This window comes from Gracilinanus agilis, chromosome 4 (assembly GCF_016433145.1).
Source record: "Gracilinanus agilis isolate LMUSP501 chromosome 4, AgileGrace, whole genome shotgun sequence".
NCBI classification, from domain to species: domain Eukaryota; kingdom Metazoa; phylum Chordata; class Mammalia; order Didelphimorphia; family Didelphidae; genus Gracilinanus; species Gracilinanus agilis.
The window spans coordinates 237,052,596-237,194,885 of record NC_058133.1 but is presented as its reverse complement, the minus strand read 5'-3'; the positions used below and the strand labels follow the sequence as shown (position 1 = coordinate 237,194,885).

General features: G+C 37.0%; 2 protein-coding genes across 2 annotated transcripts; one reads left to right on the top strand and one right to left on the bottom strand.

The window, feature by feature from the left end:
- Window positions 1–48: 48 nt before the first annotated feature.
- GLP2R (glucagon like peptide 2 receptor) lies at window positions 49–60,517 on the bottom strand. Its single transcript, XM_044673893.1, is given in 13 exon segments — window positions 49–879; window positions 7,002–7,043; window positions 14,876–15,014; window positions 15,952–16,040; window positions 20,663–20,732; window positions 22,665–22,725; window positions 23,415–23,577; window positions 24,519–24,672; window positions 27,506–27,612; window positions 36,746–36,867; window positions 41,032–41,136; window positions 47,246–47,333; window positions 60,329–60,517. Coding segments are annotated over 13 exon segments (1,656 nt in total). The 3' UTR covers window positions 49–552.
- An 18,491-nt stretch (window positions 60,518–79,008) lies between these two features.
- Window positions 79,009–123,871, top strand: DHRS7C (dehydrogenase/reductase 7C). Its single transcript, XM_044672380.1, has 8 exons — window positions 79,009–79,107; window positions 79,376–79,535; window positions 100,702–100,814; window positions 101,688–101,898; window positions 107,305–107,397; window positions 118,287–118,442; window positions 119,955–120,159; window positions 122,249–123,871. Exons 2-8 carry the CDS (start codon window positions 79,382–79,384, stop codon window positions 122,265–122,267), a joined length of 951 nt encoding a protein of 316 aa, XP_044528315.1. The 5' UTR covers window positions 79,009–79,107; window positions 79,376–79,381; the 3' UTR covers window positions 122,268–123,871.
- Window positions 123,872–142,290: the final 18,419 nt, after the last annotated feature.

Here is a 142,290-nt window from a genome sequence, read left to right as displayed (position 1 = left end):
TCTCTCTCTCTCTCTCTCTCTCTCTCTCTCTCTCTCTCTCTCTCTCTCTCTCCTTATAATCTCCTTCCCATCTACACCATCTTTCCCCCCCTCTCTTTTTTCTTCTGCCTCTCCCTCTCCTTCTTCAAGTGAACAGGCTGTTTCTTGAGGGGAAAACAAGGGAATGCAGTTAACAAGAAATGTCTTCATAACAATTTTTCTGTATTCAAAGCTTTCTCTTCATATATCACGTCAATCTTAACTTCCAGGCCATGGCTCATGTGCCATTGTTCGTGTCTGAAGAGTATATACTCAGAATGTAGTCCTATATTAGTTCTGATTGAGAATGCCAGGACTATCTGGAGATGAGCAGAACTGTGTCTGTAAAGTATTTGGAGACTTTTGAAAATAAATGATTATGAGAAACAATAATACTGTACTATACTTGGTAGCCCCAATTTCTTCTTTTCCATCTTCCTTTTCCTTATCTCAGAATTTCAGTCCCAAGCCTTAGGAAAGCAAGAAAGGGAGAAGAGAAGCGCAAAATACTTTAAGCTTATCTTACAAAGGCCTCTAAATTTCACTCTCCTCCAGAATTTCCTCTGTGGTATCAATAATAGTGAAGTCACCCTCACTGCTCTCAGACAGGCTTCCCCTAAGAAGGGCCACTTTATCTCTATGTGGCTGGGAGCTAAAAGTCCTTTGGTCCCCTCCAGCCAAGTGTGGAAGTTGCCCACTGCTGTCAGGCCTGTACTCTCCTGGTCCCCGGATTTTCTGGATTTTCTGATTCTTAGAATGTTTCTGAAAGTACTTGACGTTTTTCTCAAGAACACAACCTACACAACTGATGTGATGGGCAAGCAGGAAACGAATCCAATACTTCCGCAGCTCAGCTTTCACCTGTTAGGGAGATAAAGATGATGAGAGCTCTGTGACGGTTTCAGTTATTGTCCCCATTTAACAACTATAGGTCACAATTATTACATAGCTACTATGTTTCTAGCTTATGACAAGGCTGGTTAGGTAGGCTGCATGATACTGTGGAAACTTGGGGTAAGTACCTAGCTGTCAATTCTGGTCTTGTTACTTAAGAGTCTTGGCCAAAGTATGAATGAAATCTCACTACTGGCAAAAAAGAAACCAGGATGTAGAAGTTGTATAGGAGAAAGGAAGTATTTTTATACTGCTTGTTTGCTTAGAGAAGGTTTACTGAAAGAGTGTCTTGTAAAGAATTCAGAGAAGCTTCCTAGTGAGTGTGTATTGGGAAACAAGAAAATGGAAAGCAATTGTAGAATAATAGAGCAAAAGATTTGGGATTGAAGTAATTGGATTCAGATCCTTCCTTTGCCCTTAATGATATGACCTTGGGCAAATCCATTCACCTATGGGGACTCTTTCCTCCTCTATATAAATGAGTAAGATGGCTTGGGGAACATTTCTCTATTTTAAAGTTTATCAGAAAGAATGAAATTTTTAATTACCTTCAGAAAGGTTTCAAGACCAAAAAAAAAAAGTAAAAAAATATGAAAAGGCCAAGGAGAGTCCTAATTTGTCCCATGAGATTGGAAAGTTGAAGAAGTTAAGTATAAGGTAGATATTAGAAGGCAGAAAAATTTGATGCAAAGAAGAAAAGGAAGAAGTACTACTGGAGAATTAGAAATACATAATGCATATTAGGCTTTTCCCAGGGTTGAGAGGGTGGGAATGAGAGAATTAGACCTCTGAAGAGAAAGCAGTTAATTGTTCATGAAGAACTAATGATATGTTTCCCAGATATGATTCAAGGATTATTTAAGAAGTGTTAGAGAAAGATGTAATGAGTAGTGTAGTTGGTAACTTCCTGATGTGAGCTACTGATGAAGATGTTTGCTGATCTGTTATTAATAATAGAAAGGTCTGTTAATTTTCTGGGGTAATCCAGCACATTGTGGAAAACCTTGAGACTTGACAGATTTAATCATTATTCCCCCCCCCCCCCGCTTTTGTTCATTTGCATGGGACAAATGATACTTCTAAATAAAAGGAATCTGTAAACTATTAAGGATTATGAAGACTTCCAGAAATAACAATACCTTAGCCACACAGAGAATATTCTCATCGCTACTTTGTATTGAAATCTAGGACTTCAGAAGAAAAAGGAAGATTAAGAAGTGAACAGATAAAGCAGTTTGGTGGCTCAGTGGATTGAGAGCCAGGTCCAGAGATCTAGGTTCAAATCTGACCTCTGATACTTCCTAGCTGTGTGATCCTGGTATAAAATATAAAATGAATATATAATGATAGCTTTAAAATATTATGGTTTTTTTTAATAAGATTTATTGCTAGTTTAAGCTGTTTGAAGTAAAGAGGAAGAAGAACACCAGCCCCTCAGTTTTATCCCTCTGTCTACATCATTTCGTAATGAGAGGAAGCCAGTGGGTTCATGAGAAATGTAGTTCAAGGACCCCAAAATTTCCAATAACACACTGGGCAAGTCACTTAATCCACTTTGCCCAGCCCTTACCACTCTTCTGCCTTGAAACCAATACATAGTATTGATTCTAAGACAGAAGGTAAGGGTTTTTTAAAAAAAATGAACAGCTAATTAAGGTGATAGTATTTGAGAATGGAACTTTAATTTCTATGATTTAGGAATAGGACAGGAATGACAAGATCCTGGCCAGAGATGGAGTTCTAGGGTAAAGCATAAGGATGGTAAAGATGTATTTGGTTGGATTTTCACAAATATTTGGGACGGAAAGAAGAGAGAAGTATTAAACTGCCAAGAATATCTATCTAGACAATAGCTTTAATGCAGGAAGGAGAATAGCAGTTAGAATGCCTAGAACTTCATAGGAGACAAAATCTTAGAAAGGAGGGATTAATAAATTCATAGCATTAGTATATACATATATACATAGTATATACGTAAATGTACAAAAGTAAATTAGAGATGCTAACACAAACTTGACTTGATAGGTGTTATTGAGACTTGGCAGATTGATTCACATGGCTAGAATATGGCTCTGGAAAATGTTCAATTGTTTCAGTTAGTCTGACACTTGGTGATACCATTTGGAGTTTTCTTGGCAAAGATATTGGAGTAGTTTGCCATTTCTTTCTCCAGCTGATCTTATAGATGAGGAAATTGAGGCAAACAAGGTTAAGAGACTTGCCCAAGGTCATACAGTATGTTTTTGAAGTCAAATCTGAACTTGAATCTTTCTGACGCCAGGTCTGGTGCTCTATCCATTGTGCCACCAAGGATCCTTATTCAAAAAGAACAGTGTAGAAAAAAGGGGGTGGAGAAGCATTATATATTAATATATTTATGTGAGAAAATTCGGGAACTAGAAGGATAAAATATATCAAAAAACTTTGGAATAAAGGTGATTGGAGGAAGGTAGAGATGAAATATTGTTATTACTGCTTCTTCTCAGTCTTCTTTGCTGTAATGCCCATTAACCATTGATATACCCTAAAAGTTCTATCCTAGTCTCTCTTCTCTTCTTTCAATATTCTGCTACTTTGGGTCTCATCCTTTCCATGCATATCACCTTTATGAAGTTGTTGTCCAGGTCTTTTTATTTTCTAAGCTGTGGCCTCATGTTATCAACTGCCTACTGGATGAACATTTCAAACTGGATGTCCCATGGACAACTCCAACTAATCATATCCAAACAAACTCTACACACACACACACACACACACACACACACACACACTTCTGAGGACATTAACATCCTTCCATTCACCCAGTTATACAACATCAATGTTAGCCTTACCTCCTCCCATCTACTTTTCCCACATTTTCAATCAATTGTCAAATCTTGTGATTTCTATTTCAGCATCTCTCATACATATTCCTTCCTCTCTACTCATGCAAAACCTAATGCCCCTATTACCTCTCACTTAGATTATTATAATAACCTCCTGGTTGTCTCTCTGCCTCAAATCTCTCCCTATGCTACTCCATACAGCTACTAACATGGTTTTCCTACTGTGCTGGTCTGGGCATGTCATCACACTGCTCTACAAATCTGGGATTTCCCTTGAGTCATCAAATTATATCTCTTTGATAAAATATAAACTATTTTGTTTGGAATTTCAAGTTTACAACCCTGGACCCTTCTTATCTTTTCAATCTTCTTACACATTACGTCCCTCTATACAACTCTTTAAACCAGCTATATTGGCCCACTTGCTCACTCACAATGTTTCAGTTTCTGTATCCTTGCATTGGCTGTGCCTGGAAAGCTATCCCTCCTCACCTAGTTTCTCAGAATCCTATTGAGATCACCAAGAAAGATAATATAGATAGAAAAGATCAAGGGGACCAGGACAGAGCCTTAGGATCTACTGGTTTCCTTAGAGACTTTAGTCAAAATGTCACCTTTAGAAGAACTTTTCTGATACATTCAACAGTTAGTGTCTTACCTTTTAAGGTTAATTTGTATCTTATTTAATGTTAATTTTGTACATGCCATTGATGTGAATGCCATCTACCTCTTTAGAATATAAGTTCCTTGAGGGCAAGTACTATTTTTTGCTTTTGCCTTGTTTCCCTGTACTTAGCCCCATGTTTAACACATAATAAGCTTGATGATTGGTTGACTGACTGATGGGAGTATGGTACAAATAGGAGAAAATAATTAATGGTTTAAGGAAATAGAACACAAGATTGGAATGGATGCATGCTATAATATTTATGGGATAATTTAATTGTGTAGAAATCTGCTGACATTCTCTAACTGCTCAAAGAAAAGTAATTCATAAAGTCTTGCCTAACCTTAATAATTTTATCCTTTAAAATTTTGAGGAAAAATGAGGGGAAGTGCTTTTTCTAGATTGTATTTTGATCAGCAAGGAAGATTACAAAAGATCAGAATCAGAAGGAATCTCTAAAGCCATCTAGAATATCCTGTACCTAAACAAGAATCCCTCCTTACAACAAATTTAACTGGGGGAACAAGGAAGCACAATTCTGAGCATGCTCCATTCATCAGCTATTTATATGCTTACTATATGCTAAATGCAGGGGATACAGAAACCAAAATGTAACTGTCTGATACTCTTTTGAGGAAGAAACAATATATACACATATAAGTAAATACAAAATAATGGGAGAGGAGCATTTGCAAATTGGGAAAAAATGACTATATAGTCAGAGAATCTCCAGTCAATTGAATCAATTCCTTCTGACAAATATTTATTAAGCACATATTATGTGCAACACTAAATATCTAGCTAGGAATTCAAAGATACTCCTTCAAATCAGAAGAGAGACAAGACTTGCAAACAAATAATTGTAGAATTAGGTAAAATGTGATCAGAAAGGAGCAAAAAGAGCTGAGAAAACAGAAAGGTCCTTCCTGGCTTGGAAAACTGGGAAGGCTTCTCAGAGGAGGCAGAAGCTGGCTAAGAAGTTTGGCAGGGGGGGGGAGGGGAGACACCAGCATTTCTAAGAAAGAGACATGCCACCTGTCCATTAGTAGGGTCAAACATGAAGAAAAACACCATCTGCCTCTGTAGAGAACTCCAGAACTTCATGGAATGTTGAAAGAAAAGGAACTGCTTTTGGAAGGAAAAGAGACTGCTTTTAGAGAAATTTGAGGGTAAAATTGTATATATGTCATGTTACATTATTATATTAGTTGGTTCTTTGTTTTTAACTTTTTGAGGAATGCTGTCCTTCCATGTTTGAGTTTCCTTGATGGTAAGGGAAGATAAAAGGAGAAAGATAGCTAATTTTTAGGGAGGCATTCATGTTAGGCTTATGGAAATGGCAAGAAAGCTCAATCTCATATACTCCTGTGCTTGGCACAGTCACGGCATATAATGGGTATTTAATAAATGTCCACTGATTTACTGATTAGATGCTAGGACCTGGGTATGAATTCTCTCCCTGCCACTTACTGGATTGGCTGATTAACAAAACTCTTTCCTAAATATACTACTATTAAAAATTAACTATTAAAAAAAAACCTTAACTTCTGTCTTAGAATTCATACTTAGAATTGATTAGTACCAGTTCCAAGACAAAAGAACAGTAAGGGCTAGGTAATTGTGGTTAAATGACTTGCCCAGGGACACCCAGCCTGAAAGTATTTAAATCCAGATTTGAATCCAGGATCTACCATCTCCCCACCTGGCTCTTTATCCATTGAGCTATCTAACTGCTCCAAGCAATAACTATTAATAAAAACAAGTAATAAAAATAATTATTTAAGATAGTATGGTTGGGTATAGAGATTGCTGTAACATTTAGTACTTAGTCTAGTTCTTTTTTCCCTGGCAATTCTAATCCAAGTCCCAGCTGTAGCCCCTTTCTATGAGTAGTATAGTTGTTGGCAGGGCAGCAGAAACAGACCTCAATTACAGTTGGAAGAGACAGTTTCTTTCTTCACAGATCCCCAAGATATAGGATGTGTGGGAAAGAAGAAAAAGACTGAATAGAAACTTTATTTTTCAATAAATCTTTTCTTCTTCTAACAACCTCCATGCTATTTTATTCATCTTCCTAACAATACCCTTTCTCCACCCAAGGAAATTGAGGTGTTAGGCAGCATGGGGTAATTTTGGTCAAGAATGCACATAATACCGGGGGCCGCTGGGTAGTTCAGTGGATTGAGAGCCAGGCCTAGAGACGGAAGGTCCTGGGTTCAAATCTGGCCTCAGACACTTCCCAGCTGTGTGACCCTGGGCAAGTCACTTGCCCCCCATTGCCTACCCTTACCACTCTTCTGCCTTGGAGCCAATACACAGTATTGGCTCCAAGACAGAAGGTAAGGAGTTAAAAAAAAAAAGAATGCACATAATACCAACAGCAAATATCCAGATAAAAACCCAGCATTCTAATTCCCAGCCTGGTACTTTTCTATTCATCTAAATTGTCTACCAATCAAGCCATTTGTTCATCACATACTATGTCCACTGTCCCCTCACTTCAGCCCCTGGGGAAAAAAAAAGCTTAACCTATGCTTCCATGTGAATAATAAGAAATGTGGTACCTTATAGTTTGGGTAATTGTGAGAGAGCCTTACCTCTTCATTAGCAAAGCAGTAGAGGAAGGCCACAAGAAGTCCCTGGGGGGGGGGGGGGGAAGGGAAAAAGAGGAAGAGTTAATTCCAAATCTAGTTTGGCAGCAGAGCCTGAATAAGAATCCAAACTTTCTAAGCCAGCAGGAGGCAGAGAAAAGTTGTCTCTTCCTCCAAAACAAACTTTTAATTTAGCAGAAGTTAGGGTTGTTTTTCAGTTGTTTTTAGTCATGTCTCTTTTGGTGTTTTCTTGGCAAAGATACTAGTTGCTTGCCATTTCCTTCTCCAGCTCATTTTATGGATGAGGAAACAAAGGCAAACAGAATAAAGTGACTCACCCAAGATCACATAGCTAGTAAGTGTCAGAGGCTGGATTTGAACTTAGAAAGAGACTTCATGGTCAGCACTCCATCCACTGTACCACCTAGTTGCTCCAGAAATTAGAGACCAAAGGTTTAAACCAGAACTATAGGATGCTAGAACTGGAATAAACTTTAGAAATAATGGCAAGGTGGAAAGGACACCCAGAAGACCTGGGTTTGACTCTTAGCTTTGCTACCTGTGTGATGTTGAGCAAGTCTCTTAAACTCCTAAGTGTTCCCATCTGCAAAATCAGAGGGTTGGACAAGATGTTTTCTAAGATGTCCCCTAACTCTAAAGCTGTGATCCTAAGATTTCTAATAATAGATGAGGAAATTGAGAATTGACAAAGAGAAATGAAAGGCTTTTCAGAAACCAGTACAATGAATTTTGGATTGAGAATGAAGTACATTTGGTAGTCTAAGCAGGGCACATCTTGAACAGAGGTCTGTCAGATTCACTCTAAGCTGGGCAAAACCAGACACTACTCCAGTCGTTCTCAAAAATTTTTAGGCTCAAGATCTCTTTACATTCTTAAAAAATTACTGAGATTGTACAAGCTATTTCAGTAGAACTGGAATGAGAACCCAGGTCTCCTGCCATTATTTTGTAATTATCATCTTTATGCCGATAACTTCCAGACCTATAGATCTAGCTCGAGTCTCCTAAACTATACCACCATCTTAGGCATTTCAAAATGGACATCATACAAACATCTCAAAATCAACATACTCAAAACAAAATTCATTATTTTTTTCCCCAAAACCACTCTGTTCTGAAAATTTCCCTATTACTTTCTTTTTTTTAAACCTTTATCTTCCTTCTTAGAATCAATACTAAGTATTGGTTCCAAGGCAGAAGAGTGGTAAGGGCTAAGCAATTAGGATTGACTGGCTTGGCCAGGATCATACAGCTAGAAGTGTCTACAGCTAAATTTCACCCAGAATCTCCCATCTCCTGGACTGGCTCTCTTTGCTGTGTACTTTGCTTTTACTTTCAAGGATAGCATCATCTTTCCAATCAGCCATGTTTAAAATTTCACTGCAATCCTCAATTCCACACTCTACAAATCCAATCTTTTCCAAATCTTGTTTTTTCTATCTCCACAGCATTGTCTCTCAAATATCCTCCCTTTACTCTCTCAGTCATCGTTTACATTTTAGGCCCTCCTTCCCTTTTGCCAGGACTATGATAACAATAGTCTCTCTGCTTCAAGCCTCTCCCCACTCCAGTACCTCTGATACTTATTAATAAGCAAGTCACTTGGTGTCTGTGAATCTCAGTTTCCTCTGTAAAATGAGTCGGTTGGATTCAATTACCTCCATTACCTCTAATTCTATGATCTAGCCTCCACAGAGTAATCATGAGATTTTCCCCAGCACCAGTTCTGACACTCCCCCTGCTCTATTAATTCTAGTGACTATTACCTTTAGGATCAATTTCTTCTGTCCAACATTTAAAACTCTTCACAGATTTCTTCCTTCTGACCTTTCCAGACTTCTCACATACTTTTCTCTTCTGTGAAATTTAGCCATACTAGCCTACTTTTTCTCCTCAGTCATAATGCTGACTATCATCTATGCTCATAATGCTCTCCCCTCCTCATTTCCACTAACTCAAATTTAAATTCCACTTATTGAAATTCAAAATTCAGCTCATCCTGCTTTCTACACAATGCCTTTTCAGATCTTTTTAGTTATCTTACCCTCCCCCTTAATTGCCTTCTATTTATTTTGTGTATGTGTATAAATATATAACACAGGCATATATAAAGATATTTATTTACAAGTTTATGTTATCTCCCCCATTGGAATGTAAACAGGAATTGTTTGATTTTATGTCTTTGTTTCTCCAGAAAGTAGTGCAAATTCTAGTATTCTTGAATTTTTTAGCAGGTGCTTAAGAATTATTGATTGATTGACAATAAAAGAAGCTATATGATGTGGAAGCCAAGAAGCAGAGCACATGCCCACAAGCTATGCCCAAGACTAGTTTGAAAGTAAGAAAAAAACAAGATATGTGCTATTTATTAATCTGACTAATACAAGTCCATAATTTAAAAGAAGCCCTGGCCTGATCAATTTAACCAATTTCAGTATGTTCTTATTCAGAATAGAAAATTTTGACCACTTTGTAGCTTGACATTTGTAAATACAGCCTTTAAAAAATAACAATGAAACAAAATTACCTTATCATTTCTCTACCTGATAAGTAGTCAGAACCACAAGATCTGACTTGAACTAGAGAGATGGCTAAATGAGCAGAAGGAGACAGATATGAGAGGTATTGTAAAGACAGAAACAAGATTTGGTAATTGATTGGGTATGTGGGGCGAGGGAGAAATGAGTTATCAGGAAAGGACTTCCTTATTTTTGTCAAGAACATACCACTCTCAATCACTAAGGTTTACAACCTTGGTGTCAACCTTGCCTTCTCACTCTCTCTTATCCCATATAGTCAATCAATCACCAACTCTTTTTGTTTCTATTTCCATAACATCTCTTGACTATTTCCTTATTTTTATTCACTTTTTTTCACCACCTTACTTCAAGGTACGTTTATAATAACTTTCTAATTGGTGTCCCTGCCTCAGATCTTTCTGTAATTCATCCCTGCAAAGTGATTTTACTTATTCAGTAAACTCAGTGGCTCAGATATAATCTCTTTTATACACTTAAAGCTCCCCACAATCTAGCCCCAACCTACCTTTCCAGCCTTATTATACATTACTCTCCTTCATACATGCTGTTCTGGAGCCAATTGGTCCTCTTATAATTTCTTATTCGAGGCACTCAATCTCTCATATTTATGTCTTTGAGCATTCTGTACCCCTTTTTGAAATTCTAGTTTGCTTCAAGAATCAGTAGAAGCATGTTATGTCCACAACCTGGGAAATGATGGATGCTAGCTTGAATGACAGGGAAGGCAGTTGGAGGGCATAGAATGTTCCCAGATGCCGTGAGCCAGGGGCAGTATAAATTCCCCTGACAGCCACTTGAAGGGGTCTTTGGTCTTTGGTCTTTGACCTTTGGTGTTGGGTCTGTGGACTTTTTAGGTCTTTAGGTCTCTGAATCTTTCTAGCTCTTTAGGTCTCTGGGTCTCTGGGTGGTGAAAGGAGGCTGGGAGGTCTATGAAGAAGAGGGTAGAAGAATCTGAATATTTCCTGAAGACTGTGAGAACTAGTGCATCATGAAACACTGATAATGAAAAGCTGAAAGAATAACATCACCAATACAACTGCATCAACAGCAGTCTCCATTCTCTGACTTGGCTGTGGCCAGGCTGGGCCAGAGGGGTAGTGGAGAATACAGCTCTAGCTTTTACTAAATCAATAGCCTCCAGTCCTGATTGTCAACGAGTTATAGATATTAGATTGAAAGGGTCTCCAATCCCCATTCCTTATCCTGTTTATCCTTTCCCTGATTATAGGTTATAGATAAAGAGTGTTTAACAAATACATTCCTAAGTGGTCTTTCTATCACGACCATTGGGGAGGGAGTCAATGCAGTCAGATTTCAAATGTGATTCAAAGCAAATCAAAGCCCTATAATAATTTATCCAACCTCAGGTTGGACCTGAAAGGGTTACCCATCCACTTAACCTTTCAGGGTCCTCCCTGGGCAACTGTTAGAGAAAAGGGGAAATTATAACAACCATCAAGGGTAATCGGGGTTGGTGTTCCTCTATCATCTGCAACTAGGGAGAATACATAGATATATTCACATCACTGTATACCTGTATCTCCCTAGGCACTTTTGTTATAACAAGCACTAACTTCTACACAAAGCCTTTCCTAATTGTCCCAGGTGCTGGTTCCTTTGCCCCTGAATTATATTGTATCTATTTTGTATTTATTTTGCACATACAACATATGTATATATAGTCTCCCTCAAAATAGATTATAAACTCCTCAAGGTCAGAGAATATTTTCATTTTGTATTTCTCTACCTACATCCTAGGACTGTGCCCTTTGTAAATACTTGATAATTGTCTGATTGGTCAATTTTTTTTAAGTTTGCTGGATGTTTTTGATGGTTCCTGAGCTTCCATACTCATTCAATAGAGATAAGAAGACCAAAGAAGAAAAGCTCTGAGGAGAAAGATTATATAACTTCTAGCAAACTTGCATCTTTATAGAATCTTAGAATTGGAAAGGACCTCAAATGCCCTGTAATTTACCTCAACAGTATAATCATTATTTTTATAGAATATCTGGCTAATAGTCATAATGTCTTTCTTTAAAGATCAGTACTGGAGGAAAACCCTTTATTTCCTAAGGCAGACCATTCTACTTTTTCACATCTCTTATTGTTGTCTATTGTGAAGTGCCTATACCAAACTTAAATCAATCATTCTGAAATTTATAGCCATTATTCCTATAATTCTTTCCTGGGTGGCCTTCTTTCACATGATAGCCCTTCAAATAAAGGAAGATACTTATTGTGTTCCCACTACGTCTTCACTTCTCCTGGCTAAACATCTCCACTTTCTTCAACTGGCCTTAATATGGAATGAACTCAAAGTTCTTTACCATTAGCATTCTTGTTAACTCATACCAAACTCAGAAAAGTCAGGTTCCTTAGACTTTTCCTTCCACATTACAGTAGTTAGGGATGCTGCCCAATCAGAAAAATCCACATAAAAATTTTTTGCTTTCCCTTCATTCAGAGAAGAAGTATTAATTTTTTTTTCTTTTTCTTTTATGGAGTACTTACAATATCTTATTGTAAAATTTGGGTTAAAATTTTTGATCAAAGACTATATAGTAGTTGCCTACTGGCCTTTGTGTGCCATTTGCACAAAACTCCACAAAAATTCCCATTTGATTTCATATGCCATTCTGTGATATATCAAGACCATGATGGGGAAAGTGGCAATGTGGAAGGGAAACTTTCAAGTTTCCAGTAGTGTTAAGAGCTCTGAGATCTTAAGAAATACTTTTGGGTCTTGGAGAAAGGAAAACATGGTGAAAAGCTGCCATTCAGAATTCCAGGGGGTCAAATTTATAAGATTCAGAATGTGGAGGTTGCCAAGATAGAAGGTTACAAAGTCCAGATGACTTAGCAAGACACTGAGGAAGGTAAAGAGATGAGTGAACTTGTTTAGAAGAATACTAGGAAGGAAAGCTTCATATGTCCTGTGAGACAGTTGGCATCTGATTCCAGGCATCCTATCAAACCATAAAAGAATTAGGAAAGTGGGTGAGGGCAGCCAAGCAGAGGATCAAGGACCCTACTTAGACAAAGGAAAAACAGATAGAAAGGCCCTAGTGCACCAATAGCAGTCACAACAAAAAGGCAGCTAGCTCAGGTTGCAAGCATCAGTGTCTAAAAAAAGAGAGATGATATTCCAACTAGTGTCTATATTAGCCAGACCATAATAGGAGTGTACTTTTCAGTTCTGCGCACCACATTTAGGAAAGTTGATGACAAATTGGGACACAAATAAAGTCGTATCCAAGAGAAAAAAGGGAAATTTTATGGACCTATTTGCATTCAGAAAGACTTGAGTGCAGATATTGCCTAGTTGCATAAACCTGGGCAAGTCACTTAACCTTTGTTCGCTTATTCTACTAGGAAGGAAAAAAGAGCAAACCACTCCAGTATCTTTGCCAAGAAAACCCCACGTGGGGTCACAAAGAGTTAGACATGACTGAATGATTGAACAATGACAACTACATCTGTTCTGTAGGGCCAAGGAGAACTGAGATTACTCTGAACTCAGTCAAGGTTCTAAAGGTTAATTATTATTCACCTACAAGCTTTTTTTCTAGCCTAGCAATTTATATGTGAACTACATAGTTTACAGGCTCCACAAGTGGTCTCCATTAAAGGATATAACCCAGGAAAGGAGCAGAATGTGTCAGCAAATCAATGTGAGGGTCTAGATTTGTTTGAGGTATATAAAATTCAAATGAACAAATTTAATTTGATACACATTTGTTGTGTACATGATATGTACAAAAAAGAAGAAAAAGATGAATAAGGAGAAGTCTTATTAGACATTAAGTTCCTTAAGGATAAATAATATACTTTATTCTACCTTAGTGCACCCCTTGCCATATTACATGCAGTAAGTGCTCAATAAATTTATCTGTTAAAGTGAATACAAAAATGAATAAGATGTAGCTTTTGCTCTTAAGAAGAGAAACAAGATAATACACAAGACAAACCAAAAGGTAGAAACAAACTGTGAGTATGCATGAGAAAGGTACAAGTAATAGAAATCACTTCTGACAGATAAAGAGTTCAGGGTCAGCTGACCAATCAACAAGCCATGGCATCAGTTTCCTAAATACTTCCAATTAGTTGTGTAACCTTAGGTAAGACACTGTCCCCTTCTAGGGAGACAATCTACTTTGCTCATTCACAAAAGAAGAGTTGGACTAATAAGGACTCTCCCAGGACTGACATTTTGTGACTTTGGGGCATTTTGTAATTTCAAAGGCACTGAGACCCTTTATGCATTGGAATGGACTGAAGGATGAACTGAACACCTTGGAAAGTGGCTATGACAAGGAGAGAATTTGGTGGTAGCAAATGCCTTAGAGAGTTATCAGATTATGACATTGGAAAGAGTTATTCTCATCCCAAGAATCTTCAGATTTTTCTTATTAGATTTGATATTGAAGAAAAAGGGTGGTTAGGGAATGAGCATTTATATAGGGTCTACTATATCAGGCACTGTGCTTAGTGCTTTATAAATTTTATCTAATTTGATTGTCACAACAACCCTGGGAGACAGGTACTGTTGTTATCCCCATTTTCCAGATGAGGAAACTGAAGCATAGATTAAATGACTTGTCCAAGGTCACACAGCTAGCAAGTGTTTGGGACTGTATTTGAACTGGGGTCTTCCTGAACACAGAACCATCATTGTATCTACTGCACCACCTAGATACCTCTGTAAAATGGGTTTTTGCAAATTTCAAGTTTGCCCCTGCCCCCTGAGTACTCACCCTAGGAAAGTCCCAGACTGACCCATTTTGGACTGAACAATAGACCTTGAAGTACTTGGTGACCCCAGTTTGGGTGGGACTAGTGGATATAGTCAAATGTTAAGTACCCTTTTTGTTGTTGTAGTTTCTTCCATTGTATCAAACTCCTCTCCCAGGTAGCTCAGCTCTTGACCTGGACTCTTTCTTTTTGTATTACTTGGATTCCCTGATACCCCAGCCTCTTTCCCAAGCCTGCTTACAACCTGTCAGTGTGTTAAGCTGTACTTAGTCCCCCCAACGGTATTTAAGATCCCCAGGTTCTATTATTCTTTGTAGAATCATCTTGAGCATTGATCCTCCCACAGATACTGTCTCCAGAGCCCCAAGATCCTTACGCTGTGTAGTATTTTGGTGCCTGGCTCTGTGTAGTAGGCCATTATTTTGGACCTCTCTCTTTCCTGATTAAAGACTTGGTTTTGCTGACTACTTTAGTAGTTCTATGTTTTTCCGAGTTTAACACCTCCAGTTAAATAATGATCACTTTTATTTTCTCAAAGTCATTTTGATTCACAACCCTACTCACATGGAAGGAACTCATTGTTAACTGGATGAAGAGTTTTATACGTCTTTGAGAACCTTGAACTTGTTCATCAATGATAAAAGAGAAGACTATTTCATGGACACCCAGCAAAGGAATAAGGAACAATGTTGATCTGGCCAACCTAAAAATTGTAAACAGGGTAACTGTTAAATATAGTAATATTCAGGAAAGGCAATTCAGTAAATTGAAGTTATACTGCACAATCTCCATTTGTGCAGTCCAAACCATTGCTTCTATACTGTACTCCCTCTCAGCTATATCCTTTTCTCCAAATTTATTCTTTACTTCTAGCGGAACGAAGAAAGGGGAGGAACTTACAAAATCTTCAGAGCTTCACTATGCTTAGGGTCTTTACTCTCAGTATGTCCCCCAACTCAGGAACTTCCCCCAAGAAGTTCTTATATGCTATTTAGCTTTTTGAAGTCTTATTAATGCCTTTGGTTTTTATATTATAGTCATTTCCAGATCTATTTGCATCAGTCACACTCTGTCCCAACTTAGTGATCCTTCTCTTATAACAAAGAAAAATAGTTAAGCAAAACCAACTATCAGAGTCTTCACTTCTGCATCTATAATCTTCCATTTCTGCAAGAAAAGGATTTCTTCAATGCTTTTTGGGGTCAAGACTGTTACATTCTGAGTTTACATTATTGTAATCATGTATAGTAGGTGCTATTTTTTTTCATTTTATAATTGAGAAAATGGAGACAGATAAAAGTTTAGTGATTTTTCCCAGTGTTATATAGCTAGTAAATATCTGGGACTGGATTTGAATTCAGATCTTCCTGACTCCAGCTCTGGCATTTTATCCACTATGACACCCATTATGAAGATAATAACACTTTTCATCCTTACCTTACTCAGTAAGGATCAAATGAGATAATATATGTAAAGTACTTTAACATAAATATCAGCTTTTATTATTATTATTCCTTACCCAAGGTATCTTATTCTGGAAAGCTCTGGAAGCAATATCGGTTTAAACTTCAATATATCATGCCTGACAGTCTAGGAATATAGATGCTTATTTATGCCAAAAGTCCCCTTTGTCCACTTACCTGTACTTATAATCACTGAAGCCCAATTGACGAGCTTTGAGTTTAGATATGAGCAAACTGAGAATTTTCAGGAAGATGAAGAAATTGATCTATGAAAAAAAAAAAACAGAAAGGAGTGAGTAAGTAATGTATACAGTGCCCTGGGAGCAATCCTACTCGATCATTCACCTAATCCTCAATTAGCCTGTAATATGACTTTTCATCTTTGTATCTCTTGTGAGTCACATTGTGTCTGGGACATAATAGGTTTTTCAGAAACACATGTCAAGTTGGAAAACTAAAACAGATCTAAGATTAAGTTGACAGGTGATAAATTTCATTTGGATTTTTTTTACCAGACCTGTAATCTCATCTGTGTAAAGAGCTCCAAGTAAGGAAAATCCTCTATCAATGCAAATTGACAGCTGCTTTGCAATTTGAGAGTTGCCTGGTGACCAAGATGGCAGAGTGAGGCAGGAACTCAACTAAGTTCTCCTAAATTCCCCTCTAAAAAACTCTAGAATGATGCTAAAAAATCAGTTTTGGACAAATGAAGCAATTTTACTTCCCAGGGCATTAGGAAAAAATATAAATTGCTTACATGGGATGAGAGTGTGGTTCACTGTGGGTTGCTCCTGAGCAAGCCAGTGGCAGGCTGTACTCTAGTGGGCAAGCAATGAGGCCCCAAGCCACAGGGTAAGCCACTTGTGAGACCCTACCTCCCCCAGTGCAAGCCAATATCTAGGACCTGAGGCCCAGGACAAGTCAACAACAAGGTCGTGAGCCCCAGCAAAAGTGCCCTCTTCAGTACAGAAGAAGAGCCCAACTTTAACATAAAGTGGAAAGTCATGGAATGAGCAAAAATTAATAAGCAAAAAGAACCTAACCAAAGAGAGTTATGGAAGATTGAGGTACAAACTTAGATGACAGCAATGTCAAAATGTCTATATGTGAAGCTTCAAAGTAAAATATGAATTGATGTGAGGCCCAATAAGAATTTCTGGAAGAACACTAAAAGGATTTTTAAAATAAGAAAAGAGAAATAGAAGAAAAATGAGGAAAGAAACATGCAAGAAAATCATGAAGGGGCAGCTGGGTAGCTCAGTGGATTGAGAGCCAGGCCTAGAGACAGGAGGTCCTAGGTTCAAATCTGACCTCAGACACTTCCCAGTCGTGTGACCCTGGGCAAGTCACTTGACCCCATTGCCTACCCTTACCACTCTTCTGCCTTGATGCCAATATACAGTATTGACTCCAAGATGGAAGGTAAGGGTTTAAAAAAAAAATCACGAAAAAAGAGTCAACTGCATGGTAAAGGAGGCACACAAAAATACTGAAGAAAAAAATCTTTAAAAAAACAATAGACCAACTGGTAAAAGAGGCATAAAAATCCACTGAGAAGAAAAAAACTTAATGTGAACTGATATAGAATGAAGTGAACAGAACCAGGAGATCGTGTACACAGTAACAGCAATACTGTATAATGAACAACTGTGGATGACGTAGTTATTTTCAGCAATACTATGATCTAAGACAGTGATGGGCAAACTGTTTAAAAAGGGGGGCCAAAGGAAAGGAAATGTTCATCTGTCAGTCTGTTTCTAAAGCAACTCTTTCAAAGTTTCATTGTATTGTATGTAGTGTAGAGTGGGGGCATAACTGTTTTTGCAGAATTTCTACTGTCAGTTAAGGTTTTAGAATCTTGGGGAAAAGTTTCAGTTGGACTTGGGAACTCATGGAGGGAACCAGGGTCCAGCTGAGCTCCTTCTTCTTGAGATTGAAACCTAGCTTAGTTTTGCAGTTTTTTGAGATTTGTTAATTTAGCTAAATCCTTTGTATCTCCCTATCCTACCTTATTTTTTTACCTTCATTTCCCTTACCTGAATGTCTGAGAAGAGTGAATAGGAGAGTGAATTAGAGAGTTAGTTCAAATCTGTGAGAGTTTAGTCCTACCCTTGCAGCAAATAATTTATTGAGTATTTGTATCCAATTTCCTAACTCCTTTTGATTTCAAAAATCACCTTGAGAGCTGAGTAAAGGCAGGTCCTTTCTCAGTCTCACATTCCTGCTTCCCTTCCCCCACCTGAGGTTTCTCTAAGCAGCTGTTAAGGCTTCCTTGGTCCTCAACCCTGTCAATCTATTCCAAAAGACAATAAACCTCTTTTGTGTTTAAACAAGTCCTTTGGCTTCTTATTAGTTAATTAGTAAGAGAGGAGGAAGGAAAAGAGAAACAACATACTTTCTGGGTTTGAAGGAAGCTAAGGGTGTCCATTTTGAAGGAAGTGTAACTTCAAACAAATCCCTTCCTGTGAAATTGACTAAAGCCTGTAGTCAATTTCAACCTGTCTTGGCTGACTCTAACTTGGCTGTATAGTGTCCTTTACTTGAAGGGATCAGTCTATTTCCCTTCAGTGTTTTGTCTTTAACTTAAGTCCCAGTCTATATTTCCCTGCTGCTGTTCATCTGCTTAGATTAATTCATCCTCTCCCTTGAAACCCTTGTTACTTCAGTGTTATACTCCCTAAACTCAGACATTCCCTTATTTCTCCTACCACCTCAACTACCATCCTTCATCATTGAACCTTCCTCATCCACTATATTGCCTTAACTTCCCTACTACCTAGTCTATTCCCTTGATTACCTCCAGCCTTGGGTCTTATTCCCTGATCCTACCAGTTATTACCCCTAGCTTCAGCCTCATATTATATCCTGCACCTTCCCTATTATATCTTACCAAATTCCCTTATTACATCCTTCCTAATCCCCATATTACATCTTAAAAGTCACCTATAACATGTATCCTACTCATTGTATTCGTCAATTAGGAATAATGTTGCTCAGAGATAACATTTCAGGGGGCCTGCATCTGGCCCATGGGCCATAGTTTGCCCATCACTGATCTAAGAGAATCCCAGAAGATTAATGATAAAAAATGTCATCTGCTTCCAGAGAAAGAACTGATAGAATCTGAATATAGGCCATAGAATACTATTTTTTTCACTTTTTTTATCTTTGCTTTGTTTGGGTTCTTTTCTACAAAATGACTAGTATGGAAATATGTTTGACATGATTTTACATGTATAAACTATATCAGATTGCTTGCCAAGGCAGGAGAGAGGGAGAGAATTTTAAACTCAGTTTTTAAAATGAATGTCAAAAATGGTTTTTACATGTAACTGGGTGGGGGGAATAAAATATTATTTAAAAAATAAATATAAACAAGGAATTTCATCATTATAATAGTACAAAAAATATTCTCCATGAAAATAAAATAAAACATGAGGAGGGAGAAAAAAAAGAAAGTTGCCTGGAAGGCACTGAAAGGTTAGATGACTTGGTAACATCAATCAGTATATGTCAGAGGTAAGCATTGAAACTAGGTCTTCCTGTCTCTAAGAGCATCTTTCTATACATTATACCACATTGCTATTCACTAACCATGTAGCATTAGTTGCACAAAATGTTTGGAAAAAATTCTAGTTTTTATAAGTCTTTTTATATATTTCACCTGTCACTACAGTGCTCAAGATTGTATTGATGGATGTTTTTTCTGCATTATAGAACCCTAAAAAAATCTCACTGAACCACTGCCATGTAACCTGTCTTCCCTTCTTTTGCCTAATATAGCTCAGCTAAGTCCTTCCATAAAGATGCTAATTCATCATCACCACATAACTGTCTTCATAAATAAAGGACTGTAAAGAAAGATGTGTTAAAATGAAACATTGGAACTTACCACCCCCTATGAACTCTTTAAAAATAAAAAAATTAAAAGATAAAAAATAAAAAATAATACCATTAAATTAAAATCCTGGAATAGATCTTGAAAAGTCACTGTGTGTGTGTGTGTGTGTGTGTGTGTGTGTGTGTGTGTGTGTTCTGTTTCAAGGAAGGATTCCATTCAAACTAACTGAAAATAAGAGGAAGATGGCCATCTATTATTTGCCTGAAAATATCTACTATTAATATATTCCAAACCCTATAACTAGTAACGTAGGTGCTAGAGAAATTAGTCTATAGAATATTGTGAGATTCTTGTCCACTCCACTTACTATGGTTGTTGTTTGTACTTCCTTTTTTAAAAGGACCAATAGCATTGGGGGTAATGTTTTTTGTTTTTTGTTTTTTAAACCCTTGTACTTCGGTGTATTGTCTCATAGGTGGAAGATTGGTAAGGGTGGGCAATGGGGGTCAAGTGACTTGCCCAGGGTCACACAGCTGGGAAGTGTCTGAGGCCGGGTTTGAACCTAGGACCTCCTGTCTCTAGGCCTGACTCTCACTCCACTGAGCTACCCAGCTGCCCCATGGGGGTAATGTTTTGACTTAATCATGAACTGGATTTAAGTGAGGTAGAATTGCAGTGTCATCAGCCTCACTCTCTCTTGCAAATACATCCAAGTCCAGTGGCAAGGCAAAAGGCCCAGGATGCAATAAATGACCATGGTGTCAGGGGAGGAAATTATATCTTTGTCAGAAAGTGATTTTTAATCCTCCCTCAAGCTTTAAAGAAATTTAACCCTCTTCCTGTAACTTCTACCTTTCTGGCATTTTCTCTTAGATGGGGGAGGGAAGAGGAAAGAAAAATCATATCCAATCTAATTTCATCATGCCCACCAATACCCAACATTCTGTCCATGCTCAGTTCCTCAAGAGCCTTTGAACATTCTGAGACAGATGATTAAGAGAAGAAAGTTATTGAGCACAGAAAAAAAGAAGAGAATGTGGTCCTTACTATTATTGAAAGTAATATTGGTCCTCTGATTATCCACCAGATTTTCATGTTTCTGTTTGTCCCCCAGCACCTATGAAGAAATAACACACAAAAGGGTATACTTAGAAATGGAGAACATGTTAAAAGGAAAAAAAATGTTCCCTAGATACCTCATTGTAGAGTCTACTATTTCCCAGGACTAATTGTATAAAGCAAGTTTTTCAGGAACCTTGGATATTTAGCTAATACTTGAGAAAGAATAGCCATGAGCAGAGATGGGCCTGGGATGGCAGTCTGGAAGCTATCCAATGTAAAGTACTGACTGTGTGGAGTTGAAACTGATTTCAGAGTCAGGAAAGGTATCCTCACATTCTGGCCAAAGTGGTGATAGAGGTGGGAATACGGAAGGGCATAGAAGTCTTTTAAGATAATCAGGATGTTAATGATAAGAATTATGATGCTCCTTTATATTTTTATGCTATCTTCAATTTAGTAAAGTGATTTTTATTCCATTCTGCAAACATTTATTAGGTACCTATTATTTACAAGGCAGTACTGTACTAGGTTCTGGGGATAGGAAAATTTTAAATGTGACAGTTACTGACCCTAAAGACCTGACAATGGGAGAAAGGGGAGTGATTCAATTCAACAAGCATTCATTAAGAGCCTACTATGTATAGAGAGTCAGGACTAGAGGTGGGAGGTCTTAGGTTCAAATCTGGCCTCAGACACTTCCTAGCTATGTGACATGGATAAGTCACTAAGCCCTAATTGCCTAGCCCTTACTGTTCCTCTGTCTTGAAAACAATACTTAGTATCAATTCTAATACAGAATGTAAGGGTGTTTTTTTAAGAGTCTACTATATGCCAGGCCCTCTACTAGGTACTGGGGACAAAAAGACAAATTTGAAACAGTCTCCCCTCAAGGGGCTTAGTTTCTATTGGGGAGGGGGAATATATACATATAAACAAATACAAAATGCACAGAAAGTAATCTCTGGAAGGAAGGCACAGCTCAAAAATGAAAGGAAGTTTGTGAAATATAGAAAAAAGGATTTAGAGAGTACAATGGAAAGGGAGGGGAGAGTGGAAAAGAGGCCCAGAAAGGGAGAATGGAGGGGTAAGGAGAAGAGGATGATGTGGATAAGTACTAGGGAAGAGGGAAAGGTGCTTCAGCAGAGGCAACCTATAGCTCAGAATCATAGGAGTTCTGAGGGAGCCATAGAAGAGTTAAGCTTGTCATGCCTATCACAGTAGCAAAAGTGGCATTGAATTTATTCTTAGTCTCTGAGAAGGAGATGGAAAAGTGCTAAAAGGAAGGAAGAAATAATAAGGTTGTAAAAGGAGAGATGTTCAGAATCATTACAGATATTATTACAGATGAGAAAACTTAGGCTGAGATGAGAGACTTGCCCACAGTATTACAACTCACGAACATTGTAGAGGGGATTTGTATCCAGGCATTTCTGACCCCAAGTCTAGCACTCCATTCTCTAAGCAGTGATGTTTCTCATGAGGCAAACTATAGTGATTTAAGGGACCTCATTTCTCTAGATATAAGCTAGAACTCTAAATTTTATCTTTATTTTTTTTAACCGTGTGACCTGAGGCAAGTAATTTAGCTTCTCTGAACCTCAGTTTTCTCAATTGTAAAATGTAAAATCATGCCTATGTCCTTTTCCAACTCCAAATCTAGGAACCTATGAAGCTATAAATAAGGGAGGGCACTCCAAGTGAAGGAAAAACTATAATCTGGTGTAGTAAAGAATATGAAACATTCATAGGACAGTAAAGAAACAAGCTGGCAGGAGATAAAGTCTAAAGTATGCTGCAGGTTCAGATTATGAAGGACCTTTAAAGTCAGACAAAAGAGTTTGGAAGCTAGGTTTAGACACAGTAAGCTTGATCATCTAGCATAGTAGGTGAGGGGTAAGCAACTAGGCAGTTTTTGACACATAATGAAGTATGGTACATGATTCATTTACTAGCACGGGATTGTACAATATATCCATTAGCTACATACCCTGTGTTCTCCAATTGTGCTCGGATAATTCCCCAAGGGACCATATACAAAACAGGAAATGCTAGGGAGAAAACACAAGTGGATTGTAGGAGAATTAAGACCAAATCCATTGCCTTCCATTTCAGCCAACTGGTACTAACAACATTAGTTCAACCGTGAGAAATGTCTAGGACTTGCACGACCCTTACCTCATCTTGGTACAATTAGAATTATCCAATAATGGGATAAGATGACTCCTGAGTTAATAAGCTGCCTGTCTCTGGATATCTTTCAGCAGAGACAGAATAACTCACTATCAAGGATGGCATGGGTAAAAGTGCGAGGTTGGACTGGATAACCTCTATGGCCATTTTCTGGCTCTAATATTCTATGATTCTTTGTCGGGTTACACAGAACTTGTTCTTAGTCACATGACAAATATGTTATAGCTCAGCACTTGAGCAAAACAGAGGGAGATAGATGCCTGCTTAACCCTTCAAAATTATAGGGAAATGGGGGTATTGAGGCTAACAGCTCACATCTCTTTGTACAGGCCAATACTGAAGTCATTTTGCAATTACTTTCTGAATTTGTCTTTCATAAACACTTAACATCATAACAACTTACATTAGGTAGTCAAATTTTTTTTCTTTTACCAATTTCATTCTTATCTGTGACGTTTCTCTCACTCTCTTCCAAGTCAGTAGACCTTTTTCTTAACTTGGTCTCCTAGGCTGCAATGGTAAAAATCTAAATACACAGCTTACTTACCCCAGCCTACCAAGATATATCTGGGCAAGAGACGTCTCTGGGAAAGCACCAAAGGTCCCAGGAGTGTGTGAAGATAAATGCCCTCAACTAAAAGCCATGAGTAATTGGCTCCAACAAAATAGTGCAGAAGAGTTTGGGCAGTCCGACAAATGGACAAGTCCAACTGGAAGAGGAAGGGATAGACATGGCAATTTTTATCTCAGTGCCAGAGAGAGCCCTGGAAAAGTGTTCACATGGGTATAAAAATAAACTACCTGAGTTTCAATCCTGTCCCTGTTATTACTGAGAGTTTTACTATTATACACACACACACACACACACACACACACACACACACACACACACACACACTGTCCACCTNACACACACACACACACACACACACACACACACACACACACACACACAATCTGTCCACCTTGCTCCTTTGTTCAAAAGAATCAATGCTTATATGATCAGGACTTTGTTCCTAGGGGATTGTTTCTTTGGAGCTGAATTATTAAATTATTATTTAATAAATAATCACAGATTTTTTTTAAAACTCCTGACATACAAGTACTTTATAATGACCCTAATCTACATCTTTAATCTTAACTCATGTCACCCTGGCCAAATAGTAATTTATAAATGTCATGAACATTCCTTTATCTAGGATCTTGCTAACTATTCCTTCTGTTAAGAAAACTTTTACCCTCCTCCTATATCCTATTATGTCTATATCTAACTCACTACTCAAAATCCAAACAACTGAACTCCAGCTTGAATACTGACTGCAGCTTGTTAATTGTGTAATTTGGAGCAAGTCATTTAATCTAAGATGCTCGATTTCCACTTCTATAAAATCACAGGATTAAGTTGAAAGGGTGACTTTCAACTATGACTTCTATGATTGTTCACTCTTCTGAGGGATCATCCATATTACATGTTTAATCCCTCATAATAAATCTTTCCCCATACATAGACTGTCTATCCAAGGTGGCAAACTTCTTGATATTACATAGAGATACTTTTGTTTTATATTCCTCATAGGGTATAGCTTGAGTGACTTGCATAAAATAGTTACTCAATAAATGTCTTTTTGAGGATGGCATTGACATTAATTACCTCTGACAGGTAGGATGTCCATCCATTTTCATCATCTGGCCTTTTTGAGAAGGAATTGTGTATGATAATGTCCTTCACCAAAACAGCCAGAGCTCGAAGCATGAAGGAACCAAATAAATTCATGTGGATGTAGTTACGAGTGCAGTGAACTCTTCTAATGGAGAAAATAGAAACATGAACAACTCCCAAGGATATAATAATAACTCATTTGCTCCCAAGAGATATTCTTTTATATGACTTCAAACCTTCTAAAAAATCAACCAATAAGTATATATTAAACACTTACAATGTGTTGTATCAGAAATACAAAGACAAAAAGAAAAGGTCCCTGCCCTTAAGAAACTTTTATTGTATTAAGGAGAGAATATGTGTGAATCTATAATATGTGTGTGGATGTAGAGTATTGCAGTTGGGGTGTTTATATATACACATATTCATAATATACACAAATATATGAAAAAAATATTTAAAAGATTTCACTGACTAGAAGTTAGTTTGAGGAAGGGTTGTTTTCCCATGATTTGAGTTTATGAGTTTAATTAAGCCAGTAGGACCAGGGTCAAGGTGGAGGAAGAATTTTCTAAATTCTTATATGGCATCAACATTTCTATTGTTATGAAACAGAACTTGTTCTAGGATGTAGAACAGTTATTTGAACCTAAAACTGATAAAAGGAAATCATTTCAGTAACACAGCTGTAAGGCCCATTATTAGAGCCTGGAGATTCTCCTTAACTCTGAGAAGTCTGTGATAGGAAGAAAAGAGAAGTGCCTGGAATAAGCAAGATTCAGAGTAGGTCCCCCAAAGAGACTTTAGACTCAATTATATCCTAATCAGTATCAGAGATAGCACTAGATTTGGTATTAAAAGGCAGCATGGGAATAGATCTAGAGCTGTGAAAGGCAAAGGAATTGCCCTACATTATTGAAACTACATTAGTAGGTTGCTCACAAATCCTCTACAGAGTCTCTCTTCTGGAGATCTAAATTCATTGCAAGTCAAGTTGACTCGAGAATGCATTGTTTCCAATAATTGTGTGACCTATTTAACTTCATAGATATGTAAAGCTGGATGGGGCATTATATCACAGGATCATAGTATTTAAAGCTAGAAGGAACCTCAGAGATAAACTAGTTTAGTATCTTCAGTAAATGGAGACCCAGAAAGGGGAATAATTTGCCCAAAGTCATACAACCAGTGAGTGAGGAAAGAGATTAAACTTTGCTCTCTAGAATATGCCCTTTAATGTTCTGTCTAATGCTCTTTCTACCATACTATGCTTCATGCCATTACTAGTTGAGACTAAAGAAGGACCCCATTCAGGTAACCTGCTATTTGTTAGTAAGACTACTGAACGGGGGCAACTTGGTGGCTCAGTAGATAAGAGTGCCAGACCTGGAGTCTGGAGGACTTGGGTTCAAATTTGACCTAATACACTTACTTCCTAGCTTAGTGACAACGTGCAAATCATTTAATCCAATTTGCCTAGCCCTTCCTTTTCTGTCTCAGAGTTACTACTGGATAGAAAGTAATGGTTTAAAAAAAAAAAAAAAAGACTTCTAGGGGGCAGCTGGGTGGCTCAGTGGATTGAGAGTCAGGCTCAGAGATGGGAGGTCCTGGGTTCAAATCTGGCCTCAGACACTTCCTAACTGATGGGCCCACTTAAACCCCATTGCCTAGTCCTTACCACTCTTCTACCTTAGAACCAATGCCCAGTATTGATTCTAAGATAGAAGGTAGGGTTTTTTTTTTTAAATAAATCAATAAAAATAGAAAATAGAAAAAAGGCTAATGCACTACTTAAGCAGAATGAGGTAAACCCTGATTCCCATTCTTTCATTTCTTTCTGGCCTCTATCAACTTCTTTCTCCACCATTCCTCAGCAGCATTCTCACTCTGAAAGTTCTCTATTCCTTTGACCTGAAAGTTCTTCTGCTCTTCATCCTCTTTCTCTAATTGGTCAGTTCTTTTCAGAAGCACCATTTTAAAGAAGAACCCAGCAAAATATTGGAAAATAGGGGGTATCCCTTGCTAAACAAGTTGTAGTATCTTATAGTGATGGAATACTATTGTGCTGTAAGAAATGATGATCTGGAAGATTTCTATATGAATCTCAAAGAATTGATGCAGAGTGAAATGAGTAGAACCAAAAGAACAGTACACAGAAAGTGAAACATTGTGGAACTATCCAATGTAATGGATTTTACTACCAGTAGCAAGGACTTATAAGAAAGAATGCTATCTACATTGAGAAAAAGAACTATGGGAGTAGAAACACAAAAGTAAAACATGACATCACTTATTTGTATATGTGGGTATATGATTTGGTGTTTGGTCTTTAATAGGTTGCTCTATAGCAAAAATGAATAATATGGAAATAGGTATCAATATTTGTACAACTCAGTGGAATTGCTTGTTGGCTTTGGGAGTGGGGAGGGAAGAAAGGAGGGAAAGAAAATTAATCATGGAAACATGGAAAATATTTTTTAAAATAAATATAAATTAAAAAAAACAAAAATAAAGAAGGCCAAACATTATTCTCTAGACTCTATTTGTAACTCTCCAGACTTCTTCTTTTAACATGCTCCTCCGTTGGTGCTATCTCTCCACCGCCCTCTTATACATATCTACTTTCATCTCTTCATCATCTCCCCTCCCAACATACTACCTCTGCTGCTTCCAAGCTTCCTTTTTTCCATTGTCTTCTCCCATTAGAATGTAATCTGCTTCCATGAAGGGACGGTCTTTCTTTTTGCTTATATTTACATTCCCAACATTTAGCACAATGCCTAATATAGAATAAGCACTTAGTAAATATTTGTTGACTTGAATCTCAAAGTCTACCATGAATTTTCCAATAGACTTACTCCTTTTTAGAGATTTTCTCTGAGATCAACTAGATAACTCCAAATAATAAGGTAATAAAAAAGACAAATGATTTTATGTAGTTATTCTTCAAAAAATTCAGAGCAGGGTATCTCACTCACCTGAGACAGAGGAGGATTATGAGAGCCAAGAAGAGAGAAATGAATGAGAGGGAATATCCCAAGGTAAACACTATCTGCAAAGTTGATAGCAAAGTGTGGTGCTTATCCTAAATATAATAGAGAAAAAGGCAGTGTTAGGTGATTCATGGAATTCTGCCCCCATTTAAAATCTGTGTGTCATCTTTTCCCACAATGTCTCTTGCCCCATAGATGTGTATTGGAAGAGGAAGAGTCCTAGGGATTTCACTGATACTTGTTCATGGTCAAACTCTTTGGGAGATGGAAACCAAAAGCAACAAATGGAAGAACATAGTGTAAGAGAAAAACATTACATGTTGTTGGAGATACACACTGTTTCCCATGCATTTTGGATATTCTAAAGTAGTATCCCATATTTCCCCAAATTCTAAAGACAACAGGAGGAAGAGATCTGTCATGGTGAATGGTGAGTCCCTTCCAACAACCACAATAATAACTAAGGAATCAAATAAGGTATATCAGGAAGTTTGTTATTTTCCTTGAACTAATCTTAGAAGATGTAACAGCATCCTAAGATTCACCCAACCCATCTGTTGCAACCTGCTTCTGCTGATTTATGTGATATAATTACTGCATTATCACTTTGACATTGAGACGGGACTCTGCCAAAATAGGAAAATAAAATTGTAGACAGTACTATGTTGAAAAAGAAATAACAAAAGTGTAATACATATTAATAAGCTAAGCTTCTACTGAACCAGAAAATGGATGAGAGTATTTGAATAAAAATTAAAGGAGAAAAAAAGGAATATTACTGTGTCAGTACACTTCTGTCTGCTCAGCCAGACAGATGATAGAGATGATGTTTTCCTAATACCAAATCTGATAGAAAGACAAATAGCATTAAGACATTTCAACTCTCCAGGATTTAAGAGAAGAACATCAGATAAATTATTTTTTTAAAAAAAAACCCTTACATTCCATCTTAGAATGAATACTATATATTAGTTCTAAGGCTGAAAAGAAGTAAGGGCTAGGCGATAGGTAGTGTCTGAAGTCACATTTGTACCCAGGACTTCTTGTCTCTGGTCCTGAGTCTCTATCCACTGAGCCATTTGCCTGCCCTTCACTTGATAAATTCTTGATTTGCCTCTGTAATAATTTCATCTCCCCCTTTAATGAAAAAGCAGTCAAGGGAATTGTTACTATAGACTTAATTTGGACCAATGAAGAATGATCTGACTGGTCAGGTGAAGTAACAACAACTTTTGAGTATAAACACATAAATCTTGGAATCCATAACAAAAAAAAGTGCCATATATATCATCAATCATTTATCTATATTTTATGAAAACTAATTTCATTTTTTAAAATTATTGATATCTTTTATTCCATCACTTATGGATGGAATTCTATATTCTCATTCCCTTCCAGAAAGCCATCACTTAAAAGAGTTTAGCAAAACTAATCAATACACTAACCAATTCCAGTATTATATGAAGTATTTATTCCATACTCATAACATTTAGTTTTGGGTTTGTTGTTGTTGTTGCTTTTTTCTCCATTTACATTATTGTGATATATATAAGCATATATACACGTGTGTATATGTATATATTTATGTATTACATATATTCATATGTTCTGCTTACTTTTCTTAGTGCCAGTTTATATGTCTCCTCACATATCATGTCTGTTGTATCTTACAGGACAATAAAATTCTCAATTTGTTTAGCCATCCCCCATTTAATGGGCATCTACCTCCAAATTGTATTGCACAGTTTGTTGTATGGAGAAACACTTTTCATTTTTCATTGGCTTCTTTTGGGTAAATGTTGACCACTGGGATCTCTGGGGCAAAAGATATGAATAATTATTTACTTTCATAGCATAATTCCAGATTGTGGAAAGCTAATTTCAACATATTCAGAAAAGATGCCTATGGTTCCATAGTTAAAGAAAAAAGAGTTTATTGCTCACAATGGAAAAGAAAAGTAGAACCTTTGGGGGAGGGGAATAAGGTGTGGAGGACAGTTAGGTGGCTCAGTGGGTGGAAAGTCAGGAGACCAGAGGTCCTGCCTTCAAATCTGGTCTCAGACTCTTCCTACTTATGTGACCATGACTAGGCAACACCAATTGCCTAGACCTTATTACTCTTCTGCCTTGGAACTGATACTTGATATCAATTCTAAAACAGAAAGTAAGACTTTTCAAAACAGCTATGTTGTTTGATAAACCAAATTCACTATTTAACAAAATCTTCTGGGAAAATTGAAAAACATAAAGGCAGAAGCTAGGTACAGACAAATATTTCACACCCTATACCAAAATAAAGTCAAACTGGATAATGTGATTTAAATATAAAGAGTGATACCATAACTAGATTAGGGGAACACAGAATAACTTACCTATTACAAAAGTCTTTTATACATTTATTTTGTATTTTGTACAAATTACCTATTACAAAAATTGTACAAATTTTGTACAAACTTACTTATTACAAAAGGCTTTTATATAAACAAAACTAATATAACCAAGATTAGAAGGGAAACAACAAACTGGGGAGAAAATTTTATAACAAATTTCTTTGGTCTCAGGTCTAATTTCTCAAATGTATAGAGAACTAAGTTAAATTTATAAAAATGTAAGCCATTCCATTCCCCAGTTGACAAATAGTCAAAGGATATGAACAAGCAATTTATAGATGCAGAAATCAAAACTATCAATAATCATATAAAAATATTCTAATTACTCTTGATTAGAAAAATGCAAATTAAAACAATATTGAGGTAACATTTCACACCTATCAGACTGGCCAATTTGACAGTAAAGGAAAGTGGTAAATGTTGGAAGAAATGTGACAAAATTGGGACACTAATGCATTGTTGGTGGAGTTGTAAACTGATCCAACCATTCTGGAAGGTAATTTGGAACTGTACCCAAAGGGCTATAAAGCTGTACCTACCCTTTTGTCCTATAATAACACTACTGGCTCTGCATCCCAAAGAGATAATTAAAACGATGATAGGACCTACTTGTACAAAAAAATATTTATAGCAATTCTTTTTGTAGTGACAAAGAACTGGAAATAATGGGGATGTCTATCAGTTGGGGAATGGTTGAACAAACTGTGGTACATGTTGGTTGTGGAATACTATTGTTGTATAAAAAATGATAAGCAAGGTGATTTCATAAAAAGCAGAAAAAGAGGGGCAGCTGGGTAGCTCAGTGGAGTGAGAGTCAAGCCTAGAGACAGGAGGTCCTAGGTTCAAACCCGGCCTCAGCCACTTCCCAGCTGTGTGACCCTGGGCAAGTCACTTGACCCCCATTGCCCACCCTTACCAATCTTCCACCTATGAGACAATACACTGAAGTATAAGGGTTTAAAAAAAAAAGAGTAAGAAGAAAAGCAGAAAAAGATCTGCAGGAACTGATGCAGAGCGAAATATGCAGACATGGGGGGAGTAGCTAAATGGCTCAGTGGATTGAGAGTCAGACCCTTAAAGGGGAGGTCCTGGGTTCAAATTTGGCCTCAGATACTTCCTAGCTGTGTGACCCTGGGCAAGTCACTTAACCCCCATTTCCTAGCCCTTACCACCCTTCTGACTTAGAACTAATACACAGTATTGATCCTAAAATGGAATGTAAAGGTTTAAAAAAAAGAAATATGCACAGAACTGGGAAAATATTTTTCACAATAACACCAATATTGTACAATGATTATCTGTGAAAACTTGGCTACTTTCAACAACTGAAAGACTTATGACGGGGAATGCTACTGCCTCCAGAGGAAAAATTGTTGGAATCAGTCTTTCATATCAGTGTACTTATGGTTTTATTTGGAGGTTCTGGTTGTATGAGTGTGCTCTTCCAATAATGACCAATATGATTTTGCATGACAATAAAAATAAAACTTAAATATCTGAAAAAAATACAGACTTGGCCTGTAACCAATGCTAATTTACAACAACATAGAACAGAATAAAAAATAAAGGGATAGATTCCTTGCTTAGGAAAAACACTGACTCCAGCAAAGAAAGGAAGTGAACATATTCATTTGATATTTTAATTAGTCCTCTTTATAGGAAGAACATATGTACAGAAAAAAAGTATAGCTCCAAATAGATGAGGAGCTAGTAAGAAAGCTTTAAAAGAAACCAAGTCTTTGGACCCAAATAATTATATTTCAGGGTTTTCAAGGAATTTGTAGATATAAACTTAGAATCACTGCCTATAATCTTTGATAGAATATTCTTTGAAAAATTTCAGTCCTCTACTTGGCAAATGTCAGACTTTAAAAACTGCTTTAATTCTTATCTAAAGTCAGAAAAATAACATGAGGGGGGAAAAAAAGAGGATGAAAGGGTAGTACTTTTTTTTTACTTCCTAGCTTTAAAAGTGTAATGTCTGGGGGGCAGCTGGGTAGCTCGGTGGATTGAGAGCCAGGCCTAGAGACGGGAGGTCCTAGGTTCAAATCCGGCCTCAGACACTTCCCAGCTGTGTGACCCTGGGCAAGTCACTTGACCCCCATTGCCTATCCTTACCACTCTTCCACCTATAAGTCAATACACAGAAGTTAAGGGTTTAAAACAAAAAAAATAATAATAAAAAATAAAAGTGTAATGTCTGCCAACATGTTTTCCTGGCTTTTATGGAATATTAGAGCCAGAAAGGAACTTTAGAGATTATCTAGTCCAATCTGTTTTTCTTTCATATATAAGAAGATATGGGAGAAGAACGCCACCCCTGTCATGTAGCAGGGTCTATATATGGTCTAGTTTCCCAATCTCACTTATAGTTTACTCTTCAGACTGCTACTTGATTTGTTCCCACATTTAATTTTAGCATCCAGATCTCTAAGGAAATCTATGCTTATTTTTTCCTATTACCTCATCAAGTAACATAATTAAGCTCAGTGTCCCCATCCATGTTCATCAAATATTATTTATTTCGCTTTCTCAATAGAAGTTATTTGTATTTCTTTTTATGTTCAATTCCTTAGTTTCATAGGATTAAGTGTTATTAAATAAATCATTTATTAATAATAAAATCAAATTTAAACATAAACATTTGAATTTTTAGCAGTGAGAAAGATCATTGCCCTGAGTAATTTTGAATCATTTCTAAAGGCAGAGGAGTTTAATTCTGAGACTACACTCCTACACTAGTTCACTCATATTCACAAATAAATCTTATTTACTAGAATCTCTTTCATCCTCTTCATAAGAAGACTATAATAATTTCATAAAGGAAGACAATTCCTCCGTCTTCTTTATCTTTGTCTTTATCTTCTCCAGCTTTTCTCTTTTTCTGTGACAGGAAAACAATTTCTTTGGCTTTGTTAAAACCATAATTCATAATTGTCTCCTCATAAAAAGTGTTTTATGAGGTTTCTTTATAAAATGATATGACAATTAATAAAAAAGAAGTTTTTCTTCATCTTCTTTCTCTGTCTTCTCCATTAACTCCTCCTAGATTTAAGAGAAACTTGAATACTCTAAGTACATAGGGAGAAGAAACTCATAGATTGCTAATGTGTTATTTGGAATTTTGGGGGTCTCATTTAAAAGTATTTTACAAACTTCCTGTGGACATGTGTGGGACTTTGAAACTACATTTTCCTTGATCCAGTGGGTTTCCAGTTTTGGACGTGGTGACATCCCCAATGTATAGAGCAGCTTAAATTCGGAGGTCGACCTTGAGACAACCTCTTTGGCTACTGAAGGAAGATGGGAGGAGATGCAGACAGGCAGCATTTTTTGAAATAGTCAGGTGTGGTCGTATATATTTTTCCCAACATGGCCGTGGTAATTAAAACATTAATTTTCCTCATAATATCAGCCTTTATCATTTTAATCCTTACAATAATTATAATTTTAACTCAGCTTTCCTCCTTAAAAAAGGTGGTAACAATATCTATAGCTTCTACAGAGAGACTTTGAAATCAAAGGCTGATGAGAACAGTAAGTCCAATGTCTTTAAGTGACACAAAGGAACTACTTTTAGACAATAATGAAAATCTTCTGAAATGTCAAGATATTGCTATTTAATATAAACACATTTTTTAAAAGTAATGTTGCAAAAAGCCTTTTTTTTTGTTGCAATTTCCAGCATAGTTAATTGAAAGTTCTGCTAGATTAAATGATAGATAACAGAGAGTTCCCTGTACTATGAAAACTTTAATTTCCTCTTACCATGTTAGAATATATTTAGTGAAATGAATTTGGTTTGGACAATAGAGATCCTCTTCTCTCTCACCTCCAATTTTGCATGTACATATGACTCTGTTTTATGAATTCTTACAACACTGATGCTGGTCTACACTTACTCATAGGCACTCATAGAACCTATGCCTTAATCTCTGGAATAGGCACAACCTAGTTGTATTAATAATTCGAGACAGTAATAAAAGGGGTTAAGATGGCGGCAGAGTAAAAAGCAGCTGCTTGACTTCTCCTAATCCACACATATAGGACTCCTCAAGAAGACATAAAAACAAATCCAGAGGAAAGAAGGGACCCCACAACAGGGCGCAGCATTGGAGGTACGTGGAAACGGGGCATTTCCATGCTATAAAGGGGTGAAACAGCTCCCACAAAAACATGAGCGGAGCAACCCCCTCCCCCACCCCACACCACCTACTGCGCCAAAGCCAGTGCACGGGAGTCGGAGCAGGCTTGGGGCACTCATTGGGTCATTGGCAGCTCACCAGGGATTGTTCCTGGGAGCAGCAAGACTTGGGACACCCCCCCCCCCCCCGGAGGCTAAGGAATTCACGGACTCTGAGCGCAGACCCTGAGTCCAGACCCTGAGCCCAGGTGCAGGCAAAGGGGCTGACACAGGCACGGGCTCAGGCACGGATTAAAGTGCGGACTGGGGTGCAGATGAAGGGGCTGATTCTGAGTGCAGGAGCAGACCTTGTGTGGGGACCCAGTGCGGAGAGGTGCTTGGCTGCGGAAGCAGCTCCCTGAAACTGTTAAAGGAGCTTCAGGCAGAAGAACTACCAAGGAGACCACCAGGAGGCTTGTCCCAAAACAACTAGACCTGAAATCTCAGGAATCTCTAAAGAGCTGCAAACAGATCCTGGGCATGAGCATAAAGCTGAGAGGGAACTCAGCTTACAATGGCAAGCCATCAGGAAAACCAGAAGAGAAAGATGAAGAAGAAAAAACCTTTAACACTTGACAACTTTTACACAGAAAAAATCCAGACAACAGAGGAAACAGTAGAGGAGAACAAACAATGCAAACCGTCCCAAAACAATGAAAATGGGTCACAAGGTCTTGAAGAGTTCAGATCTGAGATCATGAGAAAGATGGAAGAGATCTGGCAAGAAAATAACAATATAAAATACTTGGGAATCTATCTTCTAAAACAAACACAGCAATTATATGAAAACAATTACAAAACACTTTCCAAACAAATAAAACTGGATCTCAACAATTGGAAAGCCATTAATTGTTCATGGGTAGGAGGAGCTAACATAATAAAAATGACCATCCTACCCAAATTAATATACCTAATTAGCGCCATACCTATCAAATTACCAAAAACTTCTTTACTGAATTAGGAAAAACTATAACAAATTTCATTTGGAATAACAAATGGTCAAGAATATCAAGGGAAATAATGAAAAAAAAATGTGAAGGAAGGGGGCCTAGCAGTACCAGATATTAAACTATACTATAAAGCAGCAGTCATTAAAACAATATGGTACTGGCTAAGAGATAGAAGGGAGGATCAGTGGAATAGACTTGGGGTAAATGACATCAGCAAGACAGTGTATGATAAACCCAAAGAGCCCAACTTTTGGGACAAAAATCCACTATTTGACAAAATCTGCTGGGAAATTTGGAAAACAATATGGGAGAGATTAGGTTTAGATCAACATCTTACACCCTACACTAAGATAAATTCAGAATGGGTGAATGACTTGAATATAAAGAGGGAAACTATAAATAAGTTAAGTGAACACAAAATAGTATACCTGTCAGATCTCTGGGAAAGGAAAGATTTTAAAACCAAGCAAGAGTTAGAGAAAATTACAAAATGTAAATTAAATGGGTTTGATTATATTAAGCTAAAAAGCTTTTGTACAAACAAAAACAATGTAGTCAAAATCAGAAGGCAAACAACGAATTGGGGAAAAATCTTTATAACAGAAAACTCTGACAGGGGTCTAATTACTCAAATATACAAGGAGTTAAATCAATTATATAAAAAATCAAGCCATTCCCAATTGATAAATGGGCAAGAGACATGAATAGGCAATTTTCAGGTAAAGAAATCAAAACTATCAATAAGCACATGAGAAAGTGTTCTAAATCTCTAATAATTAGAGAAATGCAAATCAAAACAACTCTGAGGTATCACCTCACACCTAGCAGATTGGCTAAAATGAAAGAAGGGGAGAGTAATGAATGTTGGAGGGGATGTGGCAAAATTGGGACATTAATGCATTGCTGGTGGAGTTGTGAAATGATCCAACCATTCTGGATGGCAATTTGGAAGTATTCTCAAAGGACTATAAAAAAATGCCTACCCTTTGATCCAGCCATACCATTGTTGGGTTTGTACCCCAAAGAGATCATAGATAAACAGACTTGTAAGAAAATATTTATAGCTGTACTTTTTGTGGTGGCAAAAAACTGGAAAAGGAGAGAATGTCCTTCAATTAGGGAATGGCTGAACAAACTGTGGTATATGCTGGTGATGGAATACTATTGTGCTAAAAGGAATAATAAACTGGAGGAGTTCCAGGTGAACTGGAAAGACCTCCAGGAACTGATGCAGAGAGAAAGGAGCAGAGCCAGAAGAACACTGTACACAGAGACTATGATTTTACTATGGTAAAATCAAATGTAATGGACTTCTGTACCAGCAGAAAGCAATGACACAGGACAGCTCTGAGGGATTTATGGTAAAGAACGCTACCCACATTCAGAGGAAAGACTACAGTAGAGGAAACATATAAGAAAAACAAATGCTTGAACACATGGGCTGAGGAGACATGATTGAGGGTGTGGACTCGAAATTACCACACCAATGCAACTAACAACAATTTGGAAATAGGTCTTGAACAAGGACACATGATAAAACCAGTGGAAATGTGCGTTGGCCATGGGTGGGGAAGGGGAAAGTAGGAGCATGAATCATGTAACCATGTTAAAAATGAATATTAATAAATGATTAAAAAAATTTTTTTAAAAAGAGAGTAATAAAAGAGATGGAGCTATTACCACTAAAGTCAACAGAGCTCACATTTTGTTCAAAGATGTGGTTCTCAGAACATTCTGTGTCATTACGCCAAATATCTGTAGAGTTCTCTTTAGTCTGCCAAGTTCCCCCAGCCAAGCAATTTCTGTATACTCTTCCTGGACTTTCTGAAAGTAAACAGAGGTTTAGAAAAAAAACCAATGCATACAACTTCATGCTTGCTTCAAAGCTTTCAATCCCTACCACCCAACAGAGCTAGGGAAAATCTCAAGAAAGAATGGTCCCTTTCAGTGCCTCACTAGAGTATCTGCTATTTATTTTTTATTTTTAAATAGTAATAATATATACATATGTGCATACACATATGTATATTTTCCAAAGCTTCTAAATTCAGTAGCAAAAAACAATTCCCACTAAGCTTTTCTTTGTCTGCCCCTCTGAGTCAGAAAGATACATGGACTCAAATGAAGCCCCTCTTTTCAAAGAGAGATGTAATATAACATTGCATTCAACTCTAGGGTGATTTGTCCAGAGGTTGTCTTTTGTCTCTACTACATGACCCATCTATTTATAGAAAATACTTGCTCAGAATATAATTAAAATGTCTATCTGGAAAGAAAACTCATTATAAAAGCACAAATAACAAATAAATAAATAAATCTAAGAGTAAGCAATGCTAGTTTACTGACTGAGGAGGGGGAGAAAGTAGGTAGGAGATAACTTTACCCAGTCCAAAATTCTGTCCAAACCACAATTTAAGCAGGATATTTTTCCAGACAAGTCTCCAATTGACTGAATTGACCTATTCACTTTAAGGTAGCAGTACTTTTCCTTGTAAACTTTGATGTGTGTCCACCATCACTCCTGTATCTGTGCCTTATTCTCTTTGTGGAACTCAAAAGCTTCCCCATCCTCTACAGCTTCCGTGTCTCCTCGGGTTTCTACTTACCATGATCCTTCAGTCTTTTCTCCCAAATGAGAAAAGTTATTTATCTTTATCAGCTCCCTTACTAACACTACTACTACTACTACTACTACTACTACTATTACTACTACTACTACTACTACTACTACTACTACTACTACTACTCATTTGCATCTATATAGCAATTTTAGGCTTTTGTCTTTTTATGAGCTTTAATACCTTACAGCATAACAATTCTATAGAAAGAACGTTGGGTTCAGAGTCAGGAAGATCTGAATTCAAATTTGGCCTCAGATACTTACTAGTTAGGTGGTTGTGGGTAACTCCTTTGTCCTCTTCCTCAGTTTCTGAAAATAATAGCACCTATCTTCTAGATCAGTGATAGACAAACTTTTTAAAGAGGGGGCCAAAGGAAAGGAAATGCGCATCTGTCAGTCTATTTCTGAGGCAACTCTTTCAAAGTTTCATTGTATTGCATCCTACTCATTGTATTTGTCAGATTAGGAATAATGTCACTAGGTCCAATAGAACATTTCGGGGGAACTGTTCTAGATTATTATGAGATCAAATGAGATATTTGTAAAGTACTTAGCATAGTGCCTGGTATAAAGATGATAATAAATATTTGTTTCCTTTCTTCAGAGATGGAGAAATTGAAACTGAGAAAGGGCAAGTAATATAGGACTATATGCAGGCAGGAAATAAGGGGTCATTAAGTGAGATGGTTGCGGCCCTATGCTCCTAAGGAGTCAATAGGAATTAAAAAAAAAAAAAAAAAACTTGGCAACTATTAGCTATTGGCAAGAACCTAAGTTTTATGATGGCAAGTAATATAGGACTAGAAATCTTGGTTCTAGCTTAACCAGAGTAGCAGCTGTACATAGACTAGGGTCCTCTATCTCCTTATGCATTTGCATAATTCATCTTCATCCTCATCTTTTCCTTTCAGAATCTTTGTCTTTCCTCAAAGCATGGCTCAAGTATCATCTTCTCCATGAAGCCTTATTTGAACCCACAAGTTTAGTATTCTTTTCTTCCTCAACTCATTTCATGCTTTTCTTATTTATGTTAACTTACATTTTACCCCCAGCCCCCATAAAATGTAAACTCTTTTAAGAAAAGAACCATTTAATTATTTATTTTTATGCCTTAGAGCAGTGATTCCCAAAGTGGGTGCTGCAGCGATCTAGGGAGATGGTGATGGCCACAGGTGCATTTATCTTTCCTATTAATTGCCATTACAATTTTTAAAAAATTAATTTCCAGGGGACTAAGTAATATTTTTTCTGGAAAGGGAGCGGTAGGCCAAAAAAGTTTGGGAACCACTGCTTAGAGTATTGTACAAAGTAGATGCTTAATAAATGTTTATTAAATAGATTAGAAAAATTCCTCCTTTCATTTTTTTCATTTATCTATCTTGCCAGTCCGCATCATACATACACAATTATTCAATCAGTTTGCTATATGTCCTAAGGAAGTTGGTGTCTGATGAATAAGAATTTCCTGTTAGTTATAGAAAGCCTGCTAGTTAAGACTCTAGAAAGGAAAAGATAGCCCACTCCTGAAAAGAAAACAGGAACACCTATCTGCCTCTAAGCTGATTTTGCTAGTCTTCTTACCGAGGCAAGGGCTATTCCTTTCCTAAAACTCATTTTTTAAAAGGGGGTAGGGTTTTTAGGGCCCTAAAGAAAGAAATTTCAAAATTCCTCTAATGAGGAAGAAAAAAATGCAGTAACCAATGATATCAGCTATAGCCAGAAGGTGGAAGCATAAAATAATTTTATAGCTATGTTGTACCCAGCAGAGCACAATCCAGTAAAGACAATACTTCTGGTGAAGAAAAGCAGGGAACAGGCTCAACATAAGCAATTTATTGACTTTACCAGAATATATCAATGGCTCTGAAGGGCAAGAAGCATGAGTTGCCCCAGAGATACCCTGACCACACATATTCCTTAAGTGTATGGCCCTCAATGTATGTCCCTTATAAGTGTTTTCCTTTATTTGTGCACCTTGAGAACGTCAGTTCTTACATATGTTCTCCCCACATATGTACCTTGATATGTATGTTCCCTATGCATATTTCCTGAATATGTCCACTCTTTATATATTTATATCATGTGTATTTGTGTACAAGACAGTATGTACCAGATTTTTTGAGCAGATGTTTATTGTTATTTTTCTTATTATGTTATTTCATTACTCAGGAGATCTGAGTTCAAAATTAACTTCAAACACTTAATAGCTGTGTGACTCTGGGCAAGTTGGGGTTGTTGGGGTTTTTCAGTCTCTTGCTCTCTGCCTCATTTTCTCCATCTATAAAATGAAGATAATAATAATACTTACCTCCCAGAATTGTTCTGAGGACCAAACAAGATATTTGCAAAGTACTTAGCATAGTGCCTAGCACATAGTAAGCACTATATAAACATTACCTATGACTAATTGTTATTATCATTATTTTAACTTTTCTCCAGACTAATTGAGTATTCTGGCTATTCAAAGTCAACATACTGTTGGGAATTTATGAACTATGGTTGAGAGTAGATTTGAATCCACAGAATACCTTGAACCTGGGGTAGGCTTCTCTTGAGGAAACAACCTAGGAGTTGAAGGGTTGTCCCCAAGTATTACATATGAAAAAAAAAAATCATTTCTTCATCTAGAAAATTAAAGGATTAGATTAGACTAGACTCTAAAGTCCTCTCAGCTATAAAGTTCTGTCATTCCAATTTACTTGTTTTCTATGTTTGAATTTTTCTATGTCGTTTTTCTTAAAGTAGAATAATCCTATTATCATCTGTATTTTGGATTACTGGATAGCTATATGCAAGTATAATCAAGGGTGGGTGGGCAATATAGAAACTGATCCCAGAACTGGTAGGAGTGTCCTATTTCTGAGATTACATTTTTTCCATTTTTTTTTTTTAGCAAGTTGTGAATATTCAGGACTATGCAGGATCTAGAACCATCAGACTCCCTTAGCCTAGTGAACCTGTGTTGGGGGTGTCCTGGGGCTTCTGTAATTTCTCTTTATCTACCCTACATATCTGGAGCTATGCCAGCAGTTTCTTGGGAGGTAATTCTAAATAACATTCACTTGAGGATGTTTTCAGAAAAGAGATTGCTTAACTCCCTTACACAAATAGACATGTACCCTTTAGAGTCTCCCATTTGTCTGTCTCTAAAATCAGCACTACCATTCTTCTAAATACCACAGTTAAATCAATGTGGTAACACAGTAGTCTAACTTCCTTCCTGAAATTAAATTTGAAATGCCACAAATTTTCAAAATGTTTCAGAATATTTTCAGAAGCTCATTCTAATTTTGTTCTGCCTGAAGCTTGGTATCCACATAAAATGCACCAAAGCCTGAGAAGCATTTTGAAAAAACATAGCACGTTACCTTTTTTCAACCAAGGTAAGTACGAAGGACAGGGAATAGAGACAATTCCTGGAAGTGAATGAGGCCAGCATGCATAATTGTCAAATGTCCCATTACAATACACACCTGTGTGAGAGAGAGAGAGAGAGAGAGAGAGAGAGAGAGAGAGAGAGAGAGAGAGAGAGAAGGCCCAAATAAATTCATTAAACAAACTTTATAAAGCTTTTACTGTGTGGGTAGTCACTGGGGAAAGATTAAAAGATGGATAATAACAACCATGACATGTTATATAGCATTCTGAAGTTTATAAAGATAAATATATATATATATATATATATATGTACATATATATAATATATGTATAGTGGTAATTAACAATATATATGTATAGTGGTAGCAGAGCAAAGTCCTTCCTGTCTGTATATAAGCAGAAATGTTACAACTGTTTGAAAGGCTATTACCATGAAAAAGAGCTCCAAACACTCTGGCTCTGGCACATACCAGAGAATAGGGAAAGAGTGGGGAAGTGTTGTCACCAACTGTTGTGCCATGCTTGTGACAAAAAACCTTTGATGTCCCAATCCTTTACTATCCTCTCTGTAAGTAAGAATCAAACAGGTTATGATACGTCTTTCTAAGAGCAAACATAAAGTTATCTAGGGAAAATCATTTAAAAAAAAAAAAAAAAAAAAAAAGAACATGAAGCAGCTGGGTAGCTCAGTGGATTGAGAGCCAGGCCTAGAGACAGGAGGTCCTAGGTTCAAATCCGGCCTCAGACACTTCCTAGCTGTGTGACCCTGGGCAAGTCACTTGACCCCCATTGCCTACCCTTACCACTCTTCCACCTGTAAGTCAATACACAGAAGTTAAGGGTTTAAAATTTAAAAAAAATTTTAAAAAAAAGAACAACAAGTGTGAAGTCTTGGCTTTCTCAGAATGGGAAAAAGGCTAGTACTTTTATTTGTACTATTGGCAGGAGCTGTGGGTCTCCTGCCCTCCTTTTCACTCGTGCTCAATTGCTTTATCTCCCTAATTATGGTTATATCTGATGATTATTATGATGAACTGGAGTACACACAACAAACAATAAAGTAAAAATTTGGCAATCTCCCCATTTAATTAGATGAAGGTAGATGGCTGGATAAGTTGAGGCACATTTCTGCCTGAGTAAGTTAACCAGAAAGTCATCAACCTTTAATTGCCTTGGGAAATTGTCATGTTGTAAAGCATCATGAAGTCTTGGAGTAGCATCTGGCAAGTTATTTACTTACAAAATGATATGGGGAACTGTGATGATAATACATATATTTCCAAGAAGGGAGTTTGGGATTTCAGTTGATCTGCATAAAACACGAAGTTTCTCCTAGCCTGCTAGATAAGTTCATAGCAGTTGGGGGGGAGGGAGGAGAAAGTTTACAATGTAATGTCTACTAGGATTATAGATATATACATATCTATATATACGTATATATTCCTACATGGATAACCATAATATACAATATTCATGATAAGTATATTAAAGGGGTGTTAAAAGCATACCAAGTAAAATAGAAGGATGTTCCTAATACAATTATCAAAACAGTTTTAATAAAGAAGAGGAGGGAATATTTTCTTTTTTTTTTAACCCTTATCTTCTGTCATTTCCAAGACAGAAGGATGGTAAGGGCTAGGTAATTGGGGTTACACATCTAGGAAGTATCTGAGGCCATTATTGAACCCAAGACCTCCCATCTCTAGGTCTGCCTTTCCACTGCTGAGCCACATAGCTGCCACTCACCTGAGAATATTTTCTTAAGCAAAGGTAGGGAGGCAAAAAAAGAATAGATCATTTTCAGGGAAAAGAGAATAGTCTTATCTGGCAGGAGATAAGCATACTGTTATGAATATTATTGTTGTGAATAATATGAGATAACTCTGAAAAGGTAAGGTTGATGTCAGTTTAACATCCCCAGGAAGGGACATTGAGTTACATAACTGATAAAAGTGTCATGGTGAGAATCTAGATCAGTCAGCCACTGAACTAGCATTTTATGTGTCAGGCACTGTGCTGGATATACGAAGGGGGGAAAATAATACAGTCACTGTTCTCAAGGAGCTCACGGTTTAATTGAGGAGATAGCATTCAAACAATTATATATAAACAAAATATATACAAGATAAGGTGAGTACTATATCCTAGGGAAGGCTCTTAGGAGGCCTGGGAAAGGCTTCTTGCAGAAGATGGGACATTAGTTGAGACTTGAAGTAAGCAAAGAAAGCCATGAGGCAGAGAGGAGGTGGGAAATTATTCCAGGCATTGACTAATTTGGCTAATGGAACTAATATGGCTAATGAAAATTCTCAGAAGTTGGGGGATGAAGATTCGAATTCAAAGAGACACAAAATACATGGAAGGGAGGAAAATTTTAAAAGACTGAAAATGTAGAAAGAGGCCAGGTAATGAAAGTTATGATCATAGGAGATCATTGCATTTATACCCACAAGAGATCCTAAGAAATATCTAATCCAATCCCTCATTTTTACAAATGAAAAAACCCAGACCCAGCTAGGAAAATGACTTGCTCCAGATTGCAAAAGTGGTAAGCAGCAGTTTTAGAATTTGAACCACAGTCTTCTGGCTCTCAATGCTCTGCTCTGCTCTATGTCACACTAACATTAGCTCTGTTACACTGTATGTGTCATGAAAAGTCTCCAGGGAATTGGGCAGAACTGGTCCTTTATTCCCAGAGACTGTATGTTCACATAGTAGACACTAGGCCTCCATGATCAAAACAACTTCTGGGTCAAACACTTTCTCACAGTATTATTGATTCCACGCCTCAGAAGTCAATCTTCTAGTCCATAATCTGGTTGCATGATCAGGAGAATTAAATCAAAACCCCAATTCTAGCCCTTGGCTTTGAATCCTGGTGTGAATAGTATGAGCCTTTGGAGACTGGCCTTGGTTCAATAGTTCATGCCCATATGTTGGCTGCAACAGGGCAGGCTTCAGGACTCATTGGAGAAGAAAATGGCAAACCACTCCAGCATCATTACCAAGACAAACCCATGGACAAATAGAGTCAGACACTAGTGAACAACAACAACAACAACAACAAATAATAATAATAATAATAATAATAATAAGGGAGTCATATTAGATGATCCTTAAGGTCCTTTACAGCTCTAACTCTAATGTAGAGTGAAGTAAATAGGACCAGAAAAATAGTCACAATGATTTTGATTATATTAAATTAAAAAGGGTTTGTACAAACAAAAACAGGGAGGCAGCTGGGTAGCTCAGTGGATTGAGAGTCAGGCCTACAGACGGGAGGTCCTAGGTTCAAATCCAGCCTCAGACGCTTCCCAGCTGTGTGACCCCCATTGCCTACCCTTACCACTCTTCCACCTAGGAGCCAATTCACAGAAGTTAAGGGTTAAAAAAAAAAAAAAAAAACAATGCAGGCAAAATCAGAAGGGAAACGACAAACTGGGAAAAAATCTTTACAACAAAAAATTCTGACAGAGGTCTAATTACTTAAATATACAAGGAGCTAAATCAATTGTATAAAAAAATCAAGCCATTCCCCAATTGATAAATGGGCAAGGGACATGAATAGGCAATTTTCAGATAAAGAAATCAAAAGTATCAAAAAGCACATGAGAAAATGTTTTAAATCTCTAATAATTAGAGAAATGCAAATCAAAACAACTCTGAGGTATCACCTCACACCTAGCAGATTGGTTAAAATGATAGAAGGGGAGAGTAATGAATGCTGGAGGGGATGTGGCAAAATTGGGACATTAATGCATTGCTAGTGGAGTTGTGAACTGATCCAACCATTCTGGATGGTAATTTGGAACTATGCCCTTCAATCCAGCCATAGCATTGCTGGGTTTGTACCCCAAAGAGATCATAGATAAACAGACTTGTACAAAAATATTTATAGCCACACTTTTTGTGGTGGCAAAAAACTGGAAAATGAAGGGATGCTCTTCAATTGGGGAATGGCTGAACAAATTGTAGTATATGCTGGTGATGGAATACTATTGTGCTCAAAGGAATAATAAACTGGAGGAATTCCATGTGGACTGGAAAGACCTCCAGGAATTGATGCAGAGTGAAAGGAGCAGAACCCAGGAGAACATTGTACACAGAGGCTGATACACTGTGGTAAAACTGAATGTAATGGACTTCTGTACTAAAAGCAATGCAATGACCCAGTACAATTCTGAGGGATTTATGGAAAAGAACGCTACCCACATTCAGAGGAAGAACTGCAGGAGTGGAAACACAGAAGAAAAACAACCACTTGAATACATGGGTTGATACGGACATGGTTGGGGATGTGACTAAACGACCACACAAATGCAGCTATCAATAATATGTAAATAAGTCTTGATTAATCACATATGTTAAAACCAGTGGAAATGTGCATTGGATATGGGGGGAGGGGCTGAAGGGGGGTGAAGGGGAAAGTAAAAATAAGAATCGTGGAACCATGGAAAACTTTTCTAAAAAAATAAAATATTTTTAAAAAATAGTCACAATGATTACAGCAATGTAAATAAAGAAAAAAATACACTATGAAATTTTAATGATTAAAGTTGGCCTCAGGAAGGATTGAAAAAAATGTACCCGTGCACATTCCAGAGCTCAATACTAGAGATATGGAATATTGAACTACTTCAAAAACTACCTCTTTTTCTCTTTTTTAAAAAAAATCACTATTACAAGTATAAGGACCTAATGTGTTTATCTAAGAGAAAAGCTACTTTAAGGCTTTTTTTTTTCAATAGCTCATATGTATGAAAATCCAGAGAATTTTGGAATAACTGGGGAATACTGAATTTGCAAAACTATTTTATGATTATTGGACAAATGTACTTTATCTGCATTTCACTAAAAGTGAAATTTTCATTATTCATTATGAACTACAGTGATGTTTTTCAAGATGAGAATGCATTTGTGAATTAGGCAGAGTAAAAGAGTTCTAAGAATATATTTCAGAGTTACAATACAAGTGAGGGTGTTGCTTTCTGCCCTGAGATAAAAAAAAGGGACTTCGGACCTGTGTGAAAGTAAGACTACAGCTCTCTGAAGTTCCTAAATTGTGATTGGCCAGGAAACTTTTTTTTTTGTCCCATCACTTTAATCATTTCAGTTGGCCATACTGTTCCTCATGACATTGTATGCATTGATACCACCCAGATTTATGGGTGGAATTTCATGTAACTTATTGTTTTGCCTTTTATTAAATTATTTGATTAACACTCAATGAAGTCATCTTGGACAATATTTTTATGTGAAATACACCCCCAGAGGCTCATCAGCTACTGAGGAACCAAGGTGTCTGAGAGTTGTGACTCTAGAACCTGAAGGGTAGTTAGTGGCGAGTACTTGATGCCAGAAAAGAAACATGTTGAGAAAGGAAAATAAGCCCAGAGAGACAGAGAGATACAGAAAGACAGACAGACAGACAGAAAAAGAGAGACGGAGTCAGAGAAAGCATCACAGAGAGAGAGAGAGAGAGAGAGAGAGAGAGAGAGAGAGAGAGAGAGAACAATTCAAGTCAAGGTGGAGAGCTACAAGAGAGGTAAACCAAACCTCTGAGACAACACAGTAGCCCACAATAAACAAGGGATGCTTTCACTGGGTAGTGGAGCAGGGAGGGATACATACAGAAAAGAAGATGATGAAAAGAGAAAATACAATAATTTTTTTAAAGAACTAAATGCTACCATTATGTCAGTGAAGTAATGGAGAAGTAATAATGATAATAATAATTCAAATTTACATAGTGCTTTAAAATTCTTTATTCCAATTATCTCACTTGATCTGAAAGCTTCTGCCTTTCCTCAGCTCTCACAGGTCATGAGGTGATGCCAAAGGAGGAGTGTTAACAACCTCTGGTCCTCATTTTCCTGCTTAAAACAAAGGTAAATTTTCAGGAGGAAGCTATAAGGAGTTGTCAGTTGTGTATCCACTAGCATAGTAAAAAAATTTGGATTTTATCTTTTTTTTCTTCATTCAGGTATAACCAAAAAGTCTCAAGTGTGTCATTAGTTGACCAGAACAGGTCTTTGGACATGATCAGATTATTGAAGCATATGTAAAATTATCTAATGATAGTTTAGGCATGTTTAAGGGTTCTAAACTGAACTCAGAAGAATTCCTTAACAAAGATTGTAGTTGGGATCTTGAGTTGTTATGGCAGTCAAGCAAAGTACACAATTAAAGGATTCATTTCCTTACCATTTGTTCGATTTTGTAACTCTATCAAACACGTTTTTTTGTATAGTAACCACTTTTGAGTTGTCTCCTTTAGGAGAGATCCTGTAACCTGAAGGAACCAAAAAAAAAAGTGTCATTCAAAAAACAGCTAGAGACCTAATTGAAGTTATTTTATAATCTAAGAGATGTGCTTACTGCTATATATCTACACCTGAATGTCCTGTGGCAATCTCAAAATCAGCTTGTCCAAAATAGAGCTCATTATCTTTCCTTCTAAACTCACTCACTCATTTCTACCAAGAATACCAGTATATGTATATAGGTTATATACCTATAACCTGGGAATAATCCATGATTCTTCTTTTTAAACCCTTATTTTCTTAGTAACAACTCTAAAACAGAAGCCTTTCCTGATTCATCCAGTCATCAGTTCTGCCCCATCCAAACCAGTATATTTACTTTGTACATATTCAGTACTTCTTACTTATTCATGGGTATTTTGTACTTTCCCAATGGAACATCAAATTCTATATTATTGATCACAGAACCCAGCACAGTGCCTGACATAGAGCAAGTGCTTAATCAAAAGTTGTTGAATGGCTGAACAAAAGTTTGACTATCTTTGGGGAATCCTATAGATATTCACACTTGAATTGGTCTTTCAAGAACTGCTTGATTCTCCCATAAATGTTTCTTTTAAGTACTTTCCCCAAAATTAAAAACAATTATCCTGCCTACTCTGTATCAAGTATTATGCTGAGAAGAATTCTAGAAACATAGAATATTAGCACTGGAAGAGTTCTTAGAAGCAACAAATCTAGGGCAGCTGGGTAGCTCGGTGGATTGAGAACCAGGCCTAGAGACGGGAGGTCCTAGATTCAAATCTGGCCTCAAACACCTCCCAGTTGTGTGACCCTGGGCAAGTCATTGCCTAGACCTTACCACTCTTCTGCCTTGTAGCCAATACATAGTATTGACTCCAAGATGGAAGGTGAGGGCTTAAAGAGAGAGAGAGAGAGAGACAGACAGAGAGACAGAGAGACAGAGAGACAGAGAGACAGAGAGACAGAGAGACAGAGAGACAGAGAGACAGAGAGACAGAGAGAGACAGAGAGAAGCATCAAGTCTAACTCCATCATTTATTTTTCAGTAAGAAAATGGAGGCTCAGAGGAGTGAAGTGATTTGTTTAAGTCACATAGTATAGAAAACAGCACTTGAATTCAAGTCTCCTGACTCCAGTGTCCTTTCTGCTAGATTCTAATGGATTAGAATATGACAGATCTTTTGTCCTCAAGGAACTTATGACATCCCCCCATATAAACTTTTCTCAACCTTTATTACCTTGTAATACAGCACATTTTTTATGCCCTTCTGAGAAGTCTGTTGAATAGTATTTACAATGCACTTCTGCTTTTAGAATGCTTTAACATTTCCTATGTTAACTTCCAAAAACCCTGTAAGTTAAGTATGGAAGAAATTATTATGCCCATTTTACATTTGGAGAAGCTGAAATCTAAAAATTAAGTTAAAAATGTGGTGTAGCCCAAGGTTAACTTAGTTAATAATAATAATAATATCTAGAATTTATACTGTGCTTTAACACACAAATCACTTTACATGTGTTGTCTTATTTCAACCTTATAACCCTGGGAGGTAGGTGTGATCCTTGTTTTCAAGAACTGCTTGATTCTCCCATAAATGTTTCTTTTAAATATTTTCCCAAAAATTATGTTTATCTTTGTTTTATGGATGAAGAAATTGAGGCACAGTTGAATGTGTGACATGGGTTGAGATACATAGTGTCTGAGGTGAAATTTAAATTCCTAGACTCTAGTGGGAAGTTTTCTTGGTTCTTCTGACTTGTGTACTTCTTTCCATTTATAACCAATTGCTTCAATCGCTGAGCACCAAGACTCTGGGCTCATGTGGATTAAGTCTCTTTTGGTAGACTTGAAAGTTATTGTCTCTCTTTAGTTCCATTGCCCTTTCTAGGAGTTACTCCAGTAAAATCTCTAAATATGGTGTACATTTAAGTTCCAAATTTATTCCACTGTGGGCAAAAAAGTTCCAGATCCTATATAACTGTTCAAAATTGAAATGCATATAGGCATCTAAAACCGTTGTCAACTTGAAATCTAGAAACCCCAAGTTTGTAGCAATGTGGGTTCTGAAGACCCTCAAATTTGGCCTTGTCACATGAGAGTTTCTTCCAGAAGGAGCCCCCAGACTCACGAGTTTCAGAATAGCAATAGACCTTAAAGTCCTTGGTGGTCACCTAAGTGGGGCTAGCAGACTCAATTGGATGTTAAGTACCCTTTTGTCCTGGTAGTTTCCCTTCTTCCTGTCCTTTTTCAGGTAGCCCAGCCCTTGAGCTTTCCCTTCTGTGTCTATTGTAAGGCATCAGCCTCTCCCTGATAATCCTGTCTTGAACTTCTCATTTCTGTGTAGCCATTGTAAAGCCAATCAACCACACTCCCCTGTCCCCAGTTCCTGAAGCTCCCCAATTTTCATGGTTCATCAGAGCTATCATCTTGCGCGGTAGTACTCCCTGGGATAGTGTGCCAAAGTGCCAGGGCCTTCAGGTCTTTGTGGTTTGGGGCGTGTGATTCTGTGTGGAGGCCTAAATATTGAACAATATCCCTCTCCTGATTAAAGACTTGTTTTTTCTAATAGTTCTGTGTTTTTTCTAAATTAACATACTCAATAGACCATCAGTTTCTCCTGGTAGAAACCAAACTTGGAGTTATCAAGTTTATTTTTTTTAATGTTTTTACTTTTTATTTTTTCAGCTACATGTAGAAATAATTTTTGACAGTTGTTTTTTAACATTTTAAATTTCAGATTTTCTCCCTCCATACCCTTCCCCCCAGGATGGGAATAGTCTGACATAGAATATATCCTTACTTTTAAGTAATACATATTTCCATATTGCTCGTGTCATGGTAGAAGACACATATCATACATACAATAGAAATCTCGTGAAGAATATATAATGGAAGATGGCATGTTTTGATCTGTACTTGGATTCCAAAGGATAGCATTTTCTTCATGAATCTCTTGTGCTTATTTTGGAGACTTACTTTGCTGATAATGGTTGATCACTGTAAAATATTTTTGTTACTGTATACATTGTTCTCCTGCTTCTGCTTATTTCTGTTGTCATCAATTCATATAAGTCTTTTCAGGTTTTTCTGAACTCATTCTATTCATCATTCCTTATGGTGCAATAGTATTCCATTACAACCACATACCACAACTTGTTCTTCCAATCAATGGGACAACCTTTTAACATTTTGGTAAATCCCAAGCCCTTTCACAGAATGTTGCTATACAATCCCTCCTGGACTTATAATGTTTGTTACCCTATAGTTTGTATTTGTCACAAAAAGCAGGCCGGCACACTGAACAAGTAATCCCTTCCCAACATCAGACCAACACTATTCTAATAATTTGCCAGCTTTGCTCTCTCTGTCTCTGTCTGTCTGTCTGTCTGTTTGTCTGTCCTTATAAATTTATATCCCAGCATTAACTTACAGAATACCTGAAGAGAGCTGAGAAAGATTCCTTGCCATCTCCATAAAACTGAGGCAAGCACATAGCTAGCACCTTCCAGGGTATGATATTCTCATTACATATTAAATAATGACAATAATGATGGCAATTATAAAAACACAATTGATATTTTTATTTTTAAGAACTTTATCTCTCTAAACACTATCTCAGTAAAATAACAGAAAAACAATGAAATAAGTGTTTAAACTAGCAAACACTCTAGGAGTACTTAGTTGTAATTTTTCATATGAACTCTAAAAAAAATTTGAAAATTCAAATTAATAACTACCTAAGTGGTCCCTGACAAGTAATAAAGTCAGATCCCTTAAATTCAGAAATGATGAGGATTTTAGAGTGCATTCAGTCCAATGCTGTTATTCTACAGATGAGAAAATTAAGCTATAAAAAGGGATTTGATTAGAGAAGAAAAAGAAATTGAAGGTATCAAAATAGGCAAGGAGGAGACTAAGCTATCACTATTTGCAGATGACATGATGGTATACTTAAAAAATCCTAGAGAATCAACTAAGAAGCTTGTAGAAATAATCAACAACTTTAGCAAAGTTGCAGGATACAAAATAAATGCACATAAATCATCAGCATTTCTATACATTTCCAACACATTAGAGCAGCAAGAAGTAGAAAGAGAAACACCATTTAAAATCACCCTAGACAATATAAAATACTTAGGAATCTATCTACCAAAACAAACACAGCAATTATATGAAAACAACTACAAAACACTTTCCAAACAAATAAAACTGGATCTAAACAATTGGAAAGCCATTGATTGCTCATGGGTAGGACGAGCTAACATAATAAAAACGACAATTCTACCCAAATTAATTTACCTATTTAGCCCCATACCTATCAAACTACCAAAAAACTTCTTTACTGAATTAGAAAAAACTATAACAAATTTCATTTGGAATAACAAAAGATCAAGAATATCAAGGGAAATAATGAAAAAAAAATGTGAAGGAAGGAGGCCTAGCAGTACCAGATATTAAACTATACTATAAAGCCGCAGTCATCAAAACAATATGGTACTGGCTAAGAGATAGAGAGGAGGATCAATGGAATAGACTTGGGATAAATGACATCAGCAAGACAGTGTATGATAAACCCAAAGAGCCCAACTTTTGGGACAAAAATCCACTATTTGACAAAATCTGCTGGGAAATTTGGAAAACAATATGGGAGATATTAGGTTTAGATCAACATCTCACACCCTACACCAAGATAAATTCAGAATGGGTGAATGACTTGAATATAAAGAGGGAAACTATAAATAAGTTAAGTGAACACAGAATAGTATACTTGTCAGATCTCTGGGAAAGGAAAGACTTTAAAACCAAGCAAGAGTTAGAGAAAATTACAAAATGTAAATTAAATGGGTTTGATTATATTAAACTAAAAAGCTTTTGTACAAACAAAAACTTTTTTTTTTTTTTTTTTTTTTTTTTTTTTTTTTTTTTTTTTTTTTTGACAGGGGTCTAATTACTCAAATATACAAGGAGTTAAAGCAATTGTATAAAAAATCAAGCCATTCCCCAATTGATAAATGGGCAAGAGACATGAATAGGCAATTTTCAGGTAAAGAAATCAAAACTATCAATAAGCACATGAGAAAGTGTTCTAAATCTCTAATAATTAGAGAAATGCAAATCAAAACAACTCTGAGGTATCACCTCACACCTAGCAGATTGGCTAAAATGAAAGAAGGGGAGAGTAATGAATGCTGGAGGGGATGTGGCAAAATTGGGACATTAATGCATTGCTGGTGGAGTTGTGAAATGATCCAACCATTCTGGCTGGCAATTTGGAACTATGCTCAAAGGGCTATAAAAGAATGCCTGCCCTTTGATCCAGCCATACCATTGTTGGGTTTGTACCCCAAAGAGATCATAGATAAACAGACTTGTAAGAAAATATTTATAGCTGCACTTTTTGTGGTGGCAAAAAAACTGGAAAAGGAGGATATGTCCTTCAATTGGGGAATGGCTGAACAAACTGTGGTATATGCTGGTGATGGAATACTATTGTGCTAAAAGGAATAATAAACTGGAGGAGTTCCAGGTGAACTGGAAAGACCTCCAGGAACTGATGCAGAGTGAAAGGAGCAGAGCCAGAAGAACATTGTACACAGAGACTGATATACTGTGGTAAAATCGAATGTAATGAACTTCTGTACCAGCAGCAATACAATGACCCAGGACAGCTGTGAGGGATTTAGGGTAAAGAACGCTACCCACATTCAGAGGAAGGACTGCAGGAGAGGAAACATATAAGAAAAACAACTGCTTGAACGCATGGGTCGGGGTGGACATGATTGATGATGTGGACTCGAAACTACCACACCAATGCAACTACCAACAATTTGGAAATAGGTCTTGATCAAGGACACACGACAAAACCAGTGGAAATGTGCATCAGCCATGGGTGGGGGGATTGCGGGGGGCAAAGGGGAAAGTAGGAGCATGAATCATGTAACCATATTAAAAATGAATATTAATAAATGTTTAAATTTTTTAAAAAAAAAGGGATTTGATTTGTCCAAGGTCACATAGCTTATCAGTTCTTGAAGCCAAGCCTTTGATGATCCTTGCCTTATGTATGTCTGACAAATCAACATCCATTCCACTAATGATTTGATAGTTAGCATATATATCATATTTTAAAGTTTGAAAAGTGTTGTAGAAAATATCTCATTTTATCCTCACAAACCTTTTACTATTTGCATTTTATAGATGAGGAAACTGAGTCGGTAGAGGTTAAGTGACTCACTCATGGCCACACAGCTAAGAAGAGTTTGAGGCTGAATTTGAACCCAGGTCCTATTGACTCCAAGTTCAGTGCTCTATCACTATGCCTTCTTCCTACCCCTAATCTTGTCACTTTTGCTAAGCATGTAAATAGAATGACAACTGTAAGGAGCAGGGTTAAAGAAGAAGGGAAAACAAAAATCAGCTACAAATTAGTTTTGTGGAATTGTACAGACACAACTAGCTTTCAGGATCCCAAACCATAAACTCCTGAGTTCCGATTTTGAAAATTCTAATCCCAAAATTTGAATCTTGAAGGTCCTGGTCATTCAACAGTATCCTTTGTCCTGATTAGACCTAGACTCCTGGAGAAAGAAAAGTTCCTTTCAAAGGGTTGCAGTGGACTTGATTGAAAATCAAGAGATCTGGATACTGACCAAGTAAGCTATTTTGTCTTTCTAGATAGACCTCAGTTGACTCATTTACAAAAATGAGGTTTGATTAGATGATCTTTTTAAAATTTTATTCATTTAGTTATGTAATTTAGAATATTTTTCAATGGTTACATGATTCATATTCTTTCCCTCCCCACTGCCATAGCCAACAAGCAATTCACCTGGATTTTACATGTTTGGTTAGATGATCTATAAGTCCCTTTCCAGTTGACATTCCATGAACCTGGCTTTTCTCTTTCCTGGGATGCCATACAGGCAGAAACTCAAGTGACTATCTTGGCTGAGCCAGTGATGGAGGAGGAAAGAAAATAAAGAGCACATTTCTTTATTTTCTTTCTTTTTTTTGGTGTGTAAAATATAATTCTGTTTTGTGTTACTTTACTGCTACATAGGGCAAAGCATTTCCACAAGGCATATTTTGGACTACGGTCAACAATGAGAACACACAATAATCGTCCAAACTTTCTAAGTAACAATCACTAGACTCATAACAATCACTATGACCCTCTTACATGTGCACAAATATGTATGGAAAAAACTAAAAATGTTAGGCCTGGACTCACATATTTTCAATGGTTTTCCCATTCTAGTGTACTAAGAAATGACATGCACTGTAATTTACCAAAAAACAACATTCGCATTTTGGTAGTTATATGCTACTTCTATTAAACAGTAAAAGTGGACACCAGAACTACAAAGGCAGGCATATGAGTGAACTTTTATTGAGAAAGGGAACTTGACCAATGAAAGAGCAACAAAACCTTAGGCTGTCATTGATAGTCAAGATCTTTTTTTTTTTTTAACTCTTACTTTCTGTCCTCCTAACAACTCTAGGACAGAAGGTAAGGGCTCGACAAACAGGATTAAGTGACTTGTTCACAGTCACTAGCTATGAAGTATCTGAGGTCATATTCAAACCCCAGGTATTTTCAACCACATCCAGGACTTACTTTACAGTAGACATATTTGAGTTTGTGATGCCTAATCATAAATTGTCAAACTTCTTGGCTTTTGACATAATACTTTGATTCCTCTTTAAAAAGGAATATATTAAGAAGAGTTAAAGATGTTTCCTGAAAAGAAAACCCTGAAAAAATAGGGTGGTAATATAGAGGAAGAAGCTATGCAAAACACATGAGTTGCATTTAAAATATTTTCATATTTTCACTGTAATACAAAACACAGTTGCTTACAGAACTGGTTCAGATTTTTAAATACCAGACACACTAAATAAAGTGTTTGCAAGTTACTTACTTTATATGAAATGAAGCTATTAATACTTAATAATAATTCAGGTGTATTTCAAAGAAAACCAAAGAGTCTGTGCATATATGATGTCAATCAAGATCAATAAATTCAGTCAAGCTAGTGAAGGGAAGAGATAGGAAAAAAGAAAAAAGAATCACAACCATCATCTTTCTTGAACACAAACCAATAATTAACAAATTTGTATAAATGCCTACAAATACAAAGAAAACTTCATTCTTAGGAAGTAAATTCCTTTACTTAAAATGTAAATTTTGACATTTCTCATTGAGTGAATTTTTGATGAAAGCTTCCTGCCCCTAAATTCCCCACACTTATTTATATTCCACACCAGGCAGGAATCTATAAGCAAAATTAATCATAGAAGTCTATGAAGACTTCCAGAATAAACATACTAGGGGAACAAAAACAACTTTGTACCCAAGAGAACGTTCACTAACATAGTTAGAAAAAACAAATATTGAAGCCTAAAGGAAACAAGATGAGATCCAGGTTATTTGTCAACCCACCCTTCCTCAGAAAGAAAAAAAGTTGTTCAATGTAGTTTATTGTCACATCATGAGATCATAAAAAATGTTTCCGAATACCAGAAATACTACATTATGGTGAGAGTTTTTCCAGTGTGTAAGTCAACCCAAAGGTCTCACCAATCCTATTGCTTATACAGAACTTAAGTCAAACATACAAGCAAATTTAGAGATTGACTGTGTGGATATAAGAAAAGAAATGAAAAACCAAGGCATTTAGCTGGATAATTCAAGCAAAAACCAAAATCTTGTTTTCATTTGAAATATCAGGCAACTAAAATCAACATCAGAGATTTTGCTTTAATTGCTAAAACATCAGTAATGCATATTAGGAAAAAAAAAAAAACCACTGGGGATACAAGTTAAGAAACCTAGAGTCTACTTCAAAATCTTCCACTGACAAAATATCTGAATTCAAATCCTGAGTCTGCCAATTATTACCTATGTGTCCTTTAAAGGGTCCCTTAACATCAGTCTCTGCAACTGTTCTACACCTGATCTTAGCCAAAAGGCAGAGAAGCCACTATAAAATGAATACTTCTGAGGTCCCTTTCAGTATATACAAACAACTTATTTCTCCCACTACAGTTCAATTTCATGCTCAACAAAATGAACAAAAGGAGTGGCTGTTTTCAAATATTCCTTCTAGCAAATTACTTATTTCCACAATAATTTCAGTCACTCATCAGTAGAGCCACACTTACATATATATTGACTATAGGGATACACAAATACTTGAAAGATGGGAAGAAAACTGACAATGCATAGATTATAAGAAGGTCTGAAATTTGGGCAGCTCAGTAGCTCAGTGGATTGAGAGCCAGTTTGGCCTCAGACACTTCCCAGCTGTGTGACCCTGGGCAAGTCACTTGACCCCCATTGCCTACCCTTACTAGTCTTCTGCCTTCGCGCCAATACACAATATTGACTCCAAGATGGAAGGTAAGGGTTTTAAAAAAAAAAAAAAAAAAAGGTCTGAATTTTAATCTCTCCTTTGAGATTTAATAGCTGTGTAACCCTGAGGAAGTCACTTAATATCTTTCAGTCTCAATGTTCACATCTATAAAATAGGGATAAAAATAGTACCTACCTCATACAGTTGTTGCAATGTCAAATGAGATAATAAATGTAAACCATTCTGTAAACCTCAAAGTATGTATAAATGTTACCTAATTTTATCTACGATTTAATCATTGTATAGAATTCCTAGGGTAGGAACTCCCTCCACCAATGCATATGTTGAAACCTTTCTGTGATTTAATAGATAAGATCTGAGGCTCATAGAGGTTAAGGGGCCCAAGGTTAGACAGTTAATGTCAGTGGAGGAATTTAAATCTAAGTCCTCCTGGTTCTAAGCCAAGGACTCTAGTCACTCTTTCTCTATAACTAAAAAGAAGGGGAGGAAAAAAGAAGGGGAGAAAGCAGAAAGGAAAATAGGTCCAAATGTGGCCGAATTGGGGACAGGCCTGGAAGAAGACACAGAACACAAGCATTTACTTTGTTTGTCATTTGGTAATTCACTGGACTTTACTCCTCTTTTTGTGTTTATTTGTTTGATTAGGTTTTTTTTAAAGTTATTGTTTTCTTTCCTAAAAATAATTTTTAAAAATTAATTTTCATTGGGGCAACTAGGAGAGAGGAGGTCCTGGATTAAAATTTAACCTCAGATACTTCCTAGCCATGTGACCCTAGGCAAGTCACTTAATCCCAGATGCCTAGCCCCTGCTGCTCTTTTGCCTTGGAACTGATACCAGTATGGATTCTAAGACAGAAGATAAGGATTTATAAAAATACATAATAAAAATAAAATGAATTATTATCACCAGATGACCTGGCTAAGTTAGGGAAGATACTAGCCACCAGAAGTGGAAACCTATTGTTCCCCACTGAGAGTATTATAATCCAAAACATAAAGACTATCTGATGAAAACTTATTTCAAAATTTACAAAACAATAATGTTTCTGAGGTTAAGTTCTGAGAATATTAGGATAGATAGAACTATTTTTAGGAATTCTGACACAGAACAAATTGAGGAAGAGATGGGTATTGATGTGGCTTGGAGACAGAAGTTTTGGAAGCTAAGGAGGACTAGAAGAGGGAAGGCTCTCGAAGTATAAGGATGATAGCTAAAAGAGTCTGACCGGGGTGCAATGGATTTTAAAGCAGAAAGTGTGATTGCTGAATGATAGTAGTAGAGGCAGGTTTGAAAGTGGCAATAAGGAGCAAAGAATATGTCAACTCCTTCTCTTGACCTTGTATCTCAAGTAATATGAGAGAAGCAGTGGCTTGGGGTGTCTTCATCTAGGTTTCAATGGATATCAAAACATGGGGGGTGTAGAAAAGGATGATTATGAATAGAGGTGGGTTTCAGAAAGCCTGATAAAAAAGGATATGCAAAAAGGATGGAAACTGGGGGAGAAAAGGATATGCAAAAAGGATGGGAACTGGGGGGAGATCCAAACCAGATAGATATGGGAGGGTAGGTAGGAATGGGAAGGGAAAGGAGTCTATTCTTAGATAGAAGGGGGATCTGAATCACATGGACTGTAAACCATAGAGGCTAAAACCACTCAGTCCAAATTTAAATGTCTTGAGATCCTGACTCTGAGATGGAACCCCCTCAAATGATTACAACAAGCCAAGAAGTTTGGGGAGTAAGGTGAATTATTTGGCAGCAAACAAATAAACTGTTAAATCAATTACAGACGTTTAGTGAGTACTTACTCTATGGACAATTCTGTGCTTGGTGCTATGGAGATTGGGAAAGATGTGAAACATAGTATCTAGCCTCGAAAAATTTTTAAGGGTTTGGGTGAATTGGAAATGTCACTCTTGGCCCTGGTCCTAAGATCCTACCTATCTTTGGCTGATGCTATGTTAATCCTAATCATCCATTTTGGAAAGGGTCCCTACGCTAGGTGATTTAAAGGGTGCCATTCACTCTGGTAGGCAGATGAGTCCAAGAGAAGCACCTGCAACCACTGGAAGTAGAGGGAAAGAGGAGAGATATCCTAGAGTCAACACTCCAGAAGTGGAAGAGTAGAAGTCACCCAGCTGCCAGGGTATCAAAATCTAGGACAAAGCTCCAGGTGCCCTGTAATAGTTGCTGCTCTATAGATATTCGTTGCTAAGAACTGCATCTATGTCCAGCCTTTAATCAATACTCAGAGGAAGCTATGTAAAGTGGAAATTGCTCAAAAAGAATTATTATGCTAAAGCAGCAAATAAAAATTCCAGCATTTTGCAAATTATTCCAACCCTCAATATATTAGTGAATAATAGAATGTACTTGAAGTCAGCAAGATCTGGGTTCCAATCCCACCTCTGACCGTTGTTAGCTCCTTGACCATGGCCAAGTTTCTTAACCTCTCCTTGCTTCAGGAAACTCTCTAAGACTCACCTCCATAGGTTCAAATCTGGTCTCAGCCACTTATTTGTTGTGTGACCCTGGGAAAGTCACTTATCCCTTTTGCCTCAGTTTCTTTACCTATAAAAAGAGCTAAGGGGGCAGCTGGGTAGCTCAGTGGATTGAGAGCCAGTCCTAGAGATGGGAAGTCCTAGGTTCAAATATGGCCTCAGACACTTGCCAGCTATGTGACCCTGGGCAAGTCACTTGACCCCCATTGCCTACCCTTACCACTCTTCTGCCTTGGAGCCAATACACAGTATTGACTCCAAGAGGGAAGGTAAGGGTTTAAAAAAAAAAAAGAGCTAGTTCTCTATAGAAATGGCAAACCACTCCACTATCTTTGCCAAGACCCCAAATGGTGTCACAAAGGACCAGACACAACTGAAATGACTCAACAATAACAACAAGAAAGTGATAGAAGGATCCTTAGAAGTCACCTTCCTTATGGTATAGATGAGGATATTGATGCCCAAATGGAGTCACCCAGCAAATTAATGGCAGCATAGTATAGTGCAAAGGGTACATAGAGTTAGAGGACCTGGGGTCAAATCTCATCTCTGCTACTCAATGACCCAAAGTAAATCACTTAACTTCTCTTAGCCTCAGGCTTCTCATCTATAAAATGAGGGTTTGGGACTAAATGGCCTCTGAGGTGCACTCCATCTCTAAGAACTATGATTCCTCTTTCTTCAGGGTCTCTACTTTTCCAGGATCTTAACACTGGGAACAGTGCTTAAGAGTAGAGATGTCACTTTAGCAATCTTACTTCAAGAAAGAGTTAGACTACATAGATTATTGTAAGCACAATTTCAAATGATTTTTCTTTCATTCTGGGACTCAGACCAAACCTGCTATTCTTTAACTTTGTGAGGCAATGAAATGGAGTATAACATCCATTGGCTAGGGAATCAGGGCACATTGGTTCTTCAATGAGAAATAGATTTAAAATTGGAAGGGAACTTAGAGCTCCATCTAGTCCAAGCCCCTTATTTTAAAGACAAGGTAATTGAAACCCAGAAAGGTGAAGTTAATTATTCAAATTCATACAAGTAAGCAAAGGCAGAATTAGAACCCAAGTTTGTCACAACTTTTTAAGTTATTTGTTTTTTTTTTAAAGAATTTTCTTACCGGTTTGACTGAAAACTGCAGTATCAGTAGGAGGAAATACTGAGCAAAGACTGGGAAATAGAGCTTCTTATGGGAGTGGAGCCCCTTGGTTTCTTGGAAAGTGGCGGCATCCATTAGAGAGGCAGAGGAATATGGTAGAGGCCCTTCTTCTGTCCTTCAAAACATCACACTGCTCACTCCTGGGAGCATCTCCCTCTCTGAATTTTCACAAAGTCCACACAATTCTCTGAAGAGCCTGAGGTACACTTCAGCCACTTCTCCCTGTCTTTACTACTTATATAGTCATGAATCCTTTGCATAAATATTCCTTATTTTGCCCTCCTCTTAGAGTCCCTTACTTGATCTCATTTAAATCTGAACACTTCTGGAAAGGTCTAATGTCTCTCCAAGGTTTTTAACTCCAGCCTCCTTATCCAACCCCTCCTCCTCCTTAAAAGGCACAGACAATTTTTCTAGAGCTGTGCTCTCAGCAACTTCCTCAGGCAAGACAGAAGAGAAAATGAGAGGTGTCCAAGGCATTTCCAAAGACTTATAGCCCCTGCTAAATTTACATGACAGTAATAACATTAAGAGTCAACGTTTCTACAAGTAGATTTGGAAATGACTGAGCTACATCTGTTTAAAGATCTCCACATGTGTGGTTTATTTGCTCTTAAGTTATGAAAAGCACTAAGACACATACCTCCTCAGGGAGAGGGTCTCCTATGAAACCCTTTTTATGCACCAGAAATGGGAGTCCATACTAGCATGTGCTTCTGTTCCTAGGCCTGGCAATGAGTCAATCAAAGCCCTGGGGGCAATTCTAGCTTTTTGCTAAAAGGTTACCACTAAAAACCCTTCCTCCCACCCCAACTCTCTATAAAAGTAATAGCTTCTTTCTATCACTTATTTTAATATTCTCAAATGACAACTAATCAGCTTGATTTATAACATGATGGTATCCCAATCTTTAGAGATTATTCAATACCTCATTTTACAGAGAGGTAAGGGAATGAGCTGGCCCAGGTCACAGGTAGCCAGTATCTAAGACAGAAGCTGTGGAGAGACCTAAGAGGAAGATCAAAGATCAAAGAAAGCATATAACCACTGCTCAGGAGACTGATAATCAAGACAGCATGTAGGTAGAACTACTTAACTCTTACCTTTGCTACAGTTTTCTCTGCAGAGAATATCTTTGGACTAGAAAAGACAGAATAAAAATAATTTAAACCCAAGTGAGGAGATTGTAAAAGAGCACCTAGGTACACTCGATGGATTTAAGTAACCAAACCTGGATATGAGAGAAAATGGAAAAAAACACCAATGAAATGTTTCTATCTATACCTGACTCCATTACCACTCTGCCAGGAGAAGGATAGCATGAGTCTTCTGGAATTGTACTTCATCATTGAGTGACCAGATAAACTAAGTCTTTCAGAATTTATTATCTTTACAATATTTCTGTTACATTTTAAATTATTCGCCTTGTTTTGCTCAGATCACTTTCATCAGTTCATTTAAGTCATCTCAAATTTATTCCTTCATAATTTCTTATTAGAGTGGTAGTATCCTATCACATTCATTTACCATGACTTGTTTTCAATGGTTCCCCAACTGATGAGTATCACCTCAGCTTCCACTTCTTTGTCATCACAAAAAGAGCTACTGTAAATATTTTAGTGCATATGTGTACTTTTCCTCTTTGGAGTACAGATCTAGTAGTGGTATTTCTGGGTCAAAGAATATGTATATCCAGTTTAATAATTTAGGAGACATAGTCCCAAATTGCTTTCCACAATGGTTGGACCAAATCATTGTTCTACCGAAAGTGCATTAATATAACTACTTTCCCACAGCCCCTCTAGCATATGCCATTTTTGGTTTTTTGTCAATTTTGTCAATCTGAAGAATTGTTTTAATTCATTTTCCCCAATTATTAGTGATTTAAGACATTTCTCATGTGGTTATTTGATTTTTTTACTCTGAAAATTGTCTATTCATATCCTTTGACTTTTTATCAATGATTTATTCTTATAGATTTTTAAAAATTTTTTATCGATTAAGAAAATTTTTTCATGGTTACATGATTCATGTCCTTTCCCTCCCTTCCTCTCACTTCCCTCCCATAGCCAACGTGCAATTCCACTGGGTTATACGTGTGTTATTGATCAAGACCTATTTCCATATTATTGATATCCCCATCAGCCCATATGATCAAGCAGTTGTTTTTCTTCTATGTTTCTGCTTCCACAGTTCTTTCTCTGGATTATTCTTATAGATTTGAATCATTTCACTACATATCTTAGAAATGAGACCTTTATCGGAAACTTGCCTCAAAGATTCTTCCCATTTGTCTGCTTCTTCTCTAATATTTAACTAAATTTTTTTGTTAACAAAAAAATTTTTATATATATAAAATTTTTATATATATGCTCAAAATTGTCTGTTTGACCTTTTACATAATTTCCCCTCATTTCATATTCTTCTCTCATTCATATATCTGGCAGGTATTTTCAAAATGATAACTCAATGTCATACCTCTATCCATGCCTTTCTTCAATTCAACTGATATTTACTAATATGCAAGGAGCTTTGCTATGTTCTGGACATATGGAAATGAAGAAAAAATAACACCTATCTGTTATTCAAAGAGTTCACATTCTAAAGGAATAACATAAACTATGTACATATAGGGGAGAAGGACATTAAGTCAGTAAATAAATTATCCCATCTTACTTAAAGTACCAATAAGGTGCTAAGCCCTAATATCTTAACCTGGTAAGAACAAGTTTCAATCAACTAAATACTTTCAATTAAGTATTATTAAGTTATTAATATTAAGTTATAGACAGATATGGGGTATTAACCTAAGTCTAGTCAGGGTTACAGTAGATAGACAGTTCTCATCACAAGTCCACTTCCTAAACAGAGCAGAGTATCCTTGCTCTGTGAAAATGAAGGAAATTTCTAGTGACTAGACACAATTTTAAACTGAATTGTGTTGTTGGTTACCAATTTGAGAGAGGCCTAGTCATCTTATCCATATTATCTGCTAATAATGCATGAGCCAAATGAGAACCCTAGGTCAAATATGAATGATAATCTAAGGAGAAAGAAAAGAGTTGCCATAGTCTCCCTCAGACATGAAATAAAACTTCTCTTTACCTTCTTCCCTTTTCAATCAATTAACTATAAAGAAGTTGATATGTGCCCAGAATTGTATTCCAAGAACTGTGGGCAATTGACTCTGTGTTCCAGAAATTTATGAGCAAGTTGGGGAGACCAGTCTAATATCCATGAAACATAGAACAACTAATTATAATGACAGTGTTCAGAGGAGACCCCTTGATTGGCTTGACTGAAAACATCCATCACCAATGAAACAGCATTTTTGAGTGAATTACTATGGGTACACACACTGTGCTAAGTGATATTGTTGTTGTTCATCCTTTGTTTTTCTTTTTTTTTAACTTTTAACAATTTAATTTAATATAAATATGGTATAAGAAAGGAGGAAGGAAGGAAAGGAAGAAGTAGAAAATTTATTTCCTAGCCTACCACTCTAAAGTCAGGTCCATAAAATTTCAGCTCACTCCCCAGTAAAGTTCCAATCTCCATGTAGTCTCTTCATTTTTTTTTTTTTTTTTTTTTACCTTTTCATGTTTCTCTTGATTTTTGTGGTTGGATAGCGAACTTTCCATTTAGTCCTGGTCTTTTCTGTGCAAATACTTGGAAATCTTCTATCTTATTGAATGCCCAAACTTTCCCCTGGAAGTATATAGTTAGTTTTGATGGGTAGGTTGTAGACCCTGTTCTCTTGCCTTTCTGAATATCATATTCCAACCCTTGCGTTCTTTTAGTGTGGATGCTGCCAGATCCTATGTGATCCTGATTGTTGCTCCTTGATATTTGAATTGTCTCTTTCTGGCTTCTTGTAAGATTTTTCTTTTACTTGGAAGCTCTTGAATTTGGCTATTATATTCCTGGGGGTTGTCTTTTCAGGGTCTAGTATAGAGGGTGATCTATGGATCCTTTCAATGTCTATATTGCCCTCTTGTTGAAGAACTTCAGGGCAATTTTGCTGAATAATTTCTTTTAGTATGGAGTCCAAATTTCTATTAATTTCTGCTTTTTCAGGAAGACCAATGATTCTCAGATTGTCTCTTCCAGACTGGTTTTCTTGGTCTGTCACTTTTTCATTGAGATATTTCATGTTTCCTTCTATTTATCAGTCTTTTGACTTTGTTTTATTTGTTCTTGCTGTCTTGAGAGATCATTAGCTTCTACTTGCTCAATTCTAGCCTTTAGGGACTGGTTTTTGGCTATAATCTTTTGGTTTTCCTTTTCAATCTGGTCATTTCTGGTGTTCATTTTGCTTATCAGTTCATTTGATTTCTGAGCCTCACTTTCCAATTGCAAAATTCTGCCTTTTAAACTGTTATTTTCTTGCCAGATCTCTTCCATCTTTCTCATTATCTCAGATTTGAACTCTTCATTAGCTTGTGACCAGTTTTCATTATTTTGGGAAGGTTTGGATATGATTACTTGTTTGTTCTCTTCTGCTGTTTGCTCTGTTGTCTGGATTTTCTCTGTGTAAAAGTTGTCGAGTGTTACAGATTTCTTCTTGACGATCTTTCTCTTCTGGGGTTCCCGATTTTGGCTTGCCATTGTTAGCCCAGTGCCTTCTCAGCTTTATCCTTACCCTCAGGGTCTGTCTGTGCTCTCTAGGCTCCCGAGTTCTCAGGTCTTGTTGTTCTCAGGCTCAAGCCTCCTGTGGTCCCCCCACCTGCCCTTCTGCCTGAGGCTCCTTCAACAGTCTCAGGGCACTGCTTCCACAGCTGTGCTCCCAACTGCACAGGGTCCCCACTAGAGGTCCAAGCCTGAGCTCAAGATCCTTGTCCGTGCCTACGTCAATGCCTTCACCCGCACCTCAGCTCAAGGTCTGTGTTCAAAGTCCGTGTGCGTTCTTTAGCCTCTAGGGGTCCTAATTCTTGCTGCTCTCAGGAGCAGGCCCTGGAGCTGCCAATGACTTAATGGGTGCCCCAAACCTGCTTTAACTCTTGTGAGCTGGCTTTGGCACTGTAGGTGGTGTGGGGGTGGGGGAAGGGGTTGCTCAGCTCGTGCTCTAGTGAGAGCTGTTTCAACCCTTTATAGCATGGAAATGCCTCGATTCCAAGTACCTTCAATGCTATGCCCTCTTGTGGGGTCCCTTCGTTCATCTAGATTTGTTTTTATGTCCCCTTGAGGAGTCCTATGTGCTTCGGTTGGGAGAGGTTAAGCAGCTGCTTTTTACTCTGCCGCCATCTTAACCAGGAAGTCTCCCATCCTTTGTTTGTCAAGAGGATCAGTAGTATCACAGGGCCATGTCTTAAATTGCATGAGAATTGAATTTAAGTGAGGCAGAGTTGCACCAAATCATCAACTTCACTCTCTTTGACAGAGTTATCAAAGTCCAGTAGCAAGGCAAAAAATCAAAACAACTGGAAATGGTCTGGAAAGCAGTGGTTGACTGGCATCTTGAATGTCTGACCAAGTTCTAAGCACTCCATAGCACTCTCTTCAGTCACTTTCACGGCCATTGAAACAAATTGTTCTTATCCACCCATTCTACGAAGTCTTCACATGCTTGGGGGAGACATGCCTCTACCTCAGACATAGGTTTGAGACCTATCTGTTAACCTTCAACCTGACTTGGCCTATCTGCTGAGATGTTTTCATTGGAGTACAGCTGCTATACATGAGACATGCACTCTGCCTGAGACAATGAGAGTTGAGTGAAGAGTGGACACCAAAGGTGAGTGAGCAGCTCTGAAAAGGGCTCAGCAAACCCTTGTGCCAGAAGTGTTAATCCTTCCTGTCTACTCCAAACACCTCTATTAAAGGGCAAAGATAAGGGAAACATTTCCTGGTCCTCAAGGGGCATACATCTTAATGGGGAAGACAAATTGTATGGATGGATAGATAGACAGAGACAAACAGACAGATAGATAGATAGATGGATAGATAGATAGATAGATAGATAGATAGATAGATAGATAGATAGATAGATAGATAGATAGATAGATAGATACAAGATATATACAAATCAAATCCAAAGTAACCTTGGAGGAGAAAGAATTGCTATTTATTTAAATAATATTTTTAGAGATCCTAGAATTTTGGAACTGTATTTTTGATAATGTATAGCTAATTTTTTCCCATATCTTCTTACTTGAATGCAGATGGTAAAACTTTGAATGAAGAAAAGAAAATCAAATGGCAGATGAGGTCTAAATTTTGAGATGCAGGGTAGGGAAGAAGAAGTTCATAGTAAATGACCTTTTTTTCTGAGAAAATTATGCATTGATTCTGGAATACTTCACTAATTTGTATTTATATCTACAGGTTGGCTCCTCAGACATAGCTGCTACCTAAGACTTTAAGGGTAACTCTGTGGGTTTGTCTTCCTAAGACTATATATAGCTCACAAGCCCCCACTGGTATGCTTCCAGGTAAAAATTAACCAGTAGATTTAAATAGCTCTTAACAAAATAATTTACTGATTTCGTAATAAAATAAAATAAAAGCTGGATTTTGAGTTTCTAAAAATACAATACAATAAAAAATCCATGAGAGGTAAGAAGTGAGGTATGCCTCATGTAAGATAGACATGTGGCAAAGAAAACTTACAGTTGAGTTTTCTCATAACTATTGGTTCTATAGGAGCTGGAAACTCATCTGCTGTACATATAATCCTTTAGTTGCTTCTCTTGGAAGTTTCGTCTCTGCTGAGTGAATTGTTCAGCTGAACTTTTTTTTATGCTTTATTTTTTATATTATGCTTTTTTATGAGTCTGTAGCTGTCTTCTCTTCTGTGAGGACTCATGTTCCTCGAAGCTATTTTCTCTCTTGAATATTCTCTTTGTGTATCTGTCTAGAGAAAATGTCTCTGCTTCTTACTAGATTCAGTATTGACTACTGTATCAGTAGTTATGGTTGACATGATTAAGGAAAAGAAAAGAAAATCTCCTCCTTGCCTGATGCCCTCTGGTACAAGTGCAAAGAGGTCCTTCTACAACTGCCTCTAACCACCTCTAACTCTCTAATTCCTCCTGAATGGCTTGAAACAAACATCCATGCATCCTTGTATATGCATATATGTATGTATGCCTATATGTATACCATAGAGACTTATTAATATCTAGTATGTGCTTGAAGCCATACAAGGTACTGACCATGTTGTAAACAAATTAGTGAAGTATTACAGACATAAGTGTGACTGCAGTATGGTCAATGAGGGCCCAGGTCATAGATGCATTTGCAGTATGCTCTATCTGATAAAATGTCTGCGTGGAGGCTGGGGGGAAGCCTTTTTCTAGAAGTTCAAGTTGGTATGGAATAGAACCCTCCACTTCAGAGCATTCTCAGCTGTTCTATACCTGTCTTTTGCCTTTTGATTTGTTTCTGAGACAATTCTGGGTATGCATACAGAAGACTCCCCCTAGGACATCTCCATTTTTAGAATATTTCCCTTCCCATTCTCCTGTAGATTCTCTTCTCCTGAGAGACTAGCAGAACTATTTTCCCTCCACTGTTCATCTTTGACTTGATTGTTGGTCATGTGACCCAAAATCCAAATAAATACCTTTTTCCTTCCCTGATAGCGAGTGAGGAAAATGAATTGATAAAACTCTCTGGAAGGGAGATGGATCTCCAAACGTTGGTCACCAGGAACCACATAAACTCTAGCAAAACAATCTGACAGTTGAATGGAAGATGAATTGGAATGGGAAGAGGATTGAGATAGAGAGACCATTAGAAAGATTCTTCCATCTCCTCAGGAAGAATCCCTTAGAATCCTGAGTAAGAAATCTAGTCGATTGTCTTTTGGGTATCCAACCTATTAGTACATATGTAGGTTAGGAGAGAGTAACTCCAGAATCTTGTACATGAGAAAAGAAAAAAAGATTTCATAATGATTCCCTCACTCAAATTATAATGTAATTTCAAATGCAATTGGCCCAGAAAGGCAAAAAAAAGTCTTCAAAATAGCATTACTTTATTTTATATTAATGTTTGCATTTGGAAACTAATATAAAGCAAAGATTTTAAAATCTAGTTTCATGTTATTTCTTATTATAATCTAAGAATGTCTATAATTGTATATTATATCTTGTTTTTTAAACCCTTACCTTCCATCTTAGAACCACTGCTGTGTATTGGTTCTAAGAGATTTTCTATAATTTAAAAATATTTAATAAACAATACTTCAAAAATAAATTTTTCACATTTACTTAATTATACCCCAAAAAAATCCACACTAAAGTTTAATTTCCATACTCGGTATTCTAAATGAATGAAACAATGCAATCAATCCAATAGTCTTTTTCAGTTTTCCTACTTCTTGGATTTGCTTATATTTGGCAGTCAAATATCTATTTTCTCTTTCTTAAAACTCTTTCTACCTTCAATTTCCATGAGGTTGTTCTTTTCTGTGGCTCTTTCTCTACCTCTATTGCTGTTTCCTCTCTTTCCTTTCTGCCTTCATCTTCCTTTTCTCTGCTCACACAACTAGCCACATTCCTCAGAGTCACAAGCTGGAATACTTCCAGAAAGTAAACAGTTGTTCAAATGAAGAAAAATGAGGACTTGGTGTCTCTAACCAAGACTCTTAGACTTTTAGACTCTTAGGCTCCTATGCTCCTAGTTTACATTTGTAAATTTTTTTTTTTCTTAGAAAAAGCAAGGACTAGACAAGGTTGTCCTCCTCTACTGAAAAGTGGACACCATCTGAAGCCCTATGTTCTCTCTTCATAACTGTGCTTTGCTGCAGTTCTTTCCTCTAAACCAGTGGTTCCCAAACTTTTTTGGCCTACCGCCCCCTTTCCAGAAAAAAATATTACTTAACCCCCTGGAAATTAATTTTTAAAAATTTTAATAGCAATTAATATGAAAGATAAATGCACCTGTGGCCCTCACAGTCCCCCTGGATTGCTGCAGCACCCACCAGGGGGTGGTGGTGCCCACTTTGGGAATCACTGTTCTTAACAATAGCCTCTTCTTTAAGTTAGAGATGTTAGCTTCCAATGACTGTTTCTAAAAGATTTAACAATGGAAATATGACTCTCCTTGTTAGATAAATTTCATTAAGAATGGGACTAGAAATTTGAGAAAGTAACTAAATTAAAGCAATACTATATCTAATATTTTCCCATTTTTAAATGCTCCATAAGTCTTTCTTTTGTTTTCCAAGGCTTTTGTGGGTAATTTTTAAGAGCTAAAGTATTATATATAAAGCTCCTATTTGTGTCACTAGTAAGGGATTTCATATAGGCTAATGATTAAGTGTAAGGGAATGGTCTTAGGTTTCCTTTTGACCTTCCTCCTTTGTATGCTCTACTTGTTTATTGTAAACATTTAGGATGAATCAAAATCTTTATCTGGAGACAACATCCATAACAAAATACAGACAACATTTTTTTTAAAAAAAGATATAAGCCTCTAAGTTTAGTGGTACCAGTTGACCAGGCAGCAATGAAGCAAGGGAGAAAGAAAAGAAATGGGAAACAGATAGCTTCACCATGAATTGCAAGCAGATACATCCAGGCAAACAGAAAACCTATTAAATGAATAAATGAAACAAGTATTTATTAAGTTCTTACTATGTACAAAATGTGAAGTACTATGGCTACAAATAGAAAAGTAATGGAATTTCTTTTTCTTGAAGTGTTTTACATTTTAATGAAGACAAAATATGTAAAGTTTTAGCTGCAAATCATATGGAAAGTTCCAGTTGTCCATAAAGCATAGCAGCAATACTTCTTCATTGATATCATTTCCACTGATAAAAGCATACCAGTTTCTGAGTGATTTAGGCAAAACTGCAACCTCTCATCATTATATTCAGTTCAGGATCATAGAACATACCATTTCCTGCCCAAGGCCTCTCTTCTCAGCATAAAGACAAAATTTTCAAAATGCCTCCCACATCTGCCTTGCATGATCCTTCAGTTCTTCTTTCCATTTAGAAAAAACTACTCCTCCCATCAGCCCCTTGCTTATATGAGACTTCATATCCCATCTTTCTGCTCACTAGAGTGATCTTCATGGGCTCTGAAGTAAACTAACACACTACAGTCATGAACAGGCTCAAGGTAAAGGCCTTTGCAGCTATCATCAGAGTACTGGAAGGAACCTAGTAGAAAGGTTATGGCCAATACCATCTCTGGAAAGACCAGAAAGGCAAATCAGAAACCTACCCATAGTTTTTGCACTTTTAAGGAAAGGATAAGAACTCTCACTATGTTTGCACAATACCACAAGAACCACAGGTTGAATCAAAATATATTATATTGTATTACTAACTAAGATAGTTCAAAGAACCCATTCATGAAACTAACTTTGGGGTTTGCAAAACACTTTACATATGTAAACTCATTTGATCTTCACAACACTGTGAGGTAGATATGATTATTTTCCCCATTTTATAGATGAGATTAACTGAGGGTGAGAGTGGCTTAGCAACTTATCCAGTATCACACAGAAGTGTTTGAGGCTGGATTTAAACTTAGATCTTCAAAACTCCGAGTCCAGCATTCTATCCATATTCAATACTTCAAGGTAGGAGCTCTGAACATGTACAAAACTGCCTTCAACGGTATGCTATTTCACAGCATTGTAACCAACCTACAGTTGCTTTCTTTCATTCTACTTTGCTGACTCTATTCTCCATTTTATACTATACTGCTTAAAGTTTCAAGGATCTAAACTATATTGATCATCCAGGACCATTTTGATAATGTAGATTCCCCCATAAAGGAGATGAAAAGGACATCAGTACCTAATGATTTTTATATCCTTTTCTCATCTTTATAGGATTGTCTACATGCATATTGCCAACATTTGCTGGATTACAAAGAAGATAAGGGAGTTCCAAAAAAACTACTTCTGTTTCATTGACTACACTAAGTAAGGTCTTTGTGAAGATCACAACAAAATGTGGTTGTCCTCAAAGTGAAGGAAGTACTATATCATCTTATTTGACTCCCGAGAAAGCTGTAATATGGGTCAAGAAGCAATAGTTAGAACCAAACATGGGGGAAAAAACTGATTGGTTTAAGGTTAGAAAAGGAATATGAAAAATGTGTATATTGTCGCCTTATTTATTAACTTAAATGCAGAGTACATCATGCAAAATGTCGGGCTGGAAAAATCAAAAGCTGCAATTAAGGTTGCTGGAAGAAATATCAACAGTCTCAAATATGTAGATGATACCACTCTAAGGGCAGAAAGTGAAGAACTAAGAAGCCTCTTGATGAGAGTGAAAGAGGAGAGTGTAAAAGCTGGCAAAAACTAAGATCTTGGCAACTGGTCCCAACTTCCTGGAAAATAGAGAGAGAGGAAATGGAAGTGGGGTCAGATTTTATATTCTTGGACTCAAAGGTCATTCTAGGTGGAGACTGAAGTCATGAAATTTAAAAATGCTTGCTTCTTGGAAGGAAAGCAATGACAAATCTGGTCAGCATACTAAAAAGCAAGAAACAACCCCTTGTCAACAAAGGTCCATATAGTCAAAGTTATGGGTTTTCCAGTAGCAATGAATGGCTGTGAGAATTGGACTATAAGGAAAGCTGATCCCTGCAGAATCAACACTTTTAAATTGTGGTGCTGGAGAAGACTTTTGAGAGTCCCTTGGACAGCAAAGCAATCAAACCAGTCAATCCTTAAAGTAACTAATTCAGACTATTTATTGGGAGGATAAAGCTGAAGCTCAAATACTTTGGCCCCATGATGAGAAGGCAGGATTTTATTGGAAAAGATCCTGATGTTGGGAAAGGCTAAAGACAAAAGGAAAAGGGTATGGAAGAGGATGAGATGTATAGATGAGATAGAAAACAAACAAACAAACATCAGCTTGGACAGACTTTGGGAGATAGTAAAGGACAGAAGAGCCTGGAATACTACGATTTATGGAGTTACCAAAAGTCAGACATGGCTGAATGACTGAACAACAACTACATGTATATATATATTCATGCATCCTTGATAATGAGTTATAAAAGAGACTTTTATAAATTGTTTTTTATGATGAATCACATCTTTACAGGCATACAATGGACTGAAAGGGACACTGTACTTCAATTAGTCAGATTGGATTTTTTTTCTCATCTCAGAATATGCTCAATCTAAACATTTAAAATTTTCTTTGAAATCAAATTACAAATTCAGCAATACCTGCTCATATCATTCAAAATTTGCTCAGACTTATAGAATGCTAGTTTCATGAGGGACTTTAGCCTTTATTTTGAAAACTGGGTTAAGTTTGAGTAATAGCATTGGTCCTGCTGCCCATTGGTCCCATCACCACTAGACACTTACAGACTTTGTATGTAATTATGGAAACTTTTAATGATAATCCATCTGTCTTGGCTCACTTTCTTCTATCCAATTCAAAAGTGGGATTTTCTCAAGCTAATTAAAGGCTAGATATTAAGTTGATCAATAAGCTAACAAAGCAAGGAACAGCATTGATAAAGTAAATATTTAATCAGGGAACAGAAATAATAAATAAAATAATGAGAATAACAATGCATCTTCCTAAATGAGTACAGTGTCTCTTCATTGAGTAGTTTTATAAATAGATTTTCCCAGAAGACTCACTGCAGCCAGAGTGAGGGACTGGAAATCAGTGAGAAAAGTTGAAATACCGCTTGAAAGCCAGCATCTGTTATCTACCATTGTTGTCCACACAACTATTTTGCATCTTGATGTAACTCCTACTGATCACCTTCCCCATGACTGCCATTACAGGTCATCTCTAAGTGCCTGACTTGTCATGAATGCCAGAAAAGACCTCCAGCAAACTTCCATCTTCTTGGAAGGAAAAACTTCCTTAGCCACATCATTCTTATGAGAGATGAGCTCTCCCTAATTGCTTAGTGAGAAAGCTTTTTTTCCATATCCCATGCCCATGTCTCTTCTCTTCAAAAACAAAGGGAGAGGAGAGGAAGCAATCCAAAAGCCAGTATAACACTTTTAGACTCCAGAAATAATAGTTGTATTAGAATATGTATAGTAAAATATGAGCTTGTATTTAGGAGACAAGGGTTCATATCTCAGCCCTTTTGGTAAGGTCTGAGTTAGCCCAAGAAAGCCCTTCTTTCCCAAAAATACATTTCCAGACTTCCCAGGGGGTTGGAATGAGTAGAAATAAAACCACCTATCATTCCCATAATTACTCCAACAAGGATATTTTCCTTTGACTGTGGATATAGAACATTTCCTGAAGATCTTTTTCTTGAGCCAAGAAAGTCTAATGGAACCTTAATGAACTTGGATTTATTGAGGATAATAGAAGGATATAAGAAAGCAAATAAATGCCATGATCATCTATTTCTTGTCTCTCTGTGGAAAGATTTCCATTTACTGGAAAATGTAATATCCACAGAAAGCTTTGACCTAGCTTTAGGGAAAAGCAAGATACAGAATTCCTTTTCACTTTCATATTAATTATAAAGTAATACTGGGGCAGGTGAGTCTTTCTTTTTCCCTATATGTTCACAAAGCAGCATTTAAAGAGAATGTTGGAAAACTTTAAAGAATATCTGTATCTAGTCTACTAAAATCAAAAAACAGTTTTATTGCTTTAGAACAGTGGTTCCCAAACTTTTTTGGCCTACCTCCCCCTTTCCAGAAAAAATATTACTTAGCCCCCTGGAAATTAATTTTCAAAAATTTTAATAGCAATTAATAGGAAAGATAAATGCACCTGTGGCCATCACCGTTCCCCTGGATCGCTGCAGCACCCACCAGGGGGCAGGGGCACCCACTTTGGGAATCACTGCTTTAGTATAATGATTGACAAAGGGACTTTTGATATAATTCTCATGGCTTACTACATATTTCTTGTGACTTCATTCAATTTGAAGACTGAGGTCTTTACTTGGAAAGGAAAGAAATTTAATGTGAGTATTCTTGATACTTTACCCAATAGAACCATCCCAAAACTATCTGTTTATAGTGAGGAACTCAGGATTGGAAAGGATAAATGCATTCAGATTGTGCTAAAGTAAATGACTTGGAACTCAATGGGTTCATTCTAATTGGAACAGGTAATCCCTAAAAAAGTACAATGCTACAAGGAATCAAAGGTATGAAATACTTCTTGTTTTGTGAAAGGGCCTTTTCAGTTTACTGTGATTAACAAATGAATATTTCTTGGGAATATAATTTCTTGGGAAATCTTTTGAAATTAAAAAAGGCCTTTTAAAGGGTAAGATTTCATTTCATTAAAACTCATTGCCTTTCATTGAATTCTATGCAATAGGCCTAAATACTTCCAATTTGGGTTATTTTTAGTAAAATTAAGATTTTTCTTTCTAAATTAATAGGTAGGTTTTTGTGTTGAATATTTATTGAAGGTAGTCTCTTCTTTGGGCCAAGAAACTCTAATGGAACCTTAATGGCCTGGATCAATTGATAATAATACAGAAATACATGAAAATAAATAAACGACCTGAAATATGCTGGCTCTCTGTGGATTGGTTTACATTTACTGGTAAATATAATATTCACACAGATCTAGCTATAGGAGAAAGCTACAGAATTCCTTTTCATTTACATGAAACTTAATGAAATATTGAGGCAGGTGAGAGTATTTCCCTAGAGCAACTAGGTGAATCGATGGATAAAGTGTTGGACCTGGAGTGAGGAAGATTCATCTTCCTGAGTTCAAATGTGACCCTGGGTAAGCCACTTACCCCCATTTGTCTCCATTTCTTCATCTGTAAAATAAACTAGAAAAGGAAATTGAAAATCATTCTGGTATCTCTGCCATGAAATCCCCAAATGGGGTCACAAGGAGTCAGATATGACCAAAATGCCTGAACCACAACAATGAATCTTCATATCTCAAAATGTCATTTTTAATAAGAATGGTGAAAAGCTTTCAAGAAGAAGCATATATGGGGAAGCCAGGTGGATAGAACACCAGACCTGCAGTAAGGAGAAGGAGAAGTAGAAGGAGAAGAGGCAGAGGAAGAAGAGGTAGAAGAAGGAGGAGGAAGAAGAGGGGGAGGAGAAGAAACTAATTAACATACAAATAAGTATATTTATATGTAAATATATAAAGTAATTAACATGAAACTTAATAGCTTCTTTCCAGTTGGAATAAAGGCTATCTAGGCCATAAACAAAACTAGTACTACCTGGAAGGAAAGATGGTATGGAATACTTCTTATTTGTGGGAGGATCTTTTCATTTTTCCCTGGTTAATAAACAAATACCTGTTATGGATATAAGAAGAAAACATTTAGAATATAAGTCATTCAGTGGGTAAGCTTGAAAATCATCAAGACTCATTAAATTTCCTTGAATTCAAAGCAGTACAATAGTGGTAAACTGGGGGCAGCTGGGTAGCTCAGTGGATTGAGAGCCAGGCCTAGAGATGGGAGGTCCTAGGTTCAAATCTGACCTCAGACACTTCCTAGCTCTGTGACCCTGGGCAAGTCACTTAACCCCCATTGCCTAGCCCTTAACACTCTTCTGCCTTGGAACCAATATACAGAATTGACTCTAAGACAGAAGATAAGAGTTTAAAAAAATAAATAAAAATCTAAAAATAGTGGTAAACTGTTCAACTTGTGAATATTTTTAGTAAAATTAAGCATTTTGTCTCTAAATTCATAGACAGAAAGGATTTCCTTCATGTGGAACACTGATTGAAGGAGAATATCCCTTTTTTTTGGGCAAGGAAACTATGATGAAATCTTAAATTCACTGATAATAATATTCTTCCATTCCTGCTATATCTTCAAAGTAAATATCTCTGTCAAATCTAATTAACATTCGTTGATTAAGTAGAAGTGGAATACCAATCACTAGTGATTAACAGTGAAGGAGAAAAACAATAAAATATAGTCTTTGAGTAATGGCATTAAGGAAAAATATTCTCTTGCCACTCACAGCAAACTTAGCCCCATGAGTACCTGAGATATAATCCTCCTTGATCTGGGAGAGTAAGTCTAGTCATTGCCATATAAAAGAGTTATTTATATTATTGCTAATATAGTTACCATTTATTTTAAGGTTTAAAAGGCACTTTACATATTATCTCAGCTTATCTTTCAAAAAATCCTGTAAAGTAACTTCTATTATTATCCTCATTTTACAGATGAAGAAATTGAGGCTGAGAGGTTAAGTAAATTTTCCATGATCACACAACTCATAGATATCTGAGGCAGCATTTGGACTCAAGTCTTCCTAACTCCAAGTTCAGCACCCTACCTACTGTGCTAATTCCTAAATGCTAAATTTAAAGGTCTTTTTTCAGTCCTCATTTGCCTTTCACTGTTTTTCATATTTGAAATTTTGGCTTTTTTTTTAGCCTTTCTCAAATCCAAGCTGGTACTCATTCTACTCTAGTCAACCTCTGTAACATCTTCTATATAGGTCCCCTTCTTTTTACTCCCATTACCCTCCTCCCCAACAGAAATTTATTACATGGACAGTAGAAGTCTAAGGAATCTTTCCACCTTCAGTTTCTTCCTACTTCAATCCTATTTTACATGATTATCAGAATGATATAAGATCAAGTCTCATGTCTATCAAATTGTTCAATATGACAGAAAAGGAAAATAATAAATGTTGAAGGGAATGTGGAATAATACACTGTTGGTGGAATTGTGATCTGATCCAATTGTTCTCAAGAGCAATTTTAAATTATGCCCAAAAGGTTTTAAAAGTGTTCATACCCTTTGATCTAATAATACCACTATTAGGTCTGTATCCCAAAGAGATTTTTTTAATGGGGCAGGGGGAAAAGGACATATTTGTACAAAATTACTTTAGTAGTTCTTTTTGTGGTAGCAAAGAACTGAAAATTGAGAGAATGTTCCTTAATTGGGGAATGGCTGGACAAGTTGTGATATATGATTGCAATGGAATAATATTATTATGCTATAAGAAATGATGACTTCTATGTATTGGCTCATAGGTGGAAGAATGGTAAGGGTGGGCAATGGGGATCAAGTGACTTGCCCAGGGTCACACAGCTGGGAAGTGTCTGAGGCCAAATTTGAACCTAGGACCTCCCATCTCTAGGCCTGACTCTCAATCCACTGAGCTACCCAGCTGCCCCCAATCAGGATCATTTTAGAAAATCTAGATTTACATGAACTGATGCATAGTAACCAGAAGAACACTGTAAATAGTAATAGCAATATTGTATGATGAACAGCTGTGAATGCCTTAACTATTCTCAGCAATTTTATGACCCAGGACAATACCAAAGGACTCATGATGAAAAATGCTATCCATCTCCAGAGAAAGAAGTGATGGATTCTGAATGCAGACCAAAACATTCTATATTTCACTTTCTTTCTTCTTTTCTTGCTCAAGGTCTCTTCCACAAAATGACTAAAATGGAAAAATGTTTTATATGATTGCAATATAAATCTACATCAGTTTGCTTGCTAAGGAAGGGGGTAGGGACCATAGAGTGCGAGGGAGGGAAAGAATTTGGAATTTTAAAAAAATTTTTTTAACAAATGTTAAAAATAAAAACAAAAAGTAAACAGATCTAGTCTTGTCCTTCCTCTACTTAAAATCTTATTCACCATGTAATGTTCAGACTTTTTTGCTGAGCTTTTGAGATGTACCACAATCTGAGGCCACCCTCCCTCACATACTTATTTTATTTACAACCACTATGCTTAAACCAAACTGCACCCAATATCTGTCTCCTGAAAATTTCCTGTATTCTCTTATTTCTATGTCCTTGTAAATGGAATGTATTATATGTCCAAGACTCAAAGACATCTAATATTCAAGACTGGCAAATGGGTAAGGTTAAGTGTGACCAATAGGACTAGGGAAATGGAGAGGAAAGACAAAGAAAGATAGATTTAATGTGGAAAATAAAGAACTCCTTTTGAAACATGTTGAGTTAAAAATGGCAATGGGACATCCATGTCCACCAATCAATTGGAGCCTAAGTCCTCCAGTCTATCCTCCACATAGTTGTCAAACTAATCTTCCTAAAATGCAGGGCCTCCTTTCTTTCAAGTCTATCTTACACCTTGCTCCTCATTAATGCTTCATTAATGCTCCTCATACTCGTTATTCCAATTTCCTCCATGCCTGGAATTTTCTTCCCTTCTCATATCTGTTTCCTTCCTTTCTTTGTATCCCCAGTGCTTAGCACAATGCCTGGCACATAGTAGGTGCTTAATAAATACTAGTTGTTGCCTCGTTAAATCTATATCCCTTCTTTCCATTCATCCCTTTTCTCTTCTTGATCTACCTAGCATATACTGAATTCTTTTACTACATGTCAGTCCTTCAACTTTATCTGAAGATATATCTTTTCACATTTTCCCTGTCTTCTCTTCTCCAGATAGAACACCTCCATTTCCTTCAGTCAGGTCTCATTTTGTCACTTTCCCTTTAATACACAATGGTTTAGCCATTTTATAGGAAGTAGGATAAAGTATGTTTAGACACCAAATCCAAAATCCTGATCCCTAATTCTCAACCTGAACCTTCACAAGAAATTTCTAACAGCCAGGCAAGAAGAAAGCTTTAAAAAGACTGGCAAGCTTTCTGAAACCAGATATAGCAAGCATGTGTCCCTGAATATCAGAGCAGATACTATAATTACACTGAAAAGCCTTTTAGTGAAACTAAGAACTATAAATAGCCATTAAGAGCCCAAGCAAGTGGCTTTAGCCCATAGATTTCCTTCTAAAAATGCAGACCCATTTTAATTAAATTTGGGGAGGGCAATTCCTCCCTGGACTTCATTTTGGCTCCTGGAAAACACTGTGAGTAATTTCCTTTTTGTCAAGCATTTAGAGATTATCACTTGCAGTGCTAAAACTAGGAACTAGGAACACTGGGGTGGGTTTTGCCCCCTGCAGAGCATAATTACCCATACTAGGGAATCCTGGGGAGTCAAAAAAGATGCAACCTCTGGGCCGGCAGAGTCACTTCTAACATGTACTGCTGGATTTGGTCCTATGGCATTTTTGTAGGGTAAATTATGTCTCTTTACTAATTGTACTTTCTTCTTATCCACCACCAACCCTGAAGAGCAAGATGGGAATCATGGCTGTGCTCATGCTGCCTCTGCTCCTTCTGGCAATCAGTGGAATCCTCTTCATCTACCAAGAAGTTTCCAGGCTGTGGTCAAAGTCGACAGTCCAGAACAAAGTGGTTGTGATCACTGATGCCATCTCAGGGCTAGGCAAGGGTAAGTGAACTCTCACTTGTTCTCCTCTCTGCCCTCTGGCATTGGGAGGGAAGAGGGAAAGCTGAGAGACATAGCATAAGCTTTTTTTAAAGCAGAACCAGGTATACCTGTCTGTAGCACTCCTTAGAGGATTTGGTATAGTACTATGAACAAAGTGTAGTTATAGAATAATGTGAAACATATTGTAAGAAGAAGACCAAAACTATATGTAGGCATGGTATTAACCCCCTTCAATAGAATCCATTCACTGAGGTCACACATTCATTACAATAATGCCAACATTTCTCAAAGCATGTCTAGAATATCTCTGTGGGAATGTACCTCCATCATTACCACTCCAGAACCTCAGAAAAATACCTGATTTCATCAGTAAGGTGGCTAAGGGACTGCCTCCACATAAAGAGATCACAACCTCCTTAATATACAGTAATATGCAATTTTTAGAAGCTGCTGTGACTGAAAACAGTCATAGGTTGGTAGCAGTCTTCTGGCCTAATTAAGCTGATATTCTGAGGAACCTGCTGGTTCAGGGTTTATCACTAGAGCTCTGGTTGGAAGCTTTTCCAGCTTTGTAGTGCCTACTGGAGTTTTTTTTTTTTCTCTCTCTCTCTGCTAAAATAGCCTGGAAGAACCCAGGGCTATCTCCATGCCAAAATGAAATCTCAAAAGATGATTTTACCTGTCTCAGTCCTAAAAACAATGTTAATTTGATCATTCTAGAATTTTGCTTTCAAAATTTCCTATGCTTTTCAACTTTTTTTTTAACTGTTACCTTCTGTCTTAGTGTCAATTCTAAAACAGAAGAACACCAAAGGCTAGGCATTTGGGGTTAAATGACTCATCTAGGGTCACATAGCTAAGAAGTATCTGAGGGCAGATTTGAACCTAGGTCCTTCCAACTCTAGGCCTAACATTCTGTTCACTGAGCCACCTAGCTACTCCTTATCAATTTTATCTATTTAGCCTTATTACTAAGTAACATTATTAACATTCCTAAAAGGCTGTGGATCCCAGATAGGTGATTTGGCTGATATACTTTTTTACCATATAGCATTTCTTACATATACTGAAAGGAAAGATGACAGGCTTCTAGTTTTAATTGGAAAGAACTAAATAAGGTGGAAGTGGATGCCCTAGAATAAATACATTTTTCAAGCACAATGTTGACAGCAGGGTCTCCTCTGTATGTATTATATGTGTTGTATTCCTCTCAGATCTGAGGAATGAAAACCTAAATTAAAAAACATCTGGGTGAGACCCCACACACTGACTATGTCAACAGGGTAGCATTGAACTGAGAACCCAAATTAAAGCTTTTAAAGGAAAATTAGAAATGTCCCAAGAATCAATGTGGAACAACAGAAATAGGTCTGGTTAGAAGAACTGGGTTCAAGTTTGGGTCTGCCAATTAATTTTTATATTGGGCAATCATTTAAACTCTCTGAATCTCAGTTTCTACACCTATAAAATGAGTATGCCTACTTCACAAGATTGTTATAAGTATTTAAGGAGGTAATGATAAGTACTTCTAAACTACATACACTATATTAATACTTACTATTACATGTAATATTTTAAAATTTAGATTTATTTATTTATTTAGAGTTTTTTGCCATGGTTACATGATTCATGATTTTTCCCTCCCCTCTTCCCTGGAACTGACAAGCAATTCCACTGGGTTATACATGTTCAAAACCTATTTCCATATTTTTCATATTTGCAAATCTTTTAATGCCAAAATCCCAATCATATCCCCTCACGCCACATGATCTATCATATGTTTTCTTCTGCATTTCTGCTCCCACCATTCTTTCTCTGGATGTGAATAGTGTCCCTCAGAATTGTCCTGGATCATTGCATTGCTGCTAGTAGAAAAGTCTATTACATTCCATTGTACCACAGTATATCGGTTTCTGTGTACAATGTTCTCCTGGTTCTGCTCCTTTCTCTCTGCATCAATTCCTGGAGGTCTTTCTAGTTCATGTAGAAATCCTCCAGTTCATCGTTCCTTTCAGCACAATAATATTCCATCACCTACATGTAATATTATGCATAATATTAAATATATGAAAAGCTATGTGGCCCAGTGAATGAGTATTGTTCCTGGAGTTAATAAGACATGAGTTCAATTCTAGATGAGACATTTACTATAAGTGCATGACAGTGAACAAATCAGCCTCAGTTTTCTCGCCTATAAAATGGGTTTAGTAACATCTACTTCCTGGGTTATTGTGAAGACAATTAAGATAATATTTGTAAATTACTAAATGCTAATTATCATAATTAAGCTCAATAATGATAATAGCTAATATTTACTTAGTGCTTACTATATAAGGCACCATGCTAAGTGCTTTACATTTATTATTTCCTTTGATACTCAGGTAGGTGTTATTATTATTATTCTCTTTTTACAAATGAGGAAACTGAGGAAAATAGAGGCTTAGGTGACTTTCCTGGGTTCACACAATTAGTAAGTATCTAAGGCCAGATTGGAATTCGGGTCTTCTTGACTCCAGATCAAATGCTATGTTTATTGTCCTAGGACCACCATATATGTGCAAGTTTCTAGGCTCTTATCTCTCCTTAATGTCCAAAAAATATTAGTATTCAACAAGCATTAACTAACATTTTAGATAACCAAGTCAGAATCCAAAAGGATCTGTACAGGATAGAACATTGGGCTATAAGACTAAATCCAATAGGGATAAATGTAAACACTTAGATTTTGGTACAAAAAGCCAATTTCACAATATAAGATGGAAGAAGCATAATTAGATAGAAATTGTTATTGGAATAATTAGAGTTATTGCATTAGAGTAAACATTAAGCCATATGAGTCAGGAGTATAACATGGTAGCCAGAAAAATTAACTATATATTAAGCTGCATTAAAAGAACCATAACTTCTAGGAACGAGGAGAATTAATTCTATCATATTTTGCCGTCATGAATTAATCAGTTAACAAAGCCATGTGCCAGATGTTGAGCATATTAAAAAAAAAAACAGTTTCTATGTTAAGGAGTTTACATTCGAAAGGGGGACATAACACATGTAAATCAGCCTTTAAGATAAATATAAATTAAATGGAAGACAACCCAAGAAGATTGCATCAACAATGGAGAGTCCAGGAAAGGCCTCCCAAAGGAAGCAATTCTTGAATTTAGTCTTAAATATAACCAGAGATGCTAGGAGTCAGAGGTTAGAAGACACAGGAACCCCAGCATATGATCATGGAAACAGGAAATGGAGTGCCATGTACAAGGAACAGCAAGTAGGCCAGTATGGCTGAATCATAGAGTGAGTAGAGGTGAATAGAATGTAAGAAGCTGGAAAGGGGAAAAGGGGCCAGGTTGCAAAAAGAACCTTATATTTGACCTTGGAGGTAATAGAGAGTTACTAGAATTTATCAAGCTGAGGAGAGTCACACCTTCACTTTATTTATTCTTTTATTTTTTATTTTAAACCCTTGACTTCTGTGTATTGACTTATAGGTGGAAGAGTGGTAAGGGTAGGCAATGGGGGTCAAGTGACTTGCCCAGGGTCACACAACTGGGAAGTGTCTGAGGCCGGATTTGAATCTAGGACCTCCCATCTCTAGGCCTGGCTCTCAATCCACTGAGCTACCCAGCTGCCCCCCATACCTTCACTTTAGAAGAATCACTTGTTCAGTCACTTTAGTTATGTCCAACTCTTCACGACTCCATTTGGGGTTTTCCTGGGAAAGATATTGGAGCAATTTACCATATCCTTCTCCAGTACATTTTACAGACGAGAAATCTGAGGCAAAAGGGGGTAAGTATCTTGCCCAACCTTATATGGCCGGTGTCTGTGGCTGGATTTGAACTCAGGTCTTCCTGACTCTAGGCCTAGCGTTCTAGCCACAGCACCATCTATCTGCCCCAGGAGAATCCCTTCATAATTCCAGAGGAAAGATGGATTGAGGTTGGATTAACCTGTGACTGGGAGATCAAGTAAAAGGTTATTGCAATAGTCTAGGTGAGAGATGATAAGGGCCTGAATCAGGGTGATGGCTATGTGAGTGGAAAGAAATAGAGAAAGAAAGAAATCACATGATTTGATAACTGATATTTGATATCTAAGTGGTAAGCAAGAAAGAGCTTGTCATGAGTGTGACAGGGAATTAATAATGGAAGGAAATTAGGAGGAGTAGGATTGCCTTGATGTAGTGAGGACCCCTTAGAAATCAGCTAAATGTATTTACTGAGTCAACACGGTTTTATCATTTCCTCCAGTGTTATGCACATGAATAAGAGCAAAGGAGGTAGATTGTAGGAATAATCCAGGATTGGGGTTTGTAGTCCACAATAGGACAAGAGAGCAAGAGGTTCAAGAGTAGAATCTAATGTAGATTTGTTCACCAAGGAGTTGAAATAGAGAAAGGAGGAAAGTGTAGCTAGTATAAAGGAATAATGGTCTGGTACAGAAATGAAAGAAGACCTCGTGTGGAGTTATGTGTTCAGTTTGGGAGGCAGCTTTATTAAGAAAAGCCTTAAAAAGAAAAGAAAGAAAAGCACTGATAACCTGGAGATTATCTAGAGGAAATCAACCAGAATGGTGAAGGGCTGTAAGTCTATAAAGAAAAAATCAGAGAACAAGTCTTCTGAGCAAATTGACTTTACTACAGCAAGCAAGTCACACAAGTTGATGGCCTGCAGATATATCCAGCATCATCTGAGACCATGATGTGGCAGGTCTTTATTGAGCAAATTGAGAAACTTACAGACTTGTTTATTACCCTCTCCAATAAAAGGGGTCCTGAGTTTAGGACTGATATCTCATGTTTAGGGGGGATTCAGGGTGATGATAGTGAAATGTCTGTGTCCTCAGTGGAGAATTTGCCAATTATCTATGGTCACTACAGCTTTTTGCATAGCCATGTCAAAAGCAAGTCTCACCACTGGCTAAGTCAATTACAAAAAAAGAGAGAACTAACTTTTATAGGTAAGTCATCATACAAAGAAAGCTATGTGATTATGAATGATTATCTTACTACTGCTACAAATTAAATAAGTATCATCTCAGCTATTCAAGTAACTAATAACTGGGATTATCTCTTACTATTAAATCAACAGTTACGACTTCATCATATAGTCCAGTGATTCCCAAAGTGGGAGCCACTGCCCCCGGTGGGTGCTGCAGCGATCCAGGGGGGCAGTGATGGCTACAGGTGCATTTTGGGGCAGTGGATAACTGTAAGGGGGTGGTGATAGTATGTGACAGGGGGCGCTAAGTAATATTTTTTTCTGGAAAGGGGGCGATAGACCAAAAAAGTTTGGGAACCACTGATACAGTCCAATGAATAATGATAATTACCAAATCTATAATCAGTATTATCAATCCCATGTCATATGAGGATTGGTTGAGTGAATTAGACATGTTTAACCTGGAGAAAAGACCTCAGGAAGGACCTGATAGCTATCGTGTGGAAGAGAGATTAGATGCTAGAGGGCAGAACTAAGAAAGTACAAAGTTACAAAGAAGCTTGCTGTTAGAAAAAATTATTAAAAATTAGAACAAGGCAAAAATGTAATTGGTTTCCCTGAGAAGTGGTGTCACCTTTCTTTGCAGTGCATGACTCTAACCATGTTTTACTATATACCTCTAATTTCGGCCAGCTGTCTTGTACCAACAGTAAAAAAAAAAAAAGCAAGTATAAAGGATGATATAATTATAGATTTAGAGCTGAAAGAGATCTTAGTGGTCATGGCATGAAAATCAGAGAGGTTAAGTAACTTGCCCAAGATCATGAGCTTTGGATTGAGGAGTTCACTGACTTGGTTTCAGGTTTTGACTCTGACATTAATTAGAAGGGATAATCTCTGGGCCTCAGGTGATTTTACTTAGATTACTCTAAAGTTTCTTCCAACTGTGATTTTATATTCCCTACAGGCAAAAACAAATAGGAGCCAACCAGTACTCACTGTCCCTCTGCTTGATCCTGCTCCCTAAAAATTCTACCCTTGACCTTTCCAGAATTCATGGGCCCATAACTACATCTGTATCCCAGAGGTGTTATTGAGTAGTTTCAGTCAACTTTTTGTGACCCATTTGGGGACTTTCTTGGCAAAGATACTAGAATGGTTTGTCATTTCCTTCTCCAGCTCATTTTACACATGAGGAATTGATGCAAATAGGGTTAAGTGATTTGCCAAGTTCACACAGTTAGATTTGAACTCATGAAGATAAGTCTTCCTAATTCCAAGCCCAGGACTCTATCCACTGTGCCACCTTACTGCCCCTAATATGTGTTTAGAGTCAAAAGATCCAGGGTCAGGTCCTGATCTTGACATTTAATATTAAATTCTAGGAAAGTAATTTAAATTCTCTTAGCATCAGTAAAATGAAGGTAATAGTATGTGATCATCCTTAAGGGTTATTGTGAATATTAAAACATGTTAAAATAAGAAAAATATCATGTAAAAATGGAAAAATTAATAAGAACCAAATTCTCTCCATGCATTAAGTTGATAGAAATACAAGGACCAACAACAATTCTCCCACCAAAATTGCCTAAAGCTAGAGGATCTGACTTTCTCCACTTTTTCACTTCCAAAACCCGTGGTTTATCTTCTATGCAGTGGGTTAGAGGGTTAGAGAGGGAAGAGGTACAGCGAAAAAAATAAATTCAGGAAGCAAGTTCATAATTTTTCTGAGAAATGTCTAGCCTCTAGAAAATGTCTCACCACATTCTGGCCTTTATTTTTTGCAAGATATTCTATCTTACATCATATAACTTAATGTGTGCCTTCTCTTTTCTCAGCAATTTCCTTGCCCTTTTCAGAGATTGTTGTCTTAATTATCCCAATGATTGCATGAGGATACAGCTGTTAGTATAATTGCTTGATTCGGGTTTCCCTCACTCAGCAGAACTCAGACTGGCATGATTCCTAAGGGTGAAAACTGCTTTCACACCAGCTATGCTATTAGGATGATATGGGAAAGGGAGTGAATAAATCACTTGCTGGCTGCTGTTTGAGCCTCTTTCATTTAACTACAATTCAGTGCTTTTATTTTCATTCAACAAGCATTTACAGCATGCCCAGCATGTGCAGAATCCTATATGGGAACTTGAGGGAGGAAAATGCAATTGAGAGTTTGCAATTTAGTTGGCAATATCTAATATGATTTACATTTACAGACTCTTTGGTATACAAAGATCTTTTCCTGCTAACAATTCTGAGATTCAGGGAATATAGATATGGTTATTAAGATTTTACAAAGGAAAAATGGGAGAATTATAAAGATTTAGTGACATTCCACAAGTCACAAATCACAGAACATGAGACAAAAAGCTATAGAGGGATAGGTGCTGGACTAGGACACAAGGTGCATGACTTTAAACAAATTGCTTTCCTTTGCTGCACCTCAATTTTGCCATCTATATAATGCTGGGATTTGACTAGAGGATTTCCAAGGTTCTTTCTACCTCTAAAGCTATAATCCTACAAACCAATGCAATGTTTCACAAAAAGTGTTCTAAACAATGTGAATCACAATGTAAGTTCAATACTTGATAATGTTTTTTCCTATTAAAATATTAAATATTAAATACACCCAATTTTTTTGAAAATCTTGTATTTTATCCTTTAGTAGGTTTTTGTGATGCATTTCCCCTCTGTAAACTGAGTCAGATCATCATGGAAACCAGAGAAGGAACCAGGGTTTCCCAGTCATGGAGAGTAATAAATTAAGGAACAGTGAGCAGAGAAGGCTCTGGACTAGAGTGGCTGAGACAGGAAGCTTCCAAAAAATTATGATGAATGAAAAGGCAAAGAAACTGATGTACCTTTAGTCCTCATTTTCAATTTCTCTCTTGCTTTCATTGTCCCAGGACAAGATTCAGAACTTGGACCTGTATCTTATCACAAATATCCTTATTCCATTTTCATAACCTAAAGGAGAAGACTTTGGGATATGATTAAGTGGTACTCACATGTAAGAGAGATGAAACTTTTTTCCCTTGTGTCTCTATTGTTGTTTTTTTTTAAATAAATTCTCTATGACTAGATTGCACAGCTAGGTGGTGCAGTGGATAAAGTGTCAGGCCTGGACTCAGAAAGACTCATCTTTCTGAGTTCAAATCTGGAACTTATCAGTGGTGTGACCCTAGGCAAGTCATTTATCTCTGTCTGCCTCAGTTTCCTTTTCTGTAAAATGAGCTAAAGAAGGAACTGGCAAGCTACTTGCCAAGAAAACCCCAAATAGGGTTCACAGAGTTGGACACGACTGAAAAACTGAACAAAAATGATTAGGTTGCTTGTTGTAAAATATACAAAGGAGATTAAAACTGAATGAAGGAATCCCCCAAATAAAGAATGAAGACCCTAGAGATAAAGATTTTCTTGTTTTAATAATCTTTTTTTTATTTTTATTTTAATCTCAAGCTAGAAGTCAGAATCCCATAAAAGGTTTCTTTCTTGCCCATTCATTTAAAGACACAAAACTGGCAGGAAAAAACCTACATATGCACAACGAAGAAGACATTCTAGGGGCACCTTATTAAATTACAAAGTATGAAATAAATAGGCCTTATTTTCTCTTTTTGATATAAAATTTTTCCAACTTTTATTATACCATTGGTGTTCCATTCCCCAAATTCCTGTCATTCTTAGGCTTAACATTTATGGTTGCTTTCAACAGTTCAAGGTCAAAAGTTTCTCACAGTCAAATTAGCTTGAAAAATGTAAGTACACCTGAATCAATACCAACCTGAGAATCAGACCTAGATTTAAGTTCATAGAATGATTGAATTTTAGAGTTAGAAAGAACTGTGAGATTCATTTAATTCTCATTTTATGAATGAGGAAATTGAGGCTAAGAAAGGTTAGCCTCAGAAAGAAAATTATATAGATTATATAGTACTTTAAGAATTGCCAAGCACTTCACAAATTATACCTCATTTGATTCTCACAACCCAGGGAGGTAGGTACCATTATTATTCCCATTTTACATACAAGAAAACTGAGACAAAGAGAAGTTAAGAGACTTGCCTTGGGTCACATAGCTAGTAAAGTGTGTGAGTCTAGAGTTAAACTCAGTTCTCATATTCTATTCACAGCACTACCTAACATAGTTTGTTTAATATTACCTAAGTACTGAAAAAAGTAAATAATGTGGGAAAGGGACTAGATGGACAAATGGGTGCCAGCCAGGGAATAACACAAACTGGGAACACACCCACACCCCACAAGGGAAAGGATTAACTAGGTAACGCTGAATAACCACACAAGAGATGTGGGGAATGGGAATGACAGTTGACAGTTGAACTGTCCACCAAACAACTAGGGATACTAGTGATGTTAAAGTAACTCAAAAGTGGGTCCTTGATGGTGTAGAGAAGACAAAGGAAGTATAATAAAACAGATTTTAATGTTGGTAAACTGGGAAAGTGGGTGGAGGATTTCTAACACTAAAGAAAACAGACCAACTGCCTTTAGAATGTAAGGGCCAGCTTGCTTGTCTGCTACAGCTCTACTATATTGGAGACAGACAGCTCTAGCTAAATTGGAGAGGGCTAGAGTTTGGGATTCTCACTGGTCAGGATCAAGCTGCTCAAAGATGATATCAGGAACCAGGAACAAATCCTTGAACAGCTATTAAGTCCAAAGGAAGCTCTAGGGAGAATAGGCTATCTGACAGCCATCTACCAGCTGTAGATCTGAACCTTATCTCTACCCAGGCTGAGTTGATTGATGGTCTCTTCAATCTTCTTCAAAACTCCAAAACTCTCAGCTCCTTGAATCTCAGCAAGTTGGACCACAGAAACACCTTCCTTCTTCCAGCTTAGCCAAGAAGTTAATTATCCTTTTCAAACCTCTGGCTTCATTCCATCCTGGAATGTCCATACACTTAGCCAAGACTTGCTTTTTAACTGTCAGCTTTCTGTCCTAACTTAAATCTAAGTCTACCCTATAATTTATCTATAACAGTTCCCCCCTTTACACAAAGCCAAAATAGTGTTCCACACAATATTTTGATATTTGTGCACTATGAACTAAACTAAAATTCTATCCCAAAATAACAAACAACCTACACTTACTCTATCTTATCCTATCTAGCACTACATTACATAGTTCAAAATACAGAATAACAAGTAACAAAGAAAAATTTTCAACAAAATCAACAAACTTGAAATATCAACACAAAATTCAGACAAAACATTAAACACAACTCCTAAAATTAATACAGAAAATTCTACTAACTAATAAATGCAAAAATTTTGGAAAATACACATTTAACCCAACATTGCATAAGTTTTGACATTAAAATCACAAGAAAACATTCAACTTACTTATGCGAATAACATTTAAATTCCTATTAAACCATAATCCATTCATGTAACTAATCCTCTGCTTTGGAACTTCCTTTTTAAAACAAAGTCTTTCATTTTTATAAGTTCATCAGTCTTAGTACAATGTCCATTAATTCCTGAATCCTCTTTATCCATGTCTTCTTCCATCTGAATGTCCTCTTCTGCTGGAATGGTCCACTCCTTAATGAACTTTCTGACTGCAGACTATAATTGACTGAAGATCTCAATTTTACACAATTTCTTCTTCTCCTTCTCCTTCTCCTTCTCCTTCTCCTTCTCCTTCTCTTTCTCCATCTCCTCCTCCTCCTCCTGCTTCTCCTCCTCCTTCTTTCCTTCCCCTCCTCCTCCTCCTCCTTCTTTCCTTCCCCTTCTCCTTCTCCTCCTTCTTCTTCTTCTTTCTCCTTCTTCTCCTTCTTTCTCCTTTGCGGGAGGCCAATAAGAGAAACAGAGTCTTAAATAGATGAAAATCTGAGACTCCTCTTTTGACCCCTTTTATGATCCACACCTTTTCTTTTTTGTTTGTTTGGGGTTTTTTGTTTTTTTAATTGATTTTTTTATTTTTAGAAAAATTTTCCATGGTTACATGATTCATGTTTTTACTTTCCCCTTCACCCCCTCAAACTCCTCCCCCCCATAGCTAACTCTCATTTCTACTGGTTCTAACACATGTCATCAATCAAGACTTATTTACATATTATTGATAGTTGCATTGGTGTGGTCCTAGCCTTCTAGGAAAACTTTAACTTCTTAGTAAACCAGCACTTAATGAGTTAACAGCCTTTTTTCACTTAGCAGAGTAAAGCTGCAGCTGTGGGTATATCTCTCTAACTGCTCCAAACATCCCAAGGTCACAGAGTGGCAAGCTCAGGCAAAATAACTTTTAGATAAAGTGAGGCTCATTTTTAACCTTGAGACTTTTTCTCATCTGCCATTATCTTCATAAGAAAATTTTTTGTAAAACTATAACCTTATTGTGCTTTGATATGGCATAATTTGTGTTTCTGTGCAAACACGAAGTTTCTGGGGGAGAGGGTTCTTTTGTGTGAAATGAGTCTTGAAATATATATAATAAACTCCATGATCCTAGAGACAGAACAGCAGCATGAGCTGACGGAGAGATCCTCCATATCCGTTACTTCCTTATCAACTAAGCTGTCTTTATCAGATTATCTAGAGATAATAAATAGATCTCAAGATGATTCCTCCTCCTCCTCCTCCTCCTCTTCTTTCATTATTAACAATTTCTATATTTTCATTATCTATATCATGTGCTAATTTAATATGTAAGCAATGATACCACGAAGCTCTACCTAATACCTTTACTAAAGATGATGAAACTAATACAATTGTACAAGGACCAACCCAACTCTGTTCTGTTGCTGATGTTTTGGCAAAATTTTTCACATAGACCATCTTACCTGGTTGAAAATTATGAAGAGGATAATCCAATGGACCAGATTAAATTAATACACCCATATCCTGTAATTCTCTTAGCCTCTGTTGTAATGCACTTAAATATGAAGCAATTTGGCAATCACCTCCTAAGAGTGATGCATAAACAGCCTTACAAGTCTTTATCTGTAGTGGAGCATGTCCAAAGAGCATTTCATACAATGATATATGTAGATCTGCTCTGTCTTGTACTTAGGTAAAACAAAGGTATGGGAAGAATATCTGGCCATTTAAGATGAGTTTCAGCACAGAGTTTCCCTATTCCCTTGAGTTCCCTATTCATATGCTCTACCTGACCTGAACTTTGTGGGTGATAAGGAACATGATATTTAGGTGTTATTCCTAGATTCTAATAGACTCTTCTAAGGATATCTTGAGTAAAATAAGATCCTTTATCCCAATCTATGGTTAGAGGTACATCGAACCCAGGAACAATTTCCTTAAGTAACACTTTCACCACAAAGATGGCTGAATTGGTATTTGATGGAAAAGCTTCAGACCATTTAGTTAGTCTATCGACTATCACAAGACAAAACTTGTATCTTCCAGCTTTAGGCATGCTGATGTAATCAATTCGCAAACTCTCAAATGGATAATATGCTAAAGGTCTACCACCCAAACCTTTCTTTCTGAATGCACTTTGGTTAAACTTTTGGCAGATTGAGCAACTGTTACAGATCTTATTTGTAACACTACTTATTTCTGGTGCAACCCATTGCCTTTTGATGGAATTTACAACAGCTTGTGTACCAAAATGACCTTTTGCATGGATAGCTTGACACAAATTGATATACAAGTCTTTTGGTAACAATAGTCTTCCTGTACCAGTAATTCATATCCTGTGTTCTTTCCTTACTCCAAATTTATCCTTCCATTTCTGGATTTCTGAGTCTACATATGCTTTTTTTTTTTTAGATCATCTGACTCAATTGCTGTTAAAGTCATCACATAAATTGGAGCATTCTGGGCAGCATACTTTGCAGTGATATCAGCTCTGTGATTAACTTTAGAGACTGAATCTCTACCAAAAGTATGGCTTCTACAATGGATTACTGCTAGCTGTTTAAGCTTTTGGATCACTTCTAACAACTCAGTTATTATTCTTGCATGCGTTATTGATTTTCCCAAGGCAGCAATAAAACCTCGCTGTTTCCAGATCTTTTCTGTTGCATGGCAAACAGAGAATGCATATCAAGAGTCTGTGTAAATATTAGCACTTTTACCTTCAGCTAGAAGACAGGCTTGCTTCAATACCACTAATTCTGCACCCTGTGCACTAAGATTACTAGGTAATGAGCCATACATACCACAGTGTCTCAAATTCTGAGACAACTGCAGCACCAGTACCTCTGATTCCATTACACAAATATGAAGAACCATCTGTGAATAATGCCAAGTCTGGATTTTCAATTGGAGTGTCTTTTAAATCCATCCTAGGTATATCCACTAGATCTACTACTTCAGCACATTCATGCAATGGTTCACCTTTCTTTGGCAAATTAGGAAGAAGTGTAGCTGGATATAGTATGCTACACTTCTTTGACTGGATGTTCTCATTACCTAGGAGAATGATTTCATACTTAGAAATTCGTTGGTCGGAATTAGCTTGAGTACAAAATTTCCTCATTAGTGCTTCTATATTATGTGAACAATAGACTGTTAAAGGACATCCCAAAACTAGATCAGCTGACTTCTGGACTAACACAGCTACTGCTGCTACCCCCCTTAGACAAAGTACTATATCCACAGCTATTGGATCAAGTTGACAACTATAATATCCAATTGGTCAATAACTTTGTCCTAAAGTCTGCGTAAGTACTCCAGAAGCTATATCTTTTGTCTCATTAACAAACAGCTGGAATGGTTTCTAATAGTCCAGAATTCTCAACACAGGGGAAGATAATATGGCTTCTTTAAGCTTATCTAAGGCTATATGATGTTCAGGCTTTAGTTTCAGAGGTTCTGGTTCTGTATTCCCAGTTAGATCTGTCAAACACTTAGTGATCTCACTATATCCAGGAATCCACTGTCTACAGAAACCAGTAGTTCCAAGAATAGCTCTGACTTGCTTCTTGGTTTTAGGTGCACTCAGTTTCTGGATGTCAGCTATTCTCTTTTGAGTGATGCTTCTGGAACCCTCTGACAACACAAAAAAAAATATTGCACTCGATGCAAAAACTGTAATTTTGCCTTAGAGATTTTATGCCCTTGCTTGTATAATTCAATCAAAAGAATCTTCTTGTCTCTCATACACACCTTTGCATTTAGGGATGCTAAAAGAATATCATCCACAAAATGCAACAATTTACTCTCCTTGAACTTGATTAAGATCTTGATTTAGAATTTGAGAGAATTGGCCAGGTGAGTCCGTGAAACCTTGTGGAAGATGAGTCCATGTCCCCTGAGTTTTTTTCCAGGTAAAAGCAAAGATCTTTTGAAAATTTTCGTGGATGGGTATTGAGAAAAATGTAGAGCATAAATCTACTATGGTGAAATATATAGCCTGACTTGGAATGGAAAAAATTATAGCAGCTGGACTTGATACAACTGGATGTGTTTTGATGACATAATCATTAACCGTTTTCAAATCTTGGATAAAACAGTATACAGGGTTTTCCATTTTCATCTAGTTTTGGCTTCTTTATTGGCAAAATTGGTGTATTAAACTCAGAGAAGCAAGATATAATTATCCCTTGTTGGATTAGGAACTCAATGATTTGTCTTATACCTACTATTGCTTCCTTAGTCAAGGGACACTGAGGCACACAAGGAATTGGTCCTTCCTTAGTCCTGATTCTGAATGGAGTAGCTGATTTCAATAAACCTACATCTGTGGATGATTTTGACCACAACTCCTTAGGTATATCCTCAGGTATTGGATATTACCTAAGTCATCCTCTGTACTGTTAGAATCTAAGAATAGCAATGGAAAGGCCTTCAAAGATTCCTCTGGGAGATGTAAAGCTATATCACCAGTTTCAGTACATTGGATAGTTGCTCAAAAATTACATAGAAAATCTCTGCCTAAAAGACTCATTGGACATTTAGGCATACAGAGAAATACATGTTCCACAGATAGAGGTCCAAGAGTTATCATTTTGGGTTGTAATCTGGCTACTCTCTGAAGTTTGCCTGTTGCAACAACCACTTCCACTGTACCAACAACAGCTTTACAATTCTCAGGAAAACTTTGCAAAACTGATTTACTTGCTCCTGTCTCAACCAGAAGGTCATAAATCTGGTCTCCAATAGTAACAGACACATGTGATTCTGTGCTATTGGGAGGTTGGAAAGTTTCCAACACAGGAGCTAAAACAGTAACAGAACAAAACTCAGCTATTTCCTATCCATCCAAGTTAACATTTTCTTGAATTACAGAATTTCCCCAGGATTTTGTACCTTTAACACTCTTCTTTGATTTTTCTCTACTCTCATTAGTCCTTTTCACCTCTATTTTGGTATTGTTGTCCTTATTTGCAATCAAATTATCCCTATTCAAATCACAATTTCCACTATTCTCCACAATTACACAATCACTAGAATTTCCAACACTATTTACAATACAATTTTCCTTTTTCTCACAATTATTTACAACACTAATTAAATTATTATCAACACTAGGTAAATTATTATCAATCCTAGTTAAATTAGTATCAACACCACTTAAATTATCATTGATTCCATTCAAATTACCATTAACACTGATTAAATTATCACCATTATCAATTAAATTACTATTAACATCAATTAAATTATTATTCATTCCAATTACGCCATTCACATTATTCACAATTCCATTATCATTTTCCTTAATACACAAAATTTCTTCAAAACTTAATTCATTCCCATCCATTTGATTTAAAACTTCTGAACTTCAGGTACACCTTCATAATGAAGCTGTCCCTCCATTCTGGTTACCATTATTAATATTCCCTGCAACGACCTGACTATACTTTGGTCTTACTCTAGTTCTTATCCAATCCTGCATTATGTTGATAATAGGAGTTTTTTCAGTTGGCAATCCCAGATAGGTTAGTTAAGCAAGAGGAGAGAAAGTGAACTCTCTGAGAGCAAAAGAGTAACTGGAAGTAGTAGTGAGGTGAACATTCCATGGAGGGTAATAGCCATTGGCTCTTGGCTGAAGGTTCTGAAAGTGAGCTATACCACTTAGAGTTGATTACTCCCTAACCACACTCATTCACAAAATCCTGAGTGAAGCCAATTTTACTTCCTAGCCATAAAATAGCTCCTGAATAAGGTTTTTTCTTGATATTTTTTGCCTTTTGCTGCTTTTGTCATCTAATCTCTTTGTCAATTGATACTGTAATAGGGAGTTGTTGGTTTGTACTATCTATCCATTGTGGCTAATAACACCACTGTTTTTGTATCCATTTGGTCAGTTGTGTCAATGTTTGACAATTTTGTAATGGAGTTTATTGATTATCTGTTGTTTGTTCTGTGACTGTTCATATAGGATTCAAATCGAAGTTTCCCAACTACAAATCTAGTAATGGTCTTTCCTCTGCTGACACTGTGATAAAAGAAATGCCACAGCATTGAAGATATATGATGAAATACATTGGCAAACTCTTAGCAGAATTTGGATATAGTTTTAACTGGGGCATCTAAGAATATGAAAGGCCATTGATGGTTGTCAGTGGATAACTCAACTGGCCACAACCTTGAGGTGAAACCTACTTAATAAACCTTTCCAGGTCTATGGTTTATAAATATTCTCCCTCTCTCTTCAAATTACTTTGTTTTTCTATTTCTTGCTGTCATATTCAATAATCTGGGAAGAGATGGATGCCACCTTGACTGACAGGGATGGCAGTTGAGAGACTTGAAATATTCCCAGGTGCCATGAGCCAGGGGCAAACATCGGTTGGCCCCACCTACATATACCCCTCACAGCCACTTTGGAGGAAGGTCTCTGGACTGAGAGGTCTCTGGACTCAGAGGCTGAGAACTGGAGATCACAGATCTCTACCAAACTCTGTGGTTCAATCTGGGAGTGGGTGGCTGAAGGGTGGTTTGAAGGGTGGAAAGGGTGGTTTAAGAAGGTGGGGCAGCTGGGTAGCTCAGTGGATTGAGAGCCAGGCCTAGAGATGGGAGGTCCTAGGTTCAAATCTGGCCTCAGACACTTCCCAGCTGTGTGACCCTGGGCAAGTCACTTGACCCCGATTGCCTAGCCCTTACCACTCTTCTGCTTTGGAGCCAATACACAGTATTGACTCCAAGAGAGAAGGTAAGGATTTTAAAAAAGAAGAAGAAGAGGGTAGGAATAAGCCTGAATCTATTTCCTGATAGACTGTGAGAGCTTGTGAATCACCAACCCTGGTAGTGAGAGAGCTGAGAGAATAAAGACCATCAATACATCTGCAGCAATAGCCTTCCCTATTCTCTGGCTTGGCTGTGGCCAGGTCCGGCCAGAGATAAAGGGAGAGAGTGAAATCTCAAGCCTCCACCAGATTAATAGCCTCCAGTCTTGATTGTTAATTAGTCTAATAGATAATAGAAATAGGGGGTTTCCAATCCCCAATCCTTGACCTTGTTATCCTTTCCCTACTTATAGATAAAAGAGTGTTCAAAACAAGTACCTTCCTGAGTGGTCTTTCTATCACAGCCTTTGGGAAGGGAGTCAAAACATAGTCAGATCCTGAACATTAACCAAGGCAGATCAATAGCCCAATACCAATTTATCCAACCCCAGGTTGGGCCTGGAAAGGTTACCCATCTATCTAACCTCTCAAGGGTCCTTACTTGGGCAGCTGTTAGAGAGAAGGGGATAACTTACAGCAGCAGTCAGGGTGATAGGAGTAGATGTTCCTCCAACCAACTGCAGCTGAGGAGATCATAGATAGATACACATCATCACCATCATTATACATCACTATATCTTTATATCTCCCTTATACCTCTTTATTTCTATAACATTGCTCATGTACATGTTGTATTACCCTACTACTCAATGGGAAGGAATTGTTTTGCTTTTTGCCTTCATATTCCAAGTGTCTTAATAGGCTTTTCTTTATTAAATTTATCTCCAGAATAAGAGTAAAAGCTGCTTGAGAAAGTTCTGGGACTTATGAAGGGCACAATCTTATTAGTTTTGCTGATACATGAATGACTTTGGTTAATGTATTGAATTAACATTTAAGGTGCAGCTTCATCCTATAAGGATAGGTCTGTAGTAGCTACCTTTTCTTAAAGGAAAATTAGGAAAGACCACCATGAAATAGGCAGTTACTCTGATGGAGAAAAGCCCTTGGATAATAAAATATTATCATTTCAAGACAAGGTTGGGGGCAGGGATAACCCCATCACAAGCATCATGCAATTACAGCTATGCTGGGAGTTTGATGGAGAAGATGCTTATTGTTAGCTCACATCAGTGAATTTTAACAAGTGGTTAGGAAGTAGGGAATAGTAGGTTCTGATGACAGTATGTCCAAAAAAAAAACCCTAATTTTTACCTAAAAACAACTTAGCATAGTTTCTTGTGCCTGGGAACTTGACATCCTTGGCTAATACATCTATTGAACTAAACAAATACCTAGAGAACAGAAAGAAGAAGCAGACTTGGGACCAAAAGGTGTATACTGGGTCAACTGGGGAAGCAAAACCTTTCCAAACACAAAAGGTGAAAGTCAATTGAAGACTGAGAGGACTTGAAGAGTACATTTTCCCCCCTCTCTTTATTTTTCTTGCCTTTTTTTTTCAGAATGTGGATAATGTCAAAATATATTTTGCATGACTTCCTATGTATAATGAGTATCATATTTCTTGCCTTCTCCATGAGTAAGAGAGGAGTAAAGAATTTGGAACTGAAAATAAAAATAAAATTTTAAATGAGAAAGAAAAAAGCTTAGGTAAAGATCTCAGTATCCTTCATTAAGGGCTTCCAATTTTTTTAATGTGATATTTTTATATTTCTAATGAATGGGTTCAAACTCTTCATTTAGAAAATTCTGTTTCCAAATTTTTTAAATGTGCAGATAATGAAGTGATTTTGGAAAAAACACTTCCAGCAACAAAAGCCTAATTAAAAAACTATAATAATGAAACAATTATTATATCTTCATGCTATCATTAGCTAATATCTGAAGGAACAGCATGTACTTAGAGCAAAATTCATTATTAAGAATAGTGAACATGTATTAAATCATCCAAAAACTCTTGGTAATTTTGACTCTGGCCAGGTTCTTTTCACATCTGATTTTACCTCATGATGTGCCTGATAAGGAGTTTGTACTAGAAAAAGAAGTGTCAACCCTGACATTTTCTTGTTTAATTGTGCTCATGTTATTAAAATATTATCATTAATAAGGGGTTTCTTTGCATGAATATTTTAGTCATTTTCTGAAGGCTAGTTTGTTAAAACCCTTATATAAAGTATGAGTTCATTGAGAGAAGGCATTGCCATTCTTTTCTATTTCTATAACTAATATATAAAAGAGTACTTTGTACATAGTTAGTGCTTCAGGGCCAGCTGGGTGGCTCAGTGGATTGAGAGATAGCCCTAGAGACAAAAAGTCCTAGGTTCAAATACAGCCTCAGACACTTCCTAGCTGTGTGACCCTGGGCAAGTCACTTAATCCCCATTGCCTAGCCCTTACCATTCTTCTGTCTTGGAGACAATACAAAGTATTGATTTCCAAGATGGAAGGTAAGGGTTTAAAAATTAAATAGATAAATGCTTTATTCATTCATCTAGTATGTCCACTTAACTAGACATATATAAACAACAATATGTTACAATATGATATATTTAAAGCAAATAAATGAGTCAAGATAAGTCTATCAATCTCTGTGAAACTTCCTTTTTCTAAGAATATTTCATGTATCATATATGATGTATGACTACCTGATTTTTAAACTGAATATTGGGTCAGCATCAAGCTGCATACTAAATATCAATAAAGTTTAATGAAAATGTTTGGAAGAAAAGGCTGGATATGGGATGTGGATTTGTATAGTATAGACTTTCAGGTGGGAAAAATAGTCAACATTAAGAAAGGTGAACAACCAATAGTATATATTTTAAAATATCTTTACAAGTTCAGTGCTCACAAACGGACATTGGAAAGATATATAGTACGTGCTTGCCTATGTAATTAAATTCTCCTCAGGCATAGATTTGTAGATGACCCCTGCCCACAAAAAATACATAACCCAGGAGGATATCATGACATTGAATATCCTGATCCAAAAAAATCCTAGCAGCTAAAATTTTGAGCTGAATCCAATGATATCAAATTCAATAAGGGATAAATATAAAATCTAATCCTCAGGTTAAAAAAAAAGGATATCTTGCAAGGAATCTTGTGCTAGATGGATAGCTCCAAGATGGTGGTGTGTCTATAAAAAATCTGGGGTTTAGTCAACTACAAGACTGATTCACCCCACTTCAACATGGTGGCTCTCTGCCCCTATAGCTCATCATATTTATTCCAGACCAAATATAGGCATCATTCAACTTTAGTCAAGTATTCTAGAAATAAAAAGTTAAATTCATTTGCCTAGAACCTGAAGATTTGTCTAATCATTATCTTTTATATTTAAATTGTTAAATACAAAAATATTATGGGATATAAGTTTATGGAACTATCATCACTTTCTTATAATTTTCTAGTAAAGTTTAATCAGATGTCTCTCATCTTGAAACACAATAAAAAATTTATTCCACAGATTCCCAAAATCTCTATTCCTAGACTTCTATTCAGTGAACTGTTTTGAGCCAGTGTCTGTCCAAATCCTTAATTCTGAACCCCCACCTGACGATTCTGCCTGGCCGTGAAATCAAAGCAAAAATAATTTAAATAAAACAAAAGGTAAGGTAAATAATAAAGAATTAAAAATTAATATTTCTTAATTCAACCAATCAGTAATATTCAATAAACATTTATTCATCACCTACTATGTGCTAGGCAACATGCTGGCAACATTTGAGAATACAAAAAAGAGATAAAAGTCCCTGCCCTCAAGGAGCTCATCACTTAATGTAACTATAATAATTAATGTCAGTTATTTAATTCCAATTTCTCACCAATAGAGTGGGAGAGGAATGCATCAGTTCAAACTCCTGACAGAAGCATCAGAGACCAATGCCTAAATAGATTTATTTCTCTGTAACTTTGCTTTCCAACTCAAGTACATCCAGAGATTTACTTCTCAGGAATTGGAACTTTAGGACATTTGATGCAGGATCACAACTCCTAAAGTCTCTTCCTATCATTGTAATCTTTATCTCAGCCATCTACTTCCCCTCTCCTTCTCTTTCTCCCTCTCTCTTCCCCCGCCCCCAAACCACACTGGGGAAAGTTACAATGTGGAAGGGACACCTGTATTTACCTTCTCTTTTTCAATGCTTTTTAACAGAATGTTCTCGACTGTTTCATGCTGGTGGTGCCAGGTTGGTACTATGTGGCAAGAATTGGGAGAAGCTAGAAATCTTGTATGATGCACTTATTAGTGTGGCAGACCCAAGCAAGGTAAGGCTTTCATTCATTTGTTCATTCATTTAATGAGCATTTTCCCATGACTACTTGGTGTGAGGTACTATCCTAAGTGCTAGAAACACAAAAACAAAAATAAAATTATCTTTGCCTTTCAATACCATACATGGTACTGGAGAGAAACACTTAAGAAGTTAAGTCAACTGTAAACTATTCAAAAAATAAATACAATGTAAGGATAATGGTATTAACAACAAGCTGGTTCAGGAAGTGAGTCACAAAGAATATAGTATTTAAGTTAAACTTAAACTTGAGAATTCTCAGAAAAGAAATTAGTGCACTCCTACACATTTTGTGTAAAGGAATAGAGGTGGGGCATTAAATGTCCCATATGAGAAGAAGCAAAAAGAACAGTTTGGCTAAAGAAACAAGTAAATGAAAGGAAATAATATAAGATCAGATAAGAGTTGAAGTTGGGTTGTGAAAAGGCTTAAGGATCTGATATAGTAGTTTATATTTTATCCTGGAAGCAAAAGGGACACACTAGAGCTTCTTGAGCAGTGATGTAACATAGATCTGTACTTTAGGGATTTTAATTTGGCAACTGTATGGAGAATAGATTGGAGAGAGAGAAACTGGAACCTGAGAAACCAACCAAGAGACTACAAAAATAATCCTAGTGTTGGTAGCCTGAACTAGAGTGAGTCAATAAGCTTAAATTAAGTTAATTCTAAAAAGCAAAAAATTGTCATGAGACTTAATAAACTATAAAGCAGAAGTATACCATTAGCATGACATATGATGAAGTATTTGTCTAATCAGCTTCTTTAAAAGTCCAGCCATTCTCTGGACATAAGCCTATCTCCTAGATAGGAATGCTGATTTTATCTTTTTTGGTTTGTTCATCAGACATTTACACCAAAGCTTGTTCTCTTGGATCTCTCAGACATCAGCTGTGTCCAGGATGTAGCTAAAGAAATCTTAGATTGCTATGGCTGTGTAGATATTCTTATTAACAATGCAAGCATGAAACTGAAAGGCCCTGCACAGAATATCTCCCTGGAGCTTGACAAAAAGATTATGGATGTCAACTACTTTGGACCTATCACATTGACCAAAGGTATTGTGGCTTAGACCTTTTTACCAAGAATCCTTTGCCTTTGATTCCCAGGAAATAGCTCTTTCTGTTAAATACCTTGATGACCATACACTTCCTTCTTCCTTTGATTTCAGTTTACAGAGTGATGAGAAAGATTTTAATCTAGTATTTGAAAATACCAGATGCACATATTCAGTGTGTAGAAAGGGTTAGAATTAAAGAGAATCAGGGTCTTGTCCCTGCCACTAGCTTGCTATCACTTTTCTCCATCTCTAAAATTAAAAGATTGGAGTAGCTATCTTCAGCCTTCATGTTGTGATTTTTCATTCATTCATTCATTCATTCATTCAATAAACATTTTTAAATGTCTATTATGGGCAACAATCTACATATGGAAGAAAATTAAGAAAAATCCTCTGCCCTTATGGAGCTAACTTTCTAGCAGAGCTAATATAATACATATCATCATTCCATGTAATTTTCATATGCATATACATCAAAGATCTCTATTTTTTTTTCACTGGAAACCTCATCTACAAAACCTATCACATTCCATCTATAATTGAGTAGACTAGTCTTAAAGAATTAATAAAGGTTCAAAGAGGGGTGTCCATGGTGGCACTGCTATTTAGCATTAGGAGATGAGATTTTGACATATGTCTTCCTCGTCCAGAGGTCATCTTACTCTCTGTCATACTGATACTAATGGTATGGAATATTAAATGTAATTAGTATGAACAAACCAGAGGAATAAAAATAAATATGGAAAAAATTTTTGAAATCATAAAATACAAAAACACACAAAAAAACCAGAACTAAAACAGAAGATATGCCAACTTATGGCCATATTAGGAGAAAATGAATTGGAATAAGTGGACAAAGAATCCTGATGAATCCTAAGACAGAACTGGAAAGGTATTATGATATTTTTTGCATTGAAATTCATGTGCTTAAATTTAAAAAGTTGTATTCTTATTTAAATTGTAGTGTTCATATTTAACATTACATTAAAAGAAAAAAGATTATTCTTGGCAGAGAAAAAAAAAAACAAAATTAAGGTTGTGTAATTATTTCTTCTCTCCATTTTCCATTATCACGATCTCATCTAATCTCCTTGATCTTTCCTCCAACGTAGCTTTAAAACAAGTTTTAAGTTATTATTCTTAGTATTCCCCACCAGCCTCAGCTCCATCTAAACTTTAGCAGTTCTAACATTATTCTTATAGGACTGACACATTCATCTTCTGATAGCCTCTCCTGCTTCTAGCTTCTGTAGAAGTAGCTAGGTGGAACTTTGGATAGAGTATAAGACCTAGAGGCTGGAAGAACCAAGTTTAAACCCTGCTTCAGAAACTTAACTAGTAATGTGACTCTGGACAAGTCCGTTAGCCTCTTTGTGCCTTAGTTTCTTTAAAATGAGAATTTGGAGAATGGAAATAACTATAGTTGCAACATAATAATAGACACAGGGTTGTTGTGAGGATCAAGGAAGTTAACATATATAAAGTACTTTATAAACCTTAAAGCCCTTTTTTTTTTCATTTTTATTATCTGTCTTTTAAATATCTGAGTTGATTGATGAGTTTCTTCCAAATATACTGGTCCCTTTAGACCAGTGATAGCGAACCTTTTAGAGATGGAGTTCCAGGCCCTGCCTCACCCCACCTCCCAGACTGAGTGCTGTGCCCACTCCCCCAGAGACTGCATGCCATGCCTCACACACAAGTACTCCCATTGGGCTGCTAGGCAGAGGGGTGGGTGAATTTAGGAATTTCCTCAGCAAGTTTAAAGAGGGGGAAGGGAGTAGCCTGAGTGTTTTGCTGCCCTCTAGCTCTGCCACCTGTGAGCCACCCACCTTAACCCCTGTGCACTCCCATTGGGATGCTGGACAGAGGGGCAGGGATGTGAAAAAATGTCATCAGTGGAGAGAGGGAAGGGAGCAACTCTGCCCAAACCCTCTGCTTTTCTAGTAATGAACTCTGGAGATGGGGGGTGGGGATGGGAAAGGAGGGTGGACAAGTGCTCACAGAAAGTGCTCTGTGTGCCATTTTTGGCACCCGTGCCATAGGTTTGCCATCACTGCCTTAAGCAATTCCATATTTTCTGTTTTATTTAATTTGTGCCTTCAGAACTTCATTCTGAAGTGTAGTATCCCTCTTGGACTGATTTCCTTCCTAACAACCATAAAAATCAGCTGGCATGGTGGCCCGTGTCTCTGATACTGGAGATGTCTGACATAGGGAGTTCTGAGACATAGGCAGTGATGGCAAACCTTTTAGAGACCAAGTGCCCAAACTGCAACCCCACACCACATGTGAGCCTCCCACCTTAGCCCAAACAGGGGTGGGTGATGAAAGAAATGACCTCAGATGCATGTAGAGAGGATGAAGGGAGCAGCCCCCTCCAGTACACTCCAGAACACATGCCATAGGTTTGCCAACACAGGACTAAAGCTATTCAGATGTCCTTGCTAAATCTAGCATCAATATGGTGAGCCCCCTGGGAGCAGAGGACCATCAGGCTGTCTAAGGAGAAATAAAATCTTCTACCCCAACCAATATTTGAATTCACCTATAAGTAGCTCCAAACTGGGAGAAATGAGAAGGCCCAGTCTCAAAACAAATAATGACAATAACAGCTTATATTTATATGGATTTTTAAATATAAAGAAAGCACTTTAAATACATGATCTCATCTTATGAGGACAAGATTACTAAATTAGTGAACAAAAGGAAATATTACCTAGATTTTACAAAACTTCGGATGAAGAATCTCCTACTATTCTTATAAGAAATATGGGGAGATATAGATTAGATGATAAAATCAAATAGATTCAGAACTAGTTGAATGACTAGTCTTAATAGTTGTTAATGGCTCTGTGTCAATATGTCTGGAGATTTCCTTTGGAATACATGTGGGATCTGTGCTTGATCTGGTAAGGTTTAACTTTTTTAACATCAACTTGGATAAAAGCATAGTTAGTATACTCATCAAATTTGCTGGTGACAAAAAAAATGGGGAAAATAATTATACAGAGAATGACAGGACAAGGATCCAAAAGAATCTTGGCAGTCTAAGGGATTAAGCTGAAACTAATAAGATGAGCTTCAATAGGGATAAACATAAAACTTTAACCTTTGGATAAAAAAAGTCAATTTCACAAATACAAAATGAGGATACATTATTAAGTAGCCATTTATTTTTAAAAGATTTAAGTTTTAGTGGATTGCTGGTTCAATATGGGTCAGGAATACAATGAGGTAGCCAGAAAAAGCTAACTCTATTTGGGGCTACATTAAGAGAGGCATAACTTCCAAGAACAGGGAGGTGGCAATCCCATATATACTCTATACTTCATCTGATCAACACAGTTTAATAAAAATATTGACAAACTGGGGTTTATCCAAAGGAAGGCAACCAGCATACTGAAGGACCTTGAGTCCAGGCCAACTGGTTAAAGGACTGGTTAAAGGAACAACTGGTTAAAGGAACTAGGGATGTTTATTCTGAAGAATAAAAGACTCAGGAAGAATGCAAGAATTATCTTCAAATATTTTGAGTGTCATTATATAGAGGAGAGATTTTATTTTTTTCTGCTTGTTCCTAAAGGGAAGAATTAGGAGCAATGAGTAGACATTTCAGAGACCAATTTAGGTTTGACATCTTGAAAAACTTAATAATTAAATCCATCTGAATGGAATGAGCTGCCTTGAGTAATGGTGGTTTTTCCCTTCTCAGAGTTTTCAATTCTTTTCATTTATAGGTTAGACTAAAATCCTTCTGAGGTTCCTTCCAACTTCCTATTTTAATTCTATGATTATATAATTATTACACTTTATTCCCATCTGTGCACTTCATGGTCCAAACATACTACCCAACACCCTTTGTCTTTGTGCTGGCTACCCCACTCCCCATTTGGCCTTTCCTGGTCCCCAGGTCCTGGTACCTTCTATCTGGTTGCCTTGCTTCTGCTTTGTATATGTTTGGTACGCATTTATGTGTATATATATTGCCTCCCTCTTTCAAATAAGTTCCTTGAGATAAATACTATTTTGCAGATTGAATGATGCCTCCCCTCAACACTGATTGACTATCAGGCCTAGGAACCATTATTTCTCAGTCAACATAATTTTTAATAGGACCTCCTGTAGAAATAGATGGAAGTAGAAGCTACTGGGAAGAGCACAGCATACATGAAGGAGAGTAATTTGAAACAAATCTGGAAAAAATAGACAGGAGACCCACTGTGAAGGACTTTTAAAGCCAAGAAGAGAAGTGTATATTTTTTCCTAGGAGCAATAAGGAACCACTAAACTTTTCTTTTCTTCTGTATGTGGCCAAAGGGTTCATGACAAAAAAGGTTAAGAACTGCTGCCTTAAGGTGTTCCCCACTTAAGGAAGTCTCCTTCCAAGTTCATGAACCCCCTGAAATTTATCCACAAACTCATTGGTTAATTAGTTCTTTGGGGAAATGGTACAAATGGAAAAGGTGAGTGAAAGAATTTGTAAGCAAAAAATAATTCAACCATCCCACCATCATATAACTGACCACTTAATCCACTAAACTATAAAGCCAGCCAAAGCTAAAACCTACAATCACAATCTATCCAAGTTTTTGGATATTCCACTATTTTTCCATTCACTCCATTATCTCATACGCCACTAGGCCACCTCATAATCATTTCTAAGATACTTAAGAGTTTTTTGAGAAAAAAAAAGAGGAAACACCTAACTTCTTTGGGAAGATAGTATTTAAAAAAACACTTTTATTAAATACCTACTATGGACACTTTACAAACACTATCTCATTTTATCCTCACAACAGTCCTGAGAAGGAAATGCTGATATTATCACTGTACTATAAATGAGGAGGGCAGTTATGTGATAGCTGCCCAGCAGTGGATAGCATGCCCAGCCTTGAGTTAAGAAGATTCATCTTTCTGAGTTCAAATCTAGCCTCAAATACTTACCAGCTATGTGACCCCTGGGCAAGTTGTTTAACCTTGTTTGCCTCAGTTCTCAAATCTGCAAAATAAGCTGGAAAAGGAAATAGCAAACCACTCTAGTATCTCTACCAAGAAAACTCCAAATGAGATAATGAAAACTTGGACCCAATTGAAAAACAACTAATCAATTGAAAATAGATGAGGAAATGGAAGCTCACAGAGATTAATGATTTACCAGGGTCATTAGCTATTAAGTATCTGAAGCTAGATTTGAATTCAAATCTTCCTGATTCCAAGGCCAGAGCTCTATCCATTGCTCCACTTAACTGCCTTTTTTCTTTTTTTAAGCTGCCTTATATATTATTCTTATTCTTATTTATTCATATCTTATTCTTAGCCAGGAAGGAATTGTCTATTTACTCATTTGGTAACTATAATGAGGACATTTATTTCAGTGCACTGATGTTTCTGTATTTTCCAGCCCTACTTCCCAACATGATCTCCCGAAGAACAGGCCAGATTGTATTGGTCAGTAACATTCAGGGGAGATTTGGAATTCCACTTCGAACTGCATGTAAGTTGCTAACCCAAAATGTAGGACTGTGTGTGACTGCAAACTGAGATTTGCAGACCTAGGGGTGTCTTTTGGTCCAGAAGTCTCCAAACATTTTTGAACATGTATCCTGTCAGTAATAATGATTTGAGTTTGTACCTCCAAAATACATGTATTACTCAACTAATATATTATGTACTTTATAAAATATTTAAAATAGAGCAATTTAAAGGATGAAATGAGTATTTTAAAATAATTTAAAATTTTATTTACAAAACTACAGAAATCTTTTTATAGAATTATAAAGACCAATATAATTGAATATGCTTCATTATTTTTAAAAATCATAATACTTTATGAATCAGTGATTGGAAGATCTTCTTCTACATTCATTTTATTTTGATATTTGGTTTTAATGATTGTGATATCTGAGAAAGATTTCACAGACACATAGGTCCAAATGTAAGAAATGTATCATTGATTGTCTTTACTCAATCATGATACTATTTTTTTCAGTCACTTTCACTAATATGCAAATTTTTAGATGAAATTAGTCAAGCAAATTTCTCTTTTCCTTGATTTCAGTGCCAGGGTAGGAAGGCAGGATAGGATAGGGTCTCAGAAGATCAAGTGACAGGGCCAGAGGTCTCCCCATTCCAGATTAGGGAGAAAGGACTGAAGCAAAACAGATAGCAAGATACCCAGGAAGGGTCTGGTTTCCTGGTCATGGATGACTTTTATTTGCTTCTCAGCTATTCGATAGGTTTAAGAGGCAGAGAGATGTCTTGGAAGCAGTGTTGCAAATGTGAGAATTCTTTTCTTGACTACTTGAATTTCAGCCCCACTGATGAGAGCTCAGCACAGGTAGAGAATAATTGCCAGCCTGCTGACATATATGCCTGGGGAGGAACATTCCTGGCCAGCAATTTAGTAGAGCTTACACTGAGCAAAGACAAAAGAAAAGAGAATAGCAAAGGCAGGCAGCAGCTGCAAGGGAGTGGAACAGCTGTGCTGCACTCCTCCATTCTAATAGTTTACATTCCAGCAGACTGGGCTGCACACCAGACTTGTGGGCATTCCACTTTAGAGAGTTTTAGTCATTCATGCTTTCATTTCACAAATATTTGTCAAGAATTTATTAAAAATAAGACTCTATGTTGGGCATTATGCAGTATTCTAAGATGGATGAAACAATCCTTGCCTCTTAGGGAATTTACAATCTAGTAGTTGAGAAATTAAGAAAATATCTCTAACCTCAATCTCCTCCACTCTATTTCTGCTGATACACTCTTTATGAACAGGCCCCCATTGCTACCAGCCTAAGTCCATGAAATAGTCTTCTAGCATGCTTTCTTGTTTTCAGTCTTTCCCATCCATAATCCATCCTTCACAGAGTAAATAGAATAATCTCTTTTTTATACAGATCTAGTCAAGTCTCTCTTCTGCTTAGAAATCTTCTATGGTGCCTTATTATCTGTTGAGTAAAGTTCAAACTCCTTTGTATAGTAAAGGACTCCATAGCTTAGCACCACTCAGTCTTACCAGTCTTATTTGGCCTCATTATTCCATGTTTCTGTCAAAAGGATTCATCTATGCCCGCCATACTTTTATACCTTTGTACCTCCTTCTTAAGCCTGAAATATTATACCTTCCCTGCTGAATTCCTACCCATACTTTATTTTTAAATTTTTTATTGAAATCTTTTGTTTTACATCACCTATTTTCCAAAGATATTTCTCCCTTCCCCCTCTCAAGAGTTATCTATGTAATAAAGAACCAAAAAATAAATAAAAGTAATTAAAATCAACCAACACATCAAATGATAGTAAATATATGCATATATATGCAGTTTCACAACAATTTTTTATTCTTAACTTGATAAATGCCAAGTAAAATGAACATTTCCATCTGTAGAATAAAATAGGAAAATGAGGATTGCACATGAAATGACAAACTCCATATTATGTACAGCTTACTTTTATTTTAAAAATATATTTTTATATGTTATATAAAATATATACAATTACTTCAACTTATAATTTTCAAGGCTTTCTTGTTTGTCAATTATTCTATTTGTCCCTCCTTCCATTTTCTTCTGACCTTTAAAAAATGTTTGATTCTTTTTCTTTCTCTTTGTGTGTGTGTGTGTGTGTGTGTGTGTGTGTGTGTGTGTGTGTGTGCGCGTGTGTGTATAGGCAGTGGGGAAAAGGAGGGATCTGTCCTGACCTAGATTTTTTTTCCCTCACACTCATTCCCAACTAGAGAAATAAAAAATAAAAGATACAGAATTCTTATAACAAATATTCAAAACAAAATGTCACACTCGGGTGTGTCAGAAGAGATATGTCTTTCTGCATCTTGAGTCCATCATCTCTCAGTTGATGAATAATTCACAAGCTTCCTTATCAGTTCTCTAGAATCATGGTTGGCCATTGCATTTAGTGGAGTTTTTCAGTCTTTCAAAGTCGTTTGACTTTACAATGTTGTCGCAATTGTAGAAATTATTCTTTTGATTCTATTTATTTAACCCTGAATGAGGTTTTCATTTTGGAATTCTTTCAGGAGATGACCAGAAGGTTCTTTCAATTTTTACTTTATCCTCTGGTTCTAAAATATCTGGGCAGTTTTCTTTTATGAATTTCTTTCATAATTCCTTTTTTAACAAGATTATTATATTAATTGGTAAGGAAGATGCTTTTGATAGAGTTTGCCTAGATTTTCAGCAGAACTTTTGATGAAATAACTCATACTATTGTGATAAAGAAGATGGAAAAATGCGAATTAGCCAATAATATAGATGGAGATTATTAGGTGGATTCAAAAAAACTATTTGAATGACCAGTCTCAAAGACTGATGATTGTTAATGGTTCAGTGTCAGTGTTGGAGTAAGTTTCCATTTTTCCAATGAGGATTAGTTGCAAACTGTGCTTGGCCCTGTGGTGAAAAACATTTTTCAGGGGGACAGTTGAGTAGCTCCATGGATTGAGAGCCAGGCTTAGAGACAGGAGATCCTAGGTTCAAATTTGGCCTCAGATACTTCCCAGCTGTGTGACCCTAGACAAGTCACTTGACCACCATTGCCTAGTCCTTACCACTCTTCTACCTTAGAACCAATACACAGTATTGATTCTAAAATGGAAGGTAAGGGTTTAAAAAAGAAAAACATTTTTCAGATTTGCAAATGACATAAAGCTAGGAAGTATAATAAACTCTTCATTACAATGTCAGAATCCAAAAAGATCTTGATATGTGAGATAAATGAGCTCAAATTGATAAAAATGTACTTCATTAGGGATAAATTAAAGTCTTACACCTGAATTTTAAAAATCAGTTTCATAAACAAAAGTTAGCATGACATTATTAGGAATTAATCTAGAAAATGTCTACAGATTTTAGCTGGCTTCAAAATCAATGAGTCAACAGTGTGATACAATAGCCAAAAACCTATTGTTTAATAAACTATATTGGGGACATCTTTGTGTCTTCCCTAATACCTAGCTATGCACACAAAAGATTCATATAGTTTCATAAATTGTTGAATTTATTGAGTTTGCATCACAAGCTATTATAGTTCTAGGCAAAATACACTAAGTGCTGGAGTATCACCAGGTCTTAGATTTTGAAAAGACTTGGTGGCCTGCTAGTACAATCTGCACCTGAATGATGATTCCCTCTATATCTTATACAAGTGAATACCTAGTCTAGCTTTTACTTGAATACTTGCAGTAAGAGAAATATTTCAGTGCAGCTTGTTCTGTTTTTAAACAGCTCTAATCACCAATTATAGTACAGACAATATTGTTGTATTGGAAGAGAGGATATCATAGTGTATTGTAGTCATGGAAGACTTCATGGAGCAAATGAGTGGTCTTAAAAGATGAATAGGAGATGAAATATGACATAAGAGGGAAAAGAGAAAATATAGAAAGAATGTTGGAGTGGAGAGGAAGTATGGTGGGGAAAAGGATGAATTTAACCACATTTTCCAGAGCATCTAGTCTTTTCCTTTTTTAAAAAAGAGACTTGAAGCCCCACTAAAATGGTAACTTTTTTTACACAATGAAAAACCTCTGGGTAGAGTTTTCATTAAGTACCAAGACTCTTCTAGGGCTCAAAATTGATGTTTATTTTATGGCTCAAATGTAGAAATCAGTCCTTGTGAGCTATCTTCAAGGAATAATCTAACAACAGGGGCTAGACTTGTGATTATACTAGTGTCAGGAACTCCCTTTAGAGGAAAACTTACTGCTAATGTAGGTCAGCACTTTTTCTGCAACTTTTAACTGATTTGCTAAATGATTTGCACATGGTCATATTGGTAAGTATGTTTACTTTTTCTCACATTGAGCCGGGCCACCATGCTGTTTCCTAACCATTTCTATACCAGGATCTTATCTTTTCTTGTTCTTTTTTATGCCACTTATTAAAATATAAATTCCTCGAAGGCAAAGACTGCCTTGCTCATCAGTTCCCAAGGTTTCAACAATCTCCTCTCTGTAGATAACTCCTTGTTCTATACATTTAGCTCCACTTTGTTTTGAGAACCATGTTGCCAGTTCCTATTAAACATCTCTAACTAGGATTCCCATAAGCATTTCAAATCATACATGTCCAAAATAGATCTCATTATCTTCCCTTCCTCTCTTTCTAACATTTCTTTCTATTCGGGGCACCATCCTTCCTTCCAGTTAACCAAGTGTACAGCCTCCAAGTTGTCATCTCTTCCTTCTCCCTCTGCATTACTATCCAGTCAATGGCCAAGTCTTGTCAATTCTACCTCCAGAAGTTTCTCACATGACTAAATGTGATAAAATTTTTTCTACTCTTGGGACCCCTGTCTTTATTCAGGCCTTCATGACCTCTTGCTTGACTACTGTCAATTATTCAACAACTGAGAGATGATGGACTCAAGATGTAGAAAGACATATCTCTTCTGACACACCTGAGTGTGACATTTTGTTTTGAATATTTGTTATAAGAATTCTGTATCTTTTAAGGAAGGCCTTATGTCTTTTCTCACTTCAATGCATCTTCCACAAAGTAACTAAAGTGATATTCCTAAAGCACAGGGCCTGAATGTCACTTACTTAAGAGACTCCAGTGGGAGCCTCTTTTCTACAAAGCCCTCCAAGAAGAGATTATAAGAGATAACTCTTTTAAAATAATCATAGATAGAATAAACTGCTTGAGAGTATAGAATTTAAAAGACCCTCCGAGTATTGCTCCCTTTCCAAGCTTGTTGCTGGTTGTTCTATTGTACACCCTATATTCTGCCATACTTTCTATCTCCCATAAACAACATTATATGTCCTATCTTCATGCCATTACAAAGGCTGTCCATCACACCTACAATGCACTCCTTTTTTATTCCATCTTAGAATCTCTAGCTTCCTTTAAAGCTTCACTCAAGTGCCAACTCCTACAGGAAGCTCTTACCCTAATTCCCAGGTGGTATTGCTCTCCTTCCAGAAATCACATTGTATATGCAAGACTAGATGCTTGACTCTCCACTAAAATTAATGAAATCACAAACAATCCAGATTTTTTTTCTTTTTAAACCTTTATCTTCTGTCTTAGAACCAATACTGTGTATTAATTCCAAGGCAGAAGAGTGGTAAGGACTAGGCAATGGGATTTAAGTGACTTGCCCAGGGTCATATAGCAATAAGTGTCCAAATCTAGATTTGAACTCAGGATCTCCCATCTCTAGGCCTGGCTCTCTCTCTCCATTGAACCACCTAACTGCCCTCAGCCCAGAATTCTTGATTGAATCAATTAATCAATCAAAACTGCAAAGTAGGTATGAATGAGTAATCAGTTTAGGAGGACTGGAAGTATTTAGATCATTGAATAAAGATGGAAAATACTTTGTGATGGTCTGAAAAAAATCAGACATACTTCCTGATCTTTATGTTCCTACAAGCTGGTTCAGGACAATATAAGACCAGGTGCAAAGCTTGGATGACCCCAGGCTCATGAACACTTTAGGGAGGCAGATCCTTGCACCTGTAACAAAGAGCAATAAGGTGGGGAGGATAAGGGAAGTGACCCCAAAAGGGGTGTTACACTCCCTCCAACCCCCTCCACTGATGATATCATTGGAGGAAATGAACTATTGAGAGACAATGCATCCAACCAGGAGCTCAGAGGTAGACTGAGGAAAAACTAAACACAATGAGGAAGAGCAGCTTTAGAATTCTACAAAGGTATACAAATCCTCATAGCCTAGCAGAGCACCATCCCAAAGTAGTTCATGAGGACTCCAAGAAAGGGAGAAAAGGCTTCCTGTAACTGTGAGTTACCCCTTTGCCATATAGGTATCCTATATGTGTACCTTACCACCATTGTATAGTTTAAGTGTCCACCCTTCCCCTGGACTCTTGTAAGAATTAAGATTTTGTTATTATAGCTATATATTAAAATTATGTGGCCGCCAGGAATCAACAATTAGGTTGATTCCGTAATTAAATCAGACCCAAGTCAGCATCGAGTTGAAGAATTTATTTACAATCAGGTAGGTAAAGTAGGGATAAAGAGAAAAGGGAGGTTAGAAGTCTAATCAAATGAAACTGTAAGCCACAGGGCCCAACAGCCAGATAGGTAGAGTTTAGAATTGGCCCAGCTAGGCCAAGGAAGCCAGCCTAACTTACCCACGTGATAATACAGAGTGTAAGCTGTCTGTGGTCTCAGGAGATGCTTCTTCCTCCAGTTCCAGAAGGCAACTGCCCCCACAGGAAGTTCACTCACTTACTTAAAGAGATCATGTCTTTCATCACTTCCTGTGGTCCACCTCTAATTCAAATGGACAAATGGCAGTTTCTACATTGATTTGGACTGCCCAAAGGGCAGTCCCTTATTCTTGATTGGTTACTTATTGTCACGTGTGGGTAACTCGTCTCCCCTCCCCACTAAGGGAGGTGGGAGTGACATCATTAGCATGCCTGGGTTGAGTAGATTTTTGACTATTTATGGGATCTGGCTAATTCTATTTACACACTCTGTATATACCTGTGGATGAGTGAGCATCAGACTTTTGGAGGAAATGTTTTATATGAACCATTGTTACTGATTTTAAAAGGCCAAATAAAAATATGGCAGAATAAAGCAGAAACTCTGTACAAACAACTATTTTTCAAATGCCTCAAAACAAATTCTAGAGTAGTAGAACCAAAAAAGTATAGGGGAGGTGTGTGAGGGGGAAATTCCTGTCCAAGATAACTTAAAAAGTTGGCAAGAAAGTCTGTTTCACTGGGACAAGAAGGGAAAGCAGTACCAAGTGATTGCATATGATTATCATGGAGTACTATTCTTCTATGAAAAATGACAGGAGGGATGATTTTTTTAAACTAAGGCAAGACCCATATGAACTGATGCATAGTGAAATGAGAAGAACTGGGAGAGCATTGTGTACAATAACAGCAGTGTTGTAATGATGATCAAACTATGAAAGACTTGGGCTGCTCTGATCAATACAGTGACTCAAGGCAATTCCAAAGAACTCATGATGAAGAAATGCTACCTCCAGAAAGAGCTGATGAACTCCCTAGTACAAACTGAATTATAATTTTCTCACTTTATTTTTTCTTGCTTTATTTTTTTAGTATGGCTAATATGGAAATATATTTTTCATGATTTCCATGTACAGTTGATTTTATAGCCTTTTCCATAAGTATGGGAAGGAATAGGAGAGAGGGAGGGAATCTGGATCTTGAAATTTAAAAATAAAATATTAAAAATACTTTGCAGATGATATGATGGTCTACTTAAAAAATCCTAGAGAATCAACTAAGAAGCTTTTGAAATAATCAACAACTTTAGCAAAGTTGCAGGATACAAAATAAATGCAAATAAATCATCAGCATTTCTATATATTTCCAACATATCACAGCAGCAAGAGGTAGAAAGAGAAACACCATTTAAAATCACCCTAGACAATATAAAATACTTAGGAATCTACCTACCAAAACAAACACAGCAATTATACAAAAACAACTACAAAATACTTTCCAAACAAATAAAACTAGATCTAAACAATTGGAAAAACATTGATTGCTCATGGGTAGGACGAGCTAACATAATAAAAATGACCATTCTACCCAAATTAATTTACCTATTTAGCACCATACCTATCAAACTACCAAAAATCTTCTTTACTGAATTAGAAAAAATGATAACAAAGTTCATTTGGAACAACAAAAGATCAAGAATATCAAGAGAAATAATGAAAAAAAAATGTGAAGGAAGGGGGCCTAGCAGTTATGAGATATTAAACTATACTATAAAGCCGCAGTCATCAAAACAATATGGTACTGGCTAAGAGACAGAAGGGAGGATCAGTGGAATAGACTTGGGGTAAATGACATCAGCAAGACAGTGTATGATAAACCCAAAGAACCCAACTTTGGGGACAAAAATCCACTATTTGACAAAAACTGCTGGGAAATGTGGAAAACAATATGGGAGAGATTAGGTTTAGATCAACATCTCACACCCTACACCAAGATAAATTCAGAATGGGTGAATGACTTGAATATAAAGAGGGAAACTATAAATAAGTTAAGTGAACACAAAATAGTATAACTATCAGATCTCTGGGAAGGGAAAGATTTTAAAATCAAGCAAGAGTTAGAGAAAATTACAAAATGTAAATTAAATGGTTTTGATTATATTAAACTAAAAAGCTTTTGTACAAACAAAAACTATGCAGCCAAAATCAGAAGGGAAACAACAAATTGGGAAAAAATCTTTATAACAAAAAACTCTGACAGGGGTCTAATTACTCAAATTTACAAGGAGTTAAATCAATTGTAGAAAAAAATCAAGCCAATCCCCAATTGATAAATGGGCAAGAGCCATGAATAGGCAATTTTCAGATAAAGAAATCAAAAGTATCAATAAGCACATGAGAAAGTGTTCTAAATCTCTAATAATTAGAGAAATGCAAATCAAAACAACTCTGAGGTATCACCTCACACCTAGCAGACTGGCTAAAATGAAAGAAGGGGAGAGTAATGAATGCTGGAGGGGATGTGGCAAAATTGGGACATTAATGCATTGCTGGTGGAGTTGTGAACTGATCCAACCATTCTGGCTGGCAATTTGGAAGTATTCTCAAAGGACTATAAAAAAATGCCTACCCTTTGATCCAGCCATACCATTGTTGGGTTTGTACCCCAAAGAGATCATAGATAAACAGACTTGTATGAAAATATTTATAGCTGCGCTTTTTGTGGTGGCAAAAAACTGGAAAAGGAGGATATGTCCTTCAATTGGGGAATGGCTGAACAAATTGTGGTATATGCTGGTGTTGGAATACTATTGTGCTAAAAGGAATAATAAACTGGAGGAGTTCCAGGTGAACTGGAAAGACCTCCAGGAACTGATGCAGAGTGAAAGGAGCAGAGGCAGAAGAACACTGTACACAGAGACTGATATACTATGGTAAAATTGAATGTAATGGACTTCTGTACCAGCAGCAATGCACATTACACAGGACAGTTGTGAGGGATTTATGGTAAAGAATGCTACCCACATTCAGAGGAAGGACTGCAGGAGTGGAAACACAGAAGAAAAACAACTGCTTGAACACATGGGTTGAGGCGGACATGATTGGGGATGTAGACTGAAAACAACCACACCAATGCAACTATCAACAATTTGGAACTAGGTGTTGATCAATGACACGTTAAAACCAGTGGAAATGTGCATCGGCCATGGGTGGAGGGAGTGCGGTTGGAGGGGTGAAGGAGAAAGTAGGAGCATGAATCATGTTAAAAATGAATATTAATAAATGTTTAAAAATATTAAAAATAAATAAGCAATAATATTTTTAATTTTAAAGTTAGATTAGGACACACTGGGAAAAAAAGAATCGATGAACTATTAGACCTTTATAACATGTCATTTCCCTTGCTAAGATATGAGTAGATGTGCACAGCATTGTGAATGAAATGCTGAGAATGTTATGGATATCAATTTATTAGATAATCTAACAAAAAATAACTAATAAGTTGAGGTCATTAGTCTCTCTCAGTGACCAAAGATGCCAAATAAGGGTCAAAGGGCCTTTAAGTCCAGGTCTGTCTTCTTGATAATACATTATTGAGCTCTCCCCTGAAAAACAAAATGATATGAGCTTTTTCATAGGCTCTGGCAGCCTTCAGGTATGGCCAATTGCTCCATAATAGATAGCTGCAATCAGATTTTTACTGCCTTGGTCTCCCTTTTTTTAGAACAGGTCACCCTCAACTTTGATAAGGGGAATTGCTAGGACAAAGGGGCATATTGCTGGGGACAACTTAGTCTTATCTGGCTTCTGTTTACATAGTCAACAAAATTAAGAGTTTCTGCCCAGAGAGATGCCTCAGTAGCTGGGAGTAATTGCATTCCTCAGCTAGAATAGAAGAGTTTTCTTTTGAGATAGGCTAAGAGATGGTGGTTTTGACAAAAAAGGGTATATTAATAGATGAATAAATATCAAATTTTACATAGCATAATATTGATTTTCCTCAATAGATATATGTCAATGGGACAAAGTCTCCTTAGGGAGCATTAGATATCTCCTCTACCCTATCTCATCAAGACCTAGCCCTAGGGGGGCAATTAAGTAGCTCAGTAGATTGAGAGTCAGTCCAAGAGACAGAAAGTCCTGGGTTCAAATTTGACCTCAAACAATTTCTAGCTGTGGGACCCTGGGCAAGTCATTTAATCCCCATTGCCTAGCCCTTACACCTCTTCTGCCTCAGAATCAATCTAAAACAAAAAGTAAGGGTTAAGAAAACAAACAAACCCTAGACCTAGAAATGGATGACTTTTTTCTCTAGGTTATCTGCCCCTAAAAGACTCTCATATCATAGAAAAGAAGAAATTTGCCTTTCATATATTCATCTCTGCTTCATTTGTCTTCTAGATGCTGCTTCAAAACATGCTGCCCAGGGATTTTTTGATTGTCTCAGAGCAGAAGTGGAGGAATTTGAAGTGGTCATTAGCACTGTGAGCCCAACTTTCATCAGATCTTACCACATGTATACAGAGCCAAGGAACTGGGAAGCTTCCATCTGGAAATGTGAGATTTCTGAGTTACACAAGGAATGGGTCAAAGAAGGATGACATTAGGAACAGATCCTGGGGAAGACCTCTTGTCAGTGCACCAGGCACCCTAACATCATGACTTTTGGGAACAGCCCTTTTCTGCTGAATCCACGATTTGGGGTTGCAAATCCTCTGCCACCCACCACCTGTTTTTCTATAACAACCCCTATAATACAATACCAACATCCAAGGTGCAGGGGATCATTGGGAGGAGATCATGACTTATAGCCCAAAACGTAGATCTGGACTGGAAGACCTTGGGGAGTTCCTAGCTGTACTATAGGTCAAGAATCTAGAGGGTGTAGAGGGAGAGCAATGGACACATTGGGTCTAAGACAAGGGTTCTTAATTTGTAGTCTATGAATTTTTTTTAATTCATAAATGAATTTTAATATAATTAATTTCCTTTATAATCCTAGCTATTTTATTTTATGCAGTTAAAAACATTTATTGGGAAGGGGTATGTAAAAAGCCTATAGACTGCTTAGAGGGGGTGACAAGACCCAGAAAAGATTAAGAATGGTGGGTCCAACATGAGTCCTCTCTTGTCTAGGTTCACAAAGTTCCTAGAATGCTTGAGGTACTACAAAACTACTTCATTCTCCCAGAGTCATGTCATAAGACTTAGAGCCAGAAGGAACTTGATCATCTTGTGTGCTTGTCATTACCACAAGTGCTTAGGAGTCAAGATTAGAGTCAGAGGACTTGAGTTCAGATCCTGGTTTCTGACTCCTCAAGTAGCTGGAGACCCCAGGTTCTAGTCCTGTTCCTGCCACTCAGTTATTATGAAACCTTGAGTAAATCACCTACTCTCTGGGTCTTAGTTCCATCATCTATGAAATGAGTGACTTGCATTGTATTTTTTTTAACTCCTACATTCTGTCTTAAAATCAATATTTGTATTGGTTTCAAGGCAGAAGAGCAGTAATGACTAGGCAACAGGGGTTAAATGACTTGCCCAGGGTCACAGAGGTAAGAAGTGTCTCAGGCCAGATTTGAACCCAGGACCTCCCTTCTCTAGGCCTGGTTCTCAATCCACTGAGCTACCTAGCTGTCCCACTGTGCTTTATTATTTTTTAAGTTATTTCCTACTTTTTTATAGTTCTTTAAAGCCCAAGGTTTCGGAAGATTATTGTTGCATTGGACCAATTCCCATTCCTTCAGTGTTCTGTCAATTATTCCTTCTTAAAAATCAATAATTTATTGCTTTAAGTGGAATTCTTCATTCTGCCTTTGACCTCCTTGGGATATGACCTATCTTAGGATAAAAAACTGACATTTCAGTCACTTTTTTTATATAAATCCAAACTGTTTTCTAGAAAGTTTAGACCATCTCAAGGAATACCTGTCTTCCTGTAGTCTCACCAACATTGACTTATTTTTTGTCAGTTTTGCCAATTTGCTGAGTGTGAATTGAAAACTTAGAATGGTTTCAATTTGCATTTTCTTATTATTAGTTATTTATTCCTTCTCCTTGATCTCCCAGTCTTTTTTAGGAAGTTTGCCTATGGGGTACACCCTGTGGAAGTAGCTGAAGAAGTGATGAAGACAATAAGACGAAAGAAGCAGGAGGTTTTCATAGCCAACCCCATCCCCAAGGCTGCCATCTACATTCGCACCTTTTTTCCAGAATTCTTTTTTGCTGTGGTGGCCTGTGGAGTCAAGGAGAAATTAAGTGTCCCAGAGGACAGGTAACATGATGATAACATGATGGAAATAAACTGTTTTCTGACAGGAATTAAGTGGTCAGTTGTGATTTAGCATAGAAGTTGCCCTAAATATAAGGGCATCTTTATATTTCTCAACCCAGGCCTAGCAGAAGACACTGGCCTCTGTAGGTAATGATAGATATAGCACTAACAAAGAGATTTTTTTGGTTCTACTTGGTTTAATTCCATAGGTTATTGAAGATAGTGCTGCACAACAAGGACAGAAACCTTGACCCTCCTCTCCCCCAAGTCCTAAAGGCTGACTACCCAAAAAAGGGTGCCTTCGGTGTACCCACTTCATGGGGAAACAGATAATTCACCCCAAACCAAACAAGGAAATATACTTAATTCACATGAAACAAAACTTTTAGAAGGTAGTCCAAATAAGCTATCAAATTCAACTAAGATAATAATTTCTGCCTCAAATTTGGCAATATTCCATCATGTCTCCAACTACCATAAGATTTTTAATACAGCTCTCAAAAGAAAATGTAATTTATTTAACCTCAATTAAGAAAGTCTCTATTTAGGTTCCCATCTAGTGCTTTATCCTAGTATGGCAGTGACTCTGAGTTCTGGAAAACTATTCTAAACAGCTTTGGCAGATCCTTCCATTAGAAAGGTAATGAGTAAAAGCCCAGTAACTCTGCTTCTGTCATCCAAGAAACAGACCCACTAAATGCAAAGAGCTAAAATGACTGGCCTAAGTGGGTCAACCAGTAAATCAAGCCAATAAGTAATGAATATGTTCTAGGTACTGTATGCAAACACAAGCAAAAAGAAAGTGAGTCCTTACCACAAGGAATTTACATTCTTTCTTATTTTTTCACAATATTTTTTCAGATCCAAATTCTCTCCCTCACACCTCCACCAGTGAGAAAACAAGAAAAACAAAACCCCTTAAAAACATGTATAGTCAAATAAAATTAATCCCTGCATGTAGCCACCTCCCCTGCCCCATTGAAAAAAAAAGAAAAGAAAAGAAAACCCAAACACACAAACCATATTCAGCTCTGAGTCCACCACCTCTATCTGGAAATGGATAGCATGTTTCATCATGAGTTCTCTTGAATTGAAATTGGTTCCATTGGCTTGATCAGAGTTAGTAAGTCACTCAAGAGGCTTATATTTTAATGGAGTAAGGAAATACCTAAGAGTGAACAGAAAACCAAGAATGCAGGGGGTGGGGCCATGGAGCAAAAATGAGGAACAAAAAAGAGGCCATAGAGGGGAAGGGATTTTCCAAGGTGAACAAACTGATGATACATGGTGAAGTTCAAAGAGTCAAGAACAGAGCTGGGAGAGAAGTGAAGAAATGATCAGAGGACTAGTTTCACACTTTCTCAAAACAGAAGTTCAAGGAGAAACTCACCAGTTAGAATCATCACCAGATGATGAATTTTGTCAGTCACAGAAACTAAAAAAGTGCTGATTGTGGCATGGAAGGAATAAAGGAATACTAAAAATAATTTAATCCAACCACTTTATTTTTATTTCATAAGTAAATTCACACTCTGGAATGTAAAATGATTTGCCTGAAGACACACTGCTAACTTTTGGTTTGAATTCAGGTCCTCTGGTTTCAAATCTATTGTTCTTTCTATGAAGTTCTAATCATGGAGGTATGCCATATCTTAGATAGATTTGGCTAAAAGTACATAGGACCAGAGGTTCTTCGACATTTGGTTGACACCACAAGCCTGGATCAATCTGAAGTCTAAGAGGAGAAAGTCAACAAGAATGTACTAGTGAATAGGCTTGGTGAGCTCTGTTATAGTACAATGATTATTTGTTCTCTGCTCTCTTTGATAATGCCTGCTTTGTGGGAAGTGGTTCTGGATCCAAAGGTACAGAACCCAAAAAAAGGGCAGAGATCCTAGTGGAGCAGAACCATTAGTACTGGACTCTCTATGAGATTCTCATACAAGAAAATAAGCTAGGCTTTGCACTTTCATTAAAGGTGGGTTAAGGGCGTGTGCAAAGGGAGTTTCAAAGATTAGGTACTTCCATGGTAATACCCAATTTTTATTCATTTCCTCTCTTAAGCTTGAATTATTTCTTCTCTCTATAGCAACACCTCTGCCATCTAGCTGCTAGCTCCCTGGAACCTCTCAGTGAATTGACATCTGTCTCTTATGGCCAAATCCTTGGGAATTAAGCCAACTATACCTTGTATTTGCCTGACTGGCTCAGAATCACAAAACCAAAAAGATCTCAAAGTCATCTTGTCCAACCTCTACTTTACAATATAATCTGACATCCCTCCTTCATTTGATTACTTCTAGTAAGCAAGAACCCCTCCCTTATAAAACAAGCATATTCTACTCTGGAATAGATGTAACCAATTGTTAGAAAGTTTTTTCCTATATCAAGCCAAAATCTGCCTTTTCTGTTATTTCCATCTGTTGCTCCTAGAAGAAGCAAAAAAGGAGATTTGGAGGAATCAAGAATTGTGAAGAACAAAAAATGAGATCTTGGGAGGAGTAGGGCTAAGACAAGTCTGGAAAAAGTTAGAGATTTATAAATGAGGGCCAAACTCAAGAAGAAAGTAGAATATTCTCACCAGGAAAGGAGAACTCAAGATGAAGTGGAAAACAGTAGGACACAAGAATAAGTTAACAACCCAAGAATAAGAAGTGAAGAGAAAGAAGAAAAATAAAGAATGAGAAGGAATCAAAAGGGAAGTTTCAAGGAGAGGGAGATAAGGTTTGGACAAATTTACCAGTAAGTAGTAAAAATCTTTGCTTAAAACCTCATGTAAATCATTTAAGGACCTCTACTGAACTTTTGTACAATGTGATTAAGAAACTTCACCTTACATCGAGCCTAAATTTGCCTCTTTATAATTAGAATTTTATTCAACAAACATTTATTGAGCACATATTATGGGCAAGGCACTGTGCAAGGCACTGGAACTCCAAACAGCAATGACGACAACCCAAAAATGAAATTATCTCTGATCTCAAGGATTTTGCATGGACTTTCCTGGTTCTGTCTTTTGAGTCTAAACAGCATAAAACCAATTCCTATTTCAGATGAAAACTCTTCCAATACTAGAAGACAGACATATTCCCCCATCTTCTCTTCTCCAGGTTATACCTTACCAGTTCTTTTATCAGTTCTCAAAAGCACTTTACAAACCCGGTTGCTCTCCTCTGAATGTTCTCCAATTTGCCAATGTCCTTCCTAAAATGTGGTACCCATACAATATTCCAGATGTGATCTAACCAGAACAGAGTACAGCAACACTATTAACTCAAAGATATAAACAATGTGCTATAAAATCCATTTGCTATTTTTCATGCCTTATCATACTGATTACTCTTTTCAGCTTTGTGGTCCACTAAAAACAGATCTCTTTTTCAACAAACCACTAACCATATTTTACTCCTTCCTGTAATTGTGAAATTAATGGTTTAAACCTAAATTAGGACTTAAATACCATCTTAATGAATACTAGCCAAATGTGATAGTCTATGGAGATTATTTTCTGATTCTGTCTCTAATTCCCATCATATTAGCTATGAGCTTTGGGTCGCCCACAAATTTAATTGTAATGTCACATAAACACTGATAAGTGTTAAATAGTACATATCAAGGCTAGAATGCCATGTTCCTCCACTAAAACTCCCCCTCTAATTTGATATCAAGCCTTTGGGTCCAGTCATTCATCCAGGTCTGAATCTTTGTAATTATATCCTGTCAAACTTATATTACAAGCATAGTAAAAGAAATGTTATTAAATGTTTTGCTAAAACCTTAGGTATATAATTCTTCTAATCTAACACACTATTAACCCTATACAAAAGAGAAATGAAATAACACTATGATATATTCTTTTTTTTAAAACCTTACCTTCCATCTTGGAGTCAATACTGTGTATTGGCTTCAAGGCAGAAGAGTGGTAAGGGTAGGCAATGGGGGTCAAGTGACTTACCCAGGATCACACAGCTGGGAAGTGTCTAAGGTCAGATTTGAACCTAGGACCTCCCATCTCTAGGCCTGGCTCTCAATCCACGGAACTACCCAGCTGCCCCCACCCACCCATTATGATATATTCTTGATAAAGCCATGTTTCCATGGATACCTGGTTTTTCTCTCATAGCAAAACCACTAACAGAGTTAACCAGGAAAGATATCAAAGAACCACTGAAGCTAAAAAAGGAACCCAAAAATGCCATTGCAAAGTTAAAGAGAGCAATTTTGTCTTCTCCTGCATTAGGCATTCCTGACCACAATAAACCATTTCATCTGTTTATCCATGAGGATAAAGGAATTGCCTGTGCAGTGCTCACGCAATACTTAGGTAGCGATCTAAGACCTATTGCTTATTACAATTCAACTCTCAATCCAGTTATGCAAGGAATAGTTTCATGTTTAAAGATTATTGCTACTGCAGCTCTAATGGTTAGAAAAAGTTCAAAGCTAGTCCTGGGAGGGGAGCTGAGATTGTATTTCCAGCATCAACTTGAAACCACGCTGAGGAATGCAAATCTGCAAGCTTTCACATAGCAACGTCTCTCCTAGTACCAAGCAATCTTATTAACAAACAAGAACTCGACTTTCCATAGATGCAAAACCATTAACCCAGCAACTCTTATCCCTGAGTTACCATTAGAAGGGGATAGCCTTCATAGTTGGAGTGACACATTAGAGATCATGCAAAAGACCAGAGAGGACCTGTCAGATATTCCCATGGTCCAAGCCAACTTCACACTCTTCTGCGATAGCTCAAATTACCAACATAATGGTCAAAGATTTTCAGGAGCTGCAGTTATAACCCAAAACGAAACTATAGCAGTGTTATAAAGAAATATATATAGGGACTCCTCTGATGCTACTATACTTCTAGGGAATATTGGTTAGGGAGGCTGTGCCTTTGTATTCCCCTAGGTAGCTGGTAAGTGGGGGAACACCAACTCAAGTCACTTTTGCTGTATGTTATAATGCTCTATCCTAAATAACAGTGCCCAGGCAGGACCCTTATGGTCTGGTGGATGGGTAACCCTTTCAGGTCCCACCTGGGGTTGGATTATTAATATTGGGTTCTAATTAGCCTTGGATCATGTTTCATCTGACTGCGTTGCCCCCTCCCCAAGGGTCGTGATATAATGACCACTCAGGAAGGTACTTAATAAACTTTATCTATTGATCTTATATAGGGAAAGGAATGATCAGGAATGGATTGGGAATAGGAGACTCTGTCACACTAATATCTGTGATCAATAATCCCTCAGGACTGTAGGCTGTTGTTTCAGTAAGCTGGAGCTAGTGTTTCACCCTCCTCTAGTTCAGCTTGGCCACTACCAAACCAGAGCAATCTGCTCAATTGGTACAGATATTGTGCTTTCTCTCAGCTTCCTTGTTATCAGTTTGTGATATGTCAGCCTGCATAGCCTTCAAGAAGTAACCACCCTTTAGGAAATCCACCCTCTTCTTCTTATACCTCCCTCCTCTTGGTTCCCACCTGGAGCCCAGAGATCTAAATAGCTATGATGATTTAGATACCTAAAGATCTAGGGAATTTCAGAGAGAACCAATGACCCACAGTCAGAGCCCCACAGATCACTGCTCCAAGAACAAAGATCAAAGACCAATAGTCAAAGCTCAAAGACCAAAGACCAAAGACCAAAGACCAAAGACCAAAGACCCCTCCCAGATGGCTATTAGGGATATTTATATCCTCAGGCCAACTGCCTTTGCTCCTGTCCTCACAGCATCAGGGAACATTCCGATGTCTCCAACTGTCTCCCTTATCAATCAAGGTGAGACTAACAATCCTCAGAGTTTAAATATAATAGCAGTGATTCCCAAAGTGGGTGCTACTGCCCCCTGGTGAGTGCTGCAGCGATCCAGGGAGGTGGTGATGGCCATAGGTGCATTTATCTTTCCTATTAATTGCTATTAAATTTTTTTAAAAATTAATTTCCAGGGGGCTAAGTAATATTTTTTCTGGAAAGGGGGAGGTAGGCCAAAAAAGTTTGGGAACCACTGCTCTATAGTTTTCAGCACTTGAGCCAAACATCTCCACTCAAGGCACAGAAATTATTATGCACATTCTAGATTGCTGAAAGTAAAGCCGTGAACATTTTTACGGATTCAAAATATGCCTTCGGTGTCATCCATGCATGAGGGAAAATCTGGAGAAACCGAGGATTCATAAATTCAAATGGGAAAGCAATAGCATATGGGAAACTAAAAAGTGAATTATTACATGCCATACGGTTACCATCAAAGTTGTCTGTGATACACTGCCGAGCACATCAAAAGCTCATGGAACCAGTACAATTGGGCAATTACAGGGCAGACATCAGTGCAAAGTTTGCAGCTAGATTTGCACCTAAAGCTATATTCCACTTATCCTTAGTAGATAAAGATCAATTGCAAGAAGCTTATTCGCAAAGGGAAGTGAAATATTGGCAAGAAAATCTTGGAGCCAATCTAATAAATGGAGTATGGATGTCTATCTCTGGAAAACCATTTTTGCCAAAATTACTGCACCACACAGCTTGTGCAGCAGTTCATAGAAGAGGCCGTTATGGAGTGTTAGCAATAACCGATATAATTCAGAAGAGCTGGATCACTTTGGGTGTGATAACAGAAGCAAAATGAATCTGTGAAAATTGCAGAGTGTGCCTACAATATAACCAAGCAATCATAAAAACAAAAGCATATGGGGGAAAGCCATTGGCTTACATACCTTTCAAGTGTTTACAAATAGATTATGTTATGATGCCCAAATGTCAAAACTATAGGTACATACTCGTGATAGTGAATAAACTAACCAAATGGCCAGAAGCAAATAACATAGCCAGACAAAATAACACAGCATTCGTAGCAAAGATCCTACTGAGAGAGATAATCCCAAGGTTCTCTATTCCTGCTGTTATTTCATTTGAATCTGGTAGTCACTTTTCAAATTCTATTCTTAAGCAAGTCTACCAGGTACTAGGAACTAAGAGACATTTGAGTTCCATCTACAGACCTCAGTCATCGGGAGCCGTGGAACATACTATTCAAAGTCTCAAAAATATGATCTGGAAGCTTTGCACACAAAGTCATCTCAAATGGCCAGAAATCTTACCCATGGCACTTTTCTATTTAAGAAGTCAACCCAATAGCAAAACACACTTATCACCATTTGAACTATTGTATGGACAACAACCGTGGGTTGGGAAAGCACCACAAGACACTAATTACCTATCTACCTAGGTATTGAGTGCAAAATCTATGAGTATGTCACCTTATTGAAAGAAAGATTAGAAGAATTGCAGAAATTATCATTAATTCAACAAAGAGTTCCATTAGATTTTAGCCTACATGATTACAAGCCTGGAGATAAAATCTATATCAGAAATTTCACAAGAAGATCAATGTTAGAACCAAAATGGTATAGTGCACATGATATAATCTTAGTTACACCTACATCTGTAAAAATCAAAGGAAAAGAAGCATGGCATCATTATACGCACATCAAGTCCTCGGTGAAGTCAAGACTTCATTCAAAAATTCGTTTTCAACCACAAGAAACAGAACATGACATAGAAATAGAGCCTTAAAACAAAAAATCATACTTATAAATAAAGCCTCAAACAGAAAGAGACCAAGACACAGATACAAAGATAAATGAAACACAAGATCATACATACAGATAGCCAAGACATAGATAAACATCAGAAGGAAGACACTCAAAGCATTGATTTACAGTACACAAATACCTCATTCCACATGAAGATCAACAGTTAAGCCTATCAGAATTCAGCAGTGGTGAAGAAGAATGAATATTACATTAATAACATCAAAAACATAGAAAATCTCATAAAAAGAAAATTTGTAGCAACACAAATTTTAACACAACACTACACAATCACACACTGGTTCCTGATCCAGGGAATTCTTCAATCAAGTCTACAACTGGCAAGATGTATATCCAGCAAAGGAAAGAGAGATGAGATTCCAAAGATTCCAGAAATATCAGGACATCAGGACCAGCACAAGGACAATACAAGAGACATTACACAAAAGACTGTACAAGAACCTGAACTGTGACAAGACCTATGTGACTTGGACAACATCATCGGAAGAATCACAAGAAGATCAACAGACCAGGATTAGGTTTGAATAGTGCAAGGTTTTCACATTCAGACACAAATCACAAGGAAATGCACACACTAGGATGCGTGCAAGAGAATATAAGCTAATTGACAGAGAGATTCTGGAAGAAGATGGTAAGTATAAACCAGACAGCAAATGTTATTTCATAAGTCCAACACATAGACACAGTAGAGTCACATCACATGTACATAGTGTAAATAGATGTAAATAGATTTTAGTACAAAGTACATTGGCCATAATAAACAAGAGAACTCAGATTCCTTGTAAGGTAAAAAGTACTCATATTCATAGGAACATCACATGAAAACCTTGTATATATGTAATAAATTTCTACTAACAAATAATGAATAGATTACTAACCCGTACAGAGAGAATAGTGAAAGGGAAATTCAATTCTAGCTAGCATAGGGACAGTGTAAAATAGTTATGAATGTTCAAAAAGGACAGTCAATAGAAATGTCAGACAGACATTTATATATATATATATGTATATATATATATAGACATATATATAGTGTAGGTTAGTTAGCAATGAAACTAATAAACGAATACATTAACAATAGTTTAAGGAATTACTAATCTTCCTAACCATAGATTAGGGAACAGAGAAAAATGTTAGAATTTATTGTGTATTAGGAATGTTTATCTAAAGTTCGGTATTAGAAACCTAAGATAGTTTGTTGCAGGATTGCATTGACTTAGAATAAGTAAGAAGCAACATAGATAGTTATTGTTAAATGTTTTATAATGCTTACATGTTATATTTGTGTTCAAATGTTATGACTTGTAGAAACATTGTATTCAAATCCCATACTTTCCCAGAAACCTATTCCAAACCCTTGTCCTTAGCATTAGGCAAGCACAGGTAGGACATTAGCTAAGGTAAGATTTATTCTTTTGGGAAGGGAAGTGGGATAGGAACACATAAGTTTAGATAAGCATTCACCAATGAAGAAAAGCATCAGGAAATTTACAGGTTGAAATTTCCAAAAACAAAACAGCATTTATGTTATATTCATAATCTGAGAAATGATAGATGCCACCTTGACCGATAGGGATGGCAGTTGAAAGACTCGGAATTTCCCAGGTGGCAAACGTCAGTTGGCCCCACGGTATAAATACCCCTGACAGCCACTTTGAGGTCTCTCTGGAGGTCTCTGGACAGAGATCTCTGGACTGGAAAATCTCTGAGTGGGTGGTTGAAGGGAGGCAAGGAGGTCTGTGAAGAAGAGGGTAGGAATATTTCCTGATAGACTGTGAGAGCTAGTGCATCACCAACACTGGTAGTGAGAAAGCTGAGGGAATAAGATCATCAATACAGCTGCACCAATAGCTTCCCTATTCTCTGGCTTGGCTGTGGCCAGATCTGGCCAGAGGTAGGGGAGTGAGCAAATCTCCAGCTTCCACCTGATCAATAGCCTCCAGTCCTGATTGTCTACTAATTTATAGACAATAGATCAATAGGGTCTCCAAACCCCAAACTTGACCTTGTTATCCTTTCCCTGAGTATAGATAGAGTTCAACAACAAGTACCTTCCTAAGTCAAACGCAGTCAGATCCTAAATGTTATCCAAGGCAAATCAATAGCCCAATACTGATCTGTCCAACCCCAGGTTGGACCTGGAAAGGTTACCTATCTATCTAGCCTCTCAAGGGTCCTTCCTGGGCAACTGTTAAAAGAAAGGGATGAATTACAGCAGCAGTCAAGGGTGATTGGAGTAGGTGTTCCTCCATCATCTACAGCTAAAGAGAGTACAGATAGATACATCAACATCAGTGTACATCTATACATCTCCTTTTGGACTCCTTTTATTTATAACAGCTTCTGTCTATATTGACACAAATGCTTCTATTTTGTTTTCCCTTAAGGTTTCTTGATTTCCCCACAAGTTGATTTTTTTTACTCTTACTTTCAATCTTAGTCTCAATACAAAGTATTAGTTCCAAGGCAAAAGAGTGGTAAGGGCTAGGGAATTAGGGGTAAGTGACTTGCCCAGAGTCACATAGCTAGGAAGTGCCTAAGGCCAGATTTGAACCCAGGATTTCCTGTCTCTAGGTCTGACTATCAATCCATTTAGCCATGTAGCTGCCTCACTCATAAGTTTTTAATATGCTATGTTCTTTTTTTAATTTAACTTTTTTATTTGTTGGTTTGTTACATTAAAATATCCAGTTAACTCCCTCCACCTTCATTAAGGCATCATTTGACAAAAAGATATATGTATATATAAAATTATGACTTCTTTATTTCTATTTATCAGTTCTTGCTTGCATTCTCCTTTAATCTTTTCTGTTGGTTTTGATTAGGAAAACCCAGGGTCAAAGAAATAGAAATAGCAAGGCTAACAATAAGGATGCTCTGATCCCAGGCAGAGGTTAATCATTTAACCTCTTTGTCCAAAGATGTAAGCTGAAATCAGAAGAAAGTCAGAGACCTGCAGATGAACACTGCTCTTTGTTGATGCTTAAATCAGATTGATTTTTTTTGTACCCTGTATGAAATGGATAGAAGTTGCTGTGAGACAGATTTTGGACTTGTTAGCAATTAGCTATCCAAGGATTAAATGAGCTGACTCAGGAGATTGTAAGACTGTCTCCAAGTCTTCTTGAGGGAAGAGGATGATCATTCAATGAGTATGTTTGTAGAGAACGTTCCTATTAAGGTATTCAAGAATTAAAATAGAAAAGAAAAGATCTTATTGATTATTTAATACAAACTCTTTCTTCTATGTCATAAGCCTAAAGCCCATAGAAAATAAGAGACTTGTCCAAGGTGGACTACTTCTCTGACTATAAATCAGTAGTTTTCCCACTATATCTATACAATGTCTTTGAAATCTGAGATTCTGTAATTACCCCCATATAAGACAACCCTTGAATTATAGCTGTACTTATCAGTGATGGTATATAGATGTACTATCAATGATAGGTATATCAAAACCCAAAATTGTTTCAACCTATAAAATGTCAGTAGCCTGCAATTATAGTCAGAAGGGAGGTTGTAATATGAAACAATAGGACAGAAAGAGAAAATTAGGTCCCTATTTGAAAACTACAGTGAGGATTAAGGAGGGACACTCAAAATCTTCTAGCTAAATAGCATAGAGAAAAACCAAACTGTCAAAAAGGTAATATGGCTAAGACAAGAGGAAAATTAGTTAAAAAACATTCTAAGATACTCAAATCAGTACCTAAAGGAGAAGAGAAAAAAAAGAGGTCAGATATCAAGTCCAACAAGTGAATATTAACAAAATTTCACAGCATTTAGCATGTTACAAAGAACTTTTCCATCATATATTATTTTGATGACACACTTTATACCACTTCTCCTGAGTAATTAATAGTTTCAGTTCTTTTCTTTCTTACTTCCTCTGTGTGTGTGTGTGTGTGTGTGTGTTCACTTGCTTGTATTTGTCTTACTACCTCACCCAAGCTAAAAGTGTAATATACATTTTGAAAATGCTCTAAACCCTGGGAGACTCTCTACCTCAACTTCCTCAGATACATCCCACGTCCTTTGTGGGAGGTGTCTGAGAAAGTATGAAAAGAAGAAAGAGCAGTTGGTTTTGGCACCTTTTTCCCAGAGACCTCCCTCCCCACTCCCCCCCCAGCCCACCCCACCCCCACCCCTGATCTTTTTCTCCAGAGAGCCTTTTGCCCCTGGGGAGCTTTGGTTCCAGCTAACTGCTAGAGATCTGGTTTTCCCTGGGTTTCCCAAACCTTTCTTTTCCTAAACCCTAAAATAAACCCAATTAAATATCCCTGGAATCTAGCCCAATTTTGTTCTGCTCCAAAACCCACCTCTAAAGGGCTCAGGTTAATTTCCCTACCAGGGCTGGGGCTACCCCCGCTTCCTTCCCTTCTTTTCCCTTCAACAGGAGCAACCACTAACATACTGATCTCAATATTGACTGGCATGGAAATTTCTCCACTTTATAAACATGGCCCAGCTCAACCCTCCATAAGTAGTCTGGGATCCTCCACTCCCAGAGGCTCATTTTATATATAAGCCCTATAGGTTATTCATTCATTCAACTGCATATCATAATCTAGATCAGTGATGGGCAAACTTTTTAAAGAGGGGGCCAAATGAAAGGAAATGCTCATCTGTCAGTCTGTTTCTAAGGCAACTCTTTCCAAGTTTCACTGTATTGTATCCTACTTATTATATTCATCAGATTAGGAATAATGTCTCCCAGCAGGATAGAACTTTTCGGGGGGCCGTAGTTTGCCCATCACTGATCTAGACAATAGACATTCTTTATTCTTGGTTTATCTGTACAGATATTTAGGTCAAACTCTTTTGAATATTTATTGATCTCTTCCTGGATTCAAATTTGGCCTTAAACATTTCCTAGCTCTGATACCCTGGGCAAGTTACTTAACCCCAATTACCTAAACCTTACCATTCTGCCCTGGAGAGAAGGTAAAGGTTTAAAAAAATGGTTATGGGTCTCATTTATTTATTTGTTTTAAACCCTTACCTTCCATCTTAGAATCAATACTGTGTATTGGTTCCAAGGCAGGAGAGTGGTAAGGGATAGGGGTTAAGTGACTTGCCCAGGGTCACACAACTAGGAAGTGTCTGAGGTTAGATTTGAACCTAGGATCTCCTGTCTCTAGGTCTGGCTCTCAATCCACTGGGCCACCCAGCTGCCCCCTATGGGTCTCATTTAGAAGTTTCTGCAATCAATGCAATTTCATCCACAAAAAGGAGCATCTAGGAGATCTCACTAGTCAGAGAATCCTCAATGACTTAGATTTTGTTCTGGATTTTCTCTGTGACAATAGAGAATACCTTTGGCAAACTTACAGCTCTCTGTTTTATGCCTTCCAAGATATTAATGATCAGAAAGTCATCAAAACATGGCTATTTTGTTTTATCTTTCACTGTATAATTTCAACATACTTTTTTGGAAGAGAGGCATCATCATCAACCTTCAAGGAAGGACCTGAAATAATCTAATTATATCTCTCCCTCACTGGACCTTTCTCTAATCATTGGAACTCCTCCTGGACTCATTCTGCAATGGTTAGCATTTTCCTGACACTTATGTGGAATCACAGTGAATCTGAACCTCTATCAATGTAAAATTCTCTTTCCCTATCCCTCCTACTTGCTACTTAACAACCATTTTCTTCAAGCTAAGCCCCACTCCAAATCTTTCTGACCCTTCCACTGTGCTCTATGAATGACTATTTAATAATTTCCTTTCATCTGAATCTCTTCCATTCTCACTCCTGCCATTTTTTATCACTCTTGTGATAAAATCATCTTTCCGGAAGCTTTGCCACATCTTTGGCTATCCTTTCCTGTACTCATTGTATTTTCACTCAGACTTCTAGTCTCACTGGCATAGGGGTAGGGGTGGAAGAAGAGGTTCAGGATATTTTTTGCTTCCAGACTCTTTTTTTTTATCACTGTCACTCAGCAACTTCAAGTTCATGCTATCCAAATATATTACTCAATCCAGATTCTGGTCATTATTCCTCAATGAGTTCAGTGTCTAACTCACAATCTATCCACCTCAACTCTTGCCCTCACACCAAGGGACCTCAACATAAATATTAAATTGGATGGAAACTACAAATCAACATTGTCTTCAGGGTCCAGTTACATGCTAAGGCTGTGATCCAAAGTTAGACCTATGGAAAAAGGCTGGACCTGGCTCCAGGAAGCCTCATACAAAATACAGATCTAAATAGGTACTAAGTAATGATATCTTAAATAATGAATGACTTTGAATAAATAATAGAAACAATAATTATTATAGAGAAAATTAGAAACAAGGAGGCAACATTCCAAAATTTATGGGTTGTAGTTTTTAGAGCAGTTTTAGAGGTTAATTTGTGCTTCTAAAAAATATATAAATCTTAACAAATAGAAAAAGAGAAAAGTAATGAACTGAGCATACAAATTTTAAAACTAGAAAATCAACAAATTAACTCCAGAACACATCTAGAACTCCAGAACAATTAAAGGACAAATAGATAAAAACAAAAAACAAAAACTCGGGGTTTTTTTTTTTAATGTATTACAGCTTAGAAAGAATATATTTACTATTTCAATCTTTTTATATTCATTTATTACTTTATTTGCACTAAAAATACCAATGATGGTGAGAAATATGCAATATTATGTGATTATCAATGTCTTATTGCAATTCTATGAGCTTTTCACTTAAGAAGGTAGAAACTATGCCATGTGTGAGATTCTGATTGCAGAGTGGAATTCTAGCTGCAGAGAGGGGGTCAGGCCACAGCTCAGAATTCCATAGGCCCCCCACCCCAAGAACTCTGAGAGAGGGAGCAGTTAAAGGCAGTTGGGTCCTAGGTTTTGAGCAAGCAGGTCACTCTGCTTGCTGGGTCTTGGGTTGCTCTTAGGGGCTGGAGGCTTGAATCTGAGCAAAGCCATTTTAGTTCCTAGCTGCCAACCTGCTTTACCTTGATTTCACATTCAACTACTACATCACAGTGACTTCTGTTTAGTTATTTAGATATAGGAGAAGATTATTTATAGGCTCAGAGAGCAGAATAGCTATACAAGTTACCTTTCCCCTTTGTAGAGTGGGGGTGCTTGGACATAACAGTTTGAGGGCTTCCTAGACCTTGTCAATCCTTATTTCTTCTCCCTTCTTTCCCATCCCCTCCAATTATTAAATCTTTAAGCAATTGGGAGCAGTGCCTGGTTATATTTAGGAAGATACTCACAACTTCCTCAAGCTGAGTTCCTCTGGCTTGGTAGCCCTGGTTTCTGTCTTATCCTCAGAGCCTGTAAGTTTCAGACATCAAGCTTCTATTCTCTCTTATTCAATCCCATGGGGAAATAGTTTAAAGAAAGTTATTATCTTTAGGAGTTCAGCCTTTCCTTACTTACTGTCCTGGCCCTGTAGTTAACAAGTCCATCCACCATTATCATACTGATTTTCCAACTGCCTAGTGGGAGGGGGGAAGTAAAGTAGCACTCAGCAAGATCCTGCCCCTCCTTTCAGTCAAGCCTTTGTGTGTGTGTCCCTTCATAGGCCAAAGGATCAGAGAGATTTGATCCTACAGACCTCTGGCATCTTACAGCTTCCCAAATACAACACATGTCATTTGGTTTATACACACACACACACACAGAGTTTGTTTTCTATGGTGTCTTTTAAATGTAGTTTCACACAAGTCTTATTTTTTTTGAAGCTGGTTGAAGCATTTTGGTTCAATCTTCACTTCCATTGCACTTGTGTCTGGATGTTTTAAATGTACACAATTGTCAAAATCATTCAGATGTAGGACTATAATTATGGTTATAATTATTTGGCAATATAGTACAGTACAAAAACTCCCTTAAGTAGTAGGATATGACCTTAGACAAGCTACTAAATCTCCTGTGGTCTCAGTTTCCTCATTTGTAAAATGAGGGGATTGGTCTACATGGCTTTTCAAGCCACTTCTAGCTACAAATCTATATATAGCTATACCATATAATCAATGATAAGAAAGGACATAAATACAGATTATAATAATTTCATACAGAGGCTTATCAGGTGTAAATTGGTGACCATAACAATGTGAGCCTTCATCAGCAAAAATTTTACTAAGTGTATAACCAAAGGAAACATTGATTTAGAATATAAACTCATTCAGAAAGTCTTTCAAAGAAGTATAATGTAAAATTGTTGGCAGCACTGCCTCATAAAACTGAAAAGCAATAGAGGGTAAAACTATATTGAAGAAAGGTTAAGAAACTCAAGTAAGGGAACAGCTAGGTAGCAAAGCAGATGAAGCTCCAGGCCTGGAATTGGGAGGACCTGGGTTCAAATCTGTCCTCAGAGAGTTCCTAGCTGTGTGACCCTGGGTAAATCATTTAATCCTGATTGCCTAGCTCTTGCCATTCTTAGAACTTAGAACTGATATTTACAGAAGGTAAGGGTTAAAAAAAGAGACTTAAGTAAGGAAAATCATCTTGGGAGCAGAAAAGAATGAAAATGGAACACATACATAAGAAAAGATTTGCAAGAATTTTTATAACAAAAATTTTTAACCATCAGCGTAAGTAGAGCCACAACATTTAGACTATCATCACAATCTTAGATGTGCTTACAGAGGAGATAGGAATAGCACTAAAAGGAATAAAGATGAGAAAATGAGATAAATTAGACCAAGTATAAGAGTTGACAAGCATGATTCCAGTTTTAGGGGAGAAGTAACTCTATGACTGCAGGCCTTGGAATACTATAGTTTCCAAGGAATTCAAAATTAATAACACCAGAGGATGAGCATATTGTAATGTATGAAAAATAAGGAACATGAAAGACATGAGTAAAGGATATTATTTCAAAAATATATAATCAGAATAGATATAATCAGAATTTCACCAACCAAACAGCCTATTCCACTATCATATACATGATGTCAGCAGCAAACAAGGAAGGTCTCCAGCCTATTGGATGCCCTGTGGTAAACTTATCAGAAGCCATGAACAAGAATTGGTAAGGTAAGTAGGCATGGCTAGGTTTCAAGCTACATTATTAAAGAGGACATCCAAAAAGATGAAATCATAAATCCATTGAATCTTAAATAACTGAGTATTAAATACATATATACATATACAAATAATTACACACATATATCTCTAGAATGACATTAAGTAAACAAGTGACACAAAATGGGTTCAATACAGATTGATTTCCTCTGACAAAAATATTTGTTCCTCTGATGCAGAGTGAAATAAGTAGAACCAAGAGAACATTATACACAGTAACTGAAACATTGTGGGACAATCAAATGAAATAGGTTTTGCTACGAACAGCAATACAATGATCCAGGAAAATTTTGAGGGACTTACGAAAAGAATGCTATCCACATCTAGAGAAAGGACTTTTGGAGTGAAAATGCAGAAGAAAATATGTGATTTATTACTTGTTTACTTGGGTATATGATGTGGGGTTTTGATTTTCAAAGATTACTCTATTTACAAAAAAGAACAACATGGAAATGGGTTTTGAGTGATAATACATGTAAAACCCAGTGGAATGGCTTGTCAATTATGGGAAAGTGGAGGGAAGGGGGGAAGAACAACATGAATCATGTAACCTTGAGGAAAAAATATATGTGTTTTTGACACTGAATGAAAGAGGACATCCTGCTTCACACACAGGTCTCTGGAGTATGAGAATAGACTTATTGCATGTCAAAATAGCCAGGGGAGAACAGGTTGTCTTATTTGTTGGACATCATACATTGGTGTTGTAGAAAGACCACTAGATTTGGTATCTAGTAGTAGCCTGTGTAACTTTGGGCAAATCCTCTCTTGAACTCAGTTTTCTCTTCAGTAAAATAATAGGGTTGGATCATAGGATAGAATTTGGTGATCCCTAATATCATTTTAAAACCTTCTAATTCTCATTTTTATATGCCCTCAGAAAGATTCATTCCCTATTCAGGTTCTTAATGTCTTTCTTTTTTCAATCTTTCTATTAGAATTGTCTGGGTCTGAAAGGGGTAGGTTGAAGTTCAAAACAAAAATTGTGATACAATTTTCCCTGTAGTTTGAATTAAATTTCCTTTAATTACTTAGATATTATTCCATTCAATAAATAAGTAAATATATAGTTAGTATTGATATTTCATTATCTATAATGCTTTTAAGAATAATAAAGTATTTTCCCTGGTTAAATCCTTTAAGCACATTTAATATTCACTGTTACTTTATTGGAAGTCATGATTTACATTCATGATTTTTTAAAATTTTTCAGCTGAAATGTAACATATTCTACTCTAAGCCATGTTTGAAGGTGTGAATCTTTAAGTAGGGTACTTGTGAACAACATATATTTTGGTTTTCTTTTCTGATTCATTCTGCTACTCTATTCCATTTTTAATGAAGTTTTCTCAATCACATTCATAGATTTGACTGTTAATTTTATTTTTCTCTTTATCATATCTTAAAGTTCCTCTACTTTGTTGCTCATCCCTCTGTCCAAAAGGAAAAGGAAAGTAGAGATAGAAAGGGAATTAGAATAATATAATAATAACATCTGATTGGAACTTTCCAAAACCTAATTTTCTCCCTTCATCCCTTTATTTTTTGTGACTATTGCCACCCCCTTTATCACTTTTTTCAAACTTTTTCTTCACTCTCCCTTTATTTCTCTGCCATTGTATTTCCACTCTTCCTCCCCACCCAAACTTTTTCCCAACCAAGATAAGAATGAGGTTCATATGATACCCAGTGTCTCCATTCCATTCAGTCTTCTGTCATGTGATAGTTATGAGGAAGATCCAGTTATTCCAACTTCTCCTCATTCCTTCTTTGTTGTATTCCTCCCCTCCCCCTTTCTTTTCTCTCTCCCTCTCTCTCAGGAAAAAAAAAAAACCTCAGGTTTTGAATTTGTGTGTCCCTCTTTGATGCTTGAATATCTTAGGATTCTAAAGAGAAAACAATTATCTCCTCTCCCCTTTTCAAATACAACATGAGAATTTGATCATTTTTTAGTCCTTTCAAGTTACTCAAACTTTTTTTTACCTTTTGAGCTTTCTCTTTTCTACTACATCTATTTTTCTCAATAAGAATGCACAAAAATCACTAATTCTATGAAAGATTCATTTTTTTCTCTAATAGTCAGGACAACAAACATTTATTAAATGCCTACTATGTACCGAGCATTGTACTAAGTACTTGGTACACAAAGAAAGTAAAAAATGGTCTCTGCCCTCCAGGAGTTCACAGTATAATGGGGGTGGGGGGAGGCAATAGGCAAACAAAACTGTACAAACTAACTAAATAGATATAGATTGATAAAATAAATATAGGAGAGGGGAAAGAGAGCAAAAGAAAGAGAGAAAAAGAGAGAATGAATGAGAGTGTGCTGTGGTTCAGACACAGATAACTCTTTGTGACTCCATTTAGGGTTTTTTGACAAAGGTTTGCCATTTCCTTCTCCAGCTTATTTTTCAGATCAGGAAACTGAGGCAAAAAAGGTTAAATGACTTTCCCAGCCAGCAAATACCTGAGGCTAAATTTGAACTCAGGCATTCCTAACTCCAAGTCTGGCACTCTATCCACTGTACCACCTAGGTGTCCTTGCAGAAGGTAAAATTTTAGCTGAAACTTTAAGGAAAATAGGAGGCAAAGGTACGGAAAGAAAGAATTCCAAACAACCCATAACCACAGGGAGACCCAAAAGATCATCAAGAATCTGATGAAGATAATTACAAAATTAGACACCAATTGCGATCGGCATTTCAATACTGAGGAGATAGAGCTGATAGACCACTTCCAAGAAGGACCACCAGTTGGTTATGGACCATCAGTGTCTACTGGATAGATTTCATTTTTGTCCAGGGAGTCATGCCTCCTGCCAGCATGCACCTGATGAACAGGTCACATGCTTTCAGCAATCACATTTTTCAGACTTGGAGTTCCTGGCTATATAAATGCTATTATTATTGTTGTTGTTGTTGTTGTTATTATTGTACCATAAAGAACAGAATGTAATAGCTACCTATAATTCATGTGTTGATTAGCTGATTAATGGAGCTTCAAGGATCTCAATAAAAATCCATCCTCTGCTATTGCCTGTTCCAAGCTTCCATCTCTAAATGTCTCCTGACCTGCACTTTGCTCTCTTGTGGGATTCAGTGGCACTCCAATTTCTGAAAGCATAGTATAATAAAAGGTCTGACTGGGTAAAAATCTTCTTCAAGCACACTTTTCACTTATGATGTTTACAGAGGTTTGGGATTGTTTCATGCTTCAAGCTAAAAACTTCTCAGAGGAAAAAGCAACTACCTGGTTAAGAAGTAAGGAAAATGAGTGCCAGTATACCCAGTCTCAGGTGCTGACAAGTCTTGTCAAAGAGTGTCTATACTGGATTGGGGGCAGGCCTCAGATAGGTGCATAAGCACAAATCTGTTCAGTTTCAAATCTGGTCTCATATACTTCCCAGCTGTCTGACCCTGGGCAGGTCATTTAACCCCCACTGCCCAGTCCTTACTCCTCTTCTGCCTTAGCCTCTATACTTAGTATCAATTCAAAGACAGAAGGTAAGGGCTTTAAAAAAAAATCATATCTGTTAAGAGTACACATCTTGGAACGAAATACAAGGCTTATGGAGAGGTGATAGATATCAGTAATGACAGGGGATTTAAGGTTCATCTGATATGTGCCATCTATCTTTGGCAACAACCTGGAGGGACAGATTTTACCTTGTGAGTGAGTAGTGTCCAGACCCAGGCTCTGCCTCCCCTGCAGAGACCATTACAAACAAGAGACACAAATGCAGATCTGTGGAAAGCAGAAGATTTAGTTCCTAGCATGAGTGCATGGGATGAGGCTGGAGCCAGGATAGAAACACTGAGAAACTGGTGACATATTTTTTTTTTCCTCCTCTTTCTTTAAAGGAGGAAGCCAAATATCCCCATTAGTTATTACTCCCTTTAAGTCTATGTTTCATTTAGAACTTGGGAGGCCTTGGCCTTTGTTCTAAAGACTTACTTTTGTTTCCAAGTTTTTTAAATCTGTGATTAAAAAAAAGTTGGCCAACATAAATCTAAACTATTTGTTATATCTCACTTATTGCTTTGTGTATCTAGATGAAAAGGAGAAAACATTCCCTTCTTTAGAGACAGAAATATTTAATCCAGACGTGGAAGTGACTAGATTTAGGGGTGGAACTATTAGGACAAAGTAGGGAGACTGGGACTGGACTTTTACAAGCCTGACAAAAGAATTCAGGATTCAGATAACAGTAGTTTTAAAAAATATATACGAATCAAAGACCTAGCCTGGAAGCAAGCTAAGGAATGTATCACTCCCTGGGAAAGCAGAGTATACTGGCTTAGAAAAGAAAATGCCTCTGAAAGGGATTGAGTTTTTAACAAAACTCCACCCACATGAGGGGATCAAATTCCCTGGGCATGCTCAGATACCCATCTGGTTCAGTGGTGATTGACAGCTCAGCTTAACTTGTTCCACAGCACCATCTGGTGTATTAAGCTACTCTCAAAATGTTCAAAATGTTACAAGGGTAAGGGCTGTCATTATCTCAGGTCCAGATAGATATTCTATAGATCCCCATTTCTAGTGAGATCAGAGCTATAGCTTCAGACCAAATGACAACAGTACACCTTGTAATGCCAACTGCTTTGCAAATGCAATTCCTCTGAATGATTCTATTAGTAAGCAGTAACTGAGTTTGCTCCTTGGTTGTTGTTTTGTAAATGACAAAAAGCACTACTGAATTATTTAAATAAAAGTATATACCTTCTGGGTTTTTTTTAAGAGAATAAATGGAGTGACCTTTAGCATAATCAATGAAAACATTAAATTGTGATTCCTCAAAGATCTGGCATTTCCTTTACCAGTGAATAATTAGAACACCTTTACTACAAGACAGTATTTGAGACAGAAGCTGAAAATTTTCTGTTTTTAGTAAACCTGGTAATAGGTCTTTCCAAATTGAGTTAATATGGTCTTCAAATGATAGATATACAATCCATTGCTGGGTACACAATAATAATTAATACTTAATATAGTACCTCAGAGTTTACAGCGTACTTTACATATTTTCTCTTAAGTATTATGATTATTCCTATTTTACATATTAGAATTTAAGTTTTCCTGACTCTAAAGTAAGCAATGGACATGTATGGTTTTTGAAGCCTTTCCAACCTGGTAGGATCTGCCCCATCAAGAGCTCCCTTGGCATTGCTTTTTTTTAAACCCTTACCTTCCATCTTAGAATCAATACTGCATTGGTTCCAAGGCAGAAGAGTAGTAAGGGCTAGGCAATGGGGGTTAAGTGACTTGCCCAGGGTCACACAGCTAGGAAGTACTTGGCATTGCTTTTAAAAATCCAAGATCCCCTATTATTGGGGATGAAGACACTAAACGATAACTCTAGTCCAACTATCAATAATATGGAATTAGGTCTTAATCAATGATACATGTAAAACCCAGTGGAATTGTACGCCGGCTAACTGGGGTTGGGGAGTTGGGGGAGAGGGAAAGAA

Coding starts and splice junctions, on each gene's coding strand:
- DHRS7C (XM_044672380.1), top strand. CDS start 79,382: ATGGGAATCATGGCTGTGCTCATGCTGCCTCTGCTCCTTCTGGCAATC. Junction 79,536..100,701: donor CATCTCAGGGCTAGGCAAGG/GTAAGTGAACTC, acceptor GCTTTTTAACAG/AATGTTCTCGACTGTTTCAT. Junction 101,899..107,304: donor ACCTATCACATTGACCAAAG/GTATTGTGGCTT, acceptor TGTATTTTCCAG/CCCTACTTCCCAACATGATC.